The following is a 144179-nucleotide window of genomic DNA, read 5'->3' as shown; positions in this document are numbered from 1 at the left end:
TTAGTTGGTAGAGCACTTGCCCGCGAAAGGCGAAGGTCCCGAGTTCGAGTCTCGGTCCGGCACACAGTTTTAATCTGACAGGAAGTTACACGAAAAGCTGATTAAGTAAATTTCGCTTTGGCCCGCGAGGCAGTCACTAAGCGAAATTCAGCAATTAAATCCCTGTAGGTACTTAACTACTTTCGATAATATTTTGAGTTCCGACCCTTAGACTGGAATAAGAATACCCCTAATGCTACGTACATTCCCTCCAGCTAGCTCGCAGCAACTTCCACCGCTAACACTAGACCCTACTCAGCAGTTTTTTTTTTTTTTTTTTTTTTTTTTTTTTTTTTTTTTTTTTTTTTTTACTGGAGCGTTGGAATGTCTACAATGTTCAGTACCTCTACCGCAACCCATGGGGTGGGATTAGGGAAAGACTGTGTCTCCATCTCCAGGCCGGAGAAAGTCTCCTTCCTCCGGATGCTGGAAAGCGGTTCTAGTGTACACAATAGCTGCAGGATGAACACGTAGGTGCAACGAGGAAAGGACATGTTACAAAACATAATACTCATACCGGAACTGTTCTCTCCCGATAAGGAAGGAGCAAGGAGCCCGCCTAGTCCTTGGTAATGACCAATGGCGTGCACTCATGGTACTTGCCAAGGAATCGTCGTATGTTCCGAGAATTCACCTTTTTTTCTATTTTATTTGTTTAGATCGCTCCCGTACACCGCAGAGAACATCGTTGTCATTATAGTGCGAACAACAGTTATGTTCACAGCTGCGACACTAGAAGAAAGTGGATTTTCAGATGCGCATTCGATACAGAGGACCCAGCTTAGTCTACTGCGATATTTTTTTTAACGATGTGTGTTAACAGGAGCAATAAAACATGAATAAGAAACAGCACTCCGGCTGCGACTGAGGAAAACTGCTGCATGGTAGCAGCAGTCAGCACAGGGACGTGGTCCAGAAAAAAATTTACATTCCGTATTTACAATTTTAGATTGGTCTCTACTCGCCCCCTCTTTGAAGATGTTAAATTAGTATTATAAATACTCCATAGTTAGTTTAGAAACAGGCTATTTGAAACTCCCTCGCTACCTCTCCATCAGTGACAGGCTTCTTGCTTTTTGCTGGGGCCACTCATCCCTCTCTGTCTTGGTTCACGACGTCCATTTTTGGTCCCCTTGACGCCTTATTGCGCAACATCACTGAACTCCATCCGAACAAGCCTTGAAGGCTGAACAGTATCGACCGACGGACGAGTCATCCCTAGCAGGTAGGCATCACTGGATGTCGATATGGAGGGACATGTGGTCAGCACACCACTCTCCTGTCAGTTTTTGTGACCGGAGCCGCTATTTCTCATTCAAATAGCTCCATAGCTCCTCAATTGACCCCACAAGGGCTAAGAGCACCCCACTTGCCAACGGCGCTCGGCATACACGGGCGGTCACCCCCCCCCCCCCCTCCTCTCCCCAAATACTAGCCAAGACAGACAGCGCTTAGTATCTGTATTCTGACTGACATTGATTTCACCACTGCGGCAAGACCGTTACATACTCACTATGGAAAGATAATATTTCCCATTAACCAAGAATCTCAGCTGCCTTATGTTAAGCAAATAACATTGTAAGTAGGCTGTTTAGGTTTTCTTATTGGTAACGCCACGTAGCGCTCTGTATGAAAAATCACTGGCTGTGCTGTGTGCAGTCTGTGGCTAGTTTGCATTGTTGTCTGCCATTGTAGTGTTGGGCAGTTGGATGTTAACAGCGCGTAGCGTTGCGCAGTTGGAGGTGAGCCGCCAGCAGTGGTGGATGTGAGGAGAGAAATGGCGGAGTTTTGAAATTTGTAAGACTGGATGTCATGAACTGCTATGTATATTATGATTTTTCAACACTATTAAGGTAAATACATTGTTTGTTCTCTATCAAAATCTTTCATTTGCTAACTATGCCTATCATTAGTTAGTGCCTTCCGTAGTTTGAATCTTTTACTTAGCTGGCAGTAGTGGCGCTCGCCGTATTGCAGTAGTTCGAGTAACGAAGATTTTTGTGAGGTAAGTGATTTGTGAAAGGTATAGGTTAATGTTAGGCCATTCTTTTGTAGGGATTATTAAAAGTCAGATTGCGTTGCGCTAAAAATATTGTGTGTCAGTTTAAGCACAGTCATGTATAATTTTTCTAAGGGGACGTTTCAACATGTATGGAAGATGCAATACGTTAACACCGTAAATGTATTCACTATAGCGTGTTTCGCTATCTACACTACAAATAAAGTCACGCTAAACACGCTTATAATCTTGAACAGTGCAGGAGGCGGCGGCATGCTGCTGACGATACATTATTGTTATTAGAAAAGACATCCATCTGAAAAGGGGTAATGGTACAAAATATAGCTTCTTAAAAGTATTTGTGACTGGTTGTGATATTGGCCAACAAATCATATTTTTCTCTCTAAAACACTGTGACTGTTTTCAGCACTAAAGGTAACAATTTTTGTAGTTAAGTGTGGATATAATGTCGTCATTGTCAGTGAGCTGTTCATATTCCCCATTTCGGTACTGACTGATTTGTTGTCGAAACTCTTCAGCGCGTGATCATACCGTTAAGTGATCAACGGATCGGAGTGTGGGAGCGTTACAAGCGGGTCCGTATTTGGTAGCAGCAGGCAAGTAGTCCTGTCCGGTCGTTTGGCTTTAGATCTGTTACGAGTTTCTCCAAATCAATTCACGCGAATGCAATAATGGTTCCTTAAAAAAAAGGCCACAGTCAGCTTTCATCCACACCTTTTCCCATTCTTAACAAGTGCTTCATCTACAGCAGTGGTTCCCAACTTGAGGGTAATTATCCCTTGAGAGGTAAATTGAATTTTTATGGGGGATAAAGGCCACGAAACTTGATTAGTTTTAAAATATCATTAATATTATCACTACCTCACAAAACTGCAATAATGATTACATAAATTACCAACAACAATTTTTTTTTCAAATATTGACTTTAGCCTGTGAATCAGCTCAAAAGTAAGTTGTCCAGCAATCAAGCCATTTACAAACAATAAGTATAGTGCATTTGTCATTTTAACTTCGCTTCGCTTAAATAGGGATGCAAGGTATGATCGAAGCAAGGTGTTGTTTGGGAGAAGAGTGATGCAGAGGAAGCATATTTTATTACAGGTATCTGCCCACAGGGTGTATAGTTAGCTTACTTTTCTAAGAAGCACTGAGATTTTGCTTTATCATTCTATATAAAAAAAAGGTTATTAGAAACAAGCAGTACCAATTGCATCATTGATCCCTTAGTTTGCAGTTTAATTAAACATCTGAAAAAATTAAATATCATTTATATTTCGTCATTTTAGGAATATAAGTGTTCAAAGAAAATTCTTTTCTATTCTAAAGATTAATTAGTTGCTAACGTTGATGGTGGAGGTAGGGTGAGAGGGTACTAGTTAATATCTGATTGCGGTAAGGGGTAATAGTGTCAGAAAGGTTGGGAACCAGTGATGTGCATTGACCATAAATTCTAATCTTAATTTCTTGCTGAAGGTGTGACAGACTCCTTTACTGATCGTGACGATCGAGGGCAGGGCGTTCGCCAGGCCGACTTTTTGAATACCTTGCCGAGCAGTGTGGGGCAAATTGGGGTCAGAATTCCAAAATCGTGGCTGAAATTGAAAAATTATGAAATTCTTAGTTAAGAAATTTGAGCTAGAAGGTTAATTATAATAATGCCCGAAGTATTAAGTTCCGGTAAGGGAAACAGTCATCAGCTCAAACCGGTTGCTAAATTTCAGGACAGACTTACTGCCCTGTCGCATACATCGTGTCAGACCACATTTTTTAGTAACTTTGTTAACTTAGAATTTTACAAAGATAATTCAACAGTATAAGTATGTGCAATACAAATGTTTTGACACATTAAAGATATGAGTGGAATTTTGAAAGTGCTAACAAAAAATAAACACACAAATTAGTAATTCACACCCTATTGAAACTATGTCCCGCCTTTTGTAAGGTCCGGGGAACCATCGTGAATCGCAGTGACTGTAGCGCAGTTATTGTCTTTGAATAGAAGTATCATTTCTCATTACGCATTTATTTCAGTTACCTTCTCTTCCATACAGCAGCAGTTCTTTCTATGTACAGTCCCAGTTTAATCGAGCTGTGTTTTTTGGCTGTGACGCCATACGGAAGTTATTTTCGTCCTTCAGTTTTCCACCTCAGTATATTTGTCAGTTACACGTTTAAATTCTAAGCACCAATCTTCTAGTTTTAGAGCGTTGTCTTTGTCTATAAATTACACTCACATAACACTTTGTCTGAGTACTGTGTCTTTTTTCCCGAACTGGCTTCATTAGTTGCACAGTGTTACTCCAAAGGATATTGTCAATCTTTCTCTAAGGTGTGAATGATTGGCACCGCTGAAATCTCTTTGTTTTGGCTGTTGATGTATTTATTTGTTTTAGAACTTTCAAACACATGCCTTTCCCAGCTCATTTAAGTCCTTAAGTTTACATGAGTGATCTAAATGCTAGCAGTACCTGAAAAGGGGCAAGTGTTGTCCAGGTAAAGAAGGAATGCCGCAGAGAATTGCCTTGCGGCAGTAGGAGCTCCCGCAACCGTTCGTGTCGCATGCCGTTGCATAGCGAGCTATTAACCGCTGAATACGCCGATATGAGTACCAGCCGTTCCAGCAACTCTTTCATCTGACGCTGTTTCCTCGCGACACAAAGGCCCCGTGCTCATTACTTTCCGCATATTCCCGGAACGAAGTCCGCCTGACTCGTGACATTAATGTCTTTCCTGGAACTCGACTCGCTACTTCCCTGTTACGGGCGCAAGAGAACTGCTATCATACGCTGTTTCTCTGTGAAATATCTCCGTTGATGTGTTAGTCAGTTTCACTTTCTATGGAAATTGCAAATATTTTTATTGTTAGAAGAGAAGCAAAAGCAAACGAAGTGCATGTTTTTCAAAAACCTTACATTATCATGATTCTGTTGCTCTCAAATGAAATCCTGCAACGTATATGACTACTATTTTAATACTCCACGTAACGAGAGTTACGTTATTTACTTCATTTTCGTTCGTTAACATTATACACAAGGAAATGATGTTTCTCTGTGTTGGCTGTAAAACCTCGATAAACAAGGGGGAATAGGATGTTTTAGCTGTGTAGTGTTTGTATGAGTATATTGAGATTTCATCGTAGAACCATATCCTGAAGCCATTGAAGCAATAAAGTCAGGAGTGACAATTTACTAGTATTTTCTTAAATCAGGCGATGCTGAGAGTATCAGACTAGGAAATGAGAACCTAAAAGTAGTGGAGCAATTTCACTGTTTGAACAGATAAATAACTGACGGCGGCACAGGTAGAGAGAATATAAAATGCAGACTTACATTGATAACACAAGCGCTTCTGTAAAAGACGAACATTTTAACGTCCATGGAAATGAATGTACGTATGTAGATATGTACGTATGCGTGTATATTCCACATCTCCTCCTAAATCACTGGACTGATTTCAACCAAACTTCGCACACATATTACTTACTGTCTAGAAAGAAACACTGTGGGGTAAGGATAACCTATCAAAGGGGTGGGTAGGGGCGTGGAAATGCAGTGTAGCCCATGACACACGAATACCCGTACCTTACTCATTTGGTATTTGAGAATGAGAACACTTAGCGACTTGACAAACCTACCCAAAACTTCCTTTCGCTGACAACCTCCATAAAATGATGAAAGGAAAAACAGTATATCGCTTTCTACATTTTCGCTACTCCTGCAGTAAAACTGCAGCATGGAGGATGAGGTTTTAATTTATATTTCTTTACTACTTGCTCTATTCCTAAAAAGTTTCGCAGACAGTATCCACATACGCCGCGGAATGTACCTGCAAAATTATATCGTTGTATACCACATAGTTAGGAAGACACGGCGTCATAATCACGGAGCTGCGTGAAAATGAAACTCCAGGGCGTAATTCGCTAGCGTTACAGGTGGAATATGTGTACAAATTCGTAAGAAATGTGTTAAATATATGTCATATATATTTGGCATGTGCGTACGAGGACAAAGCCACTGGGAAAAAACGCATCCTAAACCCATGGAATGATTTCAACCGTCGGCCAAGGTGGCCGAGCGGTTCTAGGCGCTGCAGTCTGGAACCGCGCGACCACTACGGTCGCAGGTTCGAATCCTGCCTCGGGCATAGATGTGTGTGATGTACTTAGGTTAGTTAGGTTTAAGTAGTTCGAAGTTCTAGGGGACTGATGACCTCAGAAGTTGAGTCCCATAGAGCTCAGAACCATTTGATTTCAACCAAATTTGGTTCATATATTAGTTACAATCTGAGATTAAATATTATGGTGGTTAGAACCACTAGCCTCCTATTAGGGGGAGGTTGATAACGAGAAGAGAGAAATGAGGAGAAGGAGATGTACAGACAGAGAGGGGGATGGAGGAAATGAAGAAAGATAGGGTGAGGGGAGAGACAAAGAGAGGGGAGGTGGAAAAGGACAAAGAGAAGGGAGAAAAGGACATTGACAGAGAAAGAAAAAAGGAGGAGACAGAGAAAGGGAGGGCAATGGTAAGAAATGCGTAGAGAAATTGGTGAAGAGGAGATGGAAGAGAGAGGGGGTGGGAGAAAAGGAGAGAGAGAGAGAGGGGAAAGGCGCAGAGAGAGGGAAGGGAGAAAAGAGCAGAGGGGAGGGAAGAAAGGACAGTGTGAGGAGAGGGTGACAAGGACAGACAGGAGGGAGAGGAGGAGATGAACACAGAAAGGAAAGAGGAGGAGATGGAAAGAGAGAGGGAGGAGGAGGAGATGGACTAACAGAAGTTTACGCAGGTAATGCCGGTTACTCAGCTAGTGGAATATAAAAATTAATGTTAGGAAGTATTTTCTTAAGGTGAAATGTGGACAAGAAGAGAATAAAAGGTTTTTTTTTTTAATATGGTGTTACAGAAGACTGCTTAAGATTAGATTAATAAATCAGCGAACTAAAGGGGAGTCACTGTATGGTATTTGAGAGAAAAGAAATTAATGGTGTTATTTAATTAAAAGAAAGGATCGATTGGTAGGACTCGTTTGCGGCATCAAGGAATCGCCTGTTTGGTAATGGAAGAGTGGAACTTAAGAACCCTAGATGGGGACTAAGGCTTACCTATGGTAAGCAAGTTCGAAATGTTGTAGCTTGCAGTAGCTACGCAGAGATGAAGAGGTTTGCGCAGTATAATCTAGCTTGAAAAGCCGTAGTGAACAGTCTTAGGACTGACCACACAACGACAACGAAATCTAATACTTCTCTAATTTGGGGTATTATTTCTGCAAACACTCTTATCCCTAGAGACGAATCCACTTACACAAGAAATACGAACGACGAGGCCACATAGGCACGACTGGCGAAACAAAGAAGGCGACTGCTCAGTGGACATGAAACAAGAACTATTCTGGTTAAGCATTTACCACGATGTTAGCTTTTACGCACCACTGTATGGCTTTCAAGCTTGAACAACAATAAAATACGTAACACTTAAGCAAGGCCTATTTGTAGTGACGTAACAATACCTAGCTGATGTGCAGTGTATATCATAGACGATAAGCAATTGCCAAGCGTGCGTTTGTGTGGACCAGGGTTGAACTTCAGATGAAAAAGTACAATTATTATAAAGCGCTAGCTCAATGACATGTCAATCACCCACTCAGCAATTTTCTTGGCAAAGTTCTGCATAATCTGTCACAGTGCTGGTACACCGAAATTGATATAGCATGTCCACACGTTGCCCTTGCCAAATGTGCATACTTTGCCATTCCGCTATATTTTAGTCGTTTTACTGAAACATCACTTCTGCACTTCCATGATGAATCAGAGAATAACGTACATACACTGTCTAGTCACATTAATGTAACCACCTGTCAAAAACCTGTATTACCACCTTTTGAAACACAAACAGAGCAGGAAGAAAGTCAATTACGTTCTGAGAGGTATCGACAGGGATTTCGAGCCATACCGACTGCTGCGCGAGCTGTGTGACACATCGCATTGCCGAGGAAAAACGAACAGTATGTAGGGGTGGACATGGTCCGCCAGGTTATATACATACTTGTGTCGATTCATTGTACCTTCCAGAATAACGAAATCATTCAAGGGATGCGACTAAAACATTCCCCAGACAATAACGCTGCACTTGGTTTCGCAGCTGATGATCAATGGCGAGCACGACCCGGAAAGGATATTCCCACAGATCCTTGATTGGGTTTAAATCTGGAAGTTGGGTGGCCAGGGGAGTGCGGTAAACTCGTCCTGGTGCTCTTCGAACCACTCACGTACACTGCAAGCTGTGTGACACGTTGCATTGCTGAAGAAAAACGAACTGCATGTAGGAGTGGACATGGTCCCCAAGGATAGATGCATACTTGTGTCGATCCATTGTGCCTTTCAGAATGACCAAGAAAACATTCTCCAGATCATAAAACACCCTTCTGGTTGCAGGGTGTTTGCTTTCAAACATTTCACGCCGTGTACGCCAACGGCCATCTGTCCGATGGTGCATAAAACGTGAGCCATCTAAAAAGGCCACCAGTCGCCACTCAGGGAGTCCACTTGCGGTACTGGTGTGCAAATACCAGCCTTTGTTGCCGATGAACAATCCGCATGGGTGCATGGACCAGGCGCCTGCTGTGGAAACCCATAACCAGCAACGTTCACTGAACTTTGAAATTCGTCGTGGAAACCTTCAGCTGTCTTTTATTTTGGGCAGTGCTTAGCAGATAGCAACTGGTCTATGACCGAAACTAGTAGCACTGTGCAAAATAAAAGACAGCTGAAGGTTTTCACCATGAATTTCATAGTTCACCGAGTGATCGTTGGTAGCCCCATGGCTCATCTGGGTGATCAGTTGTTCAACAGTTGCTTGTCTGTTGGCCAGCACACATCTCCGTAGTAGTTATTCACCCCTGTCAGCTATTGTCCTTGGTGCACCAAAGCTGCCTCGGCGCCCGTTTTGGATGGCGGTGTTTTGTCGTGGACGGTATATTTTATCCATGGTGGCACACAAACTGTTTGCTAACTTAGTCGTTTCGGAAATGGTTCCACCCTCGGCCCAAAAGGTCAATGACCATGCCCTTTTGAACGTCCTCGACAACGACAGCACCGTTTTCGCCCCTCTCCCCCTCAGGCAGTGGTCACATTAATGTGACTGGATTGTGCATATTGTTTCAAGCAAATATTTAGCCTTTTCAGGAATAATATCTCATTTATGTGTCATGTCCATCTGCTGGCCGAAGTCGTCTGTCTGTATTGTTTCTTCAGCCTCTGCTGACTGGAGATTGGTTAACATTCAGACATCAATTGGGCGCAAATGCACAGATGAGTTTGATCGTTGGTAAAACGATCACACATCTCCTTCTTCTAAAACCATTTTGATTCGGTTTTTAGCATTTGGAGCTGGAGTACTTCCTTGATGAGGAGTACCTCTCTTACTGTCGACTTTAAGCTTATTTGGGATGCGATTGCCCCGTAAACCTAGCTTCTAGCTAGAGCCAGTGCGACGTTAAGTGGAATGATCACATAAAACAAATAGTAGGAAAAGCAGATACCAGAATGAGATGCATAGGAAGAATTTTAAGGAAATGAGTGAAGTGGCTTATAAGGTGCTTGTTCGACCGACTCTTGAGTATAGTTTGTCAATATACGACTGATAGAAGAGATAGGAAAGGTACAATGAAGTGCGGCGAGTTTCGTCACATGATCGTTTAGCCGATACGAGAGCGTTAGAGAAATACTCAACAAACCCCAGTGGCAGGCAGCAGAAGACAGTTGTTGTGCATCATGAAGAGGTTTATTATTGAAATTTTGACATAGAATTTTTTCGGGAAGAGTCGGAAAATGCAAATGTGTGTGAAATCTAATGGGACTTAACTGCTAAGGTCATCAGTCCCGAAGCTTACACACTACTTAACCTAAAGTATCCTAAGGACAAACACACACAACCATGCCCGAGGGAGGACTCGAACCTCCGCTGGGACCAGCCGCACAGTCCATGACTGCAGCGCCCCAGACCGCTCGGCTAATCCCGCGCGGCGGAAAAGTCGGACAACATAGTACTTCTTCCCATATACATCTCGCGTAAAGACCAAGTCGAGAAAATTCGAGAAATTATAGCCAATGCACAGACCGACAACCATTATTCCCACTAGCTATTCGCGAGTGGAAAAGGGTAGGTGGAATCAGTTAGTGGCACCAGAAATATCCTCCGCCACACACCATTAGCTGACTTGCGGTTTATGATATAGATGTTGATGTTCTGGCCTAATACACTTTAACATAATAAATGATTTAAATACATATATAACAACGTAAATAAAAAATACTTGCCCTAATCGTGACTTAATCTGAACCTGGCACAGAAAATAATAAACACATTCGACCACCTCCCTAGTAAACATATTGTTTGACAGTTTGACCAATTTTGAAAACAAGAGTAAATTATTTTCGATTGGTTACTGCTCCAACTTTTGGGGTGCATACCTTTGTGTGTGCCCGTGTATGGGACACGAGAAATTAAAACGGTTTAAGCGAAATCTATATTTCAGCAACTATCTCGTAACCCGGAAGTAGTAGCAGGTTGCCTGTCTAACGGTTTCCACGGGCAACGAAGGTTTGATTTTCAATATTTCGTGTAATTATTGACCGACTTTAAAAATTTAAAGTGCTGGCATAATCTACTTATTAAGAGCCATAGTTTTATGTGAAATGTTTGACACAATACTACAAGTATTAGAGTTAGAAACTGTGTGTTTGACGTGAGGCAGCTTAACTGACAGCGCGCAGGCACCCGGACTTGATTCATCCAGTGTTTGAGAATGAGAGCTTCAGACACAATTTCAAAGCTCTAGGGAAATTTTTCTCGCGATCACCCCCTCCCCCTAACCAACACAACACGATGAAAGCAAAAAAAGAAGTTTATCGTTTGTTTCATTTTCGCTGTTCACGCAATAAAACTTCAGCATCGGACATGAGGTTTTAATTTATCACTGCTTTACTACCGACTCTACTCGCAACGCAGTTTGCAGACAGTATCAATATATACCATTGAACGTAGCTGCAGAACTGTATCATTGTACGAAACACATTTCAAGAGAAATGACCCTCATAGACATTTAGATACGAGAGAGACATGCTTCCGCTTAAAATGGCACCCAGTACGACTTCAGCATGAGGCACTACTCTTTAATTTATTACCTCTTTACTATTGATTCTATTCGCAACACACTTTCCAGATAGTATCCACGTACATCACTGAACGTACCTGCAAAACCGTGTCATTGTAAGACACGTAGTTCAGGAGATAAGACATCACAAACATCGAGATACGTGAAAAACTTGCTTTTGCTTAAATGGAGCCCAAATTTCCCGGACTGTATTCATCCAGTGTTTCATTTTAAACTTTCTTTTAAACTTGTTCTAAACTTTCTCTCGCTTACATGCTTAACGTAAAATATTAAACCAATTTGTAAAGTAATGAGACGTTTGAAGCAGTTTTATACATAGGTGTTCGTTTGTTTAAAAACCCGGAGTTGATTGGAATAAATACAAATCGCTCATATGAATGGCAAGTACGTAGCCGCACGGTCACTTATGAGATTGATGTACTGCTTCGTCGGAAACAAGTTGCGTTGAACACCGTAACCAGACTGGTGAACGTGACCCACGAAATCTTAAAACAATCACTTTGCCAACTGACTATGATAACCTCATTACGGACTGAAGGCTACTGGACCGCAAGTGCACTTCCTTCATATACAAAACTCTTCTCTCTGAAGGGCACCTAAAGTGAGCGGTAACCGCGAATGGCATTGCATTCAGCGAAATCTAGCTCATTTCCGTTCCACTTGTCACACCAGAACAGCAGTGAGAGTACCGGAAACCAGGGGTGTGCAGAACAAAGGCTCACCTCAGTCGTCCTACTTCTCCTAATAATGGCCGTGGAACCGAGGCCCTGCGTGCCGCCCGAAAAGCAGAGGCGGCTGTGTTTGACAAACGTTTCCACACTCGCCTACCTTGTACGTCATACGTCTAAAATTCGACTACATAGCGTAACGTACGTTACTTCTGTCTCTCTTCTTGATGAAGGCATTTTACATTTGTACGAAGTGCTTTAAAAGTAAATTAGAATGTATCACTGAGGAGAAATAAAATCGTTGTTATTCTGCCGTCTGTCGATTACTGATATTCACATTCCGAATTACACTACCACGCTATACTTTTGTCACAAGTAGTGTTAATAAATGCAAACACAGAATATACTGTTAGAAAAAAATGTAACACATTCAAGGATTTTGTTCAGTGATGTTCATGTTCATAGGAGGGGTTATGGTGTTAATGATTCATTTGTCACATTCATCGGCGATCAAATGGCGCTGAGGAGCGCTGTCTGTGCACCCTATTTTTTCACTCTTCGGGCAGTAACTGAACTGAGTTCAGAGGTGAACAGTGCTTGCAACATTCATTCTAGGACACAACCATTCCCCGCTAAAAAGTACGTACTCCAATTGAGCGGCTTCAGCCTCTTCAACGGAGTCGCATTGTGGGCCTGTGCGAAGCTGGATGGACGCTACACATATTGGTCACAGTGTGTTTGGGTGTGTCGCTGCTTTTAGCACTGGTCAGCGGAACATTCCCACACCTCCTAGACCAGGTTCTGGACGTCCGTGTACTACAGGAGCACGTCAAGATAACGCATTGTGCGAGCAACGGTGGCCGATCGAGTGCCATCCAGGGAAGAAATCCAGGCACGTGTAGTACATGATGTGTCACAGTACACCTGATGAACGGCCTACTCCAGTCGCAGATACCACCACAGACTTCATGGTATGGGGGACCAACAGTTACAACTCACGATCACATCTGGTGCCTTTGCAGGGTAAAGTAACCAGTGACCTCTACACTGCACGGGCTGTCATCCCCATGGTACTGCTCTTTCTTCGATACGAAGGTGATGTGCTTTTTCAGAAGGAGAATGCACTTCAACAAATTGCTGCTGCAACTAAACGTGTTATTCGTGGTATGCAACTGCCACGGCAGTAAGATCACCAGATTCGTTCACCAGAACCTGCAAGAACCATTCGCGAATTATAACAAAAGATGCAAGATGCTCGGGGCAATCTATGGCAGGACGCCAATCGGCACTTTTATGACCATTTGCGTGCGAGAATACACTCCAGCATTGCCGCCAAGTTGGGTACACTGTGTATTGTTGCGATTGTTTGGGTACCCCCTACTGTGAACCCCCTATTGAGAGTGTGTTTCATTTGTTTTGAATTTATTAATATATAATTCTACAATGTTGAACTATCTGATACAGCACTTATCAATAAAATGACCTTGTCCTTGAGGATGGTGCATTTTTTCAGACAGTGTACGCGGACACAGTATATAATCATTCACAGCACTTGCCCACGAACGGCAAAGGTTCCGAGTTCGAGTCTCGGTCCGGCACACCGTTTTAATCTGCCAGGAAGTTTCATATTAGCGCACATTCCGCTGCAGGGTGAAAATCTTATTCAGGCTAATTATTGTTTCATACAGGATGTTCGAAACTGGCTTCATTGAACATGTCAGGAATTTTTGGCTGGGTTGTGAAGTTTCAGTGTGACGCAATTGCTCGAAAGTCATGGCATGCAGGCATTTTTCAGACGTCATGTATTTGCGATTGTTGTTGTTCGTGTGAGAAACGAGATAATAAATAAAAGTTTATTACTTGCATTTGACTGTTCTAATTTAAAGTCCTATCCTGACTATAATTTTAACTCAAGTGTCTTAAACGACAGACATACCATCGCTTTAAGAAGCAGAATTAGAAGTTAAATAGTTGCAAATAGAATTTATGTTCTTGTTCTCTACTGCAACGCGATTGTTACCAGAATTTTCGTGATGCAATTAGGAAAACAAGATGAACACACGCAAAGCACCAAAAAGACGACGTAAAGAAAAAAGATCAGACAAACTTAAATGCTGACTACCGTAACACATATAAATACGGGTATGGTTTCTTCAAGGTCACCACTACATGATCTTTCGACTATCTCTGTCAAAACTAAGCTCTGCAATGAATTGGCTGAAGCAAAGTGTTAAACTTAGCGAGAAAGATGTGGAGAAACACTTCGCATTTCCCACAATGATGATAATATAAATCGGTGTACCTGAAAAGAATCAGTAGATATATACCAGTAAAGGGTCACACATCACATCAGTCCGAAAATGTGCGCGATGTGCGGCGAAACGCAGACAACACAGTGCATGATCTCGTAAAAAGGCAGACCACTCCTGCAACAGAACTGGCGAAACAACAAAAAATCATTCCGTGACACAGCTCCCAGTCTCTTAAGGTACTTTCCACAATTATTCATATAACGAGAAACGTTTATCATTTCGTGTGTGACTCAATCGCTGACTGTGGAACACCCCCACTGCAGAAAAGTCTTGCAGGACAAGGAATGGAGAGCATGTTCTAACGAGCTTCTTTGTTGCTACGAACCGTGTGGACATACTTGCGTTAACGTAGTGCCCAGTGACTTTGGACATGTACGGAAACGGCAAGAAGGGTAGCTGCAGAACATACTCAACACATTTCTGCGTAGCTATGCTGACTCACTGGGAGTCACAACTAATTGTCTCCCAGCCATGACACTACGTTCATCGTGTATTGTGTTAATTTTTTTTTTTGTCATATAGCCAAGTCGTCTGTACCACCTAAGGGACCATGTGACAGGCCCCCTCCGAGTTTCTTCGTACTTGTGGAATTCGAAGGTCAGAGCCTGGAAAATTTCCTACGCAGCCCTAATAAAAAAAGGAAAAGTCGCCATTGAAAATTATATTTCCTACCTTTGTTAACTACAAGACATTATAACTTACTGTTGCCAGTAACTGAATGCGTAGCGTAAAAGCCAGTCTTTCGTTCGAATTTCGTTGATAGAAACATTTTTAATTTCCGTTTTAGTTCTACAAAGAACACCTTTCTATTTCTAATTACTAACCGCATGAAAATATTACAATTTGATTGAAACTTGATATGGAAAATTATGAACACTAATAATACTGTTCAATCTATAGAAATAAGATGGATTTTACTTTCTATTTGGCGTTACGTGTTTTTTAAGCAAATTTTAATTTACTGCAAATGCTCACGTGTTCATACGATTGGTAATTAAAAATAGAGAGATTATTTTTATCAAAAAACATGATTCAGTACTTGCTAATTTATGTTTGTATTTGTTAACTAATAAATAATGTAAGTAAATGTAAACAAATTGCTACAAAGAGATTCGAACTGACGACTTAACGATTACTTGACGTACACTTCAGCTACTAGAAACAATCTAACTAGCTCGAAATATTTTTTATTTAACAGCAGTCAGATATCTGACAATTTCCAACATCGATTTTTTCGAGATTGTTTGAGAACTGCGTCGTGTTGCTTTACGTAATTACTGTCCTGGTACTGACTTTGAAATGCTGCAAGTAAAATAAAATCGAAGAGAGCTATTACGTGTGGACCCTTCATAAGACAGAAAAGATATTCGAGAAAGAAGAGCTTCAGCATTCTTGCGTCCACGTGTCCACTCCAATGCATGTCACGTCATGTCGCAGCGTGTTAAGGTGCCGAACTCCCGTCAACGGTACAACAATGCACCTGAGAAGCCAGTGTCACATTAATCCTTATCTCTTCTCCTATTACAATTCCACTTTATCCTGCCCTAAACTGTGGGTCACAAGTTTCTTTATGCCCAATATAATTATATTGCTTTTACTAGTACATCAAAATTTTTAGTCAGGATAGGACTTTAAATTAGAACAGTCAAATGCAAGTAATAAACTTTTATTTATTATCTCGTTTGTCACACGAACAACAACAATCGCAAATACATGACGTCTGAAAAATGCCTGCATGCCATGACTTTCGAGCAATTGCGTCACACTAAAACTTCAACCCAGCCAAAAATTCCTGACATGTTCAATGAAGCCAGTTTCGAACATCCTGTATGAAACAATAATTAGCCTGAATAAGATTTTCACCCTGCAGCGGAATGTGCGCTAATATGAAACTTTCTGGCAGATTAAAACGGTCTGCCGGACCGAGACTAGAACTCGGGACCTTTGCCGTCTGTGGGCAAGTGCTCTACCACTGAGCTACCCAAACATGACTCACACCCTGTCCTCACAGCTTTACTTTCGCCAGTGCCTCGCCTCCTAATTTCCAAACTTCACAGAAGCTCTCCTGCGAACCATGCAGAACTAGCACTCCTAGAGGAAAGGATATTGCCGAGACATGGCTTAGCCACAGCCTGGGGGACGTTTCCAGAATGAGATTTTCACTCTGCAGCGGAGTGTGCGCTCATATGAAACTACCTGGCAGATTAAAACTGTGTGCCGGAGGGCAGGCGTGAGTCATGCTTGGGTAGCTCAAATGGTAGAGCACTTGCTCGCGAAAGGCAGAGATCCCGAGTTCGAGTCGCGGTCCGGCACACAGTTTTAATCTGCTACGAAGTTTCAATAATTAGCCAGACGTTATGCCATGAAACACATATGGACGCGCCCATTCCTCATGAACGCGACCTAATGTGCTGCAACTGACGACTAAAACTCAGGTTTTAAGTCCAGCACGTGCGGAGTGTGAACAAAGGCGATAAAGCTTAAAAAAGTTTTGCATGCAACGATTACATTTTACTACTGAGCACAGCTAAACCACTGTCGATACATCATACATCTATATTCATCTACGGGAAACAACGATTTAGTAAAAATGCCAAAAATGAAAAATATTGGTGACGTGTGAGAAATACACTATCTGATCAGAAGTATGCTGAACCCGATTAGTGGTTATTAATGTGAAATGTGTCCAGTCTTAGCCTTTCTGACGGCTTTAACTCTACTGGGGACACTTTCAATTGGGCGTGTGGGTTTGGTACTGCTACAGCAGAAAATAAATAAAAGTTTCTAGCATCACATGCTACGTCGATGTTCTGTCGTTTCTTCTTCCTCTCTCCACTGACAATGTTTTTATGAATGTAAAAAATTCCTAGCTACATTAACTTGTAGTGCCCCATACCATACCGGGTGGCGAGTGATTGTGGAGCGAATGAAAGCCAGTTAGAAGGGTGTAAAGAAGATGTAACTGATGACATTCGTTCTTAATGTGTAGGAATAGCATAAAGTTTATAAGCAAAAAGGGAATATTTCACATATAATTCTCCTCCACTGCCCCCTCGCCTCTTCCCCCCTTTCACCTGTGAATGGCTCGTGAAAAGAATGACTATTGCTAAACCTCCACGAGTTCTAATTTCTCTTATAACTCCACAAGAGCTTGTTGAGAGCCTCCATAAAGCTCTCACACCTATTAAACGACCCCGTGACGAAATGTGTTGCTCTTCGTTGGATATTATCTATCCTATTTTTCACCCAGGTAAGAATCCCAGAGTGATCAGCAATATTGAAGAATCGGTAGCCAAGTGTTGTCTAAGAGAAACAGCTAATAGGCATTAAAATGAAAACTGCTACGAATAAAAGATGGCAGTTAAGGTTCCTAGCCAATCAAAATTCGAACTTGATGACTTCCTCGACGGGGAGAAGGGTGACTTAACACCACGTAAGATATGAACGTAGCACCGGCCCAGTAGTAAATACGATATTATTTGCAATAATTGCCGAAAACAAGTTGACGTCGCCTCACACACCTGGTTAATTTTTCTTGGACAAAGCGAAAGCTTCGGTCATACACCGTGTAAACAACTTCTATGACAGGAAATCATCATAAAGCAATAATTCAAGGTTTCTACTTACATTCATTAGAGTTATTTTTAAAAGTGCCTGAAGAATCTGTCATTTGTGACGATCTTGCAGCTTGTAACGGAACATATTAAAGGCTTTACTGTACCGAAGTATGCGATACCCTCCAAATTCAACCAGTTTAACGAGTATTTATGATTATAGAAAAGTTATTGTGTATGTTAACAATGATTGCATAACATGTCTGCATAAACAGTCAACCCATTAAATTATACTGAATAACTGACCCACACAAAAGTTTATATCACTTGATCACTGATACAGCAAATGTCATCATGTAAAAACACTAAGTTCATCTTAAATAATTAATATGAAGTACGAAAAATAGTGGACAATTTAGGTATTTTGGATCTCCTTAAATAAAAATCACCCAGTGAAACCTATTTGTTCACTAGGAGCGTTTTCACTCAGTATTCACATAAGCAATCCTATTTTAGACGAAAACCAATGTAATTCTTAATAATTCATGTTATTTACTTATTTATGCAAATTAGAGAAGTCAGTTGACAAACGTCTAAAAAACGGCCTTTTTGTAACAAAGAATTATTCTGTCAAGTCAACAAATCTGTCTGTCATTTTAATAACATGTTAAATTATGTCACTCGATGCAAATTAATAACTTTTCTGCACAAATTATGATAACAGATGTACATGTGACTTGTAAACTATATCTCTTTTTAGTAGTTCTTTGACAATGTTATAAATACAAGCAGCAAGAACGGTCGGAAGGCAGTCGGAATGTCACTTTGGTAAAGTGTGTTTGTGTGTTATTGTTTGAGGTGGATAAACAATGCAAAGAACATGTAACGGAAGTACTACTTTGTGTTGAGTCATGGTCTTTGGTGGACAGTGGAATTAAGATGGCCACCAGAATAATAAATATTTGAAGTTTACATATTTGTTGGTTTCGCTCGTTCTTTATCATCAAAAGCACATAAAAAACACGGAACCTCATGTTTTTAACCCTAGACAACCAGATGTAGAGCCAGCATCAGCATCGAGAGACAGCAGCGATCCAGCAAGTAGCAGCGATTACTACAACACAATGCATTTTAATGGCGCCAACCTAACATCAAGTGCTAACAAGCTCCGTAAATGGGAGTGAAATAATGCGATTATAGCAATTAGCAATATCTACGACCAGGCGACCATTACAAAAGTGGGGGCTCGTCCGGAATCTTTAAGTGCATCGATGATAATAGTGCAGCGATAAAATTCGTAAGTGCTTAGCAGTCCAAACTAGTTTATTTGTGCAGTGTGGCAGCAGTGAAAATATGTCAAACGGAAAAAACGTGTGTATGTGCGACTACGAAAAACAATCATCACAGCGCTCGGAAGATTAACGTCTGGATTATGTCAATGGAATTCATCAATCAAGACATCAGCTTCGACAAAACCGAATAGAAGTGAAGAAAGCCAACAGGAACACCGATCACGACATCATAGCTACATATAGCAAGGTATTTTGTTGTTGTTGTCATTTAAAATAATTAAGAGTTAACATGTCTCTACCTGAGAGGGATGAGATCGTAGGAAATGTAAAAATTGAACCAGGGGATGGTGAACAATTAAACTTAACAGAGTGGCTAGCAGCCTTTGCAACTCAAATAAGCTCGCAACTTAAACAATCGAGTGAACAAGTAAGTTCAAATTTTGATCTATTAAATACTCATCTCAATGAGAAGTGTGAGGAAATTAAAACTACCCTCAGTAAGGACACTAGAGAACAGTTGATACACTTCAGAAAAGAATTTCAAGTTAAAGTTGAAAGTTTAAATGAAAACATACAAGCTAACACAGACAGCATTGCTGTCATCTATAACAGAGTAGATACTGAAGCTAAAAGATTAGATCAGAGAATAGACAAAACATCAGAAAACCTTAAACAAGAATACAACCTGTATACCACTAATGTAGATACAAAAGTAGAAAATATACACACTAAATGTACACAATTAGAGGACGCATTGATGTCCAAACAAACGATTTACAATCAAAATACAATGTATGGGCACATCCAAGTGAAATGCTTTCCTGGTGAAAATCTGCACCCTATTGACTTTATTCACCAATGTAAGGATATGTTTGTTGTAGGAATGTCAGATAACATAAAAATTAAGTTAGTAAAACGGTTTCTAGAAGGGGAGGCCCTATCCTGGGCAAATGAGAATAATGATTCTTGGAATACTTTTGAAGAGTTTGAAGCTAAGTTTATTTGCAAATTTTGGTCACAATCCATACAAGCCAGATTAAAGTCAGAATTTCTAAATGGACCAGTGTATAGAGGCAAAGTAGGGGGAATGCAAAAATTTTGCAGAGATCAATTGAAAAAGCTTACTCACTTGAATAACTCTTTTGATATTATGACACAAATTGATGTTTTAAAAATAAGGTTACCAGAGAGACTGCAGTGGGAATTGGTCCATGGACCAGACGATTCAATGGAAGAGTTCCTGAAATTTGTAGATAGATTAGATAGGGCCTTGGAAAGAGAAAATAACCAAAGTTTTGGCTCTGGCAACAACCAGTATGGGGGGTGGAACAGGAATGTAAATAGAGATTATTATGGGAGGAGAGACTTTGAAAATTCTGGAAGTAATGCTCCAAATAGGGGAGATAGGAGATACGAAAATGATTTCAGAAACTATACACAGGAGGGAGGATGGAGGAGAGATAACAGGAATGATAGAAATAGGTATTGGGGAAGAGAACAAGATAGAAGGGGGTTTGCTGAAACTAGTGAACAAAATGACAACTACAAACGGACAGACCGAGGGAACCAGCTGGGAAACAGTGGACAGTCCCACTAGAAGTCCATAGATTTGGGGCTATACAATATTATGACAGGACAACACATAACCGAAACTGGAAAAGGAGAGGATACAATGTAAAGAGTAAGTACCATGAAAATACTGATGTTGTTAGAATGAATAAATTAGAATTTAATAAGAGGTTTTGGGATACTATGAGTAAAAGTGATACAGATAATAAAAATAGTGTTCAAGCACAGGTAGTTAGTGAAAGTGCAGAAGTTGAAGGTATTGCAGAGTTCCATAGTTGGGCTGAAAAAGATACTGGTGTTAATAACAAGTCAGACACACCACAAATAGACTCTATTTTGGGGGGTTTATTTGATAAGAAGGGGGATGACGAAGTGTTTAATGGAGCCAAAGACTCAATTGCTGAGATTCAGATACATAGGGGGGGAAACTGAAGATGGGGTTGTTGTGGAGGAGGAGGAAGAAGTAATAGAGGGACATTTAAATAATGATCCTAAATCAAGTGATGTTGTTGATGAGAGTGTGGAGGAAGAAATAAAAGTATTTGTAGAATTGAAAAGTGATGATGAGGTAAAGGTAAGTGATGTGACAAACATGGGTAATAATGAGGTTAATTTAAGTGAAATGCAGACTAGGGAATGTGTATCTGAGGACAAGCTATTGCCGATTGGGAACTTTGAAACACTAATCTATGAGAATGGTAATAATAATAATATTAAAGAAAATATAAAGGGATGGAAGGTAAATGTGTGTTTTCAAGAGAAAGGGGAAAAGTTTTTAGAAGTTTTGTGGAACAACTATGGAAACTGTATAAACAAAGATGCCTTTTGGAAAGAATTAGCAAAGGTAAGTGCAACCCTGTATCCTACATGGTGGACAAGAATCCGTAGTGGACTTTATAAAAAAGGGGGTGAAAACAGTAGTTTGTTAAGTGACAACACAGTGTTAAAAGAAACAGATGAAAACAAAGGTTTATGTTTAAATGTCAATGCTTTGCAAACAGAGAGGGATGTGTCTAACTGTAGGAAAGAGACATTAGACTTAAGAACTAAAGTAATTGAAAATGATCTATTGTTTGAAAATACTGAAATAGACAAAGCTGTTGAGCTAGGTTGTCCATATGTTAAAGTAAACATTGACATTTGTCCATTTGAAATAAAAGAAAGCCCACATCCTAATGCGTATAGACTTATCTTTCCCAGATCAAGAAGGTTATTTGGATTAAGAAACATCACTGAATTGAAACCATATAAACATGATTAAGCACATTTCCCTGTTTGAATACAGTTACTTACCCATTTTCCGTAAAGCATGTTATCAGCAAAGATTTTACGGGGTGTGTCAAATAGCAACTACCACTCATCCTACAGACCCTGGAAAAGTTCCAGATCTCTGAGAGAATGGTTTTATATTTTTATTGTCACTATTGAATATTAAATTTTGAGACATCGTCATTACTTGCAATGGGCAAGAAGGTGACAAACATTTATTACTTTCCTTTTGTATTATTGAATATGGGACATATTTGCACCAAATAAAAGACAATGTAAAAATTGTTGTGCAAGGCCCATCATTTTGTGACTATTGTGTTCTTAGGCATAAGATTTGTGTACAATTTTCTACAGCTAATCAGATGTTCACCAAGTTTGATATTTGTGTTATGTTGTGACCAATTTAAGTGTCCAATTTTAGTATTAATATGTTCTTGTACTATCTTGACTGTGTCGCAATGGGAGACAATATTTAAAAAACTCTTCTTTTTTTTTGTAAATGCATATTATACTCATACATGTGACTTCTCTAGTGTTTGTTTTTATATATTATGTCCATACTTATAATTCTGTTCTTTGTTTTCATTTCTTTTATGTGGCTCAAAAAGAGCAGACAGTTGCAATATTTTCCTATGGACATATGACATGTCCATCTATGTAATATATTTATGTTCCTTTTATTATCTTGATTAATCTGTGACTCAATGAGAACTGACTTTGAAATAATTTACATATAATTTTTATATATCTTAAAATCGCATGCGATATATTTGTGTCTGTTTTTGATCATTTTCCATGTGGCTCACTGGGAGCAAAGATTAACATTTTTTTTTACTTTCGTATATTACTAAATATTTTTATTATGCTGTCATACTGAATGACATAACACAAAGTGCATTTGAAACAACACAACTAAAATATTTGCAGGAAAAAGTCATTTTGAAACGTTGTAACGGTCCTTGTATACATACACATTATGCATAGTAAAACAAAAAAAAATTATTAAAGTAGTACTTTTCCAAATTTTAACCATTTGACACATTCGTCCTAGTCGGCTAATATCATTAACATTCTGTAAAAACTGCACTAAATTTATGAAATTTATTCGCAGTTGTGGTATCTTCCTGACATTAGCTGCATTAGGTATAGAGATATTGCCTATTGGTGACATAAAAATTTCTACCAGACCATGACACGAACCCGGATTTCCCACTCGTCGCGAGCGGTCGTCTTGTCAACTTTGGCTATCCGAGCACGCTCCCTGGACCGACTCTTCTTCAGAGATTGTTGAAAATAAACATTGCAGGTCTCGACGAACAAAATGACGATCGAAACGCAAACGTTGAATATATTGGTTTCCTTGAAACCGCGTGGCGGGAATCCAAGTAAAGTCGCGAGCGATGAGACATCTGGTATGATTTTTTTTTTAGTAATTTAATTGAAAGCTTTGTTGCTTTGGTAAAAATAAAATTGGTTCTTTTTGTCGTGACAGAATAAATTACTATTAATCACACCAGATTTGTCGGAGAACAGCAGCAACATGTGTAATTGATCCAGCTTTAAGAAATTCTATTACCTTTTAGCGGAAAATTCGTGCGGTACTCTCCGACGTTAGAAAAGTCGTGGTGTTCCGTTCGGAGCAGGAGGCGGCTGTCTTTTCTCATTCGCGATATCGAAAATTACTAAAAAATGAACAGAAATTTTTTTTCGGAGGAAGATCGCGCGGAGAAAACAGACAGAAGTTACATGAAAGAAATCTAAGGGACCAACTAATTGGATTTGTACGAACATATAAACGGAACTGAAAGAACTTGGAATAAATACTATAACGATGTCGTCACGACAGCCTCCTGTTCCGACAGAACACACGCTGGATCATAAGCTGCATAAATCTTTTAAACAGAAAAGATTATCACAAGTATAATTAATGAAAATTAGGTTGAGAGATTTTCTTTGAAATTAAATAAACTTCAAGGCTTCAAGTATTATATTATGAAACGGAAACTTACATTAACATGGCCACCCATTGTGGCGGTGGAGCGAATTTTCATGATACACATTCTCGCTTGTTTGTGGCTACATATATTTTTAATCACTTAAACTCTTAAATTTACAATAAAATGATTATATCAGTATGGAGCACAATACTTTTGCCTCCGACTCGCAACACATTCACAGAAGAACAGCTAGAGAGCGGCGCGGCTCCCTGCAGAAGTAAAAATTGGCAATTGTTATTTTGAAACATAGGTGCATCGTTTTTTTACTGATCGATAGCAGCATATAACAGTTTATAGCTATCGTGATATTCTGCGCTTTTCAGGAGCGCGGCAAAGATATCTGGTTACAACATTCATTGGTATATGTTAAAAGTTCGCACATACTGACGCGAATACAGAAAAAAAAACTTTTACATGTTAAAAATCGCAGTGATAAAGGCTGTAATGTCACAGACAGTAGACAGCACGATGTGTGGCAGTTTGGGTCGGTCCTGCTCGGATAGTCAAAGTGGCTGAGGTGACCACTCGCAAAAAGCGGAAAACCTTGGTTCTACTCCTGGTCCGCCACAAATTCTGATGTATCACCGGTAGATAATATCTCCATATCTAACGCAGCTATGTCAGAAAGATTATGCAGTTTGTAATAAATTTCATTTGTAATGATGTATAAATCACGATTTGTTCTATTACTGCTATGTAATAATGTCTTACGGCGCAGTGGCCTGGTGCAAGCTTTCCATCTGGGCGCTACTTTGGCAACATGGGGATCTATGCTAGAAGTAGATCAAGGATATTATGTGTTTAAATACTAGTAATAATGCCTGAAATGCTGTTCAGTCAAAATTTTCTTGTTTGGTGTACGTATTATAAGAAATAAACAGTCAGCAACGTCTTAAATAGCTGAACAACTGCCATTTATCGACCGCGTTATAGTATCTGTGTCGTGCATATCGAGATGCCCTTCGCATTCACCAAGTTGCAAGAGCATATAATGTCAAGATAATACAAATTTAGTATAAATTATTGTACAGAATGTAAAGAACACTTTTCAAACCAAATCGAAGAAGAAAAAAGTGTATGGTACAAAATTAGATTATATCTGCCTAGGCGTCCATAAAGAGTCAATAGGACAGACGTAACTACGAGGGGTTTTCAGTAATTAAAGACACAAATTTGTTTGGAGAAAAAAGCATTTATTTTTACAAAACAATACTTTTTCTAATTTTCAACATAACCCCCTTGAACGTTTATGCACTTGTTCCAACGATCTACAAGCTTTTTTATTTCGGCTGCAATAACTGCCGAAATTTCTCACAAACTTTTTCACGTTCTCATTGTCCTAGAACCTCTTCCCAAGTAATCCACGCTTCAGTGCAGCAAACAAATAGAAATCACTAAGTGCTAAATAAGGACTGTAAGGGGAATGAGGCCGTACTTTCCAGCCCATTTTGTCGACGATTTCACGAGTTAGTTGAGCGATATGAGGAAGTGCGTTGTCTTGCTGGAGAATCATACCTCTCCTCTGAGATCCACGACATCTCTCTCTCATGGCTGACTTCACCTTGTTTGAAAGCAAATCCGAGTAATACTGGCTGTTCATTATACGCTGCTCTTCGAGATAATCACAAAAAGCTGGACCTTCAGCATTCCAAAACACCGTCAACATGACTTTTCCTGCTGATGCTTAGGTTTTGAATTTTTTCTTGACAGGTGTGTTGGTGTGCTTCCACTCCATGCTTTGTCTTTTTGATTATGGCTCGTAATAGTGAACCGAAGTTTCATCACAAGTTAAAATTTTATTGAGGAAGTGCTCACCTCCTGTTTCATAACGTTCCTTTACCTCTGTGCACACTCTTAACCTTCTTTCCTTGTGTACCCACGACAACTCCTTTGGGACCCATCTTGCACATGTTTTGCGGAACTTCAGCTTGTTACAGATAATGTTATGAACTGTACCAGCACTAACTTTAACCGTATCATCTATCATTTCTACAGCCACAGAGCGGTCGGCACGAATAATGTCATCAATTCGACTTTCAAGTGAGGGAGTTGAAACTGCAACTGGTCGAACAGAACGTTGTCAGCCACTGAGTCGCGACCATTTTTGAACTGCTCTACCAAAATGGTTCAAATGTCCGTAGACACTATGGGACTTAACATCTGAGGTCATCAGTCCACTTGACTTAGAACTACTTAAACCTAATTAACCTAAGGACATCACACATATCCACGCCCAAGGCAGGATTCGAACCTGCGACCGTAGCAGCAGCGCGGTTCCGGACTGAAGCGCCTAGAACCGCTCGGCCACAACGACCGGCAAACTGCTCTACTCACTTGTAAAAATTTGCATGATTCATACAACCTTCACCATAGACTTTAGACATTCTCCAGTATATATTCACTGGTTTGTCGCCTTCAGCAAGTAAAAAGCAAATAAAAGAATGTTGTTCAACTGACGTGGACGTTTCAAGCGGACTCGCCATCTTGAAATGTATTTTTAAGGTTATAAACAAACCAATGTTGACACATCAGCTGATCAGGGCTCATCCCAGTGATGCCAACTTAAAGCCATAAAAGTACCAAACTTGCCCTACTAACAGTTTGTTCCCCAGAAAAATTTGTCTCTAATTATTGAATGACCCTCTAAATATAGAGAACAAATGTTGCAAAGGTACGGAGAAACTGAAAACTGTATCACAGATTATTAATGAGCCTGGATGCAAAAAATTACAGGTACGGAGTATCAACAACGACCTCGAAGAAAATATAAGATACAAGATGTTAATGGCGTGAACTCAAGTAAAACAACTTGTTTACGAATGCGACAGACATTCTATTTGTAAAACCACTGCGAAGTGCCCTACATGCTATGAAATCAAGACACGTTTTTATTAAGAGTCGCAAAACCGAGATAAAGATGACAGCTAACATCTGAACGATATCGAAGAAGGGAAACATTCAAACTGTCACGTACTCTTGTATTTAGAAAGGTACTATCGCATTTGTTGCCTTCTAAGATATAAATCGTCTGGGCTATTTGACAACAGAGATAGCTTGTAATCGAATGGCTGTGTTGCAAGTATCATCCGAAAGTTGGTTCCTGTAAGTAAGGCATATGAGGGTTAGGTGAAAAATTCTCCCTCAGGTAAAGAAACATTGTGTCAAATCGTGACAGCATGTTTGCAGAGAATAGATCCCTTTTTACGAAGTCATACAGCAATGTCTGCAAAAAAAATAGTCGAAGGCTGCCATAACATCTGCTGTACATTGGACTCAAAACACCTTACCTGCAAACGTTTCTCCTCGTGTGGGAACAGGTGGAAGTCAGAGGGTGAAAAAATTCGGTGAACAGCTCCAACAGTTGGTAATTTAAAGCTCTCAGATTTGCTATTACCTAATCTTTATTTAGAATCCTACCGAAAATTTTCTACTAAAATGATTTTTCACTAAACTTTTTTTCTCTAACGACTTCTGTTCAGAGTAGTCTGCCATTCTTCGTTTCGGTATCACCCAAGTTGATGGTGTCACGCACTGGGAACTACTGTTTTTACTTAAAAGTTTCATTAACGATCTGTTTTCGTTTCATCAGTCTGTTTACACTTCTTGTCTTTAAAATGCAATATGATATTTTACTAGGTTGTTGTTGTTGTTGTTGTTGTTGTGGTCTTCAGTCCTGAGACTGGTTTGATGCAGCTCTCCATGCTACTCTAACCTTTGCAAGCTTCTTCATCTCCCAGTACCTACTGCAGCCTACATCCTTCTGAATCTGCTTAGTACACTCCTCTCTTGGTCTCCCTCTACGATTTTTACCCTCCACGCTGCCCTCCAGTACTAAATTGGTGATCCCTTGATGCCTCAGAACATGTCCTACCAACCGATCCTTTCTTCTGGTCAAGTTGTGCCACAAACTCCTCTTCTCCCCAATTCTGTTCAATACCTCCTCATTAGTTATGTGATCTACCCATCTAATCTTCAGCATTCTTCTGTAGCACCACATTTTGAAAGCTTCTATTCTCTTCTTGTCTAAACTATTTATCGTCCATGTTTCACTTCCATACATGGCTACACTCCATATAAATACTTTCAGAAACAACTTCCTGACACTTAAATCTATAATCTATGTTAACAAATTTCTCTTCTTCAGAAACACTTTCCTTGCCATTGCCAGTCTAAATTTTATGTCCTCTCTACTTCGACCATCATCAGTTATTTTGCTCCCCAAATAGCAAAACTCCTTTACTACTTTAAGTGTCTCATTTCCTAATCTAATTCCCTTAGCATCACCCGACTTAATTCGACTACATTCCATTATCCTTGTTTTGCTTTTGTTGATGTTCGTCTTATACCCTCCTTTCAAGACACTGTCCATTCCGCTCAACTGCTCTTCCAAGTCCTTTGCTGTCTCTGACAGAATTACAATGTCATCGGCGAACCTCAAAGTTTTTATTTCTTCTCCATGGATTTTAATACCTACTCCGAACTTTTCTTTTGTTTTTCTTTACTGCTTGCTCAATATACAGATTGAAGAGCATCGGGGAGAGTCTACAACCCTGTCTCACTCCCTTCCAAACCACTGCTTCCCTTTCATGTCCCTCGACTCTCATAACTGCCATCTGCTTTCTGTACAAATTGCAAATAGCCTTTCGCTCCCTGTATTTTACCCCTGTCACATTCAGAATTTGAGAGAGAGTATTCCAGTCAACATTGCCAATGCTTTCTCTAAGTCTACAAATGCTATAAAAGTAGGTTTGCCTTTCCTTAATCTTTCTTCAAAGATAAGTCGTAGGGTCAGTATTGCTTCACGTGTTCCAACATTTCTACGAAATCCAAACCGATCTTCCCCAAGGTCGGCTTCTACCAGTTTTTCCATTCGTCTGTAAAGAATTCGCGTTAGTATTTTGCAGCTGTGACTTATTAAACTAATAGTTCGGTAATTTTCGCATCTGTCAACACCTGCTTTCTTTGGGATTTGAATTATTATATCCTTCTTGAAGTCTGAGGGTATTTCGCCTGCTTAGCCATTTTGCACTTCCTGTCGATCTCATTTTTGAGACGTTTGTATTCCTTTTTGCCTGCTTCACTTACTGCATTTTTGTATTTTCTCCTTTCATCAATTAAATTCAGTATCTCTTCTGTTACCCAAGGATTTCTACTAGCCCTCTTCTTTTTACCTACTTGATCCTCTGCTGCCTTCACTATTTCATTCCTCAAAGCTACCCACTCTTCTTCTACTGTATTTCTTTCCCCCATTCCTGTCAATTGTTCCCTTATGATCTCCCTGAAACTCTGTACACCTCTCGTTCTTTCAGTTTATCCAGGTCCCATCTCCTTAAATTCCCACCATTTTGCAGTTTCTTCAGTTTTAATCTACAGTTCATAACCAATAGATTGTGGTCAGAGTCCACATCTGCCCCTGGAAATGGCTTACAGTTTAAAATCTAGTTCCTAAATCTCTGTCTTACCATTATATAATCTATCTGAAACTTTCTAGTATCTCCAGGGCCCTTCCATGTATACAACCTTCTTTCATGATTCTTGAACCAAGTGTTAGCTACGATTAACTTATGCTCAGTGCAAAATTCTACCAGGCGGCTTCCTCTTGCATTTCTTAGCCCCAATCCATATTCACCTACTACGTTTCCTTCTCTTCCTTTTCCTACTGTCGAATTCCAGTCACCCATGACTATTAAATTTTCGTCTCCCTTCACTACCTGAATAATTTCTTTTATCTCATCGTACGTTTCATCAATTTCTTCATCATCTGCAGAGCTAGTTGGCATATAAACTTGTACTACTGTACTAGGCGTGGGCTTCGTGTCTATCTTGGCCACAATAATGCGTTCACTATGCTGTTTAGGTAAGGAGATAAAAACAAAGAAAAACTATTTTAAGAATTATTTGCACCACTATACACAGCGTACCATCAGCTCCTCTCACAATTATGTTAAACTCTAAAAGAGAAAGAGCACTCACGTTAATGCCCTCTTGCGGAAAGGTATGAAGACGCTGACAGGCCTAAGGATTCCTGTATTTGGCGCTGTGATAGGATACGAGTCCTCCTCGACAAATTTTTATATTACTGTGACATTATATCAAGAGTAAGGTCGACCTGAGCGGGGACGCTCCTCCCACTAAAGGTGTTCATCTGAAACTCTTCAAACTATTTACCTGTGCAACAGTAATACAGTGTTTGTAGCACAAGATACTTCTATTCTAAACACTTATCAACTCTTAGCACTCGAGCAGAACTGCAACATTTAACTGTTCGGTAAATTTCTATCTTCCAGTGAAATAAATTGTATCAACATCTTCAGTAAACGAGCAGATGAACAATTTATGTCCATTATTTCTGTGAATCATCTGAGAAGAATATTTTCTCACTCCTAGCTCGTTTTCGGTCTCTCAAAACTTCGACGCTGACATGACGTTTCGTCCTTCCTAATTCGGGCCCTTGACTACATTTTAGAAACGCACAGTAGCAAGCCCTTCTTGCTCCATCATGAGCTTACGTTACAGAACTGTTCTTGTGCCATTTGTACTTAACAGAGTGTCATAACACCCTTGGAAAATTTGTCAGTAGTACGTAAGGACTGATCTACATTGCTTCTAAACATCTTTTTTTTTTTTAATTTGGTACGGATTTATGTTAACAGCTTCCTTATGACAAGCATTGTGCTGCCAGAGCCGTTGATACTTTGAAGTACATGTAACTCGACCATCTCTGCTGATACGGAAACTGTTTCCATGTGTATCAAAGCACTCTCAAACGTTCGTGGGCGACTTTTTATACAGGCACGAAAAAAACGAAATATTTGATATTTTCATCAGTAAAAGATTAGGACCGCGTTCAGTCATTTTCAACAAAATTATTGCCTCATTTTTCAACTAAAAACTGACACTGTGAAAAAATTATTTTTCATGAAATGTGGACAAATATGGTTCAACTGAAAGAGGTGCATGACAGCAGCTGCATAAATATCTTGTTCTGTTGTTTGTCACTTTTTTTTTAATACAAACGACAACATCTGCATGATTATTTCGAGACGACCATGCGTTCTCTTGTTTTGTCAAGTCGTATATTCTCTGTTGCTGCAGTCTCTTTACTGAAAAAATTAGTTCTTTCTCGTTCTGCTTCTGAATGTGAAGTCGTCATCATCAAGTCATCGCAGCCGAAAACTTACTTGAGCTTGGCAATACTGATGTTCATTACACAGCATCCATAATATAAGAAAGCAACGCCAATTGCACAAGTCAGTGAGTGCAACTTTCGAAGCTACGGTTTGTAGGGACACCGACCGATAGTATAGCGTTTTTTTAGGTGATCGAAGTTATCAACATCTTCTATGATCTCATTGTAACTGGAAACAGCTGGTAGAAAGCTTACTACCGCTTTGGTTCCGACCTTTTGTTTTGGAGACAGGTGTGTTGTAGTTAGTGTTGTCCGATATGAAAACTGTCACACACTAATTGTCGTTCCACAATACGATTCCAAACAAACCCATCTTTGCAATGAAACCGAAATTCCCCATCTCCAACTTACGTTTCTGGTTCGTCATTTGAGGAAGCCCCATACAATTGGATCTCACTGTGCTAACAGGATAATTTAAATTTTGTAGCAGTACGTTGATTAGATTCAATCTGCGGAAAACATTATCAATTATACCAAGTACTGAATATCTTGAATGAAGCTGAGAACAGCTTATTCTCCTTGTGGTAGAATCATTACACATTGAGTAGCGATCAATACATTGTTTGATGCAAATTCTCCAAGCTCTCTTTAGAAGTGGTAGGAAGGTTTACCATGAACACAGTAAAATTATGAAATCGGTGGGAATTATACTTCGCTTGGCCTGGGAAATGGGTAAACCATTTCGTGTGCGACATTCATTTTGCGTACCTTTAAAAATAAAAGGTGAAAAACTGTCTTCCAATATTATCTCTTTCAACACCAAAAAAATTTGAAATTGACTGATTCTGAAAATCTGTGAGGTAGGACACATGTGTCCCGCGAACATAATTAGATCATTTTTTTATGTGAACCTAAGACTTTCAAAGTTAAATTTTTGTTTATAGAGTGGTTTAATCAGAATGTCAGTTAAGGAAAAAGGTATAGCAAATGAGTAGCAAAACAAATTTATTCCCATGACAAAAACATGAAATATCAGACACAATTTTTCAACATAACATTTCAAAATGGCTTCCACGTGTCACATACCAATATTTTCTACATTCTATGAAGTTTGCATGGGCGTACACCTCCCACTAATACAAATTATGTATAAATCATCAAAATTACTGAGGGCTGTAGCAGTTTTTCAAAATAATGTTTGTGATGTAAAAGAAATTACATTTCTTCGGAGCAGAGAAGGTGGTGATTTGATCTGATTTTCGTGAAACGGACACACTGTGGATAAAAACACCCCATTTTATCGCTCACAGCCTTCGATGTATCAACACCATGGCCCGTACTATTTCTCTCCAAGTTCTGAAAACTTCTAGCTAGATGGCAACACTAGACAAGTACGGGATTAGACGTCCCAAAGCTCAAAACTGCGTATGACTTTAGCAGAACCTATGTGCCCCACTAACCCTCAACAAATAAGGTGATGTTTTACATATAATTTACAAGCACAGATAATACGGCGAAAAACCTCAAAATAATTTCTTCACAGGACTCACTTACTGCACTTCTAATCCAAATGACACTTCAGTGTCTTAACATAAACTGTTACTTCTAAATTCTTTCTGAAAATTTCGAAACAGCGCTGTTTGTCATACGAGAGAATCATGCAGGGATGTGAATTAACAACTTCAGAAATCGGGGACTCCCCCCGTTTCTTAGAGTGGCTCGATTTCTTGACCTAAGAAGAAACAGAGGACGAAATGCCAATGTGTTCTCGTAATCTTATCGGGACAGTGTTCTTTCACAACAGCCTGAAACGTTCCCCTTTTTATTGCGAGCTTTCATTATCTCAGACGACGGCATTAAAAGGAAATGTCAGCGTTCTTACTGCACGGGACTGGACGTTCAGCCGTGGGCTCCGACTGCAGTAGCTGGCATCCGCAAGTGACACCTAATAACAAACTGTCCGTCTTGCAGTCATTATACATTCAAAAATGGTTCAAATGTTTCTAAGCACTGAGATCATCGGTCTCCTAGACTTAGAACTACTTAAACCCAACCAACCTAAGGACATCACACACATCCATGCCCGAGGCAGGATTCGAACCGGCGACCGTAGCAGCAGCCCGGTTCCGGATTGAAGCACCTTGAACCGCTCGGCCACAGCTGCCGGCCATTACACATTCAAACTCTTCTCATAATGTGAAACGTAAGTTTCTCTCGGCGTATAAAATGTTCAAACAACGAAAAATATGGGATTGCATCCGGATGACGTCTTCGACTAAAGAAATATTCTGCAATAGGAGATTTACCCTGCTTTTGTAAGCGTGTGACGCTTACGCTCGGTACACCGGTCCTCCATGGCCCTGATGATCTGAACACTGTATAACGTGCCAGAACTGCAAGGTATACGGTGGACACCCACCTTATGCAAACCAAGATGATCCTTTAAAGGCCCTAAAAGGACCCTAATTGTAGATGGTGCTCGAGACACACATTTCATGTCATGTTTCCTTCTGTTGGAAATACTGCCTGCATAAGGCAAGAAGGCCTTAGACGACAGGCCACCTCATTAATATCATCACGAACCCGCATCATGGTTGTTCGACAGCGCAACGCGCGTCTGATCTGTGTTTCATTGTAACCATTCTGACAAATGTAACTTCGAGACGGGCTAACTCACTTTCCGCGACTGCAGAAAGACAGTATGTGATTTGAGGTTTCCCCTTGATGCAGACACGCTGTCATAGAGAAATTACACTCTAAGACAAAAGAACGACGCCCACGTAGGAATTATCTGAATGGGACGAAAATCGGCAGATGTGGTGTACATGTACCGACACACAAATACACTCCTGGAAATGGAAAAAAGAACACATTGACACCGGTGTGTCAGACCCACCATACTTGCTCCGGACACTGCCAGAGGGCTGTACAAGCAATGATCACACGCACGGCACAGCGGACACACCAGGAACCGTGGTGTTCGCCGTCGAATGGCGCTAGCTGCGCAGCATTTGTGCACCGCCGCCGTCAGTGTCAGCCAGTTTGCCGTGGCATACGGAGCTCCATCGCAGTCTTTAACACTGGTAGCATGCCGCGACAGCGTGGACGTGAACCGTATGTGCAGTTGACGGACTTTGAGCGAGGGCGTATAGTGGGCATGCGGGAGGCCGGGTGGACGTAACGCCGAATTGCTCAACACGTGGGGCGTGAGGTCTCCACAGTACATCGATGTTGTCGCCAGTGGTCGGCGGAAGGTGCACGTGCCCGTCGACCTGGGACCGGACCGCAGCGACGCACGGATGCACGCCAAGACCGTAGGATCCTACGCAGTGCTGTAGGGGACCGCACCGCCACTTCCCAGCAAATTAGGGACACTGTTGCTCCTGGGGTATCGGCGAGGACCATTCGCAACCGTCTCCATAAAGCTGGGCTACGGTCCCGCACACCGTTAGGCCGTCTTCCGCTCACGCCCCAACATCGTGCAGCCCGCCTCCAGTGGTGTCGCGACAGGCGTGAATGGAGGGACGAATGGAGACGTGTCGTCTTCAGCGATGAGAGTCGCTTCTGCCTTGGTGCCAATGATGGTCGTATGCGTGTTTGGCGCCGTGCAGGTGAGCGCCACAATCAGGACTGCATACGACCGAGGCACACAGGGCCAACACCCGGCATCATGGTGTGGGGAGCGATCTCCTACACTGGCCGTACACCACTGGTGATCGTCGAGGGGACACTGAATAGTGCACGGTACATCCAAACCGTCATCGAACCCATCGTTCTACCATTCCTAGACCGGCAAGGGAACTTGCTGTTCCAACAGGACAATGCACGTCCGCATGTATCCCGTGCCACCCAACGTGCTCTAGAAGGCCAGCAAGATCTCCGGATCTGTCCCCCATTGAGCATGTTTGGGACTGGATGAAGCGTCGTCTCACGCGGTCTGCACGTCCAGCACGAACGCTGGTCCAACTGAGGCGCCAGGTGGAAATGGCATGGCAAGCCGTTCCACAGGACTACATCCAGCATCTCTACGACCGTCTCCACGAGAGAATAGCAGCCTGCGTTGCTGCGAAAGGTGGATATACACTGTACTAGTGCCGACATTGTGCATGCTCTGTTGCCTGTGTCTATGTGCCTGTGGTTCTGTCAGTGTGATCATGTGATGTATCTGACCCCAGGAATGTGTCAATAAAGTTTCCCCTTCCTGGGACAATGAATTCACGGTGTTCTTATTTCAATTTCCAGGAGTGTAATTACTATTTCAGAAAAAAATTGTAAGATACAATATTTGTGGTTTACTTATTCTAGGATTAAAGACAACTGTGTAAGTTGAAATGACATCTTTAATGTCGCAATATTAGCACAAAAATACACGCTTTTACACAGTTTTCAATGTGACGACAAAAAACAGTCGTCAAGACAACGCATCTCGTCAACATCAAAAAATAGAATAACCCTAAACACAAAAATATTAAATATTCACTCTCAGAAGTTTTAATTATTCTAAACACAACAATATTAAATATTAACTCTCAGAAGGTTAAATTATCCTAAACACGACAATATTAAAACTTAATTGGAAGTTTCTTTACAAAATTGTTCCTACACTTATGTTATGATTTTGGTCAATACTACGAAAACCGTCCGATTCCGGTTCAGTGATGACAATTAAGTCTACAGTGGATGGTTAGTTATGTGAGAAATTGAGCAAAAGATTACCCAAGGTTGCTCGAGATTACAGTGCACGCAAGCTGGTGAATCAACAAGTTTATGCCTCTGCACGCAGTATTTACCTTAAACTGCGATGAGCTGTCGTCTGCTAGGCCGCTCTCTTCCGCTGAAATTCCTATGAAACTAATTACACCTTTGCTACATTTTCCAGCAGAAACTTTCCCTATGTTTCTCGTTATGCGAGAGAACATGAACTCATCCCTAGTCTTAGAATGTGGCGATATACACGATCATGGTTGGAGCAGCGTGCATATTATAATGCCCTGTCAGTTCTTGCAAGAACAATTAACTACTTGGCTGGTTCGTTTCTCCACAGTTGGAGCTAAACGCTGCTACAGCTAATTTCTAGCTGGATATCAGCCGCTGTGAACGCAGTGTTCACACAAATTACTCCTCTGCGTCGTACAGAGAGTTATGCGCTCCGTTCTGCACTTGACGTCAGTTCAGAGAAGAGTTGCCCAAAATTTCTGTCTTGTCTTACCCATAGCCGAAATGTCTCGCCACCTGGGTTCTTTCGTTCTTCATACATTTCATGAATCTCTTCGTCATCTGCAGAGCCAGTTGGCATATAAGCTTATACTACTGTGGTAGGCTTGGGCTTCGTGACTATCTTGGCTACAATAATGCGTTTACTATGCTGTTCGTAGTAGTTTACTCGTGTTCCAACTTTTTTATTCATTATTAAACCTACTCCTGCATTACCCCTATTTGATTTTGTATTTATAACCCTGTATTCACCTGACCAGAAGTCTTGTTCCTCCTGCCACCGTTGTTGTTGTTGTGGTCTTCAGTCCTGAGACTGGTTTGATGCAGCTCTCCATGCTACTCTATCCTGTGCAAGCTTCTTCATCTCCCAGTACCTACTGCAACCTACATCCTTCTGAATTTGCTTAGTGTATTCATCTCTTGGTCTCCCCCTACGATTTTTACCCTCCATGCTGCCCTCCAATACTAAATTGGTGATCCCTTGATGCCTCAGAACATGTCCTACCAACCGATCCCTTCTTCTGGTCAAGTTGTGCCACAAACTTCTCTTCTCCCCAATCCTATTCAATACTTCCTCATTAGTTATGTGATCTACCCATCTAATCTTCAGCATTCTTCTGTAGCACCACATTTCGAAAGCTTCTATTCTCTTCTTGTCCATACTATTTACCGTCCATGTTTCACTTCCATACATGGCCACACTCCATACAAATACTTTCAGAAATGACTTCCCGACACTTAAATCTATACTCGATGTTAACAAATTTCTCTTCTTCAAAACGCTTTCCTTGCCATTGCCAGTCTACATTTTATATCCTCTCTACTTCGACCATCATCAGTTATTTTGCTCCCCAAATAGCAAAACTCCTTTACTACTTTAAGTGTCTCATTTCCTAATCTAATTCCCTCAGCATCACCCGATTTAAGTCGACTACATTCCATTATCCTCGTTTTGCTTTTGTTGATGTTCATCTTATATCCTCCTGCCACCGAACTTCACTAATTCCCACTACATTTAACTTTAACCTATCCATTTCCCTTTTTAAATTTTCTAACCTACGCGCCCGATTAAGTGATCTGACATTCCACGCTCCGATCCGTAGAACGCCAGTTTTCTTCCTCCTGATAACGACGTCCTCCTGAGTAGTCCCAGCCCGAAGATCCGAATGGGGGACTATTTTACATCCGAAATATTTTACCGAAGAGGATGCCTTCATCATTTAACCGTACACTAAAGCTGCATGCCCTTGGGAAAAATTACGGCTGTAGTTTCCCCTTGCTTTCAGCCGATCGTAGTGCCAGCACAGCAAGGCCATTTTGGTTAATGGTTCAAATGGCTCTGAGCACTATGGGATTTAACTGCTGAGGTCCAGTCCCCTAGAACTTAGAACTACTTAAACCTAACTAACCTAAGGACATCACACACATCCATGCCCGAGGCAGGATTCGAACCTGCGACCCTAGCGGTCGCGCGGTTCCAGACTGTAGCGCCTAGAACCGCTCGGCCACTCTGGCCGGCTTTGGTTAATGCTACAAGGCCAGATCAGTCAATCATCCAGACTGTTGCCCCTGCAACTACCGAAAAGGCTGCTGCCCCTCTTCAAGAACCACACATTTGTCTGGCCTCTCAACAGATACCCCTCCGTTGTCGTTACACCTACGGTACAGCCATCGGTATCGCTGAGGCACGAAAGCCTCCCCACCAACGGCAAGTTCCATGTTTCCAGGGGGGGGGGGGGGGTTAATAGCCCTACGCTGCTAATATTTGCAACCGTTCTTCTTCAGTTGCTATTTCACTGCTGTTTGACTTAAACATAAGAGTAATTATTTTCGTCTTTTGGAAACGAATTTTTATTATTGTTTTTATAAAACGTATTTTATCTACTGCTCCCTCAGTACCATGGAAGTTATTCCTGTATCTTAACACATGTCATATCATCCTGTCCCCTCTTGTCATTGTTTTCCACATGTATCCTTCCTCGCCTGTTCAGTGGAGAACCTCCTCAAGATCTATAAATAAATAGGAAACAACTATTTGATTAATTATAAGTGTTTTTAAGATATGTAGTGTTTCATGACAGCACTTTCAGGTTACTTTAATATTTAGATTATTTACAATTACTGGATTGTAATTTAGCATTCACTTTTATGTCCGTTGGCTCTCGTGAAAGCACCTCTAGATACAAAATTCTTTGATAAATTTCCCATCACATCTCAACCTAACTGTTGTGCACTCATCTCAAACCTCAAGGTAAAAGCATTGTTCTGACTGCATTTTTCAAACACACTACCTCAGTTTATTTCCGATATGCTTCGAAACCAGTCTGCAGAAACATTGTCCGTGATACACCAGCCCACCAGATCCTAATAGTCATATAAGACTCATGATATCACCGTTGTTAAACCTTGCTAAAATGAGGCTCACGGCATTTTATAGCATTTCTGAGTGTTCTAAATACCAAAGCTGGACATCTATTCATCCATTACGTACACTGAAAGAATGTGTTTCCCTTGTGTAGAGAAACGTAGGTCCTCTTCCAAACATTCACTTTCTACGCTGCCTTCGTAGTAGGTTCAAGTGAAGTTCATCAATGTTTTTTTATTCATAGGGAAACGCTGTATGCATGTATAATATGAACTGAGATACTATGTCTTTTCCATGCGCTATGACCATTTCCAGTTATTAAGTACCCTACCACAATACAGTTCTTAGCTTAGCGTGCACTTCTAAATGTGTCCTCCAGATGGAGGAGCAAGAGATTAGTGTTTAACGACCCGTCGACAACGATGTCATTAGAGACGAAGCACAAGCTCGAATTGTGTCAAGGCTGGGGAAAGAAATCGGCCGTGCCCCTTCAAAGGAACCATCCCAGCATTTGCTAGAAGTGCTTTAGGGAAAATACACTACTGGCCATTAAAATTGCTACACCACGAAGATGACGTGCTACAGACGCGAAATTTAACCGACAGGAAGAAGATGCTGTGATATGCAAATGATTAGCTTTTCAGATCATTCACATAAGGTTGGCGCCGGTGGCGACACCTACAACGTGCTGACATGAGGAAAGTTTCCAACCGATTTCTCATACACAAACAGCAGTTGACCGGCGTTGCCTGGTGAAACGTTGTTGTGGTGCCTCGTGTAAGGAGGGGAAATGCGTACCATCACGTTTCCGACTTTGATAAAGGTCGGACTGTAGCCTATCGCCATTGCGGTTTATCGTATCGCGACTTTGCTGCCCGCGTTGGTCGAGATCTAATGACTGTTCGCAAAATATGGAATCGGTGGGTTCAGGAGGGTAATACGGAACCCTGTGCTGGATCCCAACGACCTCGTATCACTAGCAGTCGAGATGATAGGCAACTTATCCGCATGGCTGTAACGGATCGTGCAGCCACGTCTCGATCCCTGAGTCAACAGATGGGGACATTTGCAAGACAACAACCATCTGCATGAACAGTTCGACGACGTTTGCAGCAGCATGGACTATCAGTTCGGAGACCATCGCTGCGGTTACCCTTGACGCTGCATCACAAACAGGAGCGCCTGCGATGGTGTACTCATCGACGAACCTGGGAGCACGAATGGCAAAACGTCATTTTTTCGGATGAATGCAGGTTCTGTTTACAGCATCATGATGGGCGCGACCGTGTTCGGTGTCATCGCGGTGAACGTACACAGGAAACGTGTATTCGTCATAGTCATACTGGCGTATCACCCGGCGTGATGGTATGGGGTGTAATTGGTTACACGTCTCGGTCACCTCTTGTTCGCATTGACGGCATTTTGAACAGTGGAAGTTACATTTCAGATGTGTTACGACCCGTGGCTCTACCCTCCATTCGATCCCGGCGAAACCCTACATTTCAGCAGGATAATGCACGACCGCAAGTTGCAGGTCCTGTACGGGCTTTTCTGGATACAGAAAATGTTCGACTGCTTCCCTGGCCAGCACATTCTCCAGATCTCTCACCAATTGAAAATGTCTGGTCAATGGTGGCCGAGCAACTGGCTCGTCACTATACGCCAGTCACTACTCTTGATGAACTGTGGTATCGTGTTTCAGCTGCATGGGCAGCTGTACCCTTACACGCCATCCAAGATCTGACTCAATGCCCAGGCATATCAAGGCCGTTATTACGGCCGAGGTGGTTGTCCTGAGTACTGATTTCACAGGATCTATACATCCAAATTGCGTGAAAATGTAATCACATCTCAGTTCTAGTATAATATATTTGTCCAATGAATACCCGTTTATCATCTGCATTTCTTCTTGGTGTTACAATTTTAATGGCCAGTAGTGTATGGTAAACGTAACTCTGGATGGCTGGACGCGGATTTGAACCGTCGTCCCCCCGTATGCGACTCCAGTGAACTATATGCTAACCACTGCGTCACCCCCTGCATCATGGAAATTACATCTTAAGAGTCAAAGGAAAGGAAGGAAGGTTCAAATGTCTCTGGGCGCTATGGGACTTAACATCTGAGGTCATCAGTCTCCTAGAACTCGGAACAACTTAAACCTAACTAACCTAAGGACATCACACACATCCATGCCTGAGGCAAGATTCGAACCTGCGACCGTAGCGGTCGCGCCGTTCCAGACTGTAGCGCCTAGAACCGCTCGGCCACTCCGGCCGGCAGAGAAAGGAAGGAAGATTGGGTTTAACGTCTCGTCAACATTGGGGTCATTAGATACGGAGCACAAGCCCGGAGTGCTGTAAGGATGGGGAAGGAAATGTGTTGTGCCCTTTCAATGGAACCATCCCAGCATTCGCCTGGAGCTATGTAGGGAAATCATGGAAAACCTAAATCTGGACGGCCGGGTTTGAATCGTCGTTAACGTTTCCTTTAGAAGACGAACACGTACTTATTTGTTTGCAGCAGTTGTTCCTAAGACGACGTGTTGGTGAGGCGATCAGCACCAGTCTTTACTCCTTTTACGCGAACGCAGATTCGACTGCTTTACTGTATGTGTTACGCATAGTAAACCGCGTAACTGTTTTATATTTTTTGTTGACCTGAATTTGAAAAATTCACAAAAAATCTGTTCTATTTGTAACGACCCATACACCAATATATCGTGTAATGAGCAAACGGGACCAGTTTTTAAAAGCTTAGCACTATTGCAGATGTAGGACTTAAATGTACGCAGTTCTTAAACCTTGTTTCAAGTGTTTATGAGTTTTTAACATCAAATAATTTCGCAGAACGTTAAAAGAGTTGATTCGCCTAGGCGACCTAAGCGTTTCCACGTAAAGCGAACGCGCCTACGCAAAGAAACTGTTATTGTTATGGTGTGACAGAAAGACTGTGATTCGCCGACATACCACGTGACTACCAGCTGAGCTCCGGTTAGTGGTGGGGAGCGGCGCATGCGCATTGAAGGTCGCAGCACCAAGCCGCCTGCCGTCAGTCTGTCTTCAGAGCTCGACGTGGTTGGAAGTATCAGACAACTGCTTGACCCCCAAACAAATAAACGCTCTTTATCCTCTTTGTTTTCCATTTATGTTGAGAAAGCATTGTTGGCACCTGTGGTCTGAAAACATTTTGAATCAGTCTTGAAGAGCGTCGCTGGGTGAGCGTTGATTTTTGTGCTGTGCGGGCAACTGGCGGCCATCTTTACTGGGGAAGCGATCGTTACTCGCAAAGCTTGTAAGAACTCTTAATGAAAGAGGAGTTTCACACACACAGGAGAGCAGAACTACGCTTTTAAGTATCCAGAAGGGAGTAATTTCGTAACTTACGTCGAGGGGAGACAACACGAACAGCAGGTAAATACAACACTGATATTTTAAACATATCTTTTATCAGAATTTCATTCAACTACGTGCAGTACATTATTTATATTTGCAGTTCATGCAGTATTTACGTCAGTCTAGTGCTTTAGCTTTTGCGATTTGTTACTGTTAAAGCTTGACTTTCGTGCATGGAACTTCTACAGTATTGTTTCATTGCATTTACATACTCGTATATATTGTGACCATCCTGTATTTTATATCCAGTACTTGCGTTAACCTCGTTTCTGAAGTAGGTTTGTTGTAAATAAGAAACTTAGTTTTCTCATATCTTTAGTTGTAACAATTCCTTTATCCATATGTAGAACCAGGTCAGTGGACTGTTGACAGGAAATGTTCTCGTTCAGCTGATTGCATGGTCAGCAGGCGCGTTGATCTGAAAGCGGTCCAAGTATTTTGAGCAAGTGAGCTCTCGTACTTCAATAAAATCATGTGACTTCCGTTCCTGCTGACATTCTAAAATACATTCTTAAACATTAATATTCTTTTTTCTGTCTGGTTATGGAGGATAAAATTCAGCATAAACAATGGCCTAAGAAGTCAACTCTAAACCATCCTGCGTTGCTACGATCAAGACTGTAATTTAAGAAAAAATTGTTTTCTATCAGAAACGTAGTGTATTTGAAGAATTGTTCAGGTAACCTATTTACTAGCGTTAGAAAATTAACTGATTACTCTGTCTGAACATGACGAGCCTTATTATTATTATTGATTCAAGGTCACAAGTAGCGCTGTGCCTTTTATTTTTATTATGTTGTTTGCCCGTTGTTGATTTTTTACATTACATTGCTGTTAAAGTAATGCGTTTTGGATGCTCTCTGCATGAAATTGTATTCCGCGGCTAGAGAATATTAAATGCATTGGTGTTCCATCTAGCGTGCAAGTGCGGAATTAACCGTTTGGCGCTAAACGCAATTTTTGCCTAATGTGATCGTTCACGTGCAGTAACTTAAATGTTATTTTCTTGTTCTTCGTTTTATCTAGTCTATAATTTAGCAGGTAGCTAGTCATTTCACAAAACTCATAGCAATTCGTTCGATGTACAGGTTAATTTCAAAGTACTAAATGATGGTTTGGTTTTCAGAACAACACACAAATATGCGTCGAAAAGCTAGATTAAGATGTAGAAACCATACAATGTATCGCAGAGGATGAGCACACTTAGAAATTACGTCCTGCACAGCTTGTATCGTAATTAGTATGCTAACTGCTGTCTTTATATACAGCGGAAGTCAAAGCAGTGGCAACATTAAATTAAAGCCGTATAGACTTTGTGAAAACGTATCATATTTGTTATTAGATGCTTCCGTAAGTCATCAGAATGTTTGGGTTTGTGTATACAAAGTTATGTTAACGCTAACAGTCCTTTTTTAAGCCTGATAACCGTACACCTATGTAGTAGGTTTTAATGTTACTAGTACCGTATATAGATAAGCCGAGTGTCCTGTGTGAAGTTATAAATATCCTTGTATTGAAGTGAACATCAGCTGAATATTGTTAAGAGGGACAACTTTGGCTTTTCTGCTAAAAATATAATGAAGTTATCTTGTAGTAATTCCCGTAATTATTCATGTGAACAGATTAGCACTAGGTGTAATAGGGTGTTTGTGGGTAACCCGAAGGGGACTCGTGTGGAATGAAGCACTAACTGGCTGTCCACAGTGAGCACCTGCTTTCGTGCTCTTCCCCATGACACCCCAAGACCAAACTGCCTAACCTCTAAAAATCAAGTAACACAGTTGTTTGTTCTGAAATAATATGTCCTATGTATCGATACTGTTTCGTCGTTCAATTGCATCCTGCTAGAGCGAAGGCCCCGCATGCTTCACAGAAGTATTTTTCAGCGGCAAATTCTGCAAGAGAGGTAGACTGAATCTTTGTCAAACCTTGAAGGCTGCCCATCACGATGGGATTTGAGGAGCACTACGTTTGAGTAATTAATGAGAAACTGTTGCTGTCTACAGATTTTCGAAAAAAAAACGTTTCCATTGTTTTCCAGCTGGTGATACGGAATTTGACATGTAATTAATTTACTGCACCTGCAAAAATACTGAGCTCCATAGGCTCTTGAAGTGCTGTTCCACAGCATGATGCAATAAATTTTGTTGTTTTTGCGACTAATACAACTCAAAAGAGCAGTTTTATCACCATTTATCGTTGATTTCCCTTCGAAAGTGACAAGTAGCACAACAAGCCGAATCATCGTTAACCGATATTTATCCACAACCTACGAATGTAGACAGGATGTCAAGTACAGGAAAACACGAAGGATAAAACGTGCCTGTACATACAAGTTCCGTAGACATTCGTGTCAAGAAAATACACTCCCTTCAAAACTTTGGAAATCTACCTTTATTGATGTCTGTAAGGATAAATGCCTTTACTAATACATTGTTCGACTAGTTACAGAGGAACGTAACTTGAGACAAAGACATCGTGTCATTCGTTCACATACATGCACCTTTTCATCCTTTAGCTTTTATAGTTACATTTAATGAAAAAGCGGTTCGCTTGGGTTTGAAAGAAACTCGCAACGGTTCTGAATTTGCCATATCTTAGGTTTCTCATATTGGTAGAGTCATTAATCAGCCAAATTATATTCTCTCCTGGGTAAAGGTCTCTACATTTTTCCATGCATTACTGCCTTCCACGATAGGTAGGACTATCCATGCTTCTCCAGCATGTTTGTTTACTTCCACCTGTCCATGTTTCAGTTAATCATAGTTTTATTTCTTGGAATCCGAAACAACTTAATTAGCCCATCTTCCATTTACGTAACTGGCTATACATCTGGAGTTTCAGGCTCCAATTTTCCTTAAAGATTTCTTTACCTGTCTTTTGTATGTATGTATGTTCGCTCCATATCTCCTCCTGAACCACAAGACCAATTTCAGCCATACTTGGCACACACATCACTTATTGCCTGGAAATCATCTGCCTATCAAAGATGTGAGGATGGAGATGTAATAGTACTGTAGTCAACGACGCACGAATACTCATACTTTAGTCAACCAGTATTTGAGAATGAGCGCACTTAGAGACTTGCAACAAACTTCAAACATAATTTCGAACCTTAACGAAACTTCTTCTCGCTGATGACTCGCACAATGATGAAAGGGAAAAAGATCATCGCTTACTACATTTCCTCATGTAGTAAAACCGCCACATGAAGCATGACGTCTACTACTTCTTTACTTCTGACTCTATTCACAAGACATTCCGCATACTGTAGCTACATATACCATATGTATCTGCAAAATTATATTATTGTACAGCGCATAGTTCAGCAGAGATGACGTCATCATTGAGCTCCGTGAAAATGAAAATGCTGGAGATGCAGGTTAAACATGCGTACAAATACGTGTGGTATATGTTAAATATATTTAGCATGTGCGTACCCGAACAAAGCTACGGGTAAAAAGCTCATCCTAAACTCCCGGAACGATTGCAGCCAAATTAGGTACAAATATTAGTTACAATCTGGAAAGAAATACTGTGGAGGTAAGAACCACCAGCCCCCTGCTGCGGTGAGCGTGATAACGTGGAGAGATGGAGCAAGAGGAAATGGACAGTGAGAGAGGAGGAGGAGATCGACACAGATAGGGGGAGGAGAGAATGGACAGTGAGAGAGGAGGTAAACAAAGAGAGGGAAGATGAGGAGATGGACAAAGAGGGGGAGATGGACACAAAAGGGAGGAGAAGAAAAGGAAGAGGTGAGGGGATGAGATGAACGGAGACATGGGGAGGAGCAAATTGACAGGGAGAGTGGCAGGAGGTGGACTCATAGAAGATTGGAATAAATACATGGTGTACATAAAGTCCGGGAACACTTTCAATTATTTATGGTACAAGAACTAAACACTGTGCAGATGTCATACATTTTGCATTTTGAAGAGAAACTCTGAGAGGTTTTTTACAGACATTCGATATGCGAACTATGAGTGACCCAGCAGACGTCTATACGGTAATCGAATTCTTGCCATACCCGTCCCAGCATGGCATCGTCGACTACGGCAGTCGCTTCCGGTATTCTCTCCCAGAGCTCTGCTACATCACGTGGTAGTGGCAGATCTTTAAAGTGGCCCCGCAGAAAACAGTCACACAGAATGAGATCTGGTGGTTGGGGAAGCCATTTCATGAAACAGTTGTCCCCTTCTGTAGCATGGCTGATCCAGCGATGCGGCAGCTCCGTGTTCAGGTACCCACGAACTTCACGATGAAAATGGGTTTGAGCCTCGTCCTGCTGAAAGATGACGAGAGAGTCCGATTGCATTTGAGGCATCAGTCATTGCTGCGACATGTCCAAGTAGGAATATTCAGTGACAGTGCTCTCGGCGAAGAAGAGCAGCCCGTACAGGCACAAAGAACATTTACCTTTGGGGAATCACGCTCAAATTCAGTGCATTCGTGTGGATGCTTTGTACCCCAGATTCGACAACTATGCCTGTTCACTTTCCCATTAGTCTGAATAGTGGCTTCGTCGCTAAAAATTAAGCGATCAACAATGACATCCTCATCCAATTGCAACAGCGAACAAAACTCAAAACAAAAACTGTCATTGAAGCCCATTTAGAGTTCACGGGATGCAAGACGCACCGATTTCTTTGGCCTCATGGATGTTTCGTACGCGCTCCACATTCACTCCACTCACACTAGAACGTCCGCTTCTCTTTGCCGGGCACAAGCAACCCGTCGTAACGAATTTGTTGTGCTAGTGGTAAATGACCTTCCTTGTTGGTGGCATCTTACCATCCCTGGTTCTAAGCATCCGTTGAACAGCTGTAGAACACTTGTTTCTGTCGAACTCAAACACACAGAAAGCTCGCTCCGCACCTGAACTCGCTATGTTTGCATCTAGCGTTGACTGTCGGCAAATTACCAAACTATGCTACGGCGGTATACAGGAAGAATAAAAAAAACTGTCAGGGTTTCTCTTCAAAATGACATATGTATGATATCTGTATGATGTTTGGTTCTTGTACAATGAATAATTGAAAGTGTTCCTGGACTTTATGTACACTCTGTACATCTACTGGAAACGCCGGGTACTCAGCTTGAGATAAAGTGAAATTAGTTTCTTGTAGCTCGAGGGAAGTTATTTGGAATTTTGTTGAAACTGAGCAAAAAGCTTATTTTCAAAATCTGCAAATCACAGATAGAATGAATGTTTACTAACCTAACAATATTACATGCACAATTTAATCTCTCTGCACATACACATTGCGCAGGGCAGTGAAACAACCCAAGGAAAGTGTGGCCTGTATACTTTGTAAGAAAGAAATTATATGTAACGAATGGAGGTGATTATTATAGCTGAGAAGCTGGTCATATAATTATTTTTTTTTTTTTTTTTTTTTTTTTTTTTTTTGTAAGACCCCTATCACAATTCTTACGTCTTAAGATGCTGCGTGTTATCATACCTACCCGAGATCTCAAAAGAATTAGAAAAGAAATCGCGTCGAGTTTACTTTTGGAGTTTTTAAATTATGATGGCGTTTCTAACTCGTATCTAGGTTTTAGAAATTATATGAATGCGTAATGTCTGTCAGAAATAACTGTTTTAGAAATTGTAACGTCTTTTCACTTCGGTCGTATTTTATGAGAATTTGCTGATCTATTTTCATTCACTTAGGTATAAACCACTTACCTAGTTGCGTTTTCGATTTAATAAATTCTCCATGTCAAAAGCTTTTTGGCAGCCTATTTGAGTAAATACATAAACGAAAGGATGTGTGTGCTGTGAGATGTTTCTGTCTAGGGGCAGAATCAGAGTCATTCTGCACGTGAAGTTAGGTTGCCTCTCATAAACGAATGGAAAGGCAGGAAATGTTGCGTCCGGGGCAAGGTTTTGTGTCGCCTCTCGCTGAGGCCATCGGATAAACGTAATGCACATGAGCGTTACGTAACGGCGAAAACCGGTTATACTCGGTTCTCGGGTTATCGTAGACTCCCGGCCGAGAAATCGACCAAAAGGCGCAGCTAGCCTTGTGTATTAGGCAGTCGCCTCCAGTTTCTCACCTGTCTGGTCTTAACGGGCTAATAATGGTACTGATGCATAATGAGCAGGCAGCGTTCAAAATACTAGTTACGTGTACGCGTCTAACCAAATTAACTCCTTTCCTTTACCATTGATGGAAACATCTACTCTTTTTTTGCTTTTTATGGCACTGAACACAACTATCACCATTACGAAACAAGTTCAGCTCTGGATTTTAGCCGTTATATCTTTTCAGAACTACATTTAAAAGCTCATGTCACTGACGGTACATTCACTTTGCCTGATGGCGAATGCCCGAGGATTCGGTGATGAGTGCTCAACACTAATAGGCTAACATAGAACATAGAACACTGGTACCTAATTCTCATGTCCGTAGTTTCTCGACTGAAAGGTTCCCAATCTATGTCTGTAACAGCAGCGCAGGTTCTGGAGAAAACATCAAAGTAACGCGTGTCAGTTTTAGACGGACTTCCTTAGAATGCTCTGCATGCAAACGTTTTAAAAACTGGGCCTTTACACTGGACATCACCCAAAGTACCGCTGCTCTAGAATACCGTGCGAAAGAATTGAGTCTCTGGACTCGCATGCGGGGGGGGGGGGGGGGGGGGGCGTAGTTTAAATCCCGCCAGGCCATCCAGATTTAGCTTTTCCGTAGTTTCCCTGAAGTCAGTTGAATGCCACGACGGTTTTTATTGATAGGTCAAGGTCGATTTTTTTCCAGTTCTTTCCAATACGGGATTTTTCGTTGTCTCTGGCTGGCTACTTGCAGAGCAACTGCATTAACAAATCTTCCTTTCTTACCGAGGAACTGCTTGTTCCTTGTCTAATACACCGTGTAGTCAGCATACGTTAACTGGTGCAAAGACACGCAAGAGTGGCTTTTCTGCAGTTGGCATTTACTACAACAACATGAGATACTGCCACAATTTTCGTAGTTGAGAACTTAACCGCATGCCCTAACTCCCGTAACTCTCAATAGCGACAACATTGTGGTTAAATTTTTTTGTGATAGCCTTTGGCAAAAGTGCGTTTGCGTCATCTGCATTCTATTACTCGTCCTTTCTCTCTTCCTTTCCAATACAACGTTCTGCTTACCAGTTCTTGTTGGCTAGCTTTTGTATCAAGTTTTTAATTCTTGGCAGTTACCAAGTATTCGTCTGCACTTGATGCTATGAAGTGAGAATCGTCCGGTTTGCCCTGGCGAATGAGAATCCCGGAGCCCTGTGGCGCCTTCATCTGCCAGTGGATGTGGTTTGCCACTGCCTTCCTCCGACATTCGTGTGTACATGAGTACAGCGTAGATGACTATACGTTACAGGCGTGCTTCTGAGGCTCAGAATGTAGCACTGAAAGAAAGAGGGAAGTTAAACTTGTTGCCGGAAAGTTGATTTCTTCTCCCTAAGGCCATGCTCTGCAATCTTAACTTACCCATTCGTCGAACAACGCTGCATGAACAGTTATTTTATGTTCTCGAGCCATAAGCATCCGACAGTCATGTAGAATGTAGCTAGTGACAGGCGCAACGATTGTACGTAAGACTTTTACACCGACACCGATCTTTATTTTTCGCTGCAAGCAGACGTTACAGATTTTATATCATCGCCGTATCTGTATACCTCATTACCTCTGTGTATCGAATGATCTCGCCCTCGACAGAATTTTAAACCCTGATCTTTCCCTCTTGCTGCAAAAAAATGGCTCTGAGCACTATGGGAGTCAACTGCTGAGGTCATTAGTCCCCTAGAACTTAGAACTAGTTAAACCTAACTAACCTAAGGACATCACAAACATCCATGCCCGAGGCAGGATTCGAACCTGCGACCGTAGCGGTCTTGCGGTGCCAGACTGCAGCGCCTTTAACCGCACGGCCACTTCGGACGGCTCCCTCTTGCTGCAGCTACTATTTTATGCGCTCATACTCGGTAGAGAGGCAAGCTGTGTGTGTGTGTGTGTGTGTGTGTGTGTGTGTGTGTGTAATTCTCGCTGAGCAACGGAATTCATTGGACGCTTGTTCGACCACGATCAGTGATGTGACCGTCTTGCGTCGGTGATTTTCCTGTGCCTTTGTGTATGATGAATTGTTCCCCAACGAGCCCATAAGATATTAGTTTTAACTAAATTCAAGTAACAAACACACTTTGTTTATTTCAAGTCACGAAGGTGGAACAGTTGGAAAGACGCTAAGAAGAGTGGCGTGATTTTTCGACAAATGTGGTCAGCACGCGGATATTAAAGTGATGGCCAGTAAAAATGATGCATACAACAGTCGTTCAACACCAGAAAGTATCGCAGCTTATTTATCCATGGCGGTGATGTTTCATTAGTCAGTTCCCATATAGTTGTTTGGCATCTCCGAAGCATGCTTGAAACCAAGTTTTCCGTATATTCACGTGGGAGAGACCTCCACATTCAAATGCGTTGACAGCTGTTTCAAAGTGAAGTCCTTTTTTCCATTGCAACTTCTTTTTGATACCATACATTTTCAATAGGTTTAGCCTCAGGCGACTGTGAGGGCTAATCCAATACCTAATACGTTTGGCAGTCCGTATCAAACATCTCAGATAAATTTTTATCGCCATCTGTGCATCTAAATTGTCGGTAATCACGTGCACGCTGCGCAAACCAAATTGTGAGAAACACCCCCCAAATATGCTTTATGGAGACTGCATACAGGACAAAAGGTTCCGTATACTGGATTGTGAAAGAACGCGGTATCTTTTTACCATTTGTCTGTAAAGCTGACCACGTTCTTAATCAACAACATATAAATGCTTTTTTATTATGTGTTGACTTCTACATCGGTTTTGGAATATGTATGGGCAGATCGTACGCACATGTGCGGATTCTGAGGTTCCTCCCACATACGAATGATCGAGGGGCAGCAGCACCGACACACGACTATGAGCTGTTTACGAACATCAGAAGTTTTGATATGGAGCGTGATCTTTCTACGATCCGTCACCACTTCATGTCTACTCGCTGTTATGGCATTAAAATAAATCTGAATTAACTGTTTCAATACCACATTGCTTTACTAGCCTTGGTCCTATTGCTGCTGGGTATATCCTTGCCTTCCTCTGACGAGAGGATGTCACTCAACCAGTAGTTGAGAAATTTGCTTATTAAGTTTAATTGGCGAGGCTCGGTGGCTAATTGGTTAAGTGGCAGACCACAAATCCAAAGGTCTGGTGTTCGATCCCTGTTTAGTTCTAGGATTTTTATTTGCACTTATCACTTTATTTATCTCTGACAATGTTAGTTACGAGGTTGTACAAGCTAAAATTGTGTGATCGCAAATTTCTTTACTTAATTCAGTTACATATTTCGTCCATTAACAATCGTCATCGGATTGATCTGTATCCTTAAACTTAGTGTGATAACGGCTACCCACAGTATTATCGTGTTTTTGCATCTTGTGACGATGCAAAACATTGCTAAAAATTTTATTTGCGTCTTTTACTAAGTTTAAGGAGACATATCAATCTGATGATGATCGTTAACAATCGGAAGCGGTAAATTAATTAAAGAAATTTTCAATCAAAAAGTGTTTTAAGTTTTTACGAATTCTTAAACGCTGGATAGCGGCACCTTCAAGGCGATCATCTTACTCATCATCAATGTTAGTTAATGTGAAAATTTCAGAGTTGCACCAATTGTTACAACTGGCTAGATCAGTCAGTCCAAAGTCGAAGGCGCACCGCTTCCTACTGGACCATACGTTGTAAAGGATTTCAGTGTTCAAACAAAGCTTAGAGTTTATGACGTCTTTACCGCTTTTTTACGCTTAGCTTGAAATATTCCAAATTCGAAAATCATTGCAAGAGATGAAAGTCTCACTACTGTAAAATAAAATAAAAACATTCAGCAACTAACAGTGTATCAAACAAAGAAACTTGATATTTGTATTCTGACTCGTTTGTCAATAATGTATAAGAATATCACAAGATAGTCGAAATGGGTTTTGGATTTACAATCGCTAGGGAGAGCAGCGACACAGCCATCAGTAGATTTCAGGCGACCTTGCAAGAATGTGACGCACAAACTGTGTGCGTGGCATTGCCGGGGAATTAACTGCTTCCAGATTTCGGGACCTGGAATTGTGATGAACAGTTTACAGTACTTAACTGGTGCTTCGTGGAGGTGAGATCCACTTCTTACATCTTGAGTCATTCGAAAGCGCGCATCTGGCGTTCAATTGGACAGTAGAGGTTGTTTCGCTCTGTGCTTGAGTTAAACTAGTTCCTTGCGCCTTACTGGCTATGCTGGACGTGGAATTAGCGCACTGAATTACCGAGTACATTTTGGGGGTGGAGGGAGAGGAGCATATGATTTTACACAAACATTTAACAAGTGTAGAGGTTTTTCCTAATTTTCGGCTCAGGAGACACGAATATCAAACAGTTGAAATACGATGACACATAGAACACAGTTTATTCGATTTAATGATTAGATATACTACCTGCCTCACTTGAGTTAATTGACGACTGTAAAAGAAAGGGCATCATCCCCGTGATTACTGATCAGTCGCTAGAAACAAGAGGAATAAGACTTGACATTTTCAGTCTTATAGAACAACAGTAGTAATTATTTTTATTTAACGAGCGGTTCTAGGCGCTTCAGTCTGGAACCGCGCGACCGCTACGGTCGCAGATTCGAATCCTGCCTCGGGCATGGATGTGTGTGATGCACTTATGTTAGTTAGGTTTAAGTACCTCTAAGTTCTAAGGGACTAATGACCTCAAATGTTAAGTCCCATAATGCTCAGAGTGATTTGAACCAACCCACCACCTGGGGGATCGGACTTGCTGTCTCTAAGAGGATCGCCATCGCCTTAGATACTTCGATCACAGAGGCAGTTCCTTGTTTTGAAAATATGACCTCGCCAAACTGAAACCCATAACCCGACAGTCAAACTTCGTGAAATAAAAGTCCCAACGCCCGCAAAAGAAGGAAACGTTACAAACATGCAGCTGAAGCTATCGCATATGGCTCTCCATGGCTCTGTTGTGAATTTACAACAGAAACGTAAGTAAAGCGTGCAGCTCCGGCTTTAAAAGGTGTAGGAACGCATTTGCTTGATTGGAATCTCATGTATTTTACTGAATAAATCACTAAATAGTGCATGAGCATTGGTAGATGCCTTGATGATATTGCTTCATGTGAGAATTATGCGAGTCGCTTTCACTCTGTTTATCAGATATGTTTCTAGCCAGTTTTGTTCTGTTTCAGTCTCTACTGCACATAGTCTGTTTAAAACTTTATAAAATCTTCATAAGAAAAAAGTTTTCTGCTTGTAATTTCAACACAAAATTTAAACAATTTGTGACAAAATGCCGCTGCATCAAATATCTTGTTGCAGAATCTTGTTTTATTGTTAAGAGTCCTGTGCACATTTCCGATCGTGGAATACTTCTTTAAGTCCAAACTAATGCATATAAATAAATCACTAGCATCAGTGTGTTTTTACATTGAGGCTATATTTTTCAGTAACCAGATGTGCAGCGTTGCTAAGCCTGTTAAGTTCGCTTCTCAGAATCTGTATCACAATGCTGTTGGCACATGGGCGTTCCTGGAACGCGACGTGCCCGCAACTTTAAAGGGGACATTTCATGGCAGACTGCACCTACCAGCGTACGGCCAATACATAGTAGACAGGCAAACCCTCGCCATCCCAATATGCGTCTGCTTTGCGTAACGAAGTCCTGTCCGTTTCCAAGGCGTTTCGTATGACACTTTTCACTCAAAATACAATAAAATGCATGTTCTCCCTTTTGTTTTAACAGAATCATGTAAAGTAATGAGGGAGATACGTAAACATAATAGGACACCATTAATCTGCCCCACGTTTAACAGTGTAGCATGCGGTGGTCAGTTTGTCAGCCATAGCGTGTCAAGAATCGTCTGGAAGGGCTTCGACAGTGCAGATGTTACAATGGCAAAGAAATCGACTAAGCGAGGGTATAATTCTACTTCATAGCTTTCATCATAACCGTGACAACAGATTAGAGGCTGATGTAGCGAGATGGCGTTTGCAGAAAAACCATCTTTTAACAAACAGTGGTCTAAACAACAAGAAAGAGGAGAACCACTTCTGGAATCCAAGCGTGCGCTAATAGTGCTGCATAAAGAAGGGCATGTACGTTAAAAATTAGAAAAAGAAATCACAGTTCCACGTTTATGTTCCATCATTTGGCAGTAAACGCTGAACTTACAACGCCGTTAGTAATGTCTGTTCATTATGACAAACGCTACCACAAGCGATCATAGGATGAGTTACTTGATCGCACGTACATCGTGGCTTGTTGGCCGTATATGGAAGTTCTCCTTGTTGCTGTGGAACGATGCACATAACTAGGTCACTTCCGAGATAAGAATTGATACATTGTTGCACCTGTTAGCTGAAAGTACGAGCATTAAGCGTTAGGTTAAATTTCATTTTAAGAGCACCTGCTGTTTACATTTCATTTTTGGAAGCGTGAGTGCGAAGCTACTATTTGATTACACAGACCTGTTGGTGCCGCGATAATCATTACAGCTCATGGAAAAGTCTGTTTGATTATCGTTCTTATTGGAGGTGTTTTCACGTTTATAAAATCGGCAAATAAATAGGTATCCTGGATTTTGCTTTTAATACGTATTAGTGAAAGCCTTTTGTATCGATACCCCACTTCCTTGTGATTAGGTATTTTTGCCTTAGTTTTTAATAGATTATGTTGGACTGCTTTAGCTTCAGAATATATTTAAAAGATTACAACAAGAGTAACCCAAAAAGCTAGGCAAGGGATTATGATTGTAACCTAACATATGCCTCCGTCGTTGCTTTTACATATTGTCTACAAGTAAATACATAAAAATTGAGACACAGAAGATTTGACCTAACACAAGGCTCAACATAAACTGTATTTTTCCATATTTTCTAGAAAGAAAGCATTTCTTGTAATCTAATATATTTGTCGCTCCCGATTAAATGGTTAAAAGCCATTTTATGCTTATTCCTGAACCGGATAAGGGGAGCAGAACTGAAAGATCAAGCGAAACCGGAAAAGGACGAAATGCCCGCTCACCAGTCTAAGAAAATGGTGAATGAGCACTTCGCTCAGTCTGTCACTGACCTTCCTGAAACAAGGACTCAGTCTTTGTCCTGTACTTCTTGCTAAAACTTTTGCGTTAAACACTCACTCACCATCGTCTTGTTGGAGGGGGAGTTATTCTCTTGCATTCGGGCGGTATGTTCCACTGGTACAATTACGCCGTAGTTCAATGTGGGATCCAAACCACGAGGCAACCCGTCATTTTTCTTACACACAAAGCGCAATCCAAAGATCAGAGCCGTGTTCTTCTTAGGGGAAAGAAGTGACTGAAAATTATTCTAGGACGTCCCAAAGATCGAACATTAACTTGCATTAACCTTCCGGTACTAACGAAGTCTCCAAATCACTAGCTTCATTTCAGTCTCCATCCCCCCTCCCCGCTCCTCCCGTTTGTAAGACGACCAGTTGTGTGAGTCGAATGCCTGTGTGTACAAGCGCCAGGCGACGTCATGTTGTTCCCACGGCTACCGCAAGCGTGGGTGGCCAGTTGCACTTCAGATGCTTCAGCGTTGGATGCGCTCGATTGAACTGTCGGCATTTTTGTCTCGGCGAGGGTACCCAAATAGCGTGTATGGTCTCAGGACGGCGACGTAGTTGTAACCCATGTCGCGACATGCGCCGCCCTCGCTGAAGCGGCAAGTTGTGTCGCCAGCGGCGATATGCGCCCACGCGCTGCAAGGTAGGCGGATGCCAGCCGGGCTCGTGGGCGGTACACGACTGCCACGGGGTTTCAGGTTAGCTCCGTGTAGGAACGCAGGACGTACGGCGTCAGTTACACTTAACAGTGCTGGCGTCAGAACAGGCTTCTCCGTGACAGTAGCATTAAACGAGGATATCTTTAAATGTGAACGTTGGTATGATGGCACTGGACTTCGTGAAACATTGGCCTCGTATTTTGGAGGATGGTGGTTCCAATTCCCGTGTCTATCCTAAATCGCTTCAGGCAATTTTCGGGTGGTTCCCTACCCATTTCTGGTCCGAGCTTTTGCTTCGTCTCTAGTAATGACAATGTCGTCGACAGGACGTAAATTACAATCTTCCTGTTACCATTCATACATATAAAGTTTGCATCTACCCCGTTATGTAGATGCAGTGTGTGAGGGAAACCTTATTTTTGACATCCTAAACTTTTTCGCCCAAATCCATCGTTGAGTACCATCTTCCGTTGTACCCTCAAGGACCTACTCCGTATTCTGAATACTGCGTACTTCGGCTGCATTGAAACGATAGCCTCTCTCTGTCAAAAGATGGAAGTTTACTAAACAAAGAAGTAAGATAAATAAACCATGGTGCAAATGACCCGGTTGATACAGCTTCACGAGGTAACGCTACAAATAAATGTGGTCAGTGTTATGAAGGCGATAGATGATGCATGTACCAGTGACGGGGAAAACAGAGAATTTCCTTCAACACCTGGCTCCATAACTTCTGTTCTGTTACCGGATAGAGCGATCAGAACCTCCCCCATCTTTTATGCCATGGACATCCACAGCTGTAGAACTGTATCATGATGAAAAAGACCACTTCAGCTGTATGATAAATCTTCATTTGTGATCCAACTAGTTTCAAAGCGTTAGAGCTACATCTTCAGAGATACATATTTATTAAATAATTTATTTCAAACAGTAACCAGTAGGTGACCCAACAGTCTTCGTCCACTTGTGACTACCAACCTCTTGACGGTTGAACATTTTTACCAGAAGTGGACAAAGAATGTTGGGTCATCTACTGGTTATCGTTTGAAATAAATTGTGAAATTGTATCCCCGAAGATGTGGCTTCAACGCCGTGAAACTAATTGGATCATAAATAAAGATATTTCATATAGTTAAAGCGATCTTTTTTTTCCATCGTGGTACTCCCCCAATTGGGAAGCAATGTACAATCATATTCGCAGTTGAAATTTACACCGGACACAGTATCATGCAACACACTTTTCGTCCCGATCACAGCTGCAGTGCCTCTTGGTTTGGATTCCATGTGATACCGAAAGCATTGGATAGTCATCCCGATCCATGAGCTCTCAAACACCGTGCAACGTGCCCCGCGGCTCAGCCAAACCGACCTTTTCCCATTCTGTGTTCTCCCAGGGACGGGCTACCTGACCCCACGCAAATATCTATCCTCTGACATGTATGTGAAGCTGAGTTCCACGTGTGGGTCGTTAGCATCGGCATCTCACAGCTGAGGTCATTGTGGATGGTGTGACTTCTTATTGCTCGTTACTGTTGGCCAGTATCTCAGTGGCGAATTGCATCACTGTAGCCTGTCTATCCGCTGTTGCAATTAACGGCAATCGACTGTGACTTACAGTCCGCTACAGTATTTGGCGATCCCTGTCACATACAAAGTAGATGACTCTGCAGCTTGGAAGTACACCGCTCGTACAAAATGAATGAAAAATCTATGTAAAACTGAACAACAAGAACAAAGTGCGTTGTATTTCGTGACGAGAACTTCTGAAAAATGTAATCAGAATTGATTTGCATATTTTACTGCTCGCATATAAACTTAGTTGGTCATAATTCGCCGGAATGATTGCCTCCATCTGAAGATTTGCGTGTTTGATGCCCAAACGTTGCGGCTATATGCCGCGTGTGGCGCTAGTGTATCCATGCGGGCTTGTGGGCTGTCTGCTCTGAGCCACATCATCACCAAGCTGAATAATGGACATAGTGACCCATATACATTCAGTGCTTGTACGGAAATACAAGCACCGAATGTGCTTCAGCATCTGACAGCCGGCATCCCACCCAGTGCGTTCCTATGAGTTTTGGACACTCAGTGTATAACATTTTCATCTTCCGAGAAGACACAGGAAAATAATTAATCGTATGAGGTTGGCAGACCCATGTTTCCCTGCGCATCTCTCTAGGATCGAAATGATAAACTCTTCACATCTAGTGAACATCTGGAAGACGACATAGGTAAGCCTAGTCATATTAGGATGCTCTAAATATGTTCCGCATCAAATGAAACTGTGCGAAAATATCGCAGAAATGCGGATTTCGTTGCTAATCGATATTACAACACTAACGAGTGACAGCATTCTCGAAATTAACAGTTTAATAGCTCGTTACGTTCAAGAGGTGGACATGCATTTCTGATATAAGGTAGTGGCATTTGGAAATTTATATACACTGTCCAGTCAATTAATGTGGCCATCTGTCAAAAGCCTGAACAAACACCTTTTGCAGTGCGGACCGCTGCGAGGCGTATAGGAAGTCAGTGTGGTTCTCGAAGGTACTGACAGGGTTGTGGAGCCACGCCAACTCCATGGCCGTGGCCAACTGCGCTAGGTTCTCTGTTGAGGATCCAGGCGCGAACAGCCCGATCGAGGTTGTCCCTCAGATTATCGAGGGGTTTAAATCCGGGGAGCACGGTAAACTCATTTTGGTGCTCTTCGAACCACGCACGTACACTACGAGCTTTGTGCACTTTCCATTTTCCTGCTGGTAAATGTCGTCGTGCCGAGGAAAATAGACTTGTACGTAGGGGTGGATGTAGTCCCTAAGCAAAATTGCATACCTTCGTTGATCCATTGAGCCTTCTAGAATGACAAGATCACCCAGGGACTGCCACGAAAACATTCCCCAGACCATAAGGCTTCCTCCTCCGGCCTGGGCCCTTCCGACGAATGTTGCAGGGTGTTTGCTTTCAGAACAGAAGTTTCACGCCAAATACGTCAATGGTCATCTGTCCGATGGAGTACAAAACGTGCTTCTTCTGTAAAGGCCATCTGTCCTTACTCAGCTGACGTCCAGTTACGTTCGTCGCAGTCAACATGGGTGCATAAACGAGGCGCCTGCTGCAGAGGCCCATATACAGCAACGTTCGCTAAACAGTCGTTGAGGAGACACTTGGTAGCCCCCTTGATACATCTACGCGGTTAGTTGCTCTACAGTTGTACGTCTATCGGCCCATACACATCTCCACAGCCGTCGTTCACCCTTGTCATCTACGGCCCTTGGTGCACCACAAGCAGTCTTGGTGCCGTTTTGGACAGCGTCATTTTATCACGCACCGGTATACTTTAATCACGGCGACACAAGAGCAGTCTGCGAACTTCGCTGTTTTGTAAGTGCTTCCACCCTTCGCCCGAAAGCCAATGATCATGCTCATTTGGACATCAGATAAATCGTTCCGTTTCCGCATTACGACAGCAACTGTACTGTTTTTCGCGTACCCCCCCCCCCCTCCCACCAAAGCACTTTATGTACCCTCCACTGCTAGTGCTGCCGTCTGTGAGTCGTTATTGCACGCTGAAATCGAACACAAGCTGTAGTCACGTTCACGTCACTGGGCCAATGTATAAAATAACAATAATAATTAATAAGCGACTGTAATGGTTGTATTGTTTCCGGGAAAAAATTAAAGAAATACCTTCCGAGCGGCCGTCTCGGCGGGCAAAATGATACAGAGTAATGGAGACGAGAAAAATATTCGCCCCTTTTGAGCATTATCAACCTCTATTCATACAAAAATATATTAGGTGTTTCCTCAATATAGCATGGTATTAGCCACGGCCACAGACCAAATGCTCCGTGTGCTAGTAATCTGTGTTAACGTCGCTTTTTGCTTTGTGCGTAAATCCACAGCGCGGCGAGCTGCGCCTCAGAATGGCGTGACCGTTCGCCTTGCCTGTTGGCGGAAACGTGAGACAGCCTTCTGCGGTGAGTGATAAGGCGTGTTGCCGGGCGGGCTGCTGGGAGCAGGCCAGGTGTTATCTCGGCTGCAGCCAGAGATACGGCGGTGCGTTATCGCAGCACACCGTTGTTCGCGGTGCACAGGTGACTTGCTGCTTACTCGTTGCTCTTTGTGAGCGCCCGCCCGCTCTGGTGAAATAAGTTTGGCGTCACCGCCCAGCGCTGGGGGCATTTTTAACACGCGGGTCGCGGGTATTTCTGGGACTGTGGAAGCCGGACGTTCGCAGACAATGAGCAGCGCTGATGAACCTGCGTTATACATGTGTCCTCTCACTTCCTCCCACCATCACAGAAAAGAAGCAGGTAGGCGATACATGGATTGTGAAACAGAGAGCCCTGGCCCCTTTCTAGTATCTAATTCTGACAAGAAACTGAACAATGTGTACTGAAAGTATAATGCGTAGATATTTCTTTCATCAGTGTTCCATATCCATCTCTGAAACAGTATTCCGGAGAATGTTTTCAGTTTCTAATCGTCCTATTACGCCCCCTCCTCCCTCCCTCCGCGCCGCCGCCGCCGCCGACACCCGCCCTTGCTAGGTACCTTTCACATTCACTTCTGTTCCAGGCGCCCAGTTTCAGAATCTTCGTCGGTAATTTCATAAGCACTGGAGGTCCAAGTGTCGGAATCGGAAAAGAGGAAAATGGAAAAAAGAAAAGGTGAACATTCACTCACTGAATAAGACCGTCTAGATTTTCCAATAAACCGAAGTTGTTATGTGTAGCTGCTTCAGAAAAGGCGTATGATGCAACTACACGGTCCAATCACATTGATGTGACCGTTGCCTATGTTCGACGCCAACGTGCAACAACCAGTCAGACGGCAGGTAGCAGTACTAGTAGTGGGTGGTATATATACCCTCAGTACAGTCATTGTTGTAGTGCGGAAACGGAGCTATTTATCTGATGTCCAAAGGGGTATGATCATTGGCTTTCGGTCCAATGGTGGAAGCATTTCCAGAACGGGTAAGCTTTTAACTGTGTACTTGCCGCCGTGTTAAAGTACTCTGTGCAGGGAAAAACAAGGCGATCCAAAACTGGCACCTAGGTAACTGTGGTGCACCGCGGGCCGAAGATGACGGGGGTGAACGACGGCTGCGAAGATGTGTGTGGCCGAATGGACGTGCAGCTGTTAAACATTGACCGTCCAGGTGAACCAAAGGGCTACCAGCAGTGCCTCCTCAACGAGCGTTCAGAGTTGCCGCATATGGGCGTCCACAGCAGACGCCTGGGTCATGCACCCATACAGACTTCTTTTCATCGTGGACTTTGCATACCAATACCGCAACTGAAAGTCCACTGAGAGGCGACCGGTGGCCTCTTCGGATGAACCACATTTTATGTTTCATCAGACAGATGGAGTTTCACGCCTGAAAGAAAACACCAACAATCGTCGGAAAGTTATGGTCTGGGGAATGTTTTCGTGGCATTCCCTGGGTGACCTCGTCATTCTGGAAGGCACAATTATCAACAAAAGTATGCATCTATCCTTGGGGACCATGGCCACCCCTACATGCAGTTTGCTTTTTCTTGGCACGATGGCTGTACCTGTAGGACGATGCAACGTGTCACACAACTGTAGTGTACGCACATGGTTCGAAGAGCATCAGGGTGAGTTTACCGTACTCCCCTAGCTACCAAACTCCTCGAATTTAAACACAGTGCAGAATCTGTGGGAGTACCTCGATCGGGTTATTCGCTCCATCAATCCTCAACCGAGAAACCTGGCGCAATTAGCCACGACACTGGAGTCGGCATAGCTCCACATCTTGTCGCTGTCTTCCATACTCTCATTGTCTCGCTTCCTGCGCGTCTCGCGCCGCAAAGGATGGTTATGTAGGCTTTTGACAGGTCGTTCAAAATGGTTCAAATGGCTCTGAGCACTATGGCACTAAACATCTGAGGTCATCAGTCCCCTAGAACTGAGAACTACTTAAACCTAACTAACCTAAGGACATCACACACATCCATGCCCGAGGCAGGATTCGAACCTGCGACCGTAGCAGTCGCGCGGTTCCAGACTGAAGCGCCTAGAACCGCTCGGTCACAGCGGACGGCTGGACAGGTGGTCACATTAATGTGACTGTATAACGAAAAGCTGTGTACTAAAGTTGTAAAAATTCCAGGAATGTGCTCTCTCGAAATTTCAATAGTTAACTTCTCTCTGATATACAACGCCCCTCATGTAACGTCAGCCAATTAAGTTTGTTGAGCATCCCTGTTAAGTTATCGCTCCGACTAAACGATCCTGTGACCTGAATCAGTTTGCTTTGGAGATAAAAGAAAAAGGAAGGAAACGATTGGCCATACAGTTAGGTGCTGACGGTCGTGATGTACATTCCTGCGTTTCAGTGCTGAAAGTGAATGAAAGCGTCATTGCTGGCACTGCACATTTGTCGTGCGCGGTGGTGAATATCACCCGAAGCAGTACGCCCATCGTCTGGGCTCAGTTGCTGCTCAAATCCCACAGCTGGCGAACCTCGCTGCTGACGCCGTTTCGTTGCTGTTTTTTCGCAGCACTTCCCTTGTTTCTTCGCGAAACCGGCCGCGAGTGAGTCATGACCTGTTCTCACGACGGTCCGGTTGGAAGTTTGCTGTAATCCCAGGCGTCGCCTGCGATCCCTCGCTCCGTGACCTGCTTTGCCAGCACTGAATGCATCGAAAAGAAAGGGTTAGAGGCGGATATAATTTTCCTGCTTGTGGCAACTCTGCACGTGACTCGATGACCAAGATCGCTCGCCTACGATGATGTAATGGCTTTCAACCAGTAGCTGGCTCGCTCCAATATTAGGAATGCAAGAAAAGTGCAGCCGGTAACTATCACATTGAGCAGCATTATCCTGGGGCACTCAGTGTAGACATCTCCGACGTGTTTTGTCAAGTGTGGGCGGAAGGTGGAAAGAGATTAGGTATGCTGTAAACGATAATTAGAGTTAAACATAAGTTTTGTTTCTGAGAAAATAAAAAGTGGAATATTGTCGGACGAAATACACGGACCTCGATCGAGAGAAACAACTTTTTGTTTTCGTAACATGAATCCACTCCCGAGTCCTGAGCTGTAGATTCACCAATAATTCGCAGATTTCCCTGCGATTATGTTTTTATTGGGCTGGGATGTATAGCTAGGATGTATAGCCACCAGAATGTGGTGTAAATCAAGCTTGGTGTAGTCTACAACCATCACTATCTACTTCGTGGTGCGCGCAGGATTACGCTTAGCCACAGTTGTACGGTCGATCAATAACAAAATTAGAGGAAGAAAGAGTACCCGCTCCCAGCAGTCGATAACTGCCGAATGGCTGTTTCTTGCATTATTCAGTACGGTCGATCAATAACAAAATTAGAGGAAGAAAGAGTACCCGCTCCCAGCAGTCGATAACTGCCGAATGGCTGTTTCTTGCATTATTCATAATTGCAGCCAGCTTTAGAAGACGAAATAGATTGCCTTAAATATACGCTCCGTTTCCCTGGAATAAACATCGCCTTCTCTCGCGTGACAAGAGCATTAACCTTTTCCTTCAAAGGTATTTCATTCAACGAGGACGGAGTCGTGGCAATGAGCTGACCTAAGTGTTTCACACAAGAAAAAATAAGGAGGTGCGTTTTACTGTTGCTCAGTAGAAAGAATTTCTAATCTTGGTTGCTGTTCGTGCGAATAGAGAAGACTTCAGTCTTTTAACGCATGTAATAGTAAAGAAATATGAGCGAGTATATTGCGTAGTTCTTTTGTTTGTATTATATTTCACTTCTATGAAATCAAAGTAGATAAAATGTCTCCGTTCCGATTGAGATAAATGTTTCTCGCATCAGGCTGAGTCGATATTTAGCGAATAGACTTACCCCGTGAGCCCAGAAAGTTTCGAGACAAAATAATACAACAGAGAAAAACAAGTGGTAGTTTTATGCTTCAGTTGCTCTAAATAGTCTCCTCCCCCACCTCCACCCCCGCTTGTGTACAACGCACGAAACGTTCGTAAAACCATATGAAACGGACCTTTGGGATGTTGTCCAGCTCATGCGCAACATCAACTACAATCACGGTTAGACTGTCAAAGCGTTTTCTCTTCATGTGGATTTCTAAATTTGTCGTTTTGTAGTATGTTCGTATTGATGAAACCAAGTCGCACCATTCGTGACGTTTTTCCCAAAAAAGAATTGTCCGCGTTTTGCATTTCAGTTAAGACGCGCTAGGCGTCCAGGCGCCGTTGTAATTGTTCGGGAGTCAAGGTGTGCGGTACCAACTTTGCACACACTTTTCTGTACTTTAAAACATTCTGGAGAATGTTGTGAACACTTGATTTACGGATGTTGCTCCACTGCGGTTTGTGACACAACGTTGACACTGCAGCCACTGCTTGCTCACAACTGAACTGAGTCGTCCAATGCACATTCATTGTTTACAGTTGTTTGTTCATGGTGCCGCCGTAGTCATGGCACGGCATCGCATACACGCCAAGAATGGGATGGGTCTCGGAATGTTTTGGACGGACGGCGTGTAATGAAACAGCTGACCAAGTGCTATGTAAGATCGAACGCCCCAAGAGAACAGGACAGCAACTTATGTTAAGTAGTTTTTTTAGAAAGCAGCCACAGTTGTGGAGTTCAGTTTTTATTTGATGACCGGTTTCAGGTATCAGAACCCATTCTCAAATAATTCCAACAGAAAAAAGTAATGTATTCCTCGATAGCTCGCAAACCACTTAACATTGTACATACTTGTGTCTAAATCACGCTTTTCAGTGACCATTGACAGGAAAAACGTACAACTTCTGCCTCGGAAGTTTGGCTGCTTTGTACATCAAATATATAGATATGGTGTCTGTTTTTTCGAACTTTTCCGAAAAACGGACATCATTGGTTTTAATTCTGTAGCTTCATATGAATATGAATCGAAGGAAAGACAGACAATGGCTGCTAGTGGACGTTGAAGTAAATCAGTGGGGAAAGTTGAAAATTTGTGCGTGACGGGGACTCGAACCCGGATATACCACCTCACATGAGCGGTTGCCTTACCTGCTTCGGCCACCTGAACACGGTCGCTGACCGACGCAAATTTCTAACTTATCCTCACACTACTGACGTAGTGTCCCTGCCCATTTATGCGTCTACACTGATTCCCGTATGAGTTCGAGGATATGTGTGCGTCTGTACAGCAGGGTTTGTTGGGGACGCCTAGTCCTCTTTATATGGCGTCTGTTCTTTCGGACAAATCTGAAGCTTAATGGGCGGGGACAAATTGGAAATTTGCGTCGGTCAGGGATCGTGTCCTCATGGTCGAAGCGTTTAAGGCAATCGCTCATCAAAAGCTGTAAATCTGGGTTCGAGTCCTGGTCCGGCACAAATTTTTAGCTTTCTCCATTGATTTATTTCAGTGCCCACTAGTAGCCGTTGTCTGTTTTTCCTTCGATTCATAGTCTTGTGTTTGATGGAGTGACTTTGACGGAAAGCCGAGCGAGGTGGTGGTATGATTGCGACACTGGACTCATATTCGGGATGGCAACGGTTCAAATCCCCCGTTCGGTTACCCAGATTTAGGTTTTCTGTGATTTGTCTGAACTACTTAAGGCGCAAACCGAGATGTTTCCTTCGAAAGGGCACTGTGGGTATCATTTCCTATCCTTCCCCAAACGTAGCTTGTGCTTCGTCTCTATGACCTCATCGTCGACAGGACTTTAAATTCCAATTCTCCCTGATGGAACAGAGTATGCTGCATCACTTTTTGGGTAATTGAGGACCTAATCACGGTGTTTTAGTAAACGTGGCTATCAAAACTGTGGTATGATTTTCAGAGCCATGTAATTCAAATAGCCAAACTAGCATAAAGCGTTACTTGTCCAGCTGATCTAATGCTTTGTCTCTAATGGCCTCGTCGTAGATGGGAACATGAACTCTGCACGCCCTCATAATGGTAATTTCAGTATATCTTTCAATATTTGGCGCACTGTAGAGCAAAATGGTTCAAATGGCTCTGAGCACTATGTGACTTAACATCTGACGTCATCAGTCCCCTAGAACTTAGAACTACTTAAACCTAACCCAAGGACATCACACACATCCATGCCCGAGGCAGGATTCGAACCTGCGACCGTAGCAGTCGCGCGGTTCCAGACTGAAGCGCCTAGAAGCGCTCGGCCAGAACGGCCGGCGACACTGTAGAGCAAAGCAGCTTTATTGGTTAGTTTCCCATTGGAAACGCAGTAGAAACTTTAATATAAAGCACTTTTCGAAAATAAAAATGGCTGTAGCTGATCGGTGAATGCTTCCACTAAGAGTTAAGCATGATCATGCTTTAGGCAAGAACATAAACTTCTCGAGAAAAAGTGTCAACTACAGTCCAGCGTTGTTATTAGAACGCAGTCGTTATATCTTTTGCTGGGATTAATAGTCAGTTGATAGTATGTGTTATTTAAACAGCAAAGGGAGTGGTGTTCGGGACAGGACGGAAGGGTCTCCGTAACAGTTTACGTAATCGGAGAGACAGGAAGCCGCCGACAAGAATGAAAAGTACCCTTCGTCAATATTTCATGGAGGACTGACCCGCCAATGGTGTCCGCAGAGTAGTCTCCCGTACCTTTCCGCGCCCTTTATCAAAGATAATGTAGACGCTTCGCCGCCACACCGTCTGTGGTAAGTTACTGTACATTTAACTTTCAGATTAGAGTTCTATAAAGTCACCAGGACATACGGTCTCCTGTTTTCATTCGTAAGGCGAGCGGGAAGAAAATGCAAGTTGGAAGAAGCGGGAAGCGTAGTCCCCACCGCACGCATTGTTAACACTATTTGATTACTGTATTAGCGTACTTATGGTTCTTCGGTATAGCATTTCATTATCTCATTTATTATATATTTTGATGGTTTTTTCAGTTTAGATTTATCAGAAGCTGATTAACGTCAGCTCCTTTTAGGCAGTCGTGTCAAAGAATTGCTCGTTGTCTCCCTAAGGAAATCTCTCAAAGTTCATAGATATTGTGGAAAACTTGAATCGGAGTGGGTATCTCCTTCGCCCGTAAATTCTGTCCTCAGAGCCAAAGCCTAACGCTGTAACCTTGGTAACCGATTTTTAAATGCAGCCCAGTTACTCTTCTCATTCTATTGTTTTCCCAGTGTTTGGCGCGTCGAAAATGGTAGTTCTGAAATCGACTAATCTCGCTTCCAGGAGCATACACAGCAGCTGTATGCTCCGGCGCCTTGACAAACACAATGATTGAACAGATACGAATATTTCGAACAACTTCTCGCCAAATGGGTCAGGTACAAACGTTTCTCATTTTCTCCTTCACATTTGTGCTCAAATTTGCAGAAAGTATTACAGCAATCTTTACGAAACGTCGTATGGCTACACTCGTCTTAAAGACTTAGATGAATTACATATTTCTGGGAAGTACATAGTTCAATTCAAACAAAAATAGTAGTTGCTTCTATATCTTGGTAATTACAAATTACAGGTATCCCTTATCAAAAAATTTAAAGTGGACAACTTAATTGAGACACATACTTCCACTCAACCACCTGTTTTTATCTTTTGATTGTGCAAGTGTCATAGCTGTTTGCCAACCGGAAAAAAGTTAAAGTAGTATAATATAATGGGAGAAACAACTGCAACCATGATTGGAATGCATATATGAGGTCCAGATGTGTATGGAATTGAATCCACAGATCAGGTCGTTTAGAGTGAAAAGCACGATAGGAACAGAGTGACACTAAGATGTGGCATCCCCTTGAGGAGCTCCAGACAAAGTGAGGCCTCGAACTTTGTCCGCTAGAGGCGACGGTTGCTCAATACGCAGAGAGACGTTGCACGAAGGCCGCCTACCACAAAGGCAGATTTTACTGGCAGCAGCTCCTACTTGCTTCGCACCAGATAATCTTCGAAGGAACGGAAACGAGAATGCCCGCGTCTCCTCTTCGGCTTCAGTCAAGGGTACTTCTCGCCTTTCCTGCATAATTCGACGAGGTGGACTGTGGATATGACTTAGGGAGGGGAAGTGGGAGGGGGCGCCTACTCGAAATAACAACATGAGCATGAAACAATGGAAACTCCAGATGCATTGTCAACATGAAAGTTGAGTATGAGTTGTAGCCTATTTCCTACATTCATCTAAGCGCGAATTGATAGGGTGGCTGTTTTCATAATATTTACGTCTTCTGATTTGCTGAAGTGCTATTGTTCAAGGGCGCCTATGCCCGTCGGCAGGGAGGGGCACCCCTCCAGCTCTCAGGGAAAGGGGAAAATATAGTGTAGTCACGTGTTTTTCTTTGAAGAAAATGTTTTAGAAGTCGGTATTACGCAGGTTTTTAACGGGGTCGCACCTGGAACATTTTTATGACTACTTACGAATCGCTATTACTCTTCTAAAGTATTAAAAATACTCCACAACCCCAGATCTAGCCCCTTCCCCACTGCAAACTATCTTATGGGCGTTCTTGTTGTTGTCAATTATTCACAATTGACGGAACACTTGCGTTTAGTCTTTAAATAACAGTTGAAGGTTATACAGAACGTATCGTAATTAACAGCGAATCTAACATTGGTGACAATGTACGCCAGCGGAAGCAAAAACGCCCCACAAAACGCAGGTCCGCAAACGATCCGTGTTTACGAGTAGCTGCTGACTTCAGTATGAAATATTGTCCTACTTGGGTACAAATTATTTGAAACGTGAACTTTTTATTACGTCCCACCTTACAATAAATAAGGGAGCTAAGAAAGTAGATAACACGCTGCGAAACTTACCCATATAAATTCATAGAATATTACTCAAAGTCTAGCCTGAACATCGGAAAGTGCTGTTTTGTCTTTGATTACAGAAATCCTTTGTTTTTGCTGTTACAAGGACCTACTGACGTATTGTTCCTTTCTTTTAACGAAATTACGCTGCTGTTGAACAATCAAACTGAGTCAGTTTTAGCATTCAACGTAGCCAACGAAAAGTGAATCAAAACCGGAAGCCGGAGAGACATTATTACGTGTCCAGTGGTCGCTACGAAGCGGAAAGTGCATGTCATCCATAAAGTTTCTAAAGATATCTAGACCGCTCACTGGCGCTAGTGTAGCGTTCCCAAATTGTTGCCGCCATGTGCATAGTGGTGCTGATTTTGCACTTAGTGAATTATGTGAGAAATATATGATAAAACGCATATACTGACATAACAGATGCAATAAACGTTCGTGTTGACTCTGTATCCCTGCTATAAACAAGTGTGAAAATGAAATGTCTGGTTTAGTTGTTTTGGAGATTACAGTTATTCAATTCCAAGCTGACTAAAGGAAATATATGATAAAATTTTGGAAAGGAAGCTAGATAAATTTGTGCAAGACGAAAATAAAGACAAAAAGGAAAGCGCAAGGTAAAGACGCAGAGGATGTGTCAGGAAATGTTGAAAAAGAACCGAGAGTGATAAACTTGGTGACTGAGAAAATAACGTCACTATCTGCTGCTTCGTAAGTTTCATGCAGCTATCTTGAATCGATGACTTGTAGCATATTCTTTCTTACTTGTCAGAAACGAATAGCAGCGCCACACGGCCAGTTTACGAAGTATAAAGACTGCTGGGTTTGCATGTACACTTCCTGAAACTCAACCGGCGTCTGTGTATACCTGTCGCAGTAAGACAGTTTGTTTGTACAGCGACGTGAATAATTAAACTCTGCTGCGATTCAGCCTCCTTCGTGTCTTTTTCATTGTATCCGTTGCCATGAGTTCAGCGACCCGATTTTTGTAGCGTAAGTAAACAAGTTAAAGGCCTTACCAGGAAAGAAAAGGTACTAGCTGTTCTAAATTTTTAGACCAACGCTCTTTTCAAAGCGGCGGCAAATAGTTATCTTTATTCAGTGACGTAACTAAGTTATGATAGTCACAGCGCATATTTTGGCTTCGTTTTCGTGGTTGGCGCAGTCTTTCGAGAGGCGAAAATGAATGAGCTTCAAATGGCTCTGAGCACTATGGGACTTAACATCTATGGTCATCAGTCCCCTAGAACTTAGAACTACTTAAACCTAACTAACCTAAGGACAGCACACAACACCCAGCCATCACGAGGCAGAGAAAATCCCTGACCCCGCCGGGAATCGAACCCGGGAACCCGGGCGTGGGAAGCGAGAACGCTCCCGCACGACCACGAGATGCGGGCAAAATGAATGAGGAAGGGCAACAGAAAAGAGAAGAAGGGACGGCGAAGTACGGAGAAAGGAAGTACTAGAAAAAGAAAAGAATGGATTGGACAGCTCTCAAATGGGAATGGGCTGAGATGTGTGAAAGGAATGCACGAGGATATCCTTATAGACAGATCTTTCGCTTGTATGGAGAAACTCGTTTGTTGTTTTCGCCCATTTCATGAAGCTACTCTCGTTTTACGTTTTTTATGGTGATGCATCTATCGGCAGTGAAACAATGGAAACGGAATAACTGTATATTGCAAGCAGTGTGGCAATGGGCTGTTGTTGTATGTATTCAGTTTTATTAACCAAAAAATAATTATTGTAATGTGTACCATTTACGTCATTGTAAAGCACTGTTGATTTCAATAAGGCAATAAACAAGGCACGCAGCGACGAGTATTTAAAAAAAGACAGAGAGAGAGGAGAGGGTAGGAGGAGGGGGTGCACATAGTCGGAAATTTGCCCTGGGCGCCATCTCGATAGTGGCGGCTCGTGGCTGGGAATTTAGGTGAAGAGCTAGCAGGGAAGAAATACACCTATACAAGCATTTCTTAATAATTGGACTTACCTAACTCTTGTACACCGAATCAGTCCTTCACTCCTTTGAGGCGCAGTCTTCGCCGTAATGTGTTCATATATTTTGTGTTTCTATTAACAGCGCTAGAAATTGTTTATAAATTGAAATATTCGATAAAGAGCAAAGTGTGTCTTCTCAAATTACATTCCTCATGTTTTTTTTATGCTTCAGGCAAGGAAAGCTTCTCTCCATAGATGTTGCGGTAGAACAGATGGGGCCGGCCGGAGTGGCCGAGCGGTTAAAGGCGCTACAGTCTGGAACCGCACGACCGCTACGGTCGCAGGTTCGAATCCTGCCTCGGGCATGGATGTGTGTGATGTCCTTAGGTTAGTTAGGTTTAAGTAGTTCTAAGTTCTAGGGGACTTATGACCACAGCAGTTGAGTCCCATAGTGCTCAGAGCCATTTGAACCATTTTGTAGAACAGATGGATAGAACAAGGAAAGACAGTTTATAAGTATATTTCTATTGGCATACAAAACAGTGAATTCGTTTCTTAAGTGTTGTTCCTTGGAGAATAAAGGCCCCAAAAAAAATTTTTTTTGCAAGTTTTCAAGTGCATTAGAAGGAAAACGTCGGTGGTGGTCTTCAGATTTTGTGGTATCGACAAAGCAAACAAAATGAAGGCAAACAAAGTCCTTTCCTTTTCGCAACATGAAATCTCTCAACCATTTCCATCAAAACGCGATCCAAAATTTCGCAATACAAGTTTCGATACAACGTGAAACGGGTGTTTCTAATTAAAACGCACTGTATCATAAGCAGAATTCATGTTTAAAGCATATAGCCCTGAATGTACTACAGATGGAAGCGTGCTCCAGACGCAACTACCACTGCCGTTTGATACTGGAAGTATTCGGGAATAAAATTTCCATCTACTTCACCGCATGCTCCCTCCACAGACAATCTCAAGCGGGTGAAGTCATGGTTACTACAGCAACCATACAGTTATGTCGGCCGTTTGCTCAGCCCATGAGGTTGAGCTGCGAGAAAGCGGAAAGGCTACTTTACTTCGGCCGGTCACAATCGCGCGCTTGCTGCTACAAGAGAGTTCCGTGCAGTACGAAACAGGGAAATACGTATGGAGTAAAAACAGCATACGTGGTAAGGCAAATAATTATTTTTTTTTAAAGTGCGGCATGATAAAAATACTGAAGTGCCGCTTCACGTCCTATTCTTGGATAGCCGCCCCTGGGTTAATGCTCATTGTACGCTGATTTACTTCCTTTCAAACTTTGTCTGCATGATTTGATGCGCTTTACGGCCGAATAATATTGAGACAAAAACTATACTTCGACGATCAAATTGGAAACTGAGACAGACGAACATGTTTTGTCAAATAAACTATGCTTTTGATTCGTCGGAAACCGATATTTTAGTTTATTATAGCTGCCTAATTTTGGAAAACTTGATTGAAAAAATAATTTACAGTGCGGAACATTTCAAAGAGGGGTCGGGTCCGTGGGTGTCACAGCGGCATTAATTACGTATTTATACTAACAGTTCGCGGGTGTATTAAGCACGGTAAATAAGTCTGTTCAGTTTGTCTCTAGCGAAATGGTCCCATGCGGATGAACATAAGTTACCGTTTAGCCTGATAACTGTGGACAGCAGTATAATTGTTTAACGTGCGTTTGTACCTGTGCAACTCTCCGTGTCCACTAGATGCATGTGCCGTTTCACGAAGAGGAAAGATGGCGCATACAATGGTGCAAGTACGTGCATGCCTCTGATTTGTGCGCACAAACCACTCTGCGCAGGCACAGGAGTCTTCCCATCTCAGACGTGGAGCCACTTCAAACAGTTGCGCACCAGTTCTGTTCCTTTGGTGTTTTACTTTAGTACACCTCACTGTTCAAAGACTGTTTATCTCAAGCATTCAAATGTTCCTTTGCCTTGGCAGTTTGGTCGAGTTTTCCAATAAGAAACACAAGGGCTTTGAAGAAGTGTTGACGTTCATTTCCTTGTTTGTGGCTGATTAGTTCCGCAATTATAAAGACGGAATGAAACGAAATGATTGTCTACAGTTCCTCACCTTGGAAACAACAGAGACAGACTTGAACAAAATAAAAATCCTTCGTTTTTGCTTCCAACGAAAAACAGGGCTTATTCCGGGCCCTTCATGTGCCGAACGATCGGCGGCTGTAGAGTATGGGGAGAGTCCGCAGCTCGTGGTCGTGCGGTAGCGTTCTCGCTTCCCGCGCCCGGGTTCCCGGCGGGGTCAGGGATTTTCTCTGCCTCGTGATGACAGGGTGTTGTGTGATGTCCTTAGGTTAGTTAGGTTTAAGTAATTCTAAGTTCTAGGGGACTGATGACCATAGATGTTAAGTCCCATAGTGCTCAGAGCCAGCATGGGGGGAGAGTAAAAGTCAGATGCTGAGACGGTTGTCAACAGTATCACCCGAAGCAGATACTGTCAAGAAGTTTGTTATTTAACCCAGCACGGCACAAGATCTGGTAACAAACAGCTTTATTTGAAACCACTATATCTCCTCCTGCTGCCCAAATAATGGCGATGAAAAATTCTACCACCACCTGGATTCGAAATCGGAGTTAAAGCAAGCTATAATGCTTCTGTTGGCTACCTCAAGTAGGAATAAATGAGTCATGATACAGCTGCTAAGTCATTCGAAGAAAATAGGTGGTACTGATCACGAACGGTGCGGAAGTACAAGTCGCAAACTAGACGAATTTGTTAGCAGCGCTTGCGCAGCGGGTGACGCGTACTGATTTACTGGCACGAGGTCGTGAGTCCGTGAGTCACGAGCTTTGGGCGGCCCGGACCATTCGCTGAGCCTCACAAATTATACAGAAGACTATTGACGTCAGCCGAGGACGTGTTACGTCACCGATGTGCGGCAGCGAATGCGCGGGCAACTTCTAGTGCCCGGGAAACGCGATTTATTAAATAGGCAGCCGTTGTCGATTTTCTGTATGCAGTCAAATTCTTAGGAGAAGCGTCACCTAGCCGGCTGGTGAACATAGTGTAGTCGCAAGAGGCCGATTTGTGGTAGCTAAATTCGAAAATCAAGTCTCAGCTTCGGCCGAATAATTAAGGTATTTGGTGGACATGATGATTGCAGTGTGATATAAAAAAAGATCGTGGAACCTTCCTAGAACCTTGTTTACGACAGTGTATTCCAAATACCAGTTTTTTCTGCCGAAGAAGATAGCACAGACATTAAGACAATGGATTCGTTCCCTTAAGGAGCAGAATAGGAAACATCGTCCGGCTATATTGACTGAAGTCAAGCATAACTAACCCAACCCACTTCACATGAACGCCAAGTAGTTTTCCACAGTGGGCCTCACAGTTAATTTCTGAGCATTCTTACCGATTGTGCTCCATGTCTACTGTCTTAGTGTGGCACAGAAAGAAGCCTCTCAGTGATGAACAAAAATATAAAATGAACTTCAGCCACAAACTGAAATCGTATTTGTTTGATACCTTCTCCTACTCCGTAGATATCTGAGCTACGGATTGCTATGGACGTTGTATTCATATTATGGGGGAGTGTGAATCTCAATTCCCTTATGGTTGTTTTGTTTTCTGTAGCTTCCCTTTTTTATTCTAGTAATTTATACCAGAATGATCGTCTGCCCAGTATCATTACTCATTTTTACACTTCGGGATTCTCGAACACGTGCAGCGTCTTAAGTGAGCCACTGTCAACTCTTAAAGGAATACAACACTCTTCGCGTAGGTAATCAATGCAAAGAACGTCGAAGACGCCTCAAATTATATTACTAAAACACAAAGTAAACGGGTAGTGCTACGCCGACTCTTAAATACACACATTTTTAAAGGTGACAGGTGAAATAAAGTTGCAGATTTCTTCGGTCTCTTTCATTCATTGCAGTGAAACAATCGGACTGTAAATGAAAAAGAAAAGAGGGAGGATTTTTTAATTTTTTTTACGGAAATGAAATGGAAACTGCTGCGTAACAGATGTTTATTTCATTGTTGAACGAGGGATGCAATTCAACGAACTTCAAACTGTCGCGTTAGAGGCAGTTGTTTTTCTAACGTCGTAAGTCTTTTAGTGGCTTGACTGCCAGGAACGTAAATACCCAAGATCGACTGAAAATCTTTCTAGAAGTGTCACAGCCTTTCCACATTACCTTATCTGCCGGTGATTCAGATAAGGCTGCGAGGATTTCTTATCTCTCTTGCTTGTGATCTTCACTCCCTTACATGTCCAGAGGAAATTCGCGTTAAGCAGATGATTGCTTGCCACTTTCGTATCAAGCAAAAACTGTGCCAGTGAAACTGAATTTATTTCCTGTCAAGGTAGTCGTACATGTTAGCATATTTTCTGATCTGATCATTTCCATCATGAAGACTCAACGCCTTGAAATTCTTATGTATCCTCTCAAACCATGTGGTTCATATTCTCGATCAGTTTTACTTTTTGAATCCTCATTTTTTTCCTTCCTGTCATCAACAAACTATATTTCTCATACCGTAGTTAACGCTATCTGCGTAAAATCGATATGACCAGAATTTCCACTGACGAAAGGAAATGAGGATTAAATTGTTATTTAAGAGTCTAGAGAGATCGAGATGCTTAGATTTAATCATTAAAATGACTTCTCTGATTTCTTTAGACTATTTAAGTTGTCCAGTATTGCAGCTACTTATTGTTTATAGTATGTTTAGGTATAGTTACGTGTAACTTCCCAAACTAGTGATTACAAGATGATCAACGTTACGTTATTAGGAGAAAAATCGTCTGTACAAAAAAGTGTCCAAGCTTTACAGAAAATTGTAAGGTGACCGTATTGCGGTATCGTTCGTGGTCTCAAAATATTTGTTGGAGAAAAATGCAAGGCAGTGGATGGACTACTTTGCCATTGTGGATATTAAATTTGCAGGCAGGTGGATACTCGTTGTTTAATGTGCCTGTGTAAAGGTCGAAATGCATTACAGACGAATGAGTGAATGGTTCCCTAGATCTTACAGTAGAGTTTTGTAGCTGGAGTTGAAAGTGGAACCCGTTTTTGTTAGCCTTCTGATACAAAGAATCAAATTTGCCATAGTCTAATACAAGCGAAGTATGGCATCACTTGTTCCGGCTTTTTCTCCCGTCGTGTCTTCAGGTCAATCCGAAAACACGGACAAATGCACAAGCGTCTGGGGAATTCCCGTCTCGGGCACGGCATAGTAAGCATGAAACCTGAGCGACTGCAGAGAACGCGCATTCTGCAAGGCTGTTCGAGCTGTTCAAAGCCACCTGCGGTCCAGTGTTGCCTCGGTGTCAGCGACCCCAGACGCTGTGGCCTGCTGCAGACCTGCAGAGCCGCCACGTGTGACCGGACAGACTGCTTGGCGACTTGGGGCAGGTCGGCGGCTCTGGGGCCCAGACGGGGCTGTCTGCCAGCTGCAATGGCGGCCGCTACGGCACACGCGTTACGGCGCTCTCCTGTCTGGCGCAGATTTGCACGCCATCTGTGACGTTCTCCTTCGCGCTGCGTACTACTAGTGACATCTAGTGTCGCACTGGTGTTACCACATCAGCCACTACGTGGCGCAGTTGTCTTTCCGTTAGTAAAATATTCACAATTAGAACGTCTTCTGTTTGCCACATTGTCAGAATTTCCAATTGAAAACGATGCAGGAGCATCTTCATTGCCCGTGCAGAATGCGGCTGAGAAATGTCTTGAAGAAGAAAACGCACGACAGTTATGTAATGTTGGCTGCATAGCTTCAGGCGAAATTTCTCACCGGGGCCCTCGTACTTGGCGGGAGACACTATTGTTCTAGGTATCTTTATGTGCTCCCTGTGTGCTCAGAACTAAAAAGAACGACGTAATGTGATCGACAGGCATACTAGAGACATTTCCCAACACACCTGTGCAAAACTTCATCGGATTTTCACTGTGGTTTCCATTTGACGACCGATCGTTCCTTGCTTTCAGAATAACTCTCGTAACAATGAAGGAGTGGGAGTGGGAACATTTAGCGAAAGGACTTTTCTTAAATGATGTACTTTTCGGCAACCATTGGCTGCCGAAATGTAGATAAAATCGTCTTTTCCACTATATTTCTACTGACACCTTGACAAAGTGATTATTGCAGCACACTACAGTTTCGCCTGGTGGTACTCTCTCTGCACAAAATTATTACTCTCTTCCACAGTTCTGTTACGCAAGTTGGTTCATAAGAGTTCTGTATTAGTGTCTATCCCGGGAAAGCTGCTATTTCCTAGAAACCCTTCAGTATAAAGAGGTAAGCCGTCTTTGTTTTAATAGAATACATTTGATGATTTTCAAACCTGCTCTTGCATAAACCCACAGGTGTAGCACACTGAAGTGAGCAGTAAGATTTTTTTGTGTTCTATAGTTACGACAAAATTTTACAGGAAATTTCCATGCACACAAGCTTCGTTTCTTCTATATATTTGCATAACCACGCTATCCGGTGTAGCGCAGCAGCTCGACATATCATGGACTCAACAAGTTGTTGGAAGACCCCTGCAGAAATATTGAGTCATGGTGCCTCTATAGCTGTCCATAATTGCCAAAGTTTTGCCGGTGCAGAACTTTGCGAACGAACTGACCTCTCGATTATGTCCCATAGATGTTCGATGGGATTCATATCAGGCGATCTGGGTGGCTAAATCATTCGCTCGAATTGTCCAGAATATTCTTCTAATCAGTCACGAATAATTGTGGTCCAGTGACATTACGCATTGTCATCCACAAAAATTCCATTGTTGTTTGGTAACATGAAGTCCATGAACGGCTGAAAAGGATCTCGAAGTAGCCGAATATAATCATTTCCAGTCAATAATCGAGTCAGTTGGACCAGAGGACCCAGCACGTTCCATGTAAAAACAGCCCACACCAATGTGGAGCCGCAATCGTCTTGAAAAGTGCTTTGTTGACAACTTGGTTCTGTGGCTTCATGGGGTCTGCGCCACACTCGAAACTTACCATCAGCCCTTACTAACTGAAATCGGGACTCATCTGACCTGGCAACGGTTTTCCAGTCATCTAGGGTCCAACCGATATGCTCATTAGCCCAGGAGAGGCGTTAGAGGCGATGACGTGCTGTTAGCAAAGGCACTGGTGTCTGTAAACCGTTGCCGTATCTCATTAACTACAAATTTCGCTACACTCTCCTAAAGGATACGTTCATCCCGCGCCCCATATTGGTTTCTGCGCTTACTTGACGTAATGTCGCTTGTCTGTTAGCAGTGACAACTCTACGCAAACGCCGTTGCTCTCGGTCAGAAATTGCAGGCCGTCGGCTACAGCGGTGTCCGTCGTGAGAAGAAATGCCTGAAATTTGGTATCCTCGATACACTCTTAACACTGTGGATCTCGGAATATTGAATTCTCTAACGATTTCCGAAATGGAATGTCCCATGCGTCTATCTGCAACTACTATCCGCTTTCAAGGTCTGTTAATTGCAGTCGTGCGGCCGTAATCACGTCGGAAATCTCCGCACATGTAACACCCGAGTACAAATGACAGCTTCGCCAATGAACTGCCCTTTTTATACCCTGTGTATCCGATACATCTGTATAAGTGCATATCGCTACTGCATGATTTTTGGCACTTCTAATATATTCAACACCAAATCTGAAATTCTGAGACTGCGCGAAGTTCTAAAGTTGTCTTGATGGGAAAAAAGTTACAGTATCGGTTGCCACAGAACGTGGCAGTCTGAAGCAAGACAACACATAGTTCGTGTTATCTCAACAGCGTCAAAATACATGCCAAGAGTATAACAAGTGGTTTGCTTTTTTTTTCACCTCAATGACGTAGTGAAACGGTTCATTCGCTGTCACGTATAGGAAAAGGACTACATCACAGGTGTCGTGAAAGTGATCACTCAAGAGGTGTTGTTTCAATGGAAATTTATTGAAGAAATCACTAGGAAGTGCGCTAGACGTCTGTACTGCAATGTATCTATGCCGCGTGTAATATCTGAGAGAAGCAGGTTCGCTAAGAGGACTTGTTGCTTCTTGATGTGAATCCCGTCCTGTTTCTCGTTAAGCTTCTTGCATCAGCCCTGTTCGATGAAAGCGAGTGATTTGGTGCACTTGTCGAAGGGCCGTACTCTTATTCGAGAAGAGCGAGTTTCAAATCAGGGTCACATAATTCAGATCTAGGTTTTCCACAGTTCCCATTAAAACGAATAGCTATACGATCAACTCTGAAACGGCCACAGCCGATATACTGCCCCTTTCTTGACGAATACAATCCTATGCTCCACGCCTAATATTGTCATTATCAAAGGAACTTTAAATACTAATCCTTCTTCGTTTTCGTATCGATTTATGTAAAATGCTTTTGAATCCCTCAATAATTCATTGCTGCAAACGTTGCAGAAGTTTTCGTAGTTACAAATCTTGCGTTGAATCATACATACACAGCGTGCTGAACAATCACAGTCTTTATCATCTTTCGTAATAATTGTACCAGTATTCGAGAACTGGTCAAGAAGTGTGTAAGGGTGTTTGGTGCATTAAGACGTAAATTCTCGATAGAAGCATGTTATGTGGCATCCTGCTGCTGAATAATGGTTCGTATCCAACTACAGGTACCCCGTCATAGTCTATAACATTGCTTGTGCTTATCATGTTGCGGTTATCTAACATAAGTGTGTGGCAAAATGATTACATGAACTCTTCAGCCAAGATTGCGATTCGTTTTTGACTTCGAATTGATGCTCGAGTTTTCCAAAACTATTTGCGTGATCACGTGAAAACATGTCGCGCTTTCGGAAGAGACTGTTTTACCTCATAATGCTTTTGCTTATGCTAGTTAACACGCATAATCGTACGTACACTACGACGTTGTCCAGATGACCATCTTCAGGTTATAGAAGACATTTCCATATATGCTGACGAGCCAAAACATTAAGACCACCTTCTTAATAGCTTGTTTGTCCATCTTTGGATCGCAATATATAATTGATTCCGCGTATCAGGATCCGACAGTTTCATGGCAGGTTTGTGGAGGTATATGGCTGCTCCCACTACCCTGCGTCCGTGGCGCGCTGCATGTTTCGAGCCGCCGTTCACCTAGATGACGGCGTTGGTGGAGCACCCAAAGAGCCAAAGCGTTTCCATAGCTCGACGGTCGTATCCCGATAGTCGTGTGCCCACTGCAGTTGCAATTGACGATGTCGTTGGGTCAACATATGAACACATAGGGGGCCTGCTACGGAGCTCCATGTTCAACAATGTACGATGATCGGTGTGGTCCAAACACTTGTGCGTGCAAAAGCATTGTGCTCTTTCGGCATAGATGCCGCTTTACAGAGCAAACGAGCCTCTGAAAACTCCGTTTTGTGAAAGTCGTGGAAGTCCAACCGTTTAGCGGTTAGTGGTAGTTTCACTGTCCTCCTACCTCTTTCTGTAGATGACCACCACAGTAGCACATGAACATTAGACCAGCTTCCGTGCCGCTTTTCAAAGCCACTTACCTCAGTGGATTTCCCCATTTTCTCATTTGCAGCTAGGCTGATCCACCGTCCATTTTTCTCCGCTTACGTACTTTTTATTACCGCGTCACGTGCCCGCAACGCCAGCAGGTGGCATCCAACGTCGCGGTGGGCAGTTGTCATAATATTTTGGCTTATCAGTGAATACCACCGAAGAGCTGAAACAAAACTTTATTTTGCTGCGAATACTTTCGATTAATTTGTCATCTGGCAGACATTAAAGCTTAAAATGGAAAATACCATGTTCCCATTATTGTAAAGAGTTTCGAGTCTGTAGTTAATGCTACGGAAGATGGTTCAAATGGCTCTGAGCACTATGGGACTTAACATCTGAGGTCATCAGTCCCCTAGACTTAGAACCACTTAAACATAACTAACCTAAGGACTTCACACACATCCATGCCCGAGGCAGGATTCGAACTGAAGCGCGGTTCCGGACTGAAGCGCCTAGAACCAGTCTGCCACCGCGGCCGGCTGCTACGGAAGCATGTGGGTTTGGTGTATAGTGCATCATCTAACATCCAAAACACAGCAGTTGCGTTTTGGATGTTGGATGATGTCATCCCTTACACCAGGGCCACATGCTTCTCCGGCATTCATTACGTATTTCACAACCTGTACAATAATGGACATATCGTATGTACCATTTTAAGCCTTAAACTTTTACCAGACGACCAATTAATCGGGCGGATTTGCAGGAAAATAGATTTATAGCAGCTTTGTGGTGGTGTATACAATGTCTTGAACACTAAATTCTTTGATAGTGATTTTCGCTGAAAAATGCTAATACCCAAGTAAGTACACTTGAATATTTTACTTAACTGAATACATTACAGTTTTCGTGTGTATTCAGATTCAGTGAATGCACTTTCACCTAACTGTGAGCCATTACAAACAGCAGAGCGCAGAAGTAGGAGCTTTGCTGATTACTTGTGTACATATCGACGTTATTTAAGCTTTAGACGAAGAGCATTACCTCAGTCAGTCACGCTTTGTACATGGCGTTGATCGGTAGTTAGAAAACGAAAAACTTTTCTCCAAATTCGTTCTGAAGGGCCATCTTTCATTGCAATGGTATTTCGTAATAACAGTGATAGAATGAAGGTTAGTGTTATGTGCAGCATAGAGGTAACTAGAAACGAAACTCTAACTCTGGCCGATAAGGATGGGAGAAGGAAACAGTGGCATTACTGAAAGAAGCGACCAAGCATTTACTTTGGAGTGATTTAAGGAACCACGAAACAATTGTAGCAGAGAGACTGTACAGGGACTGGAACCCCGTCCTCCCCCCGCACTCCACCCACATTCTGATCTCTTGTCATGCAAAAGGCCCAGGAAGCTATTATGTAGTACAGTGGTGTGATGAAAAACTAACTGGGCAAGCAAATGCAAGATGTGGCCCCGATTCACTGTAATGTGGAAATTGAAGGTGAAGAGGGGGAGAAAGGAAAGGAAAGGGAGGGGAGGGGATCACTGCTATCAGCTGCATCGGGGCATTACATGGAATCAGCGGCAACGAATGGAAATGTGTACCGGACCGGGATTCGAACTTAATGAGCAGGTGCGGTAACCGCTGCGCTGTCCAGGACGCAGCGTCGTCGAAACTGCACGGACCATCTCGGCACGCCTCACTGCCGATCCGCATTCCCTGTCCGGTTCATTTCCTCCCCATGTTCGCTCTTTCGCTCTCTGAGGTTCCCCCAGGAGGTCGGATGTATTGGAGGTGGATCCAATGCCCAGTTACACCAATTAATTATATGAACTAGTCGTGTCTGTTCTTTCGGACCTATGGGAATCTGAGAGAGCGAAAAGGGAGGAAATGAACAGAGACTGCGGTTTGGGAATGTGAATCGGCCGTGAGGCACGCCGAGATAGTTCACGCAGTTACGATAACGCTGCACCCCGGATGGGGCAGTTGTTAACGCTCCTGCCTAGTAAGCAGGAGATCGCGGGTTCGAATCCCGGACCGGTACACATTTTCATTCGTCGCCGCTGATTCCGCGTAAAGTCCCGATGCAGCTGACAGCAGTTATCCCCTTTCTTTCCTTTCCTTTCCCCCCTCTCCACCTTCAATTTACATATGACGTATAACAGCTGAGGATTCTCTGTGGTGTCTGTTATTTCGTATATCTCCGAAAGAACAGACACCACACATCCATATAATCACAGTAATGTGTCGAAGCAACTTCAGTGGGACGTCTCCTCTGATAGCGACCCCCAGCAGCTGTTAGTGGCTTCGCAATCCCAGCCAGCACAATGTTCCCCCCAGCCCCAGAACCAATGACGTCCGTGGAACTGATACGGCCGCGTTCAAGGCGGAACCATGAGACCCTTCCACCACAAGATTGGGGACAGCTGGAAGCGAAACGTCATAGGCGCCAGCAACTTTCGCCCGTTCGTTTCGTCACCAGTCAGCTTTCTCCCCCTCGTCGCGGCCTAGAACGTTCCATGCTGTTGTGCGGAGCGGCTTACGTTCGAAGCTTAGCCGTAAGAAACACGTAGTACCTGATTTTAAATAAAAGTGACACTTTGTGATTTTTTTGAAGAACGTAGCTTGCATAAAGAGGCTCCTCTTGTCTTAGACAGTTTTGCAGACCCTTTTTTGTCCCTTATGCCAATGTCGGGACACAAGAAGAATCGAGTAGGAGGCCCAGAGTCAACAGTTTGCTGTTGGTAGCCTGTAAGTGTTCAGACTTGATGACGGACCAGTATTCTGCAATATTGTTTTGTGTATTCTTAGTTTTGCAGCCATGGTATCCCTAGTTGCTTTAGGAATGTATCAAACTGTTTCTCTTTTATTTACGTAAAATATGGTTATTGATTTGAAAATTACGTAGAGCTTTTTTTTCATCGATTTCTCGCTTATATCGTGATTTGTTGTTTGCTTGCAAACGTCTCCATCGTTTACATCATTCGCACTGGTTTTACTGCCCAGGGATGTAAACATCAACACAAAAAACACAGACGCGAATGATATTGTGGTTCTTTTCACTCAATGCTGGTTTTATATGTGAAAACTATTACGCCTGAGGCCTAACGCTCGCGCGCGTACTAAATTAATCCGCGAAAAAACGCGTCTCGCCAACGAAAAGGTTTGTGGGATTGTTCAGAGATATTTTCGGAGTGTTTTGGTGTAAGAGGCCCTTGGTTTCCCGTGGCTCGTTACATAGTAATAAAACGAAGATTTAATCGATTAGTTATCCCAGTTACTTTCTCTCTCTGAAAATACCTTCACAGCAGTGAAAATCTAGTCATATGCAGTCACCAAAACGCAAATATCAGAAGCAAAGTTACTGTTGTGTGGCTGCCGCCGCCGCTGCGGGTACAACTCAGCAAAAATCGTCATACCTCTCTTCAATTGAATTCAGTGGATCCATAAACGAGGTGCATATCGGCCAACTCTTTTTCGCTGAACTCCATACATACTGGTGTATATCATTGTTACCGTATAATCCGAGACAGAACCTACCATTTACTGGGTGCTAGCTTTAGGACGATAGTAAAGCAAATAGGATGTCAACAGCAAGTAATGGAACAAGTTTGTGTCCTTAAGACACACATTGCATACCGTCGACGTATACAATGTTATGTAGATAGTTTCACTGCATGATTCAAACAGCCGGTAATATATGTATTGTCCGCGCTGTTAGTTAATTTCTACGGTTAGTCATTTTGAAGCACTTGTCGCATGCCCCACACTTCCATCACATTTGACTGAATAGCTAGTACGTTAGTAAAGGTACACATCGCTTTCATGTGCATGGGTAGCAAACACACACTAACAAATACAAAACGCAAAATTAAATTTTTATGTGAAGCCTCCAAGGCTTTTGAGATAAAAACTGCGGTAAAGGAAGGAGATGGGCTGTCCCTACTGCTGCTCAATTGTGTTCTAGAAACGCTCATCAGGGAATAGAGAAAGAGAACAGAAGAAGTAGTAGTTTAATAAAAAATCACTACTGAGAGAAAAGGAGATACTTGAGTTTTGGTTGTTTCGCTTTTGCAGATGATCTTGCAGTCTTAGTTGACTATGTAGAACAAGCAACAATGCAGACGAATCTCCTACAATAACAGCTGCGAAAGCAGGACTATGTATATCTTTTGGAAAAAAAAGAATATATTATACAAATTGAAATTCATTTGAAAAGGGCCCGTTACAAAATTTTACACGTGATGTGTCGTGCAGTTGATTTAATAACTGTAATAGCCACAAACTCTAACCTTGGCAACGTCGTAACTTACCAGACAGTAAATCGAAGCGTGCCCGCCCACCATTATCAGTATTTCACTGAGCACTACGATTTTGAATTGTGGTCTGCAGACAGTGGCAGTGCAGGCGTGTAAATAGGGAGAATGCGGTTAGTTTCGGTCGTGTCCGCCTGCGTTTCGGGAATATCTCTGTTATAATTGTCTTACTAGAACTATTTTCCCTCTGTGTCTTGCTTTAATTAACTGCCTTGGGTTCACGAACGTGTCGGAATTGTTACGCACTAGGTACATTCAAGTTGTGTATTGTCGCATTTTAGCTGACTGGGTAGTACGTTTCCTGCAGCCATTCAGGCCACAATCCCATCTGCGTGGGCTTAGCCCTAAGGCAAGACACTAAAAAGTGGAACTCCTTGCGATTATTCGAGACCTCTCACCAACGTGGTTACAAATCAGTTTAGTAATTATGAAATAAATAAAGCTATTAGCAATGATTAGTAAATTTAATCTACGATACGTAGTTCACTGATGATGGTGGTGATAATACATCTTTGAATCTCTTTCGTTTGTCTCCCTCTTTTCGAATGCGGAGACATCGAACAAAGATAGCTGTACTCGCCAGCCATTACGTACAGGCTTCCAAGATATGGCGACGTTTGCAAGTTTTAGTATTCAGAGGAAATTATTAATATTCAGTTGCATAGCTATATGAAAAGATAAATAATAAACAAAATTTATCTTTAAAATATATTAAATGTCTTCTGCACATTATTAATCTGTGTAGAGTTTTTTTGTTGTTTCCAGACTCATTTCCTCGCTGATTAAATTCGTTTATAATATCCCTAGCCTCAACCAGAGAAAGAAAGGCAACGTTGTCAAAAGATGAGTGTTTAAGGAACAGGGTTAAAAGAGCAATATGACAAGAAAATAAATAAGGAAGTAGTTCTCATCCACCATTACTACCCATAAGCTGATTAGAAATAAAATAGTGAATTGTTCCTTTGACCCTATGACCAACCCTTCGAATCCGAGCCTGAGACAGTTGTAATCGCAAATCAGGAGGGGCACAGCTAAGCGTCATGTGTCCCGAGAGAAGTACGTGGTATTGGCAGGCAGAAGGGGAGTTGGCAACAGCCAGGAGAGGCGCTGGAGGTGCAAGCCACCAAGGCCGCGCGAGCTGGAGACCAGGGCCCGCTGCACGCGGCGTTGCGACAACCGGAGTCCCAGCCAGCCTCGGGGCGTGCGCATTGAGTCAGACCGGCCCGACCCCGGCCTCGCGAGACCGGTTTTCCTGCCGTTGCCGAGGCGAACCTCTGCGTGCGGCACTGCCAGCGTTCAACGCGACGGCAGCTCTCTCTCTCTCAGAGTATCGTGTAGTAATTCTTAAACACCCACATTCCAAACGTCACAAAACCTCCCCGACAAACCTTGCTGTGGTCTTGCTGCGGTAGCGCACGTGGCGGGGGGGGATGATCGTATGGCATTATCGGGCGGGAGGCCCCATTTGGCATTGTTCAGCCACCTGATGCAAGTCTTTCTGTTCGACGCCACTTCGGCGACTTCCGCATCGATGAATACGAGCTAAAATGATGAGGACTACACAAACACCCAGTCCCCAAACAAGGAAAATCTCCGATCTGACCAGGAATACCCAGCGACGCTAACCACTAGACCGCCAGCAGTGGATTATTTATGAAAGTGTATAAGTTCTGTAGTGATGTATTTGTGCGTCAGTGCCTAGCTAGGTGGTAAGATGGCGCATTTTGAAGTTAATTACTGGTCTAATCAGGCAGTTCTGTTTGTGTATTTTTGTTAGACTATTTATGTTGGGTGCTTTCACAAACAATAGGAACCTACAAAACATCAATGAACTGACAGAAAAGATTTAAAAAATGTAGATATACGACCAACAACAAGCCATATATCTTTTGGCATCACGTTTGTGTACACACATGTGCCACTAGTAGAAACAATCAGCATTGCTAAAGAACAACTACAGAAACAAGGGAATGCAACAAATGCACACTTAAATGCAATTGAAGCTATTGTAAAGATTATAACACAACAGAACTACTTCACTTGCAACAAGGATTTCCGTTTACAAAATGAAGACCTACCAGTGGGCTGGCACATTAGTGATCTACTTGCAAACCTATTTTTGAACCACATTGGGAAAAAATTATGGATATTATACGTCCTGAACAGTGCACTAGGTTGTATACTGGTACCGTTATGTGGACATCATTATCTGTTTAGTAGTTGTAACAGACACCTGGATTGAACAATTACGCAGAGACTTAAAAATAGGAGCCCCTGAAATAAAATTCACAATTGAAACAGAAACAGACATGAAGCTTGATTTCATAGAAATCACTATACATCCAATCAACAAACAAACATCATTTTGGAATATGCAGAACATCTACGCTCACAAGTGAAACCACTGACAACCAATCCAATCACCCACTGAGGCACAAACATTCAAATTTCAGATACTTGCTTCACAGGCGTAACCCTTGACTGCATTAGACCAACCCAGCTATACACAGGAGCTAAACACGGTACACCAGACAGTCGAAGACAATGGGTACAACACAAATAATTAACAAACCACAGCAAAGAGCCAAGAACACAGGGAACCAGGAACGCCTTACAAAGAGCACAGCTGTGGACATAGTAACATAAAGCAACAAGAACATTCACAGGATGTGGGATATTCTGAGGAGACAAGCATCCAAGTAACACCGCGACTAATCCCAAGATCCTCAGTGAAAACACTAGTCTCTACCAAAAACTCGCAGTAGAGAAGTACCACGTACAAAATGAAGTGATACAAGAAGAGAGAGTCTTGGACGAATCTACAACACTGTTCAGCAAAACACTGTTGAATTCTACAAATGTAAAACACTGTCAACAACTCTCTATGAATTATGCAAAGACACTTATCCACGTAAAACAAATGTTCAAATGTCCAAACACGTCTGTTTGACAGTCGCATCTCTCTCTCTCTCTCTCTCTCTCTCTCTCTCTCTCTCTCTGTGTGTGTGTGTGTGTGTGTGTGTGTGTGTGTGTGTGTGTGTGTGTGTGTGTGTGTGTGTGTGTGTGTGTGTGTGTGTGTGTGTGTGTGTCACACACACCTAACCCCCAGCAAACACACCACAGTAGTTTCCACCAAACATTCAAAATTAGCGTCATAGTGAACAGAAACAAACTGATGAACAAGGGAGCGGCGATAATAGCATAGCACATCACTATAAGTATGACGACCTAAGCGTTTGCTAAAATCCCATTTTGTGTATAAAAGAATGTATGGAAACAGGCGAGAGTGAAACGTAAAAAATTGGTACGGGAAACTGTGTATACCCGTACAATAGCAATAGAAAAAGAAAACCCACTGGAGATTGTACAACCAGACGAAAAACGCACGTACAGGGACATACACAACCACTACTCACGAAAAAGTATTTAAAAAATAAGCAAATTTCTCTACTACTACTTTGTATGACATGCTGTCAGAACGAAAAAGGCAGAAAAACTAGACATTTTCACAAATATCGTAATTCCAGCTGAACAGCTTAACCAAAATTTTAATAAATGCATGTGCTTTAGTTTTTAAGCTTAGAATTTGTATGATATTTTACAGAAATAAATAGAAATACACAGAAGATGACGCAAACGTGTTGAAACATGTCTGTGTACATAGGAAAGAAATACATTTTGGTTTGCATAAAATGCAGTAAAAATTGAATATCATCATTGTTTATGAATGTGTGTTAATCATTGACATCGTTAGATTCAACCCCAACGACATTAATTAGACACTGTTTTTGTGAAATTGATCGTGTCAGTGAATGGACTACCCAAGCGTTGGCAATCGCTTTGAATCTTTACTCCGTGGACAATCTTTTCCAATTATCCACATTTCCTTACGTTTGACGTGTGTCTCGCTGTAGTTGATTCGCGATACTATAACCCCCTCCAAACTAGATGTTTTGTAGGCGACGAGCAAGTCTTTTTCTGCGCATCCGAATTCGATCGATATCTCACGTCTCTCACTCCTACAAGAATTTTCGTGTGAACAGCATCGTGTTAGTATTATTCATAATTTTCCGTTTAAGAGAATGCTGATTTATGCATACTGAATAACAGGAGGTACCTCTCCTACTAGTTTTGAAACTGAGAAAATACTGTGAAACATGTTCATACGGTACTCTTTCAAATTATTGCATACGGTTATTGAAAAAAAAAATGCTAGTTTGTCCTAATCGTTTATTTTCAACCAGTGGTGTGAAGTGTAAACCTAGTTCACACTAACAAAGTGACTGTCAGCTAGTTTCTTTACAGGACAGCTACCGCAGCAACAACCAATCAGTACAATATTTTGGTCACACTTCTTATGCAATGCAAAGTCTCATATCTCTCTGCTGCCTCAACTGCTGGATACCAGTCAGCTGGCCGACCACTGTGGCCAAGTGGTCCTAGCCACTTCAGTCTGGAACCGCGTTGCTGCTATGGTCGCAGGTTGGCGAATCCTGCCTCAAGCATGGATGTGTGTTATGTCCTTAGGTTAGTTAGGTTGAAGTAGTTCTAAGTCTAGGGGACTGATGACCTCAGATGTTAAGTTCCATAGTGCTTAGAGCCATTTGAACCAGTCAGCTGCGGATGACAACTGCGTCTGTAAAACAACTGTTGCGATTTGTCTCTGTGTGTCTTGCTTCAGCTGTGTATGGTTTCCTTTTTAATTTGTACAGAATGAGTGAAGCCGACTTAAATTGCTAGGAAAGTGGTATGTTTACTGTGATCCTGCAGAGTTCAAATCCCCGTCCTGCATCCAGATTTAAGTTTTCCATGATTTCCCTGAACTGCTCAAGACAAATGCCAGGGTAGGGCGTGGCCGATTTCCTTCCCCATCCTTCCACCCTTGTGCATTGTCACTAATGATGTCAATGTCGATGGAACGTTTAACTCTAATCTTCCTTTTCTTTCAGTACTGCGCATCAACAGGGAACATATCAGTGGAAACTCATAGCTGGTACTACCATGCACTTGCACATAAGGTCGAACTGACAACTTCCCACCCTTCAAATCTCAGTCGTCAAGCGTAAATAACTTTTGTTACATTCTGATCCGGCATAGTTTGATTCATTCACTTAAGATCAGTGATCCTCTGGGGTTTATTGTTTGCGCTCAAATGTTAAACTGGACACCTGACAAAGAAGGTGAAGTACCCGTAAGATATGGATGGATGTCATTCTAATTTCATACACATACACACCATCAGTGGCTATTTAAACAATTATTCACAATTCTTTGTGACAGGTAGAACGGCGATCAGTGTACATTATTGATATTTGTGCTTAGTGGACATGAACAATATCAAACATTTAGTGATCACTGTGAAAAACACAGAGATGCGACATATTCTTGTAAGACTGTGTTACCACCTGATAGGGTTTGAAAGGGGCTTCATTGTGGGTTTCCATTGGGCCATCTGTTCAAATTGTGCAGGTTGTGGGGCACTCAGTTGTGACAGCTGCATGGAAGCATGAAGGTAGCCATGCTATTTGCTAAGGTTCTGGTCAACCAGCTCTGACCACCATGAAGGAAGACCATCATGCTGTGCATCAATCACACAGTAACTGCCTCACATTTATGTCTGCCATCCGAGAACAAGTAATGGACTGCCTGCAGTGTTCTGTGTCATCTCGCACTATTGGTCGGAGACTAACAGTAGCTAGGCTACAGAATTGCTGTCCCACGCATAAGCTGCCATTAACACCACAACACAAATAACTACGTTTGGAGTGTTGCCATGACTGGAAAGTGTGGACTGCTGATAAATGGCATCACATTGTAGTCAGCAGCGAATTGCGGTTCTGTACTACCCTGAATGACCAATGTCAATAAGTACAGTTGTAACCTTGGGAGAGGTCCCTCTCTTTCAATATTTGGGAGAGCAGTGTTACTCCTCGTGTCATGGTGGGGGGAGCCATTGGGTACGGCTTAAGGTCACAATTGGTAGTGGTTAAAGGAACCCTGATGGAACAACAGTAAGTCACAGACATCCTGCCCTTGTGTTGCCTCTCATGCAACAGTACCTTGGTACCATTTTTCTACAGCACAGTGTTTGTCCACACATGGTGCGTGTTTCTATGAATTGTTGGTGTGATAGCCAGCAAAGTCCCAATATTTGTCCCCAATAGAACATGTATTGGGCCAACTTGGATGTAAACTTTGTCCCAGTGCCTGTATTCATGATATTGAGGATCAGTCACAACAGTTGTGGGCGAGCTATCCCACAGGAAAGGATACAATGGATCGATGAAACCCCTCCCAACTGAAGGCCAGGTGGGATGCTATGCCATACTGACAGTAGGGCTCAAACTGCCAAGTTCTTTGTAAATTCTATTCGATTTTGCAGTCACTGAAATGACATCACTTACATTCTCAACATGTGAGGTTTTATTTTTTACTCCCCTTCTAGGTGCTTCACTTTCTTTCGTCTGCCAGTGTAGTTCTTGAACTCAATGTTATTCATTGCCTATGTTTTTCTGTACAGAAATTATAAGAACAATTTATACATGGCAAAGTAACTAAGAAGAATGTCAAGTTGCAACCATTTCTGCCCTCATGTCAAAACATAATAAACATTAATGGCTGTCAAATTCCAATTTTTTGTTTTGTTGTCTAGTGTCCTCACCATCCATGGTTTTTTTAATAAGATCAACTTATTTCCCTTCACACATTTTTGTTAATTATTTAGGAACTGAGACACTAAAAGAAATTAGTATTCATTTTGCTAGCTCAAGGTGTACATTAAGTTAAGTTGGAAGGTAACAGCTTGGTTGAGTGTCGGTGAAACTTGTGGAGGAGGAGATTAGTGCTTAACGTCCCATCGACAACGAGGTCATTAGAGACGGAGTGCAAGCTCGGGTGAGGGAAGGATGGGGAAGGATATCGGCCATGCCCTTTCAAAGGAACCATCCAGGCATTTGCCTGAAGCGATTTAGGGAAATCATAGAAAACCTAAATCAGGATGGCCGAAGACGGGATGAAACTTGTGGTACTGCAACAGATTGATATGAACAAAGTCTGAGATCTGTGTTCATTGTTGGCAACATTTGTTCCATATTTATTACACATTATCATGAAGTTATGTGGACTGTGCTTTGTGGCTGAACCAGTCATTTATAATTTCTGAAAGAATCTGAGGGAGCAAAAGTGCTTCATATTTCATGTGCATTCCTTTATTATTGCTTTAAATAGAATTGTGAAGTAATTCAGAAATGTATAATACATAACAAAAAAATTTCTCATTCAATGACTTTTTTATGTTGAATTAACTACTGTTGTTCCAGTTTCATGTGCTTTCACCATTCCTGTCCTCCTCTTCATTTTCATCAATCCACATTTCTTGTTTTGTTTCCTATGTGTTCACCAGAAATCTCATTAACTTGTCGTGAGATAGTACTGAGAGGAAATGCACATAAATGAAAATCAACAGCTTTACAGTTTCACACAACAGCTGTGCAACAGATATACAACTGTAGTCAGTCAGCCTGCAGAATGCTATTTTCAAGGGCCAGTTGGATGACATCCAAAGAGGTTGGCAACAGTGCAGGAAAGTGTAGGGAGTATGCTAGCTGCTAAGTCAGTGTCTGTCCACTTGTTGCATAGGTAACAGCTGTCTGCCAGTTCAAAAAATGATGAAAATTCACATTCTTGAGTACACCTGGAGTGAAGGGTGGTATTACAGATGATATTTGCTGGCTCATGTTTTAGTGGTCTTATTTGTTCCCATCCCTGGTTGCTAGGGGAAAAAATGATTAGCTGATCTCATTCTTAGGAAGGTAAATAGCAAATAAGTGAAGTGGAAGAGTAGGCCTAATTTAGAACATTTGTATTAGGTAGTGCAACATGTTGTGGAAAAGCACTTCATCATCTGTTTATCGTAATGTGGAATCTTCATTTGATAAAGTAACTTCTAAGAACTGCTGTAGGTAAGTATGACAGTACCAATATTCATATAAGCTATTGCCTAGTAAAAAAAAAAGTAAGAAATTTTCTGTTGCTAATTGCTAATTCTTGCAAACTTCTTGAAGTTGCTATCTTTGACTGCCTATTTTATCATACTGTTTGTAGCTTCAGGATGTTAAGAAAGTTAATTTGCAATAAGTAACTTGGAAAATGAAGGATGAGACACATAATTTGCCATGTTCTCTTTCTACTTTTGTGCATAGTCACTTTGAATGGTGAGATATGACAAAAACCCCAACCCAACTTTCAATATTCTCTCCTCAATCCTCATTCACACTGTTAACATTAGGCAATTGAACCAGTCCATGGCAGCATCCTGGAACCTCTCGTCATCTCCAGGACACTTACAAGCAGGATGTCCCTTATACTGAAACAGTTTAAAGTGGCATGGAGGCTTTTAGTTCTATTTAATTAATCACAGTGAAACATTAGCACAATTTGTCAATATCATGAACATCTGTTTTCCTATTCTGAACATTAACTCAGTTTACAGACTCTGGATTCATTCACAACCGATTTACCATACTGCAATGGATATTTTCTGCATCTCATGATATCTAATAATTTACTAGTGCAGGAATCAAATTTCATAGTTCAGTTAGTAGAAAGCTAGTGACACCTGCAACAATAATAAAAATTATACTGGCAACAACAACAACAATAATAGTAATAGTAATAATGGTGGTGGTGGTGGTAGTAGTAGTAGTGATAATTAACAATAGTAATTATTGTTTCAGGAATTCTATTGGATGCTCTGTTGGCACTGAGATGGTATACTTAGGAGGTTGGGGCATGTCAGAGCCCGAAAGTGGGGCTCATCAAGTGCTTTGCCGAGAGCCTGCTACTGATGATGAGGTTGCTCTGTTACCATTGGGAAGTCAGGTGAGAGATCTTTCCACATTTTTTACTAAATAAAAGAAAACACAGATGGTGTAGAGTTTAATGAGTTGCTACCACCACATCAAGTTCTGAAATTTGTCAGGAAAGAGAGTCAGTTGTATTTCCATTAAATTTTTTGTGTAAAATGATATTGTCATTTGAAAGCTTGTTATGTGTAGGAGAACTGACGTAACAAAATAAAGTATTGTTGCTGAATCAGCACTAAGTGAATGCTGTTACTGTCTTTACACATTACTACTTCTGATTTTTTTGGCTACAATTATAGGTTCACTTATAATTTTATAATACTTCTTGTTCTTGTTCTTGTCCTTCTTCTTCAGTCTCTGCCTTTTCACAAATATGAGTGTATTTGCCAGGATTGCTCCTCATTTATTTTTTATTTATTCATCCCAAATTTCTGTAATATGCAATCTATACATGTGCCATCCCTCTGAGCTTTACAGTTTCAGTTCATAGTTCCATAAGCAGTCATAGCTAATGTGCTGTAGTGTGTTTTTTTTTCCTACACTGTATCCATGCTCTGTCCATCATTGTGCAGGGCATTTGTTCCCATTGCACCAGTTAAAAGGGTTTCTGTCCTCTTCCTCTCAAGTATGACTGCAGAAAAAAATGACTGTAGAAAAGTGTTAGTGAATGCTGTAGTTGTGTTTGTCAGTACATGTAAATTATATTTCCTTGTTATTCTGGACTGATTTACCAATTCTTCACTATTTTTCTACATTATTCATTGTATATTCTGCACTTATTATTTCCATAAAAGTTTATACACTTTCATTGTTTTATTTGTGAAACTGTGACATCATTCTGTTCAACTAGAAAAGGTATCCAGAAAATCACTCTCAGTGTCACTAAAAGTTTTTGTAAATACTGCATTTGCAAGTTACAAGTGGTCAAATCTTTTGTACATAGTTTCCACATAATGTCATATTGTGAAATGAAGTTTTTTTATTGCTTCCTGTGCACCTTCTGCAAAGTCATTACAAAAGAAAGTGGAGCTGCCATTAAGAGTCTACATCGCTGTGAAAAAGTTTTTCAACTTTTTAACAGATTTTGTTCACAAGTAAATGAATCAGAGCTGTTCAATGGATTTTCAATGCTTTCCTAGTAGACTTGTTGCAAGGTGGTTTTTATTTTCCCTGATGAGGTCTGGCATTAATATGTAGAAGGTTGTCATCATGTGACAACAGGCATCACTGTGAATTGCTTGCAGAAGTTTTTTACACTCCACAATGTACGCCAGGATTTTTGCTGCATCCTTGGTTTGTATATTCCATATTTCTAGATTTCTGGAAAGCATTTGACACAGTGTCCAATTGCAGGCTGTTAATAAAGGTAGGAGCATATGGAATAAGTTCACAGATACATGAGTGGCTCAAAGATTTCCATATTGTCCTTGATGTTGAGAGTTCATCAGAGACAAGGGTATCTTCAGGAGTGACCCAGGGAAGTGTGATAGGATTGCTATTGTTGTCTATATACATAAAGGATTTGGCAGGGGCAGACAGGATGGGCAGCAATCTGCAGTTATTCGCTGATGATGCAGTGGTGTATGGTAAGGGGTCGAAATTAAGTGACTGTAGGGAGTTACGAGACAACTTAGACAAAATTTTCAGTTGGTTCGATGAATGACAGCTAGCTGTAAATGTGGAAAAATGTAAGTTAATGCAGATGAGTAGGAAGATCAAACCTGTATTGTTCGGATACAGTGTCCAGCTTGACACAGTCAAGTTGTTCAAATGTCTGGGTACAATTTTGCAAAGCGATATGAGACAAAATTAGCACGTGAGAACTGTGCTAGGGAAGGTGAATGGTCAACTTCGGTTTATTGGGAGAATTTTAGGAAGGAGTGGTTCACCTGTAAAGGAGACCACATATAGGACACTGGTGCAACCTATTCTTGAGTACTGTTTGATTGTTTGGGATCTGACTAGGTCGGATTGAAGGAAGATTTCAAAGCAATTCAGAGGCGTGCTGCTAGATTTGTTATCACTAGGTTCAAACAACATGTAAGTGTTACAGAAATATTTCAGGAACTCAAATGGGAATCCCTGGAGGGAAGCGATGTTCTTATCGAGAAATACTATTGAGAAAATTTAGAGAACCGGCATTTGAAGCTGACTGCTGAAGACTTCTGCTGCTGCCAGCATACATTGCGCATAGGGACCATGAAGATAAGATATGAGAAACTAGGTCTCATACAGAAGCATATAGACAGTCTTTTTTCTCTTACTCTATCTGCGAGTGGAACAGGAAAAGATATGACCAGTAGTCATACAGATATCCTCCGCCACACACTGTACAGTGGTTTGCAGAGTATCCGTGTAGCTGAAGATGTAAAAACAAGTGATAGGCCAATTCCATCCCAAAAGACAGTTGCCATAAATTTTTGATTTGAACAAACTTGCTGCCATTCCACTGAGAGGTTCATTCGTGTGTGTGGTGTAAGCAGCTCATATTTCACCATCCGTAGCCAGGCTCATTAAGAATATCCTTCATTATGTCATTCCAAAATATTAAAGGATATACCTGCATACTTTGATGTTCTTGTTTGTACTTCTTTAAAAAATTGCTACATACATTTTTAAATGATTGTCAACTGTTTCCTGAATTTTCACTGCTGTCATTGGTTGTGGCATTCTGGTCAGCTTTCCAGAATGTGTCAAATGAACACACTAATTCATCCATAAAAACTGGTAGGTGTTCTGTTTGTTCTTCATCATGAACATTCTTTCTTACTGGGTTCCAGACTTTAGTGCCATTATTCACAGGTCACCTTGATTTGAATGTGAATATCCAAATGTATCATATTTCTTTTGTTAGAGGTAAGCATCAGGTCTCATTCCACAAGTGGAGTGGGTTCAGTTTCAGGAACTAACAAAATCAAATCAACAGAAGATAACACTATATAATCTCAGCTTGAAGAGCACCAACAGAAGCCTGAGTGATTCAGTTTGTCCCATACTGCTTGGTATTCATGCCACCAACTTGTTATGAGGCATGAACAGGTACTATGTTGTATTAACTATACAGCAGGAACTGGAAATTATACTCAAACTTGAAGAAGATAGTATTGGTATGAGAGGACAAACAAGTATGTGGCCCAGTATGTGCCAAATAGGTCCAGCTTTTTTTTTTTTTTCTTCTTTTTTTTTTTCTTTTTTTTTTTCAAAACCTTGAGGATTGAAGGAAATTTTAATGCATCTTCTGGCCGGTTATAAAATTTAATCACCATCATGGTATCTAAGAGATTGCTGTCCAAGGAGAAGAGTTGCAAGGAGAAAATAAGGCTGCTTATGAATTTTGTAATGATTTCCAGGAGTTTATAACATGAGAAAATTTACAGCTGGAGCAACTATATATTGTGGTCAAAACCAGGTTGTTTTGGAAGTATCTACCAACAAAGACTTTAGCTTTAAAGACAGAACATAGTGCACCTGTTGTAAAAAAAAAAAAAAAAAAACAAGGAAAGGATAACTGTGGTGTGTTGTGCGGGAACTCAGAAGGTTAAGGTTGGTATAATAGGAAAGCTAAAAATTGCAGTTTCAAATTTTAAAAAATACATAATTTACTTGTTCATTATTTTCCCCAGAAAGCAGCCTGGGCAAACTGCACAATATTTCAACCATGATTCCATGATTGCTTTGTGCCACAGGTGCAAGGTGGAACAACCTTAATACAGTGCTGTGTATTTTAATTGCAGACTATCCATGGAATTTAATGATCCATAATTTTCAAGTCCCCAATTGCCACATATAATTTAGTTTATTGTACTAAAATAATAACGTAATGAAATTTTTTGGAAAATTTTTGTTTGTCATGTTGTAAATTCTTGACATACATATGAATAAACTACTACTCACCTATGCTTTTATCCAGTATTCTCATATGTAATAAATCAGACATACTTGTCATTTACATAGCTTTTAATTTCTGAAAAAGGTTGGAGGACACACAAGGCTACTGCTGCTGAATCAGAGTACAATTTGCAAGCCACTGAACCCAAGAGAACTGGATTTTTATCAGAACATACCACATGATATCCAGATGTTTGTCCCTAAGTACAAAGGTGAGCAGCGTTCGAATGGTATGGAAGATAAATTTTTGCATGTATTACAAGCCAATTAGGTGAGGTTGGCCTAATTTTAATCAGCTTGTAATTTTGATGATGTGTATATGTTTCTAAGTGTGAGGGGAAATGTGTAGCGGAGTGTTTGACTGCAAAATACCTAGAGCAACAGTAAGGCCTTTTTTAATCATTTCAGCTGTAATATATTTGTGCAGACCAGAATACGAACTGTGAGGGGGTATCGGTGGACAGGCTTGTTAGAAGTTTGAAACACAGCATGCACTTGTTAGAAGAACTTGAAGTCACTAATAAGTGAACAGCTTGTTTAGCACAGACTTTTGTGTCTTGTCAGTGTTGGAAATTTATTCCATGGTGCTGAATACAAGTGACAGACATTATTGTACTGTCTGAATTGTCAAAACACATTGAAATGATAAGAAAATTTCTTTGTGTGCAGAATAGTTTCAGATTTATTCTTCAAATTCACTGAATTAGGTGAAGGTTGTAAGGAATCTTTCAATATTTGTTCAGGTATTAACCTATTACAGACATCAGCATAGTCTCTTGCAGTGCTACAAATTGGCTTGCAGTATCCAGATGTCTTTTTCTTCAAGTGATCTTAGTATATTCCTACAAGTTCTCATTTGAATTCATTTTGATTTATTAAACACTACACTACTTTTCTAACAAGACAGAATCTTTTGGTTACATACTGGACATTACTTGTAATACTGTTATCAATTCCTAGATATTAATGTGAAAGCTTCAACATCCAGAGCTACAAATTCTTATAGAAATATGAAGATTAGCTACTTTCCCTTCAGAATATTTCAAACACAGAATTTCATGATTTTACAGTCGTATTAATACACTTGTAAGTGACAGTCTGTTGTAGAAATTTTGGTTGAATGTATTTAAAAACAATTTTAGAAAAAGTTTTTGCATATGTGAATTGATTTGATTGTCTGTGGAAGGTCTGGAAGTTTGTTTCAGTGGAAAGAAACATAGTTGTAGGGCACATATTTTCATAAAGGGTATTAAAGAATGTACCTATTGATGTTGGGCACTTTTTGTCTTCGTTAATCTAAGTGTTCAAAGTTGCTCTGTGCTCACACTTTCACCTCACACATGTATCACATAGCCTCTCATTTGATAATATGAATTAGTGACATAAGAGTGTAAAATTTTACAAATGATTTCTGATTTCATATCATTGAAGTACTTCTGTTAAGTAACAGTGGAACATTTACAGCCTCCAGGAAAGATTTTTCTCATGAATTGGCATACCATACATTGCATTTTCAGAACTTGCAGTAGTTGAAAAGCCTGCACATTACAGTTCAGGTAACATATGTTCAAATTATTGACCTGAAAACTTGCCTATTTTAGGTGTCTTTTTCATAGCTGAAATATTTAGGACTAAAATTTTTATTAAGTTAATTTTTGCTTAGTTTTCATCAAGACTAGCATTTAACACTTTGTGTAACTCTCCAATAGTCAGTCTTTTTATCCTGTAATCTGTGAATGAAATCAAAGATTGTTTTAAAAATTTATCATTTGTATGACATGTTCAATTTTTATCAATGGGAAACTGAAACTGCAAATGTTATACACCATTAATTTATACTAGTGATAAACTTTGAAAAATATTTTTTCAAAGCTGTTCACTTCTAATCTTTGATGATAGGTGTAGTAGGATGATGATCTTGAAAAGCAAAAAATTAATTGACAAAATAAATTAATTCCGTAGAGCATCCATAGTTCATATTTTTCATTGATAAATATGGAATTGTTCTACCAAGCACAGGTGGAAGAATCCATTAACATGATTTTCATTATTTCTTCTATGCCATACACAGTGCTTCTCAATATGTCACATTCTTTGAATATTTTTATGTGTAAGTTACATTGGCCCTGTTTACAATATCTCTTCTCTTAATTGATTTAGTATGCATATTATGTGGAAATTGCATTAGGAAATGGTACTCCAGTAAAAAGTTGTTTTAAATGAGGGAGTTGCTTGGAAAACCACACTTCATATAGAGATCACAGTATACTTTTTACCTGAGTCTGTATACACACTCAGCTGTCATAGACAGTGATTTAGTTTCACTTATAAGAAATGCAAAGAACTTCTTTGCAGTTGTTTTTTCCCCTTACGCCAGTTTTTGTATTTGTAGAGTAAGTAAAACCTGAACTTCATGTTACACATGAACTGACTTAACACTGTGCAACACTACAATGTTATGTATTATTTTTATCTTGCATGGAACCTTATGCTGACACTGATTGGACCTCATGCCACAAATCCAGATGCCTGCTGTTTGATTCCTATTTAGTCTGCATGGTTTTTTCCCCCACTGTAAAAATTAACATAACATTTCCCTTTCCCAGTGCTCTGTGCAGATGGAAAAATGAAGTTGTGCCATGGTTCAGATGCCAAGCTAAATTGATGGTAAAATCAAGCAATGGAAAGTCCATGTTGGAATATAAAGCCAGTTCACAGGTTGAAAACAAAGGCACATGGCCTTCAGTGTCCAATTGAACCATGGCTAGGAAAAAGCTGGTGGTCAAATCAACATTTCACTTGATGATATTATTACTTGTAGAACTGCTCCATTTGCAATGTAAAGCCCCCAAAAAATGATTTTTCACCCACGCATGCTAGTTTTTCATTGTTTATAATTTCAGTCAAATGTCCATTGAACTACTACTCAAAAATAGCATGACATACTTTACTCTTAGTAATCATTCTGATGACACTATATTCACTGTGAAGATATGGCAGCCATATGTTTTGGCTTCTTTTTATTTTATTTCATTTTTTATTCAGTTTTTAATCTTTAATTTTTAATAGTCTGATAGTCATTAAAGTCTGACCCATTGATTTATTTAGATTAGAATTGCTAATGTATCCCCCACAATCAAATTGATTTGGAAGAAATATATCAGCATCCACTTGACCTGGTCAGCAAAATCACAGAAATTTTAAATATGAAAATTCATTCCAAATAGAAATACAATACTTTCCCTTTGCATTACCGTAGGCATTAACTGCCCACTCCTGTTAACATTATCTAAATGTGTATGTAACATACAATAATACAGAGCAGTTAGCCGCTGCTTTAAAGTATGAGGTCACAAAAAATAAGTAACATGAAGTTCAGATGAAATAAATTGCTGCTTGCTCTGCATTTGCATTACTGAGGAAATCACACGAAGTGTAGATTATTCTTCTATGCTGAGTATGCAATAATTTCTCTAACAAGTGATGATTGTTTTGGAAGAAAGTGTTGTTTTCCACAATGCAATATGCCAACAAACCTCGATTTCTCCCTGTTGTATCAAGGACCGAAGAGAAGACAGGACCAATAGAGAAGCCAGGCGGGGCCATGTGCGGTCGCCTGTGAGTGAAATGTCTGTCTGTCTGCCCCTGCCATTGGGTCGGTCTCCACCCTGACAATGAAAATGAGGGTTTGTATGTGATGCTGGCTCAGGTGGCTTGCATGGGAGTGTGACAGATTTATCAGCCTCAGACTTTCAAGTTCTGTATCTAAAGATTTTTTCCCCCCATGGAAGCCAATGCCATCTCTTAAATGAAATTATGTTGAGGTATGCTCATATTAATTATAACATAAAATAAAAACAAGACTGATGTTGCCAATTATTACATTTATTGCTTCTTTTCAACCTCTGAAATGCCTATTTCTTTCCTAGTTTGTTTCATATACTACTACAGTAGATAGGAATACATATCACTTACTTGATAGCGAAGTTTTGCCTCAGTATTTGCGTCTAATATTAAATTTCCATTAATTTCATTGGCATTCACTGAATTTAATTTTTGTGTGGAGTTATATTTGTTTCAAACAGAATTCTTGGAAGTAATTGTAAACTCAGGCCGCAAGTAATGTCCCATTCATCAAAGTTAGATATTATTTGTGACAGATCTCTTAACAAGAATACAGAAATCTTTATCTTCAACAAGAGATTGCCAGCTTGTACAGCTGCAAAGAAGGGGAAGAAAAAGGAAATTAAATTAACCACCCTTTAAAGGATAATTTGATAGTTGAAGTATATGCTTCATGTTTTCTTATGTGTACCATGTGACTAGTTGAAACATACACTGTTTTTGTAGTTCTCATACATTATCTTAATATTAATAAATGTACAAAGTGCTCACAATCATGAGAAAGAAATGAAAACCTTGATAGACGTTCCATGGTAGATGTTTTGATCTGTTTTCACTTACTACAACTGCACTACCATTTAGGCAATTCCTGAATAGGATAATGCATAGTAAAACACATCTGTGATGTATCAGTTCACAATCAAATGGTTCACAACTTTCTACACTCTAATCATCAACCTCCTTAAGAGCCACACAACTTCGTGTTGGCCACGCAAAACATCATCACAAATGTAGGAATTGAAGTACTTGAAATATATTAATTGTCTGCATTTCCATTTGGGAAAACATAAAATTCTGTAAATTTAAACATATGTGTCTTTTATATTCAATAGGTGTGCCAGTTATATTAATCGTCGGAATACTCAACTCAGTTTATTCGTACGCAGTACGCACTTTCCTAATTTTTCCAGTGCTGCTGCCTCGTTTTTTCACTCGGCCATGCCATCATTTCAGTTTTTGTTTTTTTCCCATCTTCCATTTTCAAAACTAACTCTGTATGTTGACTCCCCAATGTTTTATACTGGTATATAATGCTTTTCTGTAACACTGCTGTGTTACTAATCACACAATTAAAGTATTTTGACACGTTTACTCTCCTGTTTCCTCATTATGTTTTTATTTACATAATTTCTTCTGCTTCTTCATTTTACCCCAGATTAAAAGGTCAAAGTACGCTATGCCTCAGTGGTTAGATGAGAGACTACAGATCCAAAGGTCTGGGGTTTGATCCCCACTCAGTCATAGAACTTTTGTCCGCCACATATCAGTTCTTTCACTTCTGGCAACGTTTGTAAATGGCAGTTTGAATTGTGGTTCGGTGGTCATGTTGAGCTGGCTAGTTAAGTCTGTTCAAAGGTTGATGCGGTGTGGTGTTCAAACCAAACTTTGGATTGATGATAACTGTAGCTATGTCAGAAACTGTTGTTTGATGTAGTTTTTCTGGCCACTCTTTTACTTCTGTTCTTTGTTTACTCCAATAAAGTGTATTCCCTGTTTCCCTTTCCTTGCCATATTTTTTCTTTCCCTGTCATTGTTTCTCTATGGCTGTAATGGTGCTAGATGGAGCTATAAAGGGCAAAAACTGTAGAGGAAGACAAAGGTTGAAATACATCCAGCAAATAATTGGGAATGTAGGTTGCAAGTGCTACTCTGAAATGAAGAGGTTGGCACAGGAAAGGAAATCGTGCTGGACCGCATCAACCAGTCAGAAGACTGATGACTCAAAAAAAATACTGTAATGAAAAGACCCCTCCATTTCCAAATCATAAGATTTACAGTTTGTTGCTAATCATGTTTCTTGATCTACCATGGTTTCAAATTCTTTCCATTGATTCAAACCCATCCTGTGTGTGTTTAAAACAGGATCTTTAGTTTTGACGTAGTTGTGTTTTATATACGTGTGATTTTGTGGATCAGTTTACAGAATTGTGACACACACACACACACACACACACACACACACACACACACACCCCACAGGAGTGAGTGAGAGAGAGAGATAGTGTTCAAGTCATAGCTGACAATTGTTGCTAATCTAATAGGGCATGTGAATCCAAATTACGGGAGACAGGTGATTCAAGATGATCCCACATTTTGTGCACCCATTTTTCCATAGAAAAACAGTAGACTCAGTAGTGTCATCCAGCCTCATCTCACAGGGCTTAAAAATGATGCATGCTAGATATATGTTAACACTTACCTTAGGAGCTTGAATTAATTTTTAAAGGTATTTTTAGAGAATTGTCAAGAGCTTAAATTTTAAATTCATGTTTTTTTATTAAAATATTTTTTTGTTAAAAGGCAGCTTTCCATTTAGTTTTCATTCAAAATCATTCTGGTCTAGTTGTACAAATGTGATGAGTTGGCACTTATTAAATTAGTGCAGTACTATGAGTTCAGTTCTGTAGGCTGAGATCTGACACATTTCCATAACAAGCTACTAAACATTTATGGGGTGAAATGTATTGCGGTTCATATGCACAATATGATAGGCAAACACAGAAACTGTGATAGTGTCATAACCAGAGTTCGTATTGCTTGTATTGCAGGTGTGATGCAAGCAACCAGTTCCATAAAGCTGGATAAAAAGTATAGTCCAAGTTTCCGAGAGGACCAACGACCAACGAAGAGGAAGAGAGATGATGTGTTAAAGTGAGTGATCACATAAATGTAATAAGTATTATGATTCGTGTTGAAATGCATATTTATGTACTCCATCAGTTACTTTATAAAGGCAGTGACACATCTTAATTTCTGATATTTTGTTTGTTCCCCTTTCTATGTATTGTATAGTTAGAGTGAATCTTTTTGGAATCTGCACTGTTCTTTAGATGTCTTATCTTTGGTTCTGTTCATTTCAATAGTCCTGCTGTAATTGCATCTTTCCTAATTGTTGTGTTGTTTTTGAGTGTTTTGTGCTTTCATAATTTTCTGCCTCTGTCTGTGGGAAATCTTTTTTCAGTATTTTCTGGCATTGTTGAAAAGTCTAAGGCTGTAAGGGTGATGAGGTAGCAGATCCCAAATTGTTTCATCTAAAATTTCCAGGATCTGTTGCAACTTTTGAGGTTGAGCATTATCTAGAAGAAGCGTCACATGTTTCCTCTGCCAACTCTGGCAGTTCCACTTCAGTGTTGCTTGAGTTTGTTTTTACTCATGTCTGAGTAGTACAGACTATGACACTGCATTGCTCCTCCAAAAAGTCAAAGAAAACTGTACCATGGGAAGTCCAAAAAATTGTTAACAGAACCTTATCAGCTAATGGTTGCATTTTGAATTTCTTATGGAAAGTTGATTTAGGGTGCTTCCAATGCATGCTTTACCCTTTGTAGCTGGCTCAACATGATGTAGTCAGGTTTCATAATAAGTAAGAATACTGTCCACAAATGCACCATCTTTGCTATTGAAATGATTTTTGAGCTTGGTGCACATGCAAGATCTCTTCTCTTTGTGATGGGAGTGCACCTTGCACATGCCATAGAGTGATTCAATTTGGGATGAGTTGTGCCAACATTTAATAAACGCTTTCTAGCAATTTATTGAACTTTAAGTTGTAATGATGAAGGTTTTTTTGTGCATAACATCCTTTTTGAAACTTGTTTGGTACATGCTGATTTATGTGACTTTAGATTATATTTTGTCATTTTTTATGGGGTATCTCGTATGCAACTGGAGAAAGTTACGTGTCTGTGCAGCTATTAACATTTCTTTTGTCTCCTTTTCTGTTGAACAGTTGAATGACTGCATATCTCCCAAAATGTGGGAACCTTTTTGTGTACTAAATCTGTTAGAATCTCTCTTGCTGTACTACGTTTGAATCAGCATTAGTGGATCCTTGATAGGTGCAAAGGGCTGGGTATGGCAGCTTCGCACGCCTGCCTCAACCAGTCATGTAATGTGATTTTGTAAATGTCTCTATGGCAATGCCTCAGTGTTGTCACATCTCTATACAACCTGGGCACGATATTATTGCATTGGCCTCACATCACTGTCACTGGAAAAATGCCTTGATGTTACAGTAAACTAGTGCAGTAGTGACTAAGGAAAACACATCACACTGTGAATGAAATCATACAGCTGTGCATATACTATCACGTGTTTCAACGTGTCCTCATGAAATATCATAATAAAAACTCACAATAAACTGACTGAAGTGCCCTCACTGTTAGATGCAATAATGTTGTGGTCAGCTAATACTGTTTTCACCTGCAGCCATTTGTACTTCATGGTTCAAAGCTGGCAACATTGTTGCAAGCTGTGGGATCTTCTTATGCCATCTCAACTACAACGCTTTGGACAATCACATTTAAGAAACTCGGCAGCAATTGAATTCTCACATGTTTTGTCATATTTGAGCCCTATTATTATTATTTAGTTTTAGTAACACATTTTTGCTGAATGCATTGGCATATAATTATCACAAAAATTATAATAAAATGTAGCTAGTGTATTTTCTTATAGGAACTGTACGTAGTCCATAGCATGCTTTAGTTGCATGGATACATCAAGGATGGCTATGATGAGGGTTCTGACTTTCAGCAGAATGTACTTGTATTAATATTTATAAAACAAATTAAAACTTTGCCTCAGCCACTAGGTTCTGTAGTTTAGTAAATGCTAGCTTCTGTAAGTTCATAAATGCCAGTATTTTGTGTACTTCATAACTGATGCTTTTTCAGGATGAAGGTACAGCGAAATAGCAGTCCTGATGAGGCAGTTAAATTAGATAGCTGTAAACAGTGCTTTCTGTTGCTGGAAAATATAACTTCTCAGTTTGTACATCCATGTGTTCTGGACCTAAAAATGGGTACCAGGCAACATGGGGATGATGCATCAGCTGAAAAACGTAGCAAGCAGATGGCTAAATGTGCTGCAAGTACCTCTGCATCACTTGGAGTTCGCCTTTGCGGTATGCAGGTAAGGAGCAAATCTCAATCACAAATGGATAATGGACAATTGACAGTTATCCGTCCCTTATATTGCTTGTTTATCAGTGTGTCAGTTAACAATTTAATCACTTATTGCTGCTAACAGTTTAGTACAATTGATATATAGTTCATTCTTTATTTCCTTTTTTGTGTAAAATCTGTGACGAATCAGTTTGTACACTAACATGACAAATGCCCAAAGCAGGTACTGAATTTAATACAGTGGCATAGCAAAGGCTGTAAGATTATGAAGGAAAATTGAGCCCATTTTTATTTAACCCTTGTCTTTGTCTTTCTGGACTGTCCGTCCTTTGAATGCTTTCTTCAGGATACTTGTAAAATTCTGTTTGGATATTACTTACTCTGCGAGCAGCTTCATTATCTGATAGTAATATTCCATAATTTTGAGAATATGTGAAAAACCTTGAGACTAACTACCATCAACTGACCATGTTAAGACAGTCTGCAGCCAATCTGTTACACAGTAGAACACCAATGGTTGTAAAGAACAATCCCCAACCTGCAGAGGACCTTTTTGAGGCCAAAATAAATGACCTACTGAGCCCGCACTATAATTCATTTGCTCGTTAGTGGTTCACTATTGCTGTTGTAACATACTTGGCCAAACTGCACTCTTTCTGTCCACTGAAGGTTCATGGATACAGTGTTGCCTGCTGCTCTTAGATTTGTTGGGGGGACATCAATGAGTCTACAGCTTTCATAACATGAGAAATGTAGAAACCATATAACTGTCTTTTAGAATACATGCAAAATAATTTTTGTATTAAATTAGGATTCTGTATTGGCCATTGTGGTTTGTTGATGGCTTTGGGCCAGCCTTGCAGGTGTTCCAGGCTGTTCACAGTAAATAGTAATGTTACTTCATCCATGCTGGATCTTTTTGAACTATGCAGCATTAAGTATTGTGGCTGGTTGCATACTTTACTAGCAGTAAATAGTAATGTTTCCACTGATGTTCATGGCACACAAGTGATATCGTGTCTTGACAGTGTTGGGTACCCGCACAAGTTAAAGTTCACATGTTCCCAACACCTAGCTTCCACTATCACTTCCATAAAATTGCCAGTGTACCATGTGTGTATATACTGTCTTCATTCACTTTGAATAATACTGCTGAAAACAGCTGGATATTCTTAAGTCAGCCACAGTGTTATATGCTTTCTAGTTGTCTGGGGTCAATATATTACAAATATCACCCCCAAAATGTTGTGTTATTGTCTGTACAGCGAGCATTTATTTTCGCTTATATGATCTTTGTACTGTGCATTGTTAATTTCCAACAATGATTTGTTTTTCAACTAGTTCTCAAGATACTTCTTCTCATACTTCACAATTTCAGGTAATACCAGCTAATAATAAGACAGACGTTTCATGTCTGAACTAAATGCCTTCTGTCTTATTTATTCACAATTCCACTGAGCGACCTCAGCTTCTTAATATTGGTGTTGTCATTATTTTATTTTAAATTCTATGGCACATTCTCTCCATTTCTTCTTTCCCACCAAGCATTATGGATTTAACTATTATGAGTTTCATATTACCGAGCGAGGTGGCGCAGTGGTTAGCACACTGGACTCGCATTCAGGAGGACGACGGTTCAATCCTGTCTCCGGCCATCCTGATTTAGGTTTTTGCGTGATTTCCCTAAATCGTTTCAGGCAAATTCCGGGATGGTCCCTTTAAAAGGGCACGGCCGATTTCCTTCCCTAACCCGAGCTTGCACTCCGTCTCTAATGACCTCGTTGTCGACGGGACGTTAAACACTAACCACCACCACCACCACCAGTTTCATATTTTCTTAGTTCATGATAAGGTTCATTTCTTCAAAGTTCACAAATATTTTATAAAAAAAAAAAAAGGAAAGAAAATTTCATATAGTAGGGACTTCAATGAGAAAAAGAGTCAAAGTTGGCTCAGTGGAATTTGCTTGAGTATTGTATAACCAGCCTGTTGAAACCAGTTTACAGCTCATCTTGTTCTACACCTTTCAGTGTAGGAGCACCTCCATACCTCTATGCTTCATAAATCACCCTTCGGCAGCCTGTTCCAACACAAAACACTACCCCCAGAAAATGGGAGGTTGGAGAGGGGTGGGGGGTCTAGAGTGCCACTGCGTGTCCATAGACAAGTACAGGCAGCCTATTGGCTCGACAGTGCCATCCAGCTGTGTAGGCTATTTTCTTGGCTGCCAGTATGCCAGCTGTTTGCCCACCTATGCCCGGAGGTACCTTGCTACCTGGGAGGTAGGCTTTCAAACTTGACAGCCTCGTTATGGTTTGCGGTTGAGGACACTTTGGATGCCAATAATTATTTCCATCACTCCTCCTCCTCCTCCTCCTCCTCTGTGGGAAGAATGACTGCTGGTGAGACTCCATATGATCTCGAATTTCTCTGATTTTGTTCCATCATGGTAATTTTCCGAGATGTCTGTAGCATGAAGTAACATGTTGCCTTACTCCTCTTGGAAGATACACTTGTGGCATTTCAACAGTAAACCTATATTGTAATATCTGCAACTGCAATTTGATGAACACACTCACACTTAATTGAACAAGTCAGTCATGAAAGCTGCCTTGTTTTGGATCCTCTATATCTTCTCTGTTAACCATAACAGGGAAGCTTTCAGTCTGATAACCAGTACTGAAGAATCAGTCAAACAAGTGATTTGTGAGCTGCTACTTGTACAGATAAGGCATATTTCCTTAGGATTCATAACATTGTTTCCTTGGCATTCATAAAATGAATTGGAGTCTGGCATCTGTTTATCTGAAATTTAGTTTGTTCAGTCATTCCACTGGTCCATTTTCCAAACTCCTACATATTTTACAGTTGTTATTGTTTCCAGTTATTACCTGTTATGTAATCAAACAAACTGGTCTTTTTGCCTATTTACTTTAAATATGTTAACTTCATTAATGTTGAGGGCCAATTGCTGGTCGGTGTATGAGGTGTCGGTCCTGTGCAAGTTGTCTTGTTATTAGCTGTAGTCAGGGTGCATACAACCCCGCGGAAGATCTGGGAAAAACCTGTCTAGTATTGCCCCTGTTCAGAAATATTGTAAATCTGGGGCTAATGCACAGAGCAATCTGTGTTGTAGTGAGGAGGTGGGTAGTCTCCATATAACACAGGCTTACATTTAGTGATTTTGCTGTTTCCTCTTAGTTTACTGCTCTCACATCAATTAAAAAAAGAACAGAGTGACTGGGAGCTATCAAGTTAATTAAAATACAGTCACGTAATTACGGAAGGCTAAAATGTAATATTAGTAGAATCGCCTTGCAGAGCAATGAAGTTTTTTGTGTCAGTTTGCTACAGAAATTTGGCTTGTATTAATCTTTTCACTGAGGCAGTCAATTTGAAGTGTCTAATTCCACACTATTGGCTAGTTTCAACTGTTCGCTGCGTTTCAAGTGCACGTTTTCATTGTCTAGCACGTATGGCATTATGCAATAATAAAGAACCAAACATGAGATGATACAGCACTTGTACTCCAAACAGATTTACATCTCGAAAGCCACACAGAAAAGCTTAATATCAGGTCGAGGCCTATACTTCATTGGGAATCTCAATATATGAATGTGCGCTTTAAGCCAAATTATGCATTTTAGTGTGATTCACAAAATTCTGACGCTCTTGGAGTATCCTCTGATGTCTTATGTCTTTTATCACGTAATGTAAGATCTTTTAATGTTTTACACATACGAACATACCGGCTTCCTTCGTCATCATAGCTGCACAAGCGCTGTGATGCCTGTTACCTGGCACTCTCTGGCAACTGCTGGATCAAACCTGTTTCTAACAGGTCACAGACAAATATTGCGAATGGTGGTTTGAAAAGTTACTTTCAAAGTAAATTTCCTTTTACTCAAGATGAACTATGTGCGAGAATGTATGATGAATTTCTTAAATCACAGATTGTTTGACTCTTATTTAAAAATCAACTCTTTGATGATGAGCCATTTAGAAGAATTTTAGAGCCCAAAAGATCAGACATTTATGTCATTATTAAAAAATTTTCTTGGCACATTCATGAGATTTATCTTAAAGTGTAACATGCACAAAAAAAGATCAATATTTTATGTGGAAGGTTAGCTTCTCTTGCAGTTTATTAATCTTGGAGACCAATATTATACGTGAAAGCTTTGCTTTTCTTGTAACAACACTATGTATATTAATTTAAACCATTAACTTTTCCTATTTGTGTGTTTGTGCTACTTAATAGTGATGTTGCTATTGGCGGACTACATCACGTCTTATGCTCTGAATATCCGCTGTCATCGGCTGGCGAGATCATGTGATGTGAGGTCTACAAAAGTGCATTGCAATCTCGATTTCAGTCCTTTGGAAAGTAACATGTGGTGTTTTGTGGAATTTGAATTTCAACTTTAGTAATACGAAAATATGCAGCGTACATGTTACTGCACATCAAAGATCTTGAAAAAATGCATGTTTCTCCCCTGAGTTCCGTTTTCTAAATTTCTGGGAAATTCTACACCAGTGTATAAAACCATAACCATTCAAAGGATTGATAAGCTTTACAGTTCCAGTGGAAAGTATATTTAACATGGAGAAAGTGTATTTCCACTCAGGAGAAAATGTATTTTTAACCAGTAAATCTGGGAAAAATCGGGGAATTTTTTTTTCCTTGGCCGCATATACAGCCTGTATAGTTTTCTTGTGCTGCAACTTCCCTATATATCACAAACTCATTAAGCTTCAGATGTTACAGCCCAGATCATTTATATAACACTCAGTTGGGATACTCCTACTTCTACATCTGACAGCTTCACCCCTTTAAGAACCTAGGAAATACTGAATCCAGTCAGATTACTGGTCCAGATATGATTTTTCTTGTTAGTAATAATAAATTAGCATTATGTTGCTGTAGTGTGTTATAGTATTTAATTCTATACCTGAACAGTCTCTCACTGCAACACCAGTGACACAGTAAAATTTATTTTATTCTTCCTTATGCCTTCTTGTGGGTTTGATGTATGACCAAATCAGTGTAGGTCTTCATATTGAGAGTACTTACTTATACTTAGTTCCTACAGTGCCAGGCAGTATATTAGATAACAGGTTTCCTCCAGCAAATTCGATCAGCTGCCAGGTTTTCAACTTCTTTCCCTTGCATTGAACTCCCTTTGCAAAAGTTTGTTTCCAGGTGTTACGAGGTCTTCCTCCTCTTCTGTATCCATCCATTTGTTTCCACAAAAGTGCTGATTTGAAGTTTCTTACATCTCTCATGTATATAACATATACCGGAAGCTGCAGTCTTCTTTCAGCAACGATTTTACAGAGACTGTGTAGATCACTTCTTCTCAGCATTTCATCATTTCAAACATGGTCGTTATAGCTGTCCTTCAAAATTTGCCTTGAAAGCATAGAGCTTGTGTGCTGATTTTTTGCTGTTGTTTTCCAGATTTCACATGCCTATATGGCCATTGGTAAGTTGATAGAGGAGTATGGCAGAAGCTTTGTGGACATACTTACGTAGTCTAATTATCATATGGATCACATTCATTGGAAGACTGCAGAACATTACCCATTCTGCTGGTGTTGTCTGCATCTAACTCTCTGTTATTACAGATAAGGCTGTCGAGATATGAAAATTGGTCGATATCTTGTGGTACCTCTTGTTGCACTATAATTTGAGTAGATAAATTTCCTCTTTAAATGAACATTGTCTACATTTTATCAATACTTACTTTTAACCCCAGAGAGCTGGCCATTTCATCCAGCTTGGTTGACTTTAGTTGCAAACTTTGTGGTGTTTCTGCTCGAAGAATAATGTCATCAGCAAAATCTGGATCTATGAGCCTAGATTGCTCATTCAAACATATTTCCTTGTTGGAGTTGCCCACAGCTCTTTTCATTATGAAATCTATCACTAAAATGAAAAGAAATGGTGACAAATTGTATGCCTGTCAGAATACTAAATAAAGTGGTGTTTCCATCTTCTGTTCATATACAGCAATTGTAATCTAGGTACAGGCTTCTGAAAACATCAGTGAGATGATCAGGAATTCCATGAAGGCTTACACTGTTCCACACTGATTATTGGGGTATATTGTCCAACGCTTTCTTAAAATCAGTGAAGTTTAGGTTCAGTGAGCAATTGAATACTGTAAACTGTTCTTTTACATTTTGTAGAATAAATATTTGCTTGGTGCGTGATCTCCTAGTTCGAAAGCCAGCCCATTCTTCTCGTAGTTGACAATTCTGCTGCTGTTTATATCCTTTTTAGAAGAATGAGGCAAAAGATTTTGCCTGGCACCAAGAGAAATGTGACACCTCTCCAATTTGTACGTTCAGTTAGATTTCCTCCAGACATCTGCAACATGCCTTGTATGTCAGCAGGTATTGTACAGTTTAGTAAGGTGCTGAGTAAAACCCACACTTCCATATTTCAGATTTTCAACTGAAATTTCATCCATACCATCAGCTCTATTGTTTTTAGGTGTTGTGACTGCTGCACATACCTCTGCTTTTGCGATATCATGTTTTTACCATCAGCTCTTGCATTTTTGGATAATTTTTGAAGTTCCAAGTATTAGATGGATTGTGATGGTTTAAGGTTTCTTTCAAGTACGCGTTGGGCAGCCTGTTCATCTTTTATAAGTAGAAGATTGCCATTTTTATCATTTATGGGGCCATTTGAAGAACTGTGGGCTCCAGTATGTTCTTGAGAGTACTCTATAATGTCCGGGTGTTATTTTGAGAGGGGGCATTTTGTGCCTCTCTCTTGTTCTGTTTGAACCATTATTTTTTGTCAGCTCTACAACTGCTTTTGACTTGATGGTCTAGTTCAGCATATTTTCATCTAGCTATTTGAAGTCTTCTTGATCTTCAGCTTTTCCACACTGTTGCTTTAACATCTTTCTTTTGGCTATCGGATGCGAAGTGCCCTCTTGAATCCAACACTCTTTTTTTGTGTTTCTCTCCAGCATCCAGTTATTAGCAACACTTCCATTTAAATTTTTTACCACTACAGAAAAGACAAGAAGAAAAATTGAAAGTACTAATCTTGTAAAATTTATCCTCAGAGCAATTTAACTGAGATAAGCTAATTTCAATCATCATAACATATTGCCTCATTTTTTTAGGTTTACCAGGCTGATGCAGATCAGTATATTAAACGTGACAAATACTGGGGGCGTGAGCTTGATGAAGAAGGCTTCAAAGGTGCCCTATACCGCTTCTTCCATAATGGGTTCCATTTGCGAGTTGGCGTGATACGCAGGGTATTGACAAGACTTGCAGAATTAAGGCGAGCCATTGAGCAACAAACCAGCTTCCGTTTCTACTCATGGTAAGCAGTATAACTGAGTACTTTTGTAGAAAATTAACTATGAAGAAAGGTAAATATTTTTACATTTACTGACTTCATAAAATATTGCTGCCTTAATGCAGTATAAATATTTCTATAAGTATTTAAAGTGATTGATTTATGTTTTGCTTTGAATTGGTGTACAAAATATAAGACTGCATGCAGAAGTTAATATTTAAATGACAAAAAATTATACATAGTAATTATAAGAGGGGCAGTATTCAGAGAAGGGCAAAACAGTTTACCACAGATGTCATGGAAATTCTGAAAAACTGGAGTTGGCAGAAGCTTGAAGATGGAAGCCAGTTACCCCACAAAAGCCACCTTACTGAGTTTCAAGAACCAGTATTCTCTAAAGAATCTATAAATGTGCTTCAGACTCCTTCATATCACTCCCATAGGGTCTGTGAAGATAAGATTAGGCTACACAATTACAGTGCTCAAAGAGGCATGAAAGGTGGTGTTTATCCTGCACTCTATATGCTGCTGGAACAGGAAAGAAAACCCTAACATGTGGTACCATGCTACCCTCTGCCATGCACTTCAGTAGATTACAGACTATGTATGTAGATTTGTTAGTGCAATTTTTGTCAGGTTTTTTTAGTCTAATGTCTAAGCTTGAGAAGAAAAACCTAATGTTTAAGACACATAAAACAGTGTGTAAATTTGAAATGATGTTGAAGTTTGTGCTCAGTGCAGGAAGCAAATTTGTTAAATTCACCGTAAATATGTAGGACTCAATAATACATACATTTATGGAACATGTGTTGCTAGTTTCTATAGTGTGTTCTTTTTGTTCCATGAAATTTTGGGTGAAATGCCGGATGTCATTAACTTTTTTTGTGGCAGAAGTTACTGACATTTGACAGTTTGCACAGAGTTTCAGAGAACCATTTATACACCAGGAAAGTTTTAGATGTGTTCTTTTGCTTTGATGAAGAATGAATTTTAAATCATTTGATTGACAAACACAGAATCGTGACAAATTCCATTTTGTGTAGGCTAACCCAGTTGACTCATATTGACAATTTTGCCAGACTTAAATTATATTCAACAAGTGTGGAAAATTCAAATCTATCTACAATATAGCAACTTTACATGCAGTTTTGATGATCTAATAAATTAAGGTCATCACTCCATTCTATTATTTGTTAGAAATGGAGATATTTGTAAAAGCGATGGATCAAATCAACTGCACCTATAAAGAAAATGGAATACCAGAATGAAATCACAACTCGAGGAAAATTGAAAAATTCAGTTGTACTGTTGGTTATTTTCTCCTGCCTCATACAAACTGCACAAGGAATGTATTTTGCTGTCTTATTGTTTACTAGTTACATTCATTTGGCACAGATGTGCTAAGTGCAAGGCTTTTTTCCCCTTGTTATATTAGATGGGTAGATCACGTAACTAATGAGGAAGTATTGAATAGGATTGGGGAGAAGAGGAGTTTGTGGCACAACTTGATAAGAAGAAGGGATTGGTTGGTAGGACATGTTCTGAGGCATCAAGGGATCACCAGTTTAGTACTGAAGGGCAGCGTGGAGGGTAAAAATCGTAGAGGGAGGCCAAGAGATGAATACACTAAACAGATTCAGAAGGATGTAGGCTGCAGTACGTATTGGGAGATGAAGAAGCTTGCACAGGATAGAGTAGCATGGAGAGTTGCATCAAACCAGTCTCAGGACTGAAGACAACAACAACAACAACAACAACAACAACAACAACAACATATAAGGAGCATTCAAAAAGAAATGAGCTGGAGGCATAATTACAGAAACCAGTACCTGTATGTTAGAAGTATTGACCCTGGCTGTTGAGACACTTGTCCCACTTTGACACAAGGTGGTGAATGGCTGTCTCATAAAATTCCCGGGGCTGCGATGTTAACCAGTTCTGCATGTGCAGCTGGACGTTGTCATCTGAGGTGAATTTTTTGCCCCTCAGAGCCTTTTTAAAGGGACCAAAAATGGCATAATCACAGGGAGAGATGTCCGGACTGTATGGGGGGTGGCCGAGAACCTCCCATTTGAATTTCTGCAAGAGTGGTGCAACTGTGTTGGCTGTATGAGGCTTTGCATTTTCGTGGAGCAGAATGACCCCATGGGTGAAATTACCTAGTCGTTTTGATTTGATCGCTTGGCAAAGGGTGGACAAGGTTTGCGAGTAACGCTGGGCATTCACTGTCGTCCCGTGCTGCAGGAAGTGAATCAGGAGGGGGCCATCTTAGTCAAAGAACAACGTCAGCATAGTCTGCAACTGGCAGTGTCGGACAATTGATACATGCTGCTGCTAGCTGTGTATAGTCACGTGATGTGCACGCGTGCCCTCTAGCGATGGGCTGTGAACTTCGACGCTCTGGTCAGAACCACACCTCATTACACATGCCACGATATTGCTCTCCTGGCACCGGTTTGCACATTCCAGACTCAGCTCATTTCTTTTTGAATGCCCCTTATATAAGTAGACAGCAGTTGCAAAGATTATGGAGTGTAAAGGAAGGAGGTGAAAATACATGAAGGTAACCAGAAAGATTTGTTGGCCACAACAGTTGATAAGTGTGAATTTGTGTGTGATTTGTGTTGTCAGTAATACGAAATACACTTCATAAATTTCTGTCTGTCTTTTGCTGTTGAACATCTTATCAGGGCTACCTGTGCTTTTAATATACTTTTGTAGTCTGGTGCATTCCCATTCTATTTCTCCCGACACAAACTTCAATCTCATCTATCCAAATACGCAAGGATGCTGTAAACCTCTCTGCAATATCTTTAAATTGGAAATATAATGGAGTGTATGACATTCTTATAAATGGAAACAATGTCAAAGTTATTGGAGAAAAACTGTTTCCAGTATGTAGTAATACCAAATTCATAGTACATGCTGTTCCCTATTGGTATGACAGATCTGAAATCAACCAAGCGATTTATGGGCTAAACAGTATAATAATGAATATAATAATAATAATAATAATAATGAATCATTTGAAAAGACTGAAATAATGGTAATTGATCCACCTGTAATAGATCACATCACAGTGAACAATAGGGAAATTAAAATAGTGAAACAATTTAAATACCTGGGTGAAATTATAACACATAAATTGGACGAGAAACCTGCATGGCGAGCAAGAACTAATAAAATGATAAAAGCTCAAAAACTAATATGGTCTACGTACAATAAAAAATGTCTATCAATTAAAACAAAATTAAAACATTACAAGACGGTGGTTCAACCAGAGGTTACATACGGAAGTGAAACTCTTTTTAAAGTCACCCAGAAAAACAGAATTGACAAAATTTTAAAAGTAGAGAGAAGAATTGCTAGAACATGCATAAATAAGAAATATCAAAAAGCTGGGCAATGGCGGATAGTTCCAAATGAAGTGGTATACAGAGAACTGGAGCCCATCACCGATACTATACGAAAGAAAAGGATCTCTTTTTGTGGTCACATTCTGAGGACACCAGAAACCAGAGTATCAAGGAAAATTATTGAGAAACTCTGGAATTTGAAACAACAAGGAGGATGGCTTAAGGAAATAAGAGAGGATATGGAAGAACTGGAAATAACTCTGGATGATTTGCAGAACAAAACGCCAAATTTAAAGAAGTTGAGGGACACAGAAATAAGATTTAAACCAAAAATTGACAAACGACATACAATGAAAAGGGTATTTACAGATGAGGAACGACGAAAATCATCGGAACGAATGAAGAGATACTGGGCCACTCGGAAGGGGAAAATACCAAAGAAGAGGCCCAGAAATGATTGACTGAAGTGGTCCAATGAGGCCGTAAAAGCAGAAGAAGAAGAAGAAGAATGAATGCAGCAGGTGTATACTCCAGTGTGAGTGCCATAAAATGCTCTATTGCACTGAAAACACTACACAGAGCATGGCTTTCATTTCATTTAAGTTCTGTATGTTCTTGAAAATATTTGAGGACAATAAATGATGAGACCTCTAAAAATTTCAGCTACAGCCTGCAAGAGAGGCACTGGAGTCCAGTTTTCCACAATACAGATGATATGTATATGTTTTTAAATGAATCCATGTATCTTTTTGAACTATCTTTCTCAAAATAATTAAAAAGTCAAATAGGAGCTGACAATAAATCATGGCTAACTACAGGAAACAAAATGAAAGGCATTTGGAATGTGATATAATGGGAAATACTGAAAAACAGGGAACTGTAAAGACTCTTGTGTGGACAAAGCAGTGGTTCTTCTACCGAAAGCTAGTAGCAACCTGCTATTGCAGTGAATGAGATGAAAGAATAATTAAGTCAATAAAAAATAAAAATTCTGTTGGTGTGAACAATATTTCTAATAAGATAGTGAAATGTTGTTATAAATGTGTAAGACCAGTTATATGCAACATATTCAATACATCTCTGTAAGGAGGATTTGTTCCCGATGGACTAAAACAGGCTGTAGTGACACCCCTTCTTAAGAAAGGCGATAAAAGAAATGTCACAGACTGTCACCCAACCTACTTTTTAACTATCTTTTCAAAAATTCTTGAAAATTCATCCACTGAATGATTGCCAATCATCCAAGTTTCCACACTATCCTCAGTAAAAGTCAGTTTGAATTTTCATTCTGGTCTTTGTACTGAACAAGCAATATTCTCTTTTAACTATCTAGTTTTGGAATTCACCAGCAAAAAAAAAAAAAAAAAAGTCTGCAACAGGTATCCAAGGTTCAGCCTGTCTCAGCTTTGCTCAGCCATTCTTGGAAGACCTGCTACAGCATGACATTTCATTTAGTATCATGGTGTGGCATTTTTCAGTTGACATGACTCACTTCATTTCAGCAGAATCATAGTGTCTGCACTGTTTGCCTTTCGTTGAAGAAAGAAGAGTATGGAGGCTTAGTATGTTACTATAAAGTGCATTGATTAAGTCAGAGGGTTTTCCTGGAACATTTTTTTTTTAATTTAAATACTGCTATTGTTGAATTTACAAAGGAAAAAGCACTGCAGGAAGAAAAATTAGAACATCCGTAGTGAATTGTAGACCTCACATTTAAAGTTGAATTGACTGCATTCTGCTCACAGTAAGACATTGCAAGGTGAGGAGCAACTTCTTTCTTATTTGATGGGGATGCATTTAAAAAGAAAATCACATTGTGAAACACATTGTGATAAACACAGTCCAGTTCTCTAAACTCAATGGCGTGGAAGAAAATATAAGTTTTAAAGAATTCATTGTGGCTTTGAAAGAATTACAAGGACAGTTTCCTAAACATTTTGAGGATGCAGTTAATCTAACATTTGCTTTCAAGACCATTTACCATTTCGGTAGAAAGTGCCGCTGTGCATGTGCAGATGGAACTGATTGATCTGTAATGTAATTCCCATTTTAAAGACAAATCCTCTCATGTTAAAGCTGTCCAGGTTATCTATATTGCTTTACTCGGGTACAATTTCTACGTCTCCATAATGTGGTTGTAGAAGTGCTACAATATTTCAGTCAACATGTGTGTGTGAAAGACCTCTTTTAGATTATGAAGCTAAATAAGTCATGATTCAGCATGCCAAAAATAAATAACACTGAAAATTTGTTAAATTTGTGATCTATGTTGTTCAGAAATTTAAAATATAAAACCAAGTTGTGTGCAGTGCAACTGCATTGCCATTAAAATGTGGCATGTTCACAGTTTCTCTCTCTTTATGCTCAGACAGAATATAGTAGTGGTGGGGCAAGTGGGTAACGAGACTGAGTGCTACTCACAAGCTGAAGTCTTGGCCTCCCCTGGTATAAACCATCACATGCTTTTTAAAATGGCAGAGTATTACAATTTAAATATTGCTGTCAGTTCATGGCTTCTGTCACATCTAAAGGATCAAAAGCAGATAGTAAAGCTGAACAGTTCATCTGGAAAACATGGTTCATGTTAGTGGAACACCTTAAGTTGTGGTGTGTTACAAGGCTCTGTTTTAGGTCCACTGCTATTTCTTATTTTCATTAATGACCTCCCACTTTGACCCATACTAAAAGTAAATTTATCATTTTGGAGATGATTCTACAATTCTGATTTATGAGTTGTCAGATAACAATTTTGAACAAACTGCAAACAGAGTTTTCATTGTAACCTTAAACTGGTTTTCTACAAATGCTCTCTCACTCTATGCAGATAGAACTCATTATATGAGATTCCATACATCACAAAAGACACCAAAGAAATTAAAATAAAATGTAGAGATCAATCAGTATAGAAAGTTGAGGATACAAAATTCCTGGGTGCTTGTGTAGACACTAATAGTAACTGGTCAACCCACAGTATTCATATTTGTAAAAGGCTTAGCTCAGCAGCATTTGCACTACTGGTTCTTATACCATTAAGACTTCCTCCTTTGGCTACTTTCTTATAATGAGTGATGTCCACCATATGCACTCTTTCAAGTACCTTTTTTGAAAGATGGTGATCCTTTCTTCTTCTTTCTTTCTTTCATGTTTAGTAGTCTTTGTGTTGTGCCTGTCTCCGACTCAACAATTTCTCTATATGGTGAGTAGCAGTTTATCCTTTTCATAATTTTGTCCTTATTCTATCTGTAACAACTTTTCTCTGTACAAAGACAACAGCAGATATCATTGCTACAACACAAGAACAAAAATAGTCAACACATTGAATTAAAAAGTCTTGATCCGCTTCAAAAAGGAGTTTAATAGTTCAACATTAAGCTGTTTAATGCACTTGCAGTGTGGATTGTATTTCTTCATAAACAATTGCCCAAATTCAAAAAAGTTCTCAAAGAATACCTAATAGAGAAATCATTTCAACAATTGATGAATCTCTAAGACAAAATTAATATCACTACTAAATATAATTGTTCTGGAACTGGTTTTGATTGACTTTATCAGGATATCTAATTTAAACATGACTGAAAAAATCAATTTTTGAAAATGTAATGTAACTGGATAGATAAAAAAAATCGACTCGCCAAGTGGAGGCAGGAGAACACATACATAAAAGAAGGTAGTAATTATGCAAGCTTTTGGAGCCAGTGGCTCCTTCTTCCGACAGAAAGGTTGAAGGGGAAGGAAGAGGGTTGAAGGAAAAGGATAGGAGAGGTTTAGGAAAAGGGTAGATTTTGGAAAAGTCACCAGAACTGAGGGTCAGAATGAGAGGAAAGGAAAGGAAAGTCTATCATTCTTATCCCATCTGGTAAGTCTCCCCTGACCCACAGTTCAGGGTGACTTTTCGAAAATTACCCCTTTTCCTTTTGTCCTTTCCTTTAAACACTCTTCCTCCTCTTAAACCCTTCTGCCGGAAGTAGGCACCACTGGCTCCGAAAGCTTGCATAAATAAACCTTCTTTTATGTGTGTTTCCTCCTGCTGCCACTTGGTGACTAGATTTTTTGATTTATCCAATTACATTATATTAAATGACTGTAATGCACCACTTCTACATCTACCTCATACTCCACAAGCCACTTAATGGTGTGTAGCAGAGGGTACCACTATCTGATCTCTCCAACCCTGTTCCACTCACGAATAGTGTGTGGGAAGAATGATTGTCAGTAAGCCCCTGTATTGGCTCTAATGTCTAATTTTCTCCTCATGGTCAATACACGAGATGTATGTGGGAATATGTTGTTTGACTCCTCCTGAAAAGTTCTGTCCTGGAATTTCAGCAGTAAATCTCTCCGTGATGCACAGCGTCTCTTTGTAATGTCTGCCAGTGGAGTTTGTTCAGCATCTCTGTAATGCTCTCTCGCTAGCTAAACGATCCTGTGATGAAACACGCCACTCTTTATTGGATCTTCTCTATCTCCTCTATCAGCCCTACCTGATAGGGATCCCAGATAGATGAACAGTACCCAAGAATCAGGTGAACAAGCGCCTTATAAGCCACTTCTTTCGTAGATGAGTTATATTTCCTTAAGATTCTTCCTATGAATCTGAGTCTGGTGTCTACTTTCCCACTATCTGTTTTATATGGTTATTCCACTTAAGGCTGCTCGGGATAGTTATGCCTAGATGTTTTACAGCAGATGCTGTCTCCAGCTGTTTGTCATCAATAGTGTAGCTGTACAGTAGTGGAATTCTTTTCCTATGTATGCGCAATATGTCACATTTATTTACATTCGGGGTCAACTGCCAGAGTCTGCACCATTCATCAATTATCAGCAGGTCATTCTGCAAATTCTTACTATCTTCTTGCATTGCTACTTTAGTATAAAGAACTGCATCATCTGCAAATAACCTTAAAGTGCATCCAACGCTTTCTACTAGATCATTTATATATATTGTGAACAGCAACAGTCCTATCACACTTCCCTGTGGTACTCCAGATATTACCTTTACATTTTCATTTTAGTTCTGTTAAGAGCAACATGTTGAGTTCTATCTGCAAGAAAGTCTTGAAACCAATTGCAGGTCTGCTCCGATATTCCGTAAGCTCGTATTTTTTTCATTAAACAGCAATGTGGTATGGTGTCAAATGCCTTACTGAAATCAAGGAACACAGCATCAGCCTGAGTGCTGTTGACCACTGCACTGTGGATCTCCTAGAGGAACAGAGTGAGTTGAGTTTTGCAGGATTTCTGTTTGTGGAATCCATGTTGATTTTTATAGAGGAGCTGTTCATTTTCCAAGAACGTCATAATTCTTGAGCGTAGAACATGTTCCATAATTCTACAACAGATTGATGCCAATGATATAGGTCTATAAATGTGTGGATCTGTCCTAAGGCCTTTCTTAAAAATGGGAATGACCTTCGCTTTTCTCCACTCATTAGGTACCTTTCGTTGCTTAAGCGATCTATGATAAATTACTGCTAGAAGGGGAGCAAGTTCTTTCGCATAATCTTAGAATCTTATAGGTATCCCATCTGGTCCTGAAGCCTTTCCACTACTAAGCGATTGCAGCTGCTTTTCAATTCTGCAATTGGCTATCTCAATATCTGCCATTTCCACGTTCACATGACGATTGAAAGAAGGGATAGTGTTGCGATCTTCTGCAGTGAAACAACTTCAGAAGACCGAATTCAGTATTTCAGCCTTCTCTCTGTTATCTTCGATTTCTGTGCCGGTATGATCACTGAGAGAATGAGTAGATGATTTTGAGCCACTTACTGATTTTACATATGACCAAAATCTCTTAGGGTTTTTACTCAGGTCGGTTAACAATATCTTACTTTCAAGATCATTGAATGTTTCTCTCATTGCTCTCCTTATGCTCAGTTTTGCTTCGTTCAGCTTTTGTTTGTCGTCTAGGTTTTTACTTCTCTTGAATCTGAGATTAAGTGCTCTTTGTTTACGTAGCACTTTTCTGACACGGCTATTAAACCATGGTGGATCTTTCCCATCCCTTAAAACCTTACTCGGAACATACTTGTCTAGGGCATATTGTACAATGCATTTGGATTTTTTCCATTTGTTCTCCACATCTTCATCCTCATCACAGAATATTTGATGCTGACTGCTGAAATATTCTGAAATTTGTATCCTGTCATGCTTGCTGAGCAAATATATCTTCCTACCTTTCTTAACATTTCTTGTATGATCCGTCATCATAGATGCTGTCACAGCCTTATGATCACTGATACCTTCCTCTGTGTTAACTGATTCGATAAGTTCAGGTCTGTTTGTTGCCAGGAGGTCTAAGATGTTACCCTCACTAGTTGGTTCTCTATTTGCTCAAGGTAATTTTCAGACAAAACATCCAGAACAATAGCACACGATTCACTGTCTCTGGCACGAGTTTTGATGGCGTAACACTCCCAATCTATACCTGGCAAGTTGAAGTAACCCCCTATTGTAATGGCATGATCAGGAAAATTACTAACGATATTCTACAAGCTCTGTCTGAAATGCTGTACTACTACAGGTCATGACCCAGGTGGTCTGTAAAAGCCACCGATCACCATTTTTACCATTCTTTGATACTCAGTTTCACCCAGATTAATTCACATTCAGAATCCGTGATAACCTCACTAGATTTTATCGAATTTTGTACTGCCATAAACACACCACCACCATTGACGACTAACCTATCCTTACAATACATATTCCAGTCTGAACTTTGGATTTCGTTTTCATTGACATCTGGCTTCAACCAGCTTTCTGTTCCCAATACTATCTGTGCTTTATAACCTTCAATAAGCAGTACTAATTCTGGCACCTTTAGCCACTTCCTGCGTGTAGTGCATGCCTGACCTATTAAGGGGAACCATACAATTCTGCACCCAATAGGGGAGGTCAAGAAATTCGCATCTGATACCGTTGCAGAGCTGTCTGAGCCTCTGGTTTAGACCTTCCACTCTGCTCCAAACCAGAGGACCGCGATCAACCCTGGGTACGATGCTACAAATAGACAGCTTAACGTGCACCCCGCATGCGTTGCTAGTTGCCTTCACCAAATCAGCCAGCTGCGAAAAGGAGCTGACCATGGCCTCAGAACCCAAGCAGCAGGTGTCATTTGTGCAGGCATGTGCCACTACATGCAGGCACTTGCAGCCAGTGCGCTCGATAGTCACTGGCATGGTTCCTCCACATCACAGATGAGATCTCCCGACGAACATACCGAATGCACACTGGAATTCTTTCTCGCCTTCCCTGCTATATCCCTGAGGGGCTCCATCACCCGCCTAACATTGGAGCTCCCAATGACTAGCATACCCACCCTCTGTACTTGTCCGGACTGGGCAGGAAAGTTGACCGCTGGCCCAACTGGAGAGGCATCCCGTGCTGGCTGAGAGCTATGATGAACACTGGGAAGTACCTTGTACGTGTTGCTATGATGTATGGAGCCAGCCGCATGGCCTGCTCCCTCTTTCGCCTTCCACCCATTGACACATGAACCCACTACTGTTTGCCACCCACTCTGGAGTAAGGACGGACTGGTCAGATGTTGCGTTTCAGAAGCCGAAGTGATGTCTAGGCCACCAGGGGATTCCAGAGACACCAAAGGTGTTGCAGGTCTCATCACTGGTGCCCTGACGTCACCACAACTTCGAGCATTAGCTAGAAGCGTGTCGACAGTAACTAACGCAGCTTCCAGCTGTTTATGGACGGCAGCCAACTCTCCTTGTGTCCGCTCGCAACAAGCACAGTCCCTACCCATATCGTACTGTGTATAAAATAGATATAAGGTCTCATATGGCTCTACTTAGTTTGAAAATATACCAAAGGAGAATAAAGAAACACTAAAAGTTGGTGTACAGATTTCTCACTGAACTCTGAGACCGCAACCTATTAAACAGAAATAAATTTCTCTGCACGGAAAATCTACAATAGGAAGCCACCCTACACAAGGGTATTCACAAGACTTACGCAAAAAACAAAAACTACAATTAATTTTCTAACCACTAGTCTACACAGTAAAATACACACATACAGTTCACTTCTTTGCAGAAGCACATGAACAAGAAACAAAGAGTAAATTAATTTACAGTGCATCACACAAGTGCTTCTGCTGTGCATCCTCTCGGCTCAGTGGCTGCCACTACACTAAATAATTAGTAAACTGCAATATCTGTATAATATTTTTTATCTCTTTTTGTCACTGCTAACCCTAAAACTCATTTGGAACTTGTTTTAATTAATTTTGTGTCAGAAATTCTGTTTTACACTGGATTGTTTTTCACCGTTAGAGAACAGTGGAACCTACAATGTCTGCTTCATATTTCTCATATTTTCGTCATCTTAAATATATGATAAATATATCTAAAACAAAGATGCTGTAACTTACCAAATGAAAGTGTTGGTATGTTGATAGAGGGAAAGACGAAAGGATGTGGGTTTTAAGGGAGAGGGTAAGGAGTCATTCCAATCACGGGAGCAGAAAGACTTACCTTAGGGGGAAAAAAGGACAGGTATACACTCGCACACACATATACACATATCCATCCGCACATATACAGACACAGGCAAACATATGTAAATGCAAAGAGGTTGGGCAGAGAAGACAGTCGAGGCGGAAGTACAGAGGCAATGATGTAGTTGAATGACAGGTGAGGTACAAGCAGTGGCAACTAGAAATTAGCGGAGTTTGAGGCCTGGTGGGTAACGGGAAGAGAGAATATATTGAAGAGCAAGTTCCCATCTCCGGAGTTCTGATAGGCTGGTGTCAGTGGGAAGTATCCAGATAACTCAGACGGTGTAACACTGCGCCAAGATGTGCTGGCCATGCACCAAGGCATGTTTAGCCACAGGGTGATCCTCATTACCAACAAACAGTCAGCCTGTGTCCGTTCATGCGAATGGACAGTTTGTTGCTGGTCATTCCCACATAGAAGGCTTCACAGTGTAGGCATGTCAGTTGGTAAATCATGTGAGTGCTTTCACACATGGCTCTGCCTTTGTTTTTAGATATACTTTTCCCATGTGGAATGTTTCCCTCTATTATATAAATATATGATAAGTTTGAAATATTACCATTCTTATGTTATTTTGGGCACCATCATAGACATGTGAAATTTGTTTTTTGTGTTTGTTATTGTATTTATTGTTATTTAATGTAATATTTAGCATAACTTTGCTTCTTGTATATATATCACTCACCCTTCCTCAGTGGAACACAATTTCGCATTAATTCAGTATATGTTCTCTGACTGATATTTTACGTACATTTTATCTTTTACTGTGATTTAAGTTACAAACTGCCCAGTCACTTTAATATGGCTACCTCTCAGAAACCTGAATAACCACCTTTTACAATGCAGACCACTGAGAAACATGAAGGAAGACTGTCAATGAGGTTCTGGATGATACAAGCAGGGATGTAGAGCTAAGCCAGCACCATTGCTGTGGCCAGCAGCACTAGTTTCCTTGGTTGAGGATCCATGATGCAAACAGCTCAGTCGAAATGGTCCCACAGATTCTCGATTTAGTTTATAGCTGGGGAGTTTGGTGGTCAGGGGAGTACGGTAAAGTCATCCTGGTGCTCTTCAAACCATGCACATGCACTACGAGCTGTGTGACACATTGCATTGCCTACTGGTGGATGCCATCGTGCCGAGGAAAAACAAACAGTGTGTAGGGGTTGGCATGGTCCTCAAGGATGGATGCATAGTTGTGGTGATTCGTTGTGCCTTTCAGAATGACGAGATCGCCTTGGGAATGCCCTCTGGCCTACACCCTTCCATCGATTGTTGCAGGGTGTTTGCTTTCAGATGTTTCATGCCGCAGCCATTTGTCCGATGGAGCATAAAACATGATTCATCTGAAAAGGTCACCTGTTACTACTCAGTGGATTTCCAGTTGTGGTATTGGTGTGCAAATTCCAGCCTATGATGCTGATGAACAGCAGTCAGCATGGGTGCATGAACCAGGTGTCTGCTGTGGAGGCCCAAGTACAGAAACTTTCACTGAACAATTAGTGATGAGACAGTGTTAGTTGCCCCGGGGGCTCATTTGGGCAGTCAGTTGCTCAACAGTTGCACGTCTATTCGTCTGCACACATCTCCATAGCCGCCGTTCACCCTTGTAATCTATGGCCCATGGAGCACCACAGTTGCGTGAGTGCTAGTTTTGGATAGTGCCATTTTTCCATCCACAGTATGCTTTAATCATGGCGGCATGCGAAGGTTTTACAAACTTAGGCATTTTGGAAATGCTTCCACCTGTGGTCCGAAAGCCAATGATCATGCCTTTTTGGATGTCAAGTAAATTGCTCCATTTTAGCATTATAACAGTGACTGTACTGTTTTCCATGTCCCCCAGACATGCATTATGTACCTTCCTTCATTATTGCTGTCTGTGGGTGGTTATTGCACATAGGCAGTGGTCAAATTAATATGACTGGACCGTGTATTTGAACTTTGTATGATTTGACATGTTCCATATACCTGAATGTATGGAACAGAACATAAATGAATAAATAAATATGTATCCTGGAAGTAGTTCATCCCCACGGCCAAAGACTTTATCAGAATTCTAGCAGTATCTAGAGTATAATCACAATCAGTGGATTAATGGACAGTGAAATTGACACTACCAAAGAATGATGGGTCATCTCAGACATGAAAATGATTTAACTGAAGTAAATAATGTAATTACAGAGTAAGACTTGAGTATCTTTTATGAAATGGAATCCACTTTTTCAGTTATTAAATGTGCTTTTGTGCCTTCCTCTCATAACCTTCAATACATTTTTCATATATCACTAAATAATGCTCAGGTGACGTGACATCTCAAATATTCTTGCCCAGTGGAAGTAGTGAAATGTTTTTTTTTTTTTCTGTAATTTATGTTGCAGTTCACTTTTGGTTGTATATGAGGGATGTGAGTGGGAACCCGAACCAGAACATGACAGTTACCTTGAGCTGCCCAGCAGTTGTGATGAAGTTACACAAGGCTCATCATCAGACTGTTGCAGCATGGATGCTGATATGCCCCTTTCCCTGTCTGAAGCCAGTTCTTCATCGTGTGAACCATCAGCACCTTTGCCAGTTCAGAGTTTTGGGGCAGCAGCAGCGCGTGGAGCTTCATCAGGATTTGTGCCAATTTCAGAAGACACGGTAAGTCTTCTTTCATTGTGTTCTCAGTGATACTGAAAATATTATGGAGCTATTGAAATGTTTTTGTAGAAGCTCATCGCCACTGTCACTGTATATACAATCTGGGCCATTTAATATATGGACACTCAAATGTTATATCTGTAATGCGTTTATGACATGAATATGCTTTTGCTATACAATTTTTCATTCTATCCTCTGGCTCTTGCCTTGTCTCTGTGGAAGTTTTGTTACATTAGTAGTAAAAAGATTTTTTAAAAATATTGAAGCATTTATCATTATTTTCTGTGAAGTTTGATACAATACTGAGACTCCAGGCATAGAAAAGACAAAAATAAATCAGCAGATTTAGGATCTGTCAGATCTGTATAGAATATTAATATTTCATCTGTGTCATGTTGACTTTTTATGTTAAGGTTTCGAAGTGTGTTAAAGCTCCTCTCCCTACTGTTGACATTTCAGTAATAACATCACAAATTGATAAGATTGGACTCTGCAGTAGTTTTGTTCTAATGAAGATAAAAATAAACAGCTGCTATGTTGAAATTGTACTTATTTCACACTAGTTTTCAGTGGTGTTTCTTATTATAATGTGTAGCTTGAAGCATATATAAACTATTGGTTATGGCATTAGGCATTAACTTTTATTTAAAAATTTATTCAATGCATAGAACACATTTATGATTATATTGTGTCCTACATAATTGTATTAAAACAATAGCAGTGCTTTTATATGTGAAAGTTCTTAATTTTATGACCCGTTTTCAGCTTGCAAAATGTATGAGCACAGATACTGTAAATGAAATTATCACTGACATCCGTGCACATTTCTCAGAACTGTTTTGAAATAAATATAATTGTAACATAGCGGCTAGTGGATAATTCTTTACATCCTGAACTCTACATTGTGCGCTTTTCAAAATATCGTCAGTAGCATGTGGCTATCTTTGATTGTTGAATCTTACTTTTTTTGGTCTTGAAATATCTTCAGATACTAAGCAGTCAGTCTACTTTTAAACAAGAAGTAATTTTCTGTAATCAGCATTCCATCATGTGTATATAACCAAAATTGAGATTAGATAGTAAGAGATGTTTTTTAAATATGGCTAACCAAGATCCATATTCCTCCAATCAAATTGGAACTTGCCACACAAAAAAATTTGGTGCCCCGAGCTGAGACATGAAATAACACCTTATGGCAGTTCAGTAAAGTTCCAGCTGTGGAAATAAGTTGTGTGCTCTGTGGGAGTTAGTAGTCGTGCATCTTACATAGGCCTCTTCAAGGTGCTAGCAATATATACACTCAAATTGTGAACGAAAGTATTAAAACGATGACAAAGAACAGAATTTCATGATTTAGGAGTATATCTGACATCAGGGCAACTTAATTCACCTAGGAATCAATATTTAAGTTATTTGTCCACCCCTTAATCCAGTTTCTAGAACAAAATACACAACAGAATTTGGGGGTAGTGAAGCTCAGGTTTCATGTGAAACCTCATATGCATGGCCCATAAACTGTGACTGAATCACATGTGTGAACAAAGTATTTTGTTTGTTGTACGAGCTATCTCCTTAAGAACATTTCTGCTCCTTTAGATAGCAAATTTAATATGATGAAGCTGGCAAAATATAGTGGCAACACTGTTCAAATGACAGATCATTTTCCATGTTGACTGTACCTCTGCATGTAAGCTTGTTATTTGAACTAACATGAGGACTAGCTAGAATAGATTACAATTTTCCAATGGGTAAGAGTCCATGAGAAGTAAAAAGTCTTGCATTGGTGGTTTGTGAGAGCTATATAGAAGGAGCTTGTGACAAGTATAAAGCAGCACAAGAAGCTATAAAACAAGATAATTCTTCTAACCAGAGATTATTCCTGGTCCAGGAAACTGAATGACTACTCTGTCATTTCATTCTGAGAACTTAGAGACAACATTAAGCCAGGACACACATGCAAAAGCTCTGCTCTGTGCCCAGTTGTCAGTAGAAGCTGTAACTCAGTGGTATATTATCACACTCAGTGACACTAAATGAACTGTGTTCTGTCTGCCTCTGAATGTTCATTTACCTTATTAAAAGAACATTTAATTTTTCGGTCACAGTTTAATTTTTTTTAAATGCTGTATTGAAAAACTTGGCAGATTGTTGTGTCAGTACTCAGAATATTTAAATCAGTTAAATATATTTGATTAATTTAGTACATTGAAAAATCTTCTATGTAACTGTCAGTTTGGATTTTGATGAGGTAAAAATATCGTGTCAGTTGTGGAAATCATTGATTAAACAGTAACAGATTTTGAGGATAAGAGGATGGTATAACTTTTTTTATGTGATCTAAGCAAAGCATTTGACTGCATTCCCTTTGACAAATCTCTAATGTGTCTGAAGTTTTATTTTATAAGTAAATCAACATTCGGATTTTTTCCCCCTCTTATATGAATAACAGAAACTTCTCTGCTAGAAACTGGCATTCTGAGTAGAAATTAGTACTGGCATTTCACAGGGCTCTGTCAGTGGCTCCTTTTTCTTTGTGGCCATCATCAACCTGTCCCATTGTGTATCAGTCTGTCATCTATTACGCTTGCCGTATAACTTCACAACATCTCAGTACTTGACAATGAATACTGGAATCAGTTGACTCTGCATGGCCTTGGTCTGCAGTCAATTACACTCCATTGTATACCAGACAGCTTCTATTAGATTCCTTTGAAGATATAGAAATTAAACTTGTCAGACCTACAGAACATCATATTGACTCATAACTTAATTGGGACGAATATGATAACCAGGATTGTGAAAAGATCTCTTTGAGGTCTCACATCTGATGTGGAGACTGATAAGTATGGTTAGTAAAATTTTAAAAAATAAATAAAATAATAAAATAAAAATTTTTAACATATAAGGCAAGTTCTATGGAACACTGCCATCCTTTTACCTGACTCAGAATACTAACAGATCTGTATGTGTATATTTAAGTGTGTGTTCTCGATGTCAAAAGCAACATCACAGAATTCACTAAGCAGAGTTTGACACCCCAAGGCAAAGGCTGTCAACAACTGGAAATTAACACAGTGCATTCCTTCAGATGTTTTACACACCATCTTTTTCTGCTCATTCAGCACAATTTTAAATTTTAAAAGTAAAATGATGTAACTGAATGTCAGAAACCCCTCTTGCAATAGAAACAATTTCCATGAAATGCAAAATATTGACTTTTGATTCAAGATTGAAATATTATTCACAGAACGGCTCCTCCTTTTTGAACTGAATTGAAAATACTCTGTAATTAATTGGTGGTATGCCTTCGCAAAAAGACGAGAAATAATCTTAACATGTACTTTCCTTTTCCTTGTAAGTTGAACTGCCACCAATACATTGTTATTCAGCAAGTACACAATTGGAACTAAGGTCTAATCATCTAGACAGTAGCCAGTCCTTAATGTTACAATGAGCAGAAGATGAAAAAGGGACATTATAAGATAACTACAAACTAAGATTAGATTGTAGGTAAATAAGATTCCTTCTAAAATGTTATTAATAATATTAATAATCTCATCAAAGTAAAAATAATTACCATCCCTTTTTGGTAGAATTCACAGAATAAAGAAAGAGAGATTTGTTTTATGTATTCATCAGTGTAATGATCAGTATTTCATTTATAAATACTTGTACTTCTTCTTACAGGTGTTTCCTGATGAGAGTGGTGCACACTTGCAACAGAACTCAAAAGTCGATGTCCGTGTAATTGACTTTGCACACACAACTTTTGGTCGAAGACAAGGCTCAACAGTTCATCAGGGACCAGATTGTGGTTTCTTGACTGGCTTGGATAGCCTGCGCCGTCTCTTGTTGGAAATCCTAGCTGAAGGCTAAACCATTGATGTAAAAGAATTAAGTTCACACAGATCTGGATACACACCGTATAACAATAAAAAATTGGGTAGTCTGCTTCCCTCCCTGAATTTGTTTTTGCATATACTTCTGAGTAACATGAAAAGTGCATCAAAGTTTCATTGTGATTAATCATTATTCTGCTCTTTGAAATCAGCTTGATTGGCACTAATATTCAGCTCAAACAAGATTACATGAATCGTTTTTGTTTGTTCAGAGCAAAATTCCTTATGCTTCTATTTCAAAATATTGACTCTTTTAAGTTTCAGTTCCTTTCTGTGTTACAGTTTCATTAACTGAGCACTTTCAATAAGATGTTGAAAGAGCCCAGAAGTTTTTGCATCAAAATAATGAATTACACAAAGGCATTCTTAGCCGTTGTGAAGACTGCACTTCAAGTACTGTCATATAAAAATTAATGCAATAAAATGTAGATTGTGTTTGTAATTTTTCATGCATTGTGTGGTGAATGACTTTTAATGTCCAGTGTCAGTGAAATCAACTTAGGATTGCCTTTTAACTTCAGCTAAAACTGTATTGTGTTGTTTATCTGATTTACAGTAGTGTCACTTTCTGTTCATTTGAATCTCGTTTTAAATTTTTACTTTACCTCGTGCAGTTATATGTTGTTTCACTGCAGTTATATGTTGTTTTGGCTGTTGTCTGAACTTATCATAAAAACATTCCTTTTATAGAATGGTGGACACATTGGTGAAGTTTAAAGTGTTTGACAATTTCAGTGAACACATCCAGAATGAACTTTGTGTTCAGTACTAAGATTGTAGTGAAGGAAGTTTGGCTGCATTTTAGCAATCAAGTGGTTGCAGGACTGAAAGTGCTTGCAGTGGTTTCTCTTCAGTGTTTATTCGAGTTTATCATTAGCACAAGTGATCTTGTCAAGTATGAAATGGAGCAGCATGAGAGATACTGCCAAGAAATTTTAAATTTCATCTGAAACTGTTTCTTTAACTGGACTACATGTGACTTTGAAGAGTAGCCGTATCTTCTTCTTCTCCCCCCCCCCCCCCCCCCCCTTTCCCCTCCTTAATTTTAGCTCGACACAGAGTGCTTTCGTGATGAAACAATTTCTGTGTGTTTTGTGTGCTACGGAAAGTACTCTTCCTTCTCTGATAAGAAAAACTGAGAAATCTGAAGAGAAATGAGAGCGTCTGTGTCTTCCATTACACTAATTGAGTAGGTATAAGGATTTCCTGTGTCTTGTACAAATGCTATACGAATATTAATTTTGAGGTTTTGACATTTACAAATAAATGATCATGTTCATTTCTCATTGTGGTAGGAATGTTATTTTGTTTAAGTTTCTTATAGTCTATTAGTAACAGGTTAAACTCACTTTATGCTTTATACTGAGGTACTTAACATGACAAAAGAAAGAAAATTTTATTACATTGTGCAGGTAAATTGCTTCAAATAGTAAACATTTATTCAGATAAGAAAGACATCACATAAAATGGGCTCAAAACAGCACATCCAAAATGTTATTGGAAATATCATTGGGCATATTATTACATGTCCTACAGAATATAGTCCTTGGCAAAACTGTGTAGCCTACTTTTCTGTAGTATGAAAAAAGTTTCTTTTGTTCATGTATCAGGGCAATAGGGAGAAATTACCATTGACTTCAGTACAATATTTGTGGTTCATGCCTTTTGGTAATAATGATATAAAAATATATAGTATAGATGCAGTTTTCATCCTGTATTTGTTTACAAAATAAAAAACATTAAATATATCACAGTTATCTCTTACAAGGTATGCCATTGTGGCATATATATAGTTTATTAGCATTAGCATTGGGTTGACATCAGACAAGACTCTGCAAATGGCATGCCTAAGAGCTTCATAAGTGTTATGACCACAGACTGCTCCCGTAAATTCATACTTCAGGAATTTTCTATGGGTATTTCTCTCTTCTGTGTCCTGTTAGATCAAGGTAGACATTCCTTTTAGTGTGCTGTTTTTGTGCTGAGAACACGGGAGCGTATAAAGAGTAGATTTAGCTGATTAGAAGCTGTACATAATACTATCAGTTAAAGAGCAACCACTTAAAAAAGTCAAGGTGTTGTCTCTCAGATGTGAATTATTGATGTTTATTTATGATTAGGGATATTTTATGTATAAAAAACAAAATGTGCTTCATTTCTGAAATGATGTGATTATAATTGAAAACAAACAAATTAATAATTGCTGGCTATATGTGCTAAGTAATTTAATGTTTACTATTTCACCTTCCTTTACCTTTCCCCCCTTGTGACATCAGAAATGTCCAGTCTGTTTTTGTTACTGTCAGCCAGTCAATTTTAAGTTCCTGTCTTGCAGTTTCTTGCCCTATCATCACATCTAATGTACAAATCATTGTTATTGTGCTTGAATTACTTTCTGTAATACTACATCAGCAATTGACATTTGGGTGTTATTGAATGTTATACACAAATAAGATAAACTAGACTGTAGCACTGGAAATTTCTGCTGAACTTTTAATTTGTCTTGTATTCTAAAAAGATGTATGTGCTAAATTTTACTTAAGTTCAGGAATTGTTCCTAGATATGTGTGTTGGAAGTATACTATATGTGTAATGTTTCTTAATACCACTTAGTGTTTTGAACATCTCTTTTGTGATCTAAGAACACTTCCTTCATGAATTTGCATTTATTGTTTGTAGTTATGATTTTGAAATTCTAAAGAGGTTGTATAGATTGGTTACTAGATTATGTATATACAAATAGTTTACCAGCTGGATCTGGAACCGCTATGTTTTCAGAAGGAGCCTTGTTGTGAATTATTATTTTTTTTAAATCTCGACACATTTTTGTGTACTGTATTTACTAAGTATCTTGTGGTGCTTAAAATTGTAATGATCCTCATACTTGTTTCATTTTAATCTGACATACTTAATTCCCATATTGGGACCACATTTGATTGTAAAACTGTTTGTGTGCTCATCGCTGAAATAATGATAATATTAAATAATGTCTTTGTGATACATGTACTGCATTTTGTAACTGTTTGTCGTCTACAAATATTTGTTTTATACCTCTTCCCCATTGTTCCTACAGTAACTCTGTCTCAGTGAATAAGATAAATTATGCTGCATTAGCAATGGCTTTAAGAGACTTTAAGTTTCTCACAGAAGTACTGACTAGTGATAGTATACACATCTTTTTCATTATTGTACTATTATAAAAACTTATCCTTTATAATGCTGTATATATGATGTAATGGGCATTAACCAGTGATAATGCATTGGTCATGCTGTGAGAAATGTTTCCTGACTGTAACCTGTTTATGGGCACCATTCGTTGTAAAAACAAAGTAAAAGAAAGAGCCACAGCTTGTTCCCATTTCCCACCTATGAAACAGAAGTCACTAATCGTTTTCTTCCTCTGCAACAGAGTATAGACAGAGAGATATAATGTTATTCAATTTCTCAAATGACTAGTGTTTAACTTCAAAATTGCGTTACCACACTAAATTTTTAATGCTGCTGTTATCAGAACATGAATCCTTAATATATTTTTAGAAACAGGATATTAAATTTGTCTGTGTTAGCATTCTATAAAAAAAAAAAAAAAAAAAAAAAAAAACTTGATTAGTGGTATTTAAGTAATTTAGTATCCCATATTGGTTTGTTTTCTCTCTTTTAAAACTTTTGATATGTTTTGGAGGAAAAAGCTGCATGTTATCCAATCTTCTGAACCAGAGGAATTTGAGGAAATATATCTAGTGCTGTGATATTTTACTGCTACATCAAATCAGTGATAAACAACTGAGCACATTTGTAATGGTCACTGTCATGATTTTTACCCTGGGCAATAATTTGCACTTTTTTATTTTTAAATTTGCTGATTGTTAGAGTAAATTAACTGTAATAGTTGAGTAAAATATTTTCAAGACCAAATAATACAAAAGTGTTAGTTGAAGATTCAAACAAATTTGATGTGATAGCTGTTTTTCTTCAAGGAACAGACAACAAATCATGTTGATATCCCAGAAACATGAACACTGTTATGAAGATCCTTATTTCTCTTTGTCCAGATATGATTTTTGAAACTTTTAATATATGATTTCAATCATTTATTGTTACATGTGTACACATTATACATGCTTCTGATGCACTGCTTGTCAGATCTATAATTCTAGAATTTAGCTAATTAAGTCATTACATTCTCAAATTGAAACATGAAAGAATATGAGCACTATTGCAGGCCACTGTCCAATATAATGGACATTATTCTAAAATAAAGCATTATATAAAAAATTGTGAGCCCAAAAATGTGTGTTACAATTTCGAACTATGTGACAGTTGTTATGGTATAATATAATAAACCATCATAAAGTTTCTTTTTCAAAGACTCAAATCTGGAGCAGTGGCTGTTTCTTTTTCTTCTTCTTCTTTTTATCTGTGCCCAAACTGTATTTGTGGTCACATATCTTGCCGCCCAATTGCAGTTCTTTGCATTTCATCACTTTGTTCATGTTGTGCAATGCAAAGAGGATTGACTGCATTTGGAAGGCCTGTGTGCTTGTACCTGCCTACTTTAAGGTAAATTATTGTACATATAATTTAATTTGTGTATTACAGTCTTGTGTCTGTCCAGTGGAATGAATTAAAAGCAATACAATATTTTTCAAAGGTTTCTGATTGTCTTACAAAAGTTAATAAATGAAAACAAAAGTACCTCTTAACCTTTTTTAACTACTTGGTGGAGTGACGTTAGTAAAGGCTCACATATGAAGAGAAGGGCAGACAGGTTGACATTTGAAGCATTAGCAAATGGAATGGTGGAAGGAAGAGTTTGTGTAATAACATAACAACTTAAAGAGCTTATATATTACCTTATAGAGGTATTGCATTCAGTCTGTAAAAGCTTAAATTCTACTATACATTATTCAGTCAGACCAAGAAGACAGCCGGCCATGGCGACCGAGCGGTTCTAAGTGCTTCAGTCTGGAACCGCGCGACCACTACGGTCACAGGTTCGAATCTTGCCTCGGGCATGGATGTGTGTCATGTCCCTAGGTTAATTAGGTTAAAGTAGTTCTAAGTTCTAGGGGACTTATGGCCTCAGATGTTAAGTCCCATAGTGCTCAGAGCCATTTTGAACCAAGAAGACAGTTTATAAAAAGCATATCTTTCACACCCAAGGTTTTAAACCACATATAGTGACATGGATGCCTGTTTTAATTAAAACTGTCATCATGCACATTCATCTTTATCATTGAATTTGATGGGTACTTTAATAGGTCAGGAAATGTAAAGCTTCAAAATCCAAACTTGGATAAATAAGCCCACTTTTTTTTACTTTCAAAATTCACTTGCATTTTTGTGTTGTTTTATTTTTAGGACAATGCACTTTACCCATATTTATCCAGTGAAGCAGATTTTCTCCATGACGTAAAATTAAGGAAGCTCTGAAACCTCTTGTTCGTTTTTCTTTTTTAGTGGTTGCATAAAATATTCATAGCACTCAAAATATTCTTAAGACAGATTTCTTTAGACATAGGAACTGGTGGAAATTACAGGATGGCAGACAAGAGAAAGATGTGGGTATTTCAACACTATGCACATCACATTTTACCTCTCAATTTTCCCATTACCAAAGCTAAAACAGGTGCATCATCTTTCTGAAACTTATTTTGCAATCCACACCTGTTCTTATATACCGTATTTACTCGAATCTAAGCCGCACCTGAAAAATGAGACTCGAAATCAAGGAAAAAAAATTTTCCCGAATCTAAGCCGCACCTGAAATATGAGACTCGAAATTCAAGGGGAGAGTAAAGTTTTAGGCTGCACCTCCAAATCGAAACAAAGTTGGTCCGTTGTAATATGAGACACAATTTAGGTCGAATGAATGACGATACAGCTACAGTAGTTTGGTTCGCGTAGTAAGCTTAGCAGTTAGGCTTTACCAGGTAGCCATTGCTATGCGTCAGGCGCTCTGTCCATATTTATACGGGTACCCTTCCTTTTTGACGTGCTTCATCTGGTTTGGATCGATTGCTTATTTTTCTTTGATCTGATAAGTGCCGTTCTCTTTGTTATAGGTGTTTACGTCACTCTAAGCTGTTTGTCGCATTCTGATAATCAGTGTTTATGTCCTGTCGCCGCTCGCGTCGTGGCTTGCTTTTGTGCGCACTACCGCCGCTTACAATTAAAAAAAGAAAAAGAGAGGAATCGTCTCATTAGCGAAACAATGGCAAGAGACTGCTATTTGTTGTTACTAACACTGCTGCTTTCTTTGATGATCAACAAGAACCAAATAATAGACTGCGTATGATAGAAGATGTTCTGAACGAGAGTTTAGCGAAAATTTTTCTCTGTTTGAAAATCTTTGCAGACGTCTTTAGTACATAACATTCTTAGTCATCTTAGATTTAAAAATCTAGTCAATTGACGTGCTTCATTTCTGACTGTATCACTATTAGGCATAAGAATAATACGAATATAAACATGAAATGATATGTATATTCTTCGGCGTTTGCTGTTGTCTCACTCTAGTTTCGTAGTTTATTAAGCAGACAGGATTTAAATGAGATAGGAGCAAACACGAAAGAATACATGGCAAAATGTTTATATACGTATTATTCTTATGGTGAGGAGAATACTGCATGTGATTCACAATTCATAAAAGTTCCTATTAGCAACCATCTCTTCTCATAGGTAGAAAAAATTCAGAACGTAGAGTTGGCCATATTGACAAACATCCCAAACAGTCTTGCCAGTCGGATTTTCGTAGTACAGTACATTGAAATGTTGCTACATTCGAAGACAAACAATACGGAATTTGAAACTTCCTGGCAGATTAAAACTGTGTGCCCGACCGAGACTCGAACTCGGGACCTTTGCCTTTCGCGGGCAAGTGCTCTACCAACTGAGCTACCGAAGCACGACTCACGCACGGTACTCACAGCTGTACTTCTGCCAGTACCTCGTCTCCTACCTTCATTCTGAATACGGAATTTGTATTTACTTCATTGGATAATGTATGAAAATGAAATGGTCGAAACTCGGGGCGGAGAAAAAATTTCGTCTTCGACCTTTTTTTTTATTTATTTACTGACGCAGAGGTTTTGGCGCCAGTATTTATCTTTGTGCCCAAAAAGCATGCATGTGAATCGCTACATATATTCGACGGCAGAAGTTAGTTGTGGCGGCACCTACCAACATTTTTCAGAACTTCCGCTTACTTTGCACTCGATTCTAAGCCGCAGGCGGTTTTTTGGATTACAAAAACCGGAAAAAAAGTGCGGCTTAGATTCGAGTAAATACGGTATTTTTATCATACACTTGTTTCAAAAGACTTGCTTTGTAGTAGTAATTCTTAATACTATATACAAGGTATTCATTGACCAAAAGCCTTGTCTTTACAAAGAATTTGACACATAAAAATCAGATGGATTCATTGTGAAATGGTCTAATCATTGCTAACAAATCTATTTTCGTATTAGTTTTTGGTCTACATTCAACACATGTAATACCCATCTTGTGCAAATCTTTCGTGTTGTTAATTCTTTATGTACAATGGAAATGAATTAGGTTGGCTTGGACTGCATGGTGGTTTGTTAAACTTCACCTCATGCACCAAACACGTAAATAGATTGCCAACTGAACACTCCTTTTACATACAACGGACATTGCTTACTGGATGTTCAGTCACCATTAAGTATTATTAATCAGGGCCCATTTCTCATTCGCATTTACTCCACCACATAAATAAGATGTGACGTGCAAATCACTTTCTTATATTATCTTCAAAATTACACCTCAATACATGATAAACGAGGACAGCTACCAACTCGTATACTGCCTCTCTGTACTATGTACATAAGATCTGATATTCAACATGATAATAAACAATTATGATACATTTATTATCTTTGACATTTAGCTCCCTTAGATTTCATGGACCTCTTTTTTTTTTTCCAACCCGCCTGCTCCTTCGAACTCCAATCTCCACCTCAGGAGATAGGGTCATGTGACTGCTACCCATTTCCATGCAGTCACTGGATCATTAGTTCTGGTATCAGCACCTAAGATTTAAAACATCTCCTGACAGTGGGCAAGTGTTGCATGCATTGAAACCAAATGACAAACCACAACACATACATATCGTTGTGAACGTTCCTCACAATTTAGAGGAGAATGGAAAGTTTCTTAACAACCTAGCATTTTCTACCAGAGCATCATATGTGGTAAGGTAAACATTTTGTTTGCATCTGGGGCACAACCAATCTGCATACTATGGCGGAAAAGGAATGTGGCAACCCAAAAGTGAATGTGTGGTTGTGTACGAGGGTTGATCGCATTGTTGGACCATTTTTTTTTTTTCAGAAAAAAAGCAGTTAATTCTACCAATTACCTTGATATGCAGCAGTTGTTTGTGTTACCACAACTGGCTGACTGCCAAGAGACAGTCATTTTCCAACAAGATGGTGCACTGCCACATTGGGCTCAGACTGTGCAGGATGTTCTAGACCACTTATTTTCAGATTACTGGATTGCCAGGGATGGTCCAATTCCTTGGCCTCCTAATATTGCAATGATGGACTTCTTTCTATGTGGGTGTGTCAAGGACAGAGACTACCCAAACACCTGTCAACCACATCAGAAATTTAAAGAATCGAATTGTTTCTACCATTGGATTTGGATGGTGTTTGTGCCACTGAAGGCACACATGCTGAAATTGATTGAATGGCATGAAAACTTTGTGATATAGTGTGTTACTATACTAATGTTTTTAATTTTAAAATTAATTGTATTCTATACTTGTCTTATTGTTTCACTTGCAACACACACAGCTTTTTAAAGTGATTGCAAGTACAGCTCAGCATTATCTCTAAACTGCATTCTGTTGATGGACTGTGTGTCGACTGCTAGTTGCTCACACCTGCGTGCTGCCAACGTGCTGTGTGCGGCCTGCACTCTGTGGACAACTGCATGCTGCCAACAAACTGCATGTTGGCTGCAGTGTGCTGATAACTGCGTGTGCGCTGCAGCCTTTTGACGACTACTTGTAGATTGTGCACTGTAATCGGATGAATACTGGTCCATTGCTCCCCAACAGAGTTCTTCCTTTTTCGCTTAATTTTATTATTTGTTTCTGATTCAGTTTTATGTCGGTATTTTATTGAAGGTCTTGTTGTTTTATTCCTGTTGCCCTTGGCAATGTGTTTTCCCCGGAGTCTTTCTTACGAAATTTTCTCGAGATTTGGTTTTTTCGTTACACTTTTTCTGTCTTTTAGCTGCTAAGGTCACCTCATGGAGTGGTTTCGGTTGGCTTGGAGTGTATGGTAGTTTGTTATATTTCACGTCATGCACCAAACACACAAATAAGTTGCCACCTGAAAACACCTTTTATACACAATGAATGTTGCTTACTGAATATCTGGTCACCATTAAGTATTATTAATCAGGGTCCTACTAGTCTATGCCCTGAATCCATGCAGCTTCTTCCTCCAACTTTGGCTCAGACTTCTCCTCCTTACAGACTGCAAATAAAGCTGCCGAAAATTAACTTCTCATTCTCATCTGCTCCACAAATAAATAAGAAGTCAGGTGCAGTTCACCTTCTTATATTATCTGCAAAATTCCAACTCAATACATGAGAAATGAGGACAGCTACCAACTCGAATATTGTCTATCTGTACTACATACATAACTGATAACATTTCATGTTCCTAGGTTTCACAAAGCTCTTTCTTCTGCACCCCTGCTCCATGGAACTATAAATCTCCACCTCAACAGGTAGGGTCATCTGATTGCTACCTATTTCCCTATAGTCACTGAATCATTAACTCTGGCATCAGCACCTATGATTAAAAACATACAAATTATAACGTAATATCTCGATACCATTTACATGCTGTAAGCCACACACTTCAGTTTTTGCGATGCACAACTCTACTAAAGTCATAAAGCTTTCTATGAAACAGAACTTAAGACAACACTAGGCACTCTGGTCCTGCAAGACCTACCTTTTCTCCCTCCGTGGGGTCTGCAACTGATTTCACAGGTTCAAAGCAACTCCTGAAATTTATTACACATTTAGGCTTCATACCCGTTGCGTGCTCCAGAAGCAGACTACTTGGCTCATTTCTCACTAACTGGTATTATAAATCTCTTGTTTGTTGCTGCCACTTCAGAACAATATGTAACCTAATTTGGCAAACTAACAACCAGATGAGTTTATACGACATAATGGAAAAACATTCTGAGTGAATTTATAAAGCTTCCAGCGTCCATCATCCTCGTAAGGGAGTCCCTAAGCTGCTGTTTGGAATATTTGCTTAAAATCCCAGTGGATGCTCATGCCTGTTTCAAGAACTGTGGTGATCTCCTACGCCACAGTTAATATAGTGTGTCTCAAAAAGCACGGTACAACTTTAACATGTTGTAGCCTCCAAACTAATTAAGATAATCATACCATGTTTGGCTTATGTAACACACTATATCACAAAGTTTTCATGCCATTCAATCAATTTCAGCATGTGTGCCTTCAGTGGCACAAACACCATCCAAATCCAATGGTAGAAACAATTCGATTCTTTAAATTTCTGATGTGGTTGACAGGTGTTTGGGTAGTCTCTGTCCTTGACACACCCACATAGAAAGAAGTCCATCATTGCAATATTAGGAGGCCAAGGAATTGGACCATCCCTGGCAATCCAGTAATCTGAAAATAAGTGGTCTAGAACATCCTGCACAGTCTGAGCCCAATGTGGCAGTGCACCATCTTGTTGGAAAATAACTGTCTCTTGGCAGTCAGCCAGTTGTGGTAACACAAACAACTGCTGCATATCAAGGTAATTGGTAGAATTAACTGCTTTTTTTCTGAAAAAAAAAAATGGTCCAACAATGCGATCAACCCTCGTACACAACCACACATTCACTTTTGGGTTGCCACATTCCTTTTCCGCCATAGTATGCAGATTGGTTGTGCCCCAGATGCAAACAAAATGTTTACCTTACCACATATGATGCTCTGGTAGAAAATGCTAGGTTGTTAAGAAACTTTCCATTCTCCTCTAAATTGTGAGGAACGTTCACAACGATATGTATGTGTTGTGGTTTGTCATTTGGTTTCAATGCATGCAACACTTGCAGTCAATATTGAAACATCTGTAAATGTTTCTGAAGGACCCTGTGCAGGGTCGCCCTAAGGATTTGCAGCTCCTGTGACACCCTCCAAAGCGACTTCCATGGCGAACATTAAAAAGCCAATGTATCCATTCAGTGTCAGCTTCTCTTGTTCCAGGCCAACCAGTATGACACATGATATCAATGTGTCCTGTCTGCATAAAGTTCCTGTATCACTTGCATTTAGACATCTCTGAAGGTAGGCACTTCCTAAACCATGACTGGAAGTTCCTTTGAACCTGTGTGTCCAAATTGGTCTAAATAAACCACACCACACACTTAGTCTTTTCTTGAACTGTTGCCTATAACACACACAAACAAAAGTTTGTGAGTTTGACTGTCACAGAAGACAAACATGGTGCAGATATCTTAAATAGTTCGGGCTCCATAACACACTGAAGTTGTAGCTTACCTCTTGAGACACTGTATACAAAAATAAACTACTCCAATGGAAATCTGAGTCAAGTAATTGCTCTTGTGACACCCCACCACCGCCGGCCGCTGTGGCTGAGCAGTTCTAGGTGCTTAAGTCCGGAACCACGCAGCTGCTACGGTCGCAGGTTCAAATCCTGCCTCAGTCACGGATGTGTGTGATGTCCTTAGGTTAGTTAGGTTTAAGTAGTTCTAAGTCTAGGGGACTGGTGACCTCAGATGTTAAGTCCCATAGTGCTTAGAGCCATTTGAACCCCATTACAATCAGTTTGCGAAAGGTTGTATACACTGCTTGTTCATTTTGCCAATAGTTTGAGCTGTTCCTGGATAAAATGAAGCTGTTCTTAATCTGAGTGCTCATTAGAACACCATAAGGCTTCATTAACCAAGTTGTCTTCTGGAGGTGCTTCCATTTACAGGTGGTATACAGTTTAAAGTGGACTCCGAACCATGGTGCAACTTGACATTTTTCACATACACAGGTCACTCACTGCTAGTCTAATTATAGTTGAAAGTAACAGTTGCCTTATATACAAAAGGATTATTTATGAAATGAAAGGAATGGGTAAATGTATATTGTTAAGACACATAAAGGAAATAAAATTCCTATTTTCAGCAAGTTACAAAAGTTAGTAATAAAACATATATTATTGAAAATAGTGAATAACTTATGATTATAGACACCCAGCATTATTGAAGATAATTCTAAATATCTGGAGATAAGCAGCATAAACCAGAAAGAAAAAGCGAAAAAATAACAATTCCTACAGCACACTATTGCCACAGGGCAGAAAACATCACATGACAATATGTCTTATGGGGAACCACATCCTTATGATACTGATGTCCCTTAATTACTCCAGGTCTACTGGAGAAGACACTACCATGACACAATAACAAAATTTCCAGCTTAAGTCTCTAGTCCTCTGACAAACATTCAGCTTGCTCGATTTTCTCATTTATGCAGGCAGGGTCACGTAGCACATCCTCACAACTTGATGAAATAGTTTCAGTTCTCGAATAGTCAGGATC

General features: G+C 40.4%; 1 protein-coding gene across 3 annotated transcripts; it reads left to right on the top strand.

Annotated features, from left to right (window-relative positions):
• The first annotated feature begins 41656 nt into the window (after positions 1–41656).
• LOC126174880 (inositol hexakisphosphate kinase 2-like) lies at positions 41657–136212 on the top strand. 3 transcript variants are annotated; one of them, XM_049921297.1, is made up of 8 exons: positions 41657–42003; positions 92994–93138; positions 97096–97222; positions 103463–103565; positions 105590–105827; positions 112966–113171; positions 127398–127659; positions 131347–136212. In XM_049921297.1, the coding sequence occupies exons 2-8, from the start codon at positions 93025–93027 to the stop codon at positions 131533–131535; spliced, it is 1239 nt and encodes a 412-aa protein (XP_049777254.1). In that variant the 5' UTR covers positions 41657–42003; positions 92994–93024; the 3' UTR covers positions 131536–136212. The 3 variants fall into 3 exon arrangements, with proteins under 3 accessions (XP_049777254.1, XP_049777255.1, XP_049777253.1); XM_049921298.1 differs by lacking the exon at positions 41657–42003 and adding an exon at positions 91891–92069; XM_049921296.1 differs by lacking the exon at positions 41657–42003 and adding an exon at positions 92078–92219.
• The last annotated feature ends 7967 nt before the right edge of the window (positions 136213–144179 follow it).

The sequence above is a fragment of the Schistocerca cancellata genome, chromosome 3, assembly GCF_023864275.1.
Source record: "Schistocerca cancellata isolate TAMUIC-IGC-003103 chromosome 3, iqSchCanc2.1, whole genome shotgun sequence".
NCBI classification, from domain to species: domain Eukaryota; kingdom Metazoa; phylum Arthropoda; class Insecta; order Orthoptera; family Acrididae; genus Schistocerca; species Schistocerca cancellata.
The sequence above is the reverse complement of the archived record's forward strand: the minus strand, read 5'-3'. Positions and strand labels throughout refer to the sequence as shown.

Coding starts and splice junctions, on each gene's coding strand:
- LOC126174880 (XM_049921296.1), top strand. CDS start 92,137: ATGTTGTGGAAAAGCACTTCATCATCTGTTTATCGTAATGTGGAATCT. Junction 105,828..112,965: donor TTCGCCTTTGCGGTATGCAG/GTAAGGAGCAAA, acceptor TCATTTTTTTAG/GTTTACCAGGCTGATGCAGA. Junction 113,172..127,397: donor AGCTTCCGTTTCTACTCATG/GTAAGCAGTATA, acceptor TTTATGTTGCAG/TTCACTTTTGGTTGTATATG.